The 108,368-nt window shown below is 45.4% G+C and overlaps 2 protein-coding genes and 1 pseudogene across 6 annotated transcripts; 1 reads left to right on the top strand and 2 right to left on the bottom strand.

Moving 5' to 3' along the window:
* Positions 1-9,542: 9,542 nt before the first annotated feature.
* Positions 9,543-65,507, bottom strand: RPRD1B (regulation of nuclear pre-mRNA domain containing 1B). Of its 3 annotated transcripts, none has more exons than XM_058679557.1 (7): positions 64,947-65,504; positions 58,704-58,833; positions 51,074-51,207; positions 43,303-43,409; positions 39,620-39,746; positions 32,682-32,857; positions 9,543-12,040 (listed from the first exon to the last, which is right to left on the bottom strand). In XM_058679557.1, exons 1-7 carry the CDS (start codon positions 65,095-65,097, stop codon positions 11,891-11,893), a joined length of 975 nt encoding a protein of 324 aa, XP_058535540.1. In that variant the 5' UTR covers positions 65,098-65,504; the 3' UTR covers positions 9,543-11,890. The 3 variants fall into 3 exon arrangements, with proteins under 3 accessions (XP_058535540.1, XP_058535539.1, XP_058535541.1); XM_058679556.1 differs by having other exon boundaries at positions 43,303-43,415; positions 64,947-65,500; XM_058679558.1 differs by lacking the exon at positions 9,543-12,040 and adding an exon at positions 16,966-17,022 and having other exon boundaries at positions 43,303-43,415; positions 64,947-65,507.
* Positions 65,508-65,510: 3 nt separating this feature from the next.
* On the top strand, positions 65,511-107,979 carry TTI1 (TELO2 interacting protein 1). Of its 3 annotated transcripts, none has more exons than XM_058679553.1 (8): positions 65,512-65,634; positions 79,415-81,753; positions 87,634-87,834; positions 90,598-90,746; positions 93,443-93,583; positions 95,494-95,698; positions 95,954-96,041; positions 107,238-107,979. In XM_058679553.1, exons 2-8 carry the CDS (start codon positions 79,446-79,448, stop codon positions 107,557-107,559), a joined length of 3,414 nt encoding a protein of 1,137 aa, XP_058535536.1. In that variant the 5' UTR covers positions 65,512-65,634; positions 79,415-79,445; the 3' UTR covers positions 107,560-107,979. The 3 variants fall into 3 exon arrangements, with proteins under 3 accessions (XP_058535538.1, XP_058535536.1, XP_058535537.1); XM_058679554.1 differs by lacking the exon at positions 65,512-65,634 and adding an exon at positions 75,991-76,175; XM_058679555.1 differs by lacking the exons at positions 95,494-95,698; positions 95,954-96,041 and having other exon boundaries at positions 65,511-65,634; positions 107,238-107,366.
* Positions 72,237-72,302, bottom strand: LOC118760206 (U2 spliceosomal RNA; annotated as a pseudogene).
* Positions 107,980-108,368: the final 389 nt, after the last annotated feature.

Genomic DNA, 108,368 nt, shown 5'->3' on the forward strand with positions numbered 1-108,368 from the left:
CACATGAGATGCTGGCACTGTAGCTAGAGGATCAGCTGCCTTGGTGCCAGCTCTGGTAAGAGTCATTTTCATGCCCGCAATTCCTCTATAGCCATTGAGCACTACCACACTTGCTTTCTCTTGGTTTTGAGATCTGGGCCTCCCTCCTGCAATTGGCTAGTGTCCCTCTTCGGATCTTCTCACAATAGCTGTGACATTAAGAGGACACAGTTCTTTAGAGTTCTTGCTCCAGGACCTCCAGAGATGGAACACTGAGTAAAGCCAGGCCCCAGACTTAGATTCCCTAGCAACTGTACACAGATTATTCTATATGAGCAAATGTGTACATGTATTATTATTCGAAAATCTATTTAACATGCAGATCAGCCATATACATCTAAGAAGTCCTCACAGTCCTGACAGAGAGCTTATTATCATTGTATAGAAGTGATAACAGCAAGGCAAAGGGGAAGCGAGGTCACTTGGCCAAAAGTTCCAGTTAAGATTAGGACCTGAGCTGAACTATGCGTGGAGCTTATGTGTGTAGTCATCACCATGTTGCCTCTCTGTGCAGCTGTTAAAGTTAACTAAGGGTAGAAGGATTCCAGGAAGGGAGGCATGGACATTCTTAAGTCTTCCTGATAAGCCAGCCCACGTGGAAGTGCCACTTGTTGAGAGTTATTCAGTTCTGCAGTGATGGAACTGGTACTTCAACTGGATTCCAAATTCAAGGCTCTTTGCCCTAGCCTGGGACATGCTGAATGGACTAATCTAATTTACTGGAAGTGGAATAGCAAGGTCATAGGGATCCTATTCAGGGAAGCGAAATGCATCCTAAGCTGGTATTGAGCCAGATGCCCATCTGGCAGGCCACTGTTCCAGACAGCAACTTGACCTGAGCATCCAATCATCTCGAGGAGCATGTGGTTAAAAAGACATGTGGGCACAGTGGCCTAGCGGCTAAGGTCCTCGCCTTGAACGTGCCAGTTCTCTTATGGGCGCCAATTCTAATCCCAGCAGCCCGCTTCTCATATAGCTTCCTGCTTGTGGCCTGGGAAAACAGTCAAGGATGGCCCAAAGCCTTGGGAACCTGCACCTGCGTGGGAGACCCAGAAAAAGCTCCTGGTTCCTGGCTTTGGATTGGCTCAGCTCCGGCCATTGTGGCCACTAGGGAGTGAACCCGTGGATAGAATATTTTTCTGTGTCTCCCCTCTCTGTAAATCTGCCTAATAAAAATAAATAAACCTCTTGCATTTTTTTAGTATATTGGTTACTCAATACCATGTCAATTAATTCCATAACGTTATAAATTGTTACTGATGTTATGTCGGGGCTTTTAATTGATTGGGCTGATATTCTGCCGGCTCTACCTTCAGACCAGAGATGGTCTCCCCAAGAAACCGTTGAACTTATCTGGACAATAAGATGCTGGACTTTATGCTTGGCAAATGCTTGCAATGAAACAATCTCAACTGAATCTGAACTGTGGTAAAGCAACAACGTGGAGGAATCCACCATGGGGGAGGGTTTGGGCAGGGGTGGGGGAAATCCCAGTGCCTATAAAACTGTGTCACATAATGCAATGTAATCAATTGAAAAAAAAAATCTTAATAATAATTTAAAAAGCCTGTGTAGGACTTCGTTCTGGTGTGCGGCTAAGTTGTTCATGGCTCAGGCACACAAGTCCGTAAGCTGAGAGAGACCTTTATTGGAACGACAACCAAGTCCCACTGCAGAGGCCTGGTCTCCTGAGCATTCTACCCAAGTTTCTCCATGTTCTACTCCCGTAGTGGAAATCTCAACTATTCCCATGGGAATTCCTAGTGTGCCACTCTCTGTCGGCTCTCATGATGTTTTACCCCATATACGAACGTTCTAGAACTCCTCAAATGGTCAAGAGGGCCCTCTGCAGATTGTCTGAGCCACGACTTTTTTTTAGGTTCTTTTTTTTTCTTCATTTTTTTATTTGGAATTTTTGAATCATGTGGTATAATTCTGTATAGACTGGGATTCCCCCCAAACTCCCAACCCCTGCTGAAATTTTCCCCATTTTGCTTCAATGGTATAGTCCTTTGTAAGGAATTGCAGTTCCATCAGTCTCTTATTTTAGTGAGTCACCACTTTCTCTGCCATTTCTCTCACTAAGTCCTAGCCTCTCCAGCCTTTCTGAGCCTTGACCTCTGCCTTCTCATGTGGGGAGCCTGTGGCCCCCCACTTCTTGCTCTCTCTGCTGCAGTTGGGAAGGGCTCTATCCTAAATACGTGAGGCTGGCCCACCATGTTAACTCTCGTGGTTTGCTTTCTTCCCTGAGCCTCAGTCCTGTGTTTCTTACTCTCCAATGCCTGTAAGCATTTTCTTGATATTCTGCCTGTTCTTTTAGTTGTTTCCAATGGAGGGCAGTTTCCATAGTGGTTAAATCCTTCACATGTGAAAGTTTTTAGCCCAGTTGCTTTTCTTATTAGTTTATACTTAAAAATACTATTTTTATAAATTTATTTTTATTTCAAAAGGCAGAGTTACAGAGAGGAGAGACAGAGTGTCTTCCATCCAATGGTTCACTCCCTGGTGGCCACAATGGCTGGAGCTGAGCTGATCCCAAGCCAGGAGGCAGGAGCTTCTTCCATATCTCCCATGTGGATCCAGGGGCCCAAGCACTTCAGCCATTGTCTGCTGCTTTTCCAGACTATAAACAGGAAGTAGCACTGAAAGTGGAGTAGCTGGGACACGAACTGGTCTCTATAGAGGATCCTGATGTTGCAGACAGAGACCAAGTCTACTATACCACAACACCAGTCCCTAAAAATACTTAAATATCATATGATGACTTCAGTAAAGATTGTTAGAGCCCTTTAAGAAAACTTTGGGCTGGTGGTTAGTGTAGCTACCGAGACACTGCTTGGGATGTCTGCTTTCCACATCAGAGTGCCTACTTCGAGGCCCAGTTCCATTTCTGATTCTAACTTCCTACTAATGTACATCCTGGGAGGCAGCAGGTACTGGCCTAAGTATCTGGGCTAGAGACCTGAACTGAGCTCCAGACTCCTGGTTTTGGTCTGACTCAGTCCCCGCCACTGTGGGCATTTGGGGCGTGAATAAGTGGATGGAAGATCCTTATCTGTTTGCCTCTGCCTTTCAAATAAAATAGATACACTAATAAAAATGCAAGAAAGAATATGCATTTGGAATTAGTTTATGAATAATCCTAAGTTTTATAATTCTACCAGAAAGCCAGGCTCTGTTCTCATTTTTCTGCACTGGCATCTGGGGGGTGAATAAGTGGGTGGAAGATCCTTATCTGTTTGCCTCTGCCTTTCAAATAAAATAGATACACTGATAATAATGCAAGAAAGAATATGTATTTGGAGTTAGTTTATGAATAATACTAACTTTTATAATTCTACCAGGAAGCCAGGCTCTGTCCACATTTTTCTGCACTGTTGAGCTGAGAACAAATTTACAAGGTTACCCAGAATGATTAATTAAGGCGTAACCAATGACTTAAATTCCCTTCTAAATTTACAATTACAAGTGTTCAAGATTCTGAGAAAAGTGCCAAGACCACTCAAGGTAAACAAGCAGCTTTTTAAACAAATGGTCTAGGACCAGGAAACCAAAGCAAAAATCGACAAACAGGATTACATCAAAGCAAAAGGCTTCTGCTGAGCAAAGAAAGCAGGACAATCACCTGGGAGAAAACGAAACCCAAAGGATGAGAGAATGTTTGCAAACTAGTCATCCAACTCCGGAATACATAAGGAATGCAAACAACTCAATGGTGAGAAAAGAAATAATCCGACTTAGAAGTAAGCAAAGGATCTGAATAGGCAGTTTTCAAAAGATACACAAATGAACAAAATACTTAAAATTTCAACATTACTAATCATCATTCCAGCTAGAATGGTTATTATCAAAGCGACAAAACCAAACAATGCTGTCCAGGATATGAAGCAAGGGGAACTCTCTCATGTGATGTCAGTGGGAATGTGAATTGGCACAGTCATCATGAAAGCCATATGGAGGTCCTCAAAAACACTTAATGACTATCATAAAATCCAATCCTCCCCCTACTGGGTGTATATCTAAGGAAAAGAAATCACTATGTCAAATATCTGTAATCTCACTTATTACAGCACTATTCACAACGGTCAAAATAAATACTTAACCTAGGTGTCCACTGGCAGGTGAATGGGCAAAGAAAATGTCATACAGGAGTGGGTGCTGGGCTTACCACTTAAGATGGAGCTTGTGACACCCATAGCCCATCTTGGAGGGCCTGGGGATCGAGCTCCAGCTCTGCTCCCAATGCCAGCTTCCTGCTCATGTGTATCCTGGGAGGCAGTAGGTAGGGTAGTTAAGTCCCTGTTGCCCACATCAAAGACCCAGACTGAGTTCCTGGCTCAAGCCTTCTGCCTGGCCTATCCCTGACTGTTGCAGCTATCTCGGGAGTGGACCAGCAAATGAGATCAATCTTTGGCTTTCAAATAAACAGATTAACAAATAAGAAAACGTGACACATATTCACAATAGAATACTATTCAGTCATAAGAATGGAATCCCATCGCTTGGATGAAGCTGGAGGGTACTATGTCAGATGAACTAAGCCAGGCACAGAAAGACAAGTAAGTACCCCTGTGCCCACTCACTTATGGAAGCTGAATCAATGTTCTTAAAGAGGTAGAACAGTAGCCACCAGAGGCTGGGGAGGATGGAGAAGGAGGGATAGAGACAGGCTGGCTATCAGGTACAGATACACAGCCAAATCAGAGTCCATTCTAGTGGCCCACTGCACAGTAGGGTGACTACAGTTAAAAACAATTACACTTTTTTTTTAATAAAAAAAGATTTATTTACTTATTTTAAAAGTAGAGTTACAGAGAGAAACAAGGAGGGACAGAGAGATTCAGAGATCTTCAGCTTGCTGGTTCACTCCTCATATGCCACAATGGCTAGGGGTAGGCCAGACTGAAGCCAAGGTCCTGGAACTCCACCTGGGTGGCAGAGATCCAAGCAGTCATGTCATCTACTTTCAGGCACATGAGCAGGGAGCTGGATTAGAAATGGAACAGACAGAACTGGAATCATCTTTCATACAGGATGTCAGTGATGACATCAGAGGTTTAACGCACTGTACCACCATGCCAGCCCCAATTGTACATTTCAAAATAGGTAGAATGAAGAATTTTGAATACCCAACAAAGAGAAATAATAAATATTTGGGGTGGACACTAATCACTCTGATTGGATCATTACATAGTGTCCACACATATGGGATTACCATGTTGTGCCCTGTAACAACATGCAGTTTTATGTCAATAACAAAACTAAAATATGGTATTGGACAGCTAAGTATCCACATGCAAAAGAATTAATTTGGGTTATTTATACCATATCCCAAAATTAATTCAAAATAGGTCTAGAATAAAATCCTGTAAAAAAATATAGAAATAATTTTAATGGCCTTGGATTTGGCATTGTTTACTTAGATATAATCCCCATTAAAAGCAAAATAAAAGGAGTTAGAATTTATGTGTGCATCATATAACAGGAGAGTGAAAAGCAACCAAAGGAGGGAGAAAGGACTGGAAAATCATATATACACATACTTGATAAGGGTCTAGTAACCAGAATATATAAAGAACTTTTACAATTTAACAGCAAAAAGAAAAAAGGTGATTCAATTGAAAAATGGGTAGAGGACTTATACATTTTTCCAAAGACATTTAAAGAGCCAAGAATCGTATGAAAACAGGCCCTGGGTAAGTAGTCATCACAGAAATGCAAATCAAAACCACAATGGGACACCACTTCATAATAACCAGTAGACATGCGATTATGAGTTGCACTGTGTCCTCTCCCTGCCCCCATAGACACACTGAAGTACTCCCTCTCAATATCTGCAAATATGATACTATTTGGAAATAGTCCTTGCAGGTTTAACTAAGTTAGAAGGGGCTCCCGAAGTGAGCAAACATATACACGTTTTTAGTATATACATCCTTTTGCACCTCTTCTAGACAATTTTTACTGCTAGAGTGAGGTTCGGGGGAAACTGGAACCTTCATACATTGCTGGTGGGAATGTTAAATGGTATAATCACTGTAGAAAATCATCTGTTTGGCTTCTGAATAAGTTAAACATGTCTTCACCATGCAAACCAGCAATTCCATCCTTACCCAAAAGAACTGAAAACAGGTGTTCAAATCAAAATCTCCACGAGAATGTTCAGTGGCACTTTAACAGCCAAGAAGTAGGGACAACAGCTGATGGATACAACATGTCCATCAACTGATGGATAAACAAAAGGTGCTGTATTTGAACAACAGAAGATTATTCATAAAAAGGAATGAGACTGACACATGCAGCAAACCAGAAGAAGCAACCCTGTACACATTTTATGCTAAGGGAAGGAAGCTACTCCATTTACTCCAAATACCCAGGATCAGCAGGTTTGTGGCTGTGCAGGGGGTGGCCATAGGGGATCATGGCAATGAAGCTTAAAGGTTGCACAGTCTGTTTGGGGATGAAGCATTCTAGAACCAGACAGTGGTGATGATGGCACATCATTAACACAATGCCACAGAAGTATACAGTTGCTAAATTGCAAATTCATGCTACAGGTAGTTTGTGATTAAAAAAAAAAAAGTGTTTACCTGTCCTCAGAGGGAACATTTAGATTCTCTAATAAACAGCTCCAGGCTGTAGACGACCTTTAAAGAAATGGAAATCGACTGGTAAGCCAAGAATGAAAGATGCTAACATCAATCATCTGAGCGTGTGAGATCATTGCCAACTAGAGGTGGCTTGTGGGGCTGCAGCCAGAGGAACTCCGGCTCCCAGAAGTCCCTGCCTTCTAGCAATGTGGGATCACTGTATCCCCTAACTTTTGAAGAGAACTCCAACCTCTACAACTTTTCTAGCTAATTCTTTTTTCCTTTAAAATAATATCCATTAAAAAAAGAACACTTCATTTTTAATTTAGAGAGAGGAGAGATGAGTGATTTTCCATTTGCTGGGGATGGCCGCAATGGCTGGAGCTGAGCCCATCCAAAGCCAGGGCCAGCAGCTTCCTCCAGGCCTCCCAGGCATGGGTGAAGGATCCCAAGGACTTAGGCCATCCTCTGTTGCTTCATAAGTGCACATTCTTAGTGGGAATTTGAGATCTGGGGAGCCCAGGTGATGAGAGGCCAAGTTCATTTGCCCAAGGCCAGCACAGTGAGAGATGAGGAGCCATAACTTATCACCGACCACAGCTGCTGCTTCTCCCCAAGAAATATTAGAGAAATTAATTCATTCTAATTTGTCAAACTGGTGGTAGACATGGATGCCTACCACAAAATAACTGTCATGAGTCTAAAAACCTGAACAAATGCTGCTTTTAACATTACATAAAGCTGTAAGGATCCAAACCTACTGTACAAGAAAATGCATTCTTAATTAAATATGTGCCTCCGAGCTGAAGAATGACTTCTACATGGAAAACCTCAGAGGTGATGATGAGAAATGACCTTGGCCAGATGAATTATTCTTGGAGAAAGTCAGGTGGCAACATTTGACCAGAAAATGCTTTTTTCTTCAAGACCTCAAGTAAAACAAACGCCCATGGTCAGCACCCAGGGAAAGCCCTATATCTACCCCTAAGCATCTGCTTAATCTTTACAATGACTTGTGGCCCGATCCTCACAGACCACAACTTCGGCGTTGTGTGTGAAGATAGCACAACAGTGATACTACACATTCACCTGACAAAAGCCACTGGGAACACAGGGTAGGACTCCCGCACTCTCTCCCTAAGCTTTCAGAGCTGGCAGAGAGCCCACAAACAATCTTGTCCAAAACCACATTTTGTAGATAAGAAACCTAAGGCTCAGAGAGGGAAGCGCCTCGATCAGGAAGGTCGGCGAGTTAATGGCTCTCATCACCAAAGCGAAGCATTCTGACAGATTCATGAACTCTCGGGCAGCTCTGTCTTCACCTCGGAGGACCTGACAGTCATTTGGTGGCCTGGAGTGCTAATTAAACTGGAGAAATCATGGACTATTTATAGGTAGGAGAAAAGAAATTAACTAGGCCATGTGGCCCAGGGACACAAATTCATATCTTACATCCTGTAAGACAGAACCCAGTATGCACAGCGCTGATTCCTAAGACCAGAGTTGGAGGTACTGTTGGTCACCATGGGTCTGGGAGGACCCACAGCTTCTGGGGTTTTGTGTCTTAGACAAAGACAACCCTGTTTCTTGCAAACACTTTCCTCACCAGGGAAAATGACTATATTCCTTCCAAACACTAACACTTGCTTCGGAAAACCTGCTGCAAATTTTTTCTATTATTTTGAGTTTTAACCAGTAACACTCCATCAATAGGCTTTCATTGAGGGTGAAAGTGAAAAGGGGAAAAGAAAGCCTCAAAATTGTTTTTATGGCCCGGCAGCGTGGCCTAGCAGCTAAAGTCCTCGCCTTGAAAGCCCCAGGATCCCATATGAGCACTGGTTCTAATCCTGGCAGCTCTGCTTCCCATCCAGCTCCCTGCTTGTGGCCTGCAAAAGCAATCGAGGACGGCCCAAAACCTTGGGATCCTGTACCTGGCATGGGAGACCTGGAGGAAGTTCCTGGCTCCTGGCTTCAGATCAGCACGACACCAGCTGTTGTGGTCACTTGGGGGCTGATTCATCGGATGGAAGCTCTTCCTCTCTGTCTCTCTGCATATCTGACTTTCCGATAAAAAAAAAAAATTGTTTTTTAAAAAGGCCACTTGGGGGCCCGGCGGCATGGCCTAGCGGCTAAAGTCCTCGCCTTGAAAGCCCCGGGATCCCATATGGGCGCCGGTTCTAATCCCGGCAGCTCCACTTCCCATCCAGCTCCCTGCTTGTGGCCTGGGAAAGCAGTCGAGGACGGCCCAAAGCTTTGGGACCCTGCACCAGCGTGGGAGACCTGGAAGAGGTTCCTGGTTCCCGGCATCGGATTGGCGCGTACCGGCCCGTTGCGGCTCACTTGGGGAGTGAAACATCGGATGGAAGATCTTCCTCTCTGTCTCTCCTCCTCTCTGTATATCCGGCTTTCCAATAACAATAAAAATCTTTAAAAAAAAAAAAAAGGCCACTTGGGTTTCCAGTTACCTCGTGGTTTTCTTCTTTCAGAGTGGCTTTCTCTCTATTGCAAAATCAAAGGACTCTAAGGATGCTCAGGGGTAAGAACAGAAGCGCTGAAATCAAACAAGCTCCACGCTGTAATCCATCAGCGATGGCCGTGCGGGACCGGGGAAGTCATCTAGCCTCTCCTCATCACTTCCCACTGTTGTACAACAAGGGGAAGGCTAGGGTGGCAGCTCTCCTGAGGACTGTGAGGATTGGCTAAGTACAGCTAATTAAGCCCCTGGAAAGAACCAGAAAATACTATGTTAGTACTGAGTATTTATGTGCCACTAACAGTCACGAAACCCCTATGGGGCAAGATTCTGTATAGACAGTACATTCTCCACTGTTGACCACTCGTCACCCACTGCTCACCAGGAAAGCACTGTGCCTTTCCTAACAGGGCAGGACAAAGAAGCACCACACCACGCTGTTCAACAACACCATCTTTATTCAAAAATATATATCTATGAGACATTTCAGAATATACCGCTGCCACCAATGACAGCCTATACTTCTAAATAAAGTCCTAAATTAATATACAAATTTAAGTTTTAAAAATATTCTTTAAGAAAAACAAAACAAAAAAAAGAAGATCCAAGACTTTCTGAGGAATATGACCCAAAGGAAAGAGGTCCTTTGAGGCCTACCGATGCCCTATGATGGAAAGCAAAAACAAAAACAAAACCCCACAAAACCAAAGCAGCCCACCCCATCCCACCAGATCACCTTGACAGACAAGAAGAAAGGTTCATTTAAATTAAATGATGAAGCAAAGCCCTGCCAGGAGAACTGAGAGTTAAAAAACAAAAGCATTTCATTAAAACAAAACAAAACTAACTTCCTCACAGGAAGTGTATTGGTAACAAGTGTTAAGAGGCCAACATTCATTTACATAATTGCTACAGTTTTCATTTCTTGCTTTTTCTGTAATAATTATGCACCAATTGCTGGTCAGACAGTTGGATCAAATGTAGCAGCGAGTTAAATCCATTACGTTCTCACAGCACTGCCATCTAGCTGACCCGAGCTAGATCACTTCCTCCATAGCCTTTTGGCTGGTTTGCGACTCAGCAAAGCACAGTGTGTCTACAGAGAGGCTCTGAGATGCAGGACAGTACACAGAGCAGCGCAGGGAGCAGACATGGCAAAGATTAAACTTTACCTTGAAGTTTTGGTAAACTCACGAACTGTCCTGTAGCTCCTGGCAGAGACACTTCATTAGCCTGGACTCACTAATTTAATAGTGACATAGACATAAACAGTGTCAATAAGCAACACGCAGTCTGTTTAAACCGGAAAATCAGCTTCACCAGTGAGACGGTGACCCCCTGCAGCGAGCTCCCTTTGTTTCACCCTAAGGAAGGCAGGACAGCTGGGTGCAGGGCAGCCTGCTATACTCCAGAAAATTTCTGCTTTAACATGTAAAATCATGTCATTTTTGGTGATTCTGAAAACTCAAAAGTCTCTGGGGAACTCCTTTTAAGAGCCTCTGCATTTTGGCCTCTGGCCTATAATTCCTATGACACCACTGGGACAAACTGTTTTCTGCCCTTCCCGAGGTCAAAAGCAAGCCTGCCAAATTAAAGTGATCAACATTTAACAGGCCTAGCCATTACTGTAAGTGAGATGAAAATCCTAACTATATCATAGTCATAATGTCAGCTGGCATGATAATGGAATCAAAATCCCAAACCAACCCTAACCTCCAGTGCCCCTGCCCAGGAGCTATCCTGTAATATCTGATGCAAGGACCTGGACTCCTCCTCAAAACCAAGCAGGGAGTCCTGCAGTGGCAGGAACTGACAAACACTCGGTGTCCTAGCTGCAGGTGCAGAGAGGTGCTCAAGTTTAGGCATCAAATAACACCACCCAGGCAACAGAAGACAAGTCTGGCATGGGGCTACTCCCAAAACAAAGCATCCAGGTACCACAGTCGGCCTTTCTCTTGGGCTCCAGAGGGAATACCATGCCGTTCCTCACAGCTACCTTCACCACCAATGGGGGTCAAAAGATCCTGCAGGAACACATTCTATCCCCGTTGAGAAGTGCAGCCTGGGAATGGTGTTTTTGGGAACCAAGCCAATAATTTAAACTTACATTTCTGAACCCTGTTACTGTCTCCGAATTGTGACTTTCTGTCCCAAATCAGCTTTGAATCTTACTGCTAGATTCTTGAGTCTGCTTAAAAAGCAATATGCACCTAACCTTTGACTATGCATCAATAGAAGTAATGGTGAAGGAGGGATAGAGATTTAACAACTTCTTTATGGCAATGCTGCCTAACAGTTGTGTCTCCAACTTTTAGGGGCAGGTGCTAGCCAGGAAAGCCAATGTCTCTAGATGAGTTGCTCAGGGGAAAAGCTGCACCAATGTGAACAAGCCTGGCTCAGAATGGAAATCCGCTTTCATGATAAAATGCTGTCGTGAGGGACAAGATTCTTTTGAAAGCTTCCTGAAATACACATGATTTTCGTAACTTCTTGGGTGTAGAGTGCGTGCGTGTGCTACAAAAGGAAAACCAGCAGGGGCCTAAAAACATGCAGCAGGAGGAAGAGTCTGTGTTTTCTCAAACTTGAATCTCAACTGTGTCCACTCGCCTCGGTCCAAACTTGCTCAAGACGAGTGGCTGCAGAGGAAGGTCAGAGTCACTTAGCTCTTTCTTGAGGCAGGAGGGCAGGTGGAGGAAGGACAGAAGCAGGGGCCAGCGGGTTCTTTCCAACCACGACGTGCACTCTTCTGTCTGCTGGTAGAGTTGGGAATCTGAGGCACAACACCTGTCTAGTCAGTTGAAAACAGGTCACCAGCAGAGGGCAAGGGAGCCAAGCCCCCTGTGACATTGGGCAGCAGAGAGAGGTCTGGCAAGCTCTGAATGTGGGACTTCAGCTCCTTACGGACCTGAGTGACGCGCGCAAGCTTCTGCTTATATTCCTAAGGTGACAAAGAGAACAAAGCGGAGTCAGTCTTTGCTGTGTGGCAGGTGCACAGCCCACAGGGTCTCCCCACTTACCCCTTTCTCCCCACACTGCTCCAGCTCCATGGCCCCACAATGCTGAGCTTCCTCCCAGGCTTGGTATCAAAGGAGGGCACAGCAGCCAACAGTAAATTAAATGGCATTCAACTTAGACTTTGAGATTTGGATATAAAAAACTAGTGATATTCAATATTTATCTTCTCTTCTAGTGGGTTCTTGACAATTTTAAAATGTCTTGTAAAAGAATATAGATGCCCAAGTTTCAATTATTCTGAGGTGTTCTAGATATGGCTAGAAAAACCACTACATTGCTGAACTTGCTGTGTAAAAGCTTCAAGGTTCACTCAGGTTTATCATATGCACAAAAACTACAGAAGGCCCAAGAACCCTACTGCCATGACTAGCTGAGTGTAGGACTACCTGACATCCGTGGGTCATTGCTGAGACCTCCACAACATGCCACTCACTGGCCTCACCCTCCAAAAGCCAACTTTCATTAACCCACTGATCCGAGAGGGGAAGTCTGGTGGCCTGGGCTCAGGGACTGCTAACATCAGCCACTGGCTATTGCATTTTTCTTAACTTCCTATCTCTGAACAGGCCACGGTCTGCCTCAGTCATTGGGTCAGGATCCTCCAAGCCCACAGGAAGACTGGGTCAGGATTCTCAGGCCCCAGTCCTAGCAAAACTCAATCTCCCTTCCCCTGCTACCCGCCACATTCCAACCTGCTAGGAGACTGGTCCCTCTTCCTATGCTACAGAGCTCAACCTCCCACAGTGCGTGCACCTGAGCCCCTAGAAGGCTGTGCTATGCTCTCTCCTTACATGTTCGACTTCCATATCCAGAGTATGAATCCCTTTGCCAAGCTCCCAGTGCCAGATATTCCTGATAAATCTGTACAGAAAGCAACCCTGGGCTATGTGGAGGCTGGTGCTTAGAAACTCCCTCAAACTTTTTTTTATTCCTTTCAGTATTTCTGCAAGGATAAGGAGTTCATGAAGCTACGCCTCTCCTGCAGGAATGTGTGTTCTGGCTCTGCCTTTAACTTGCTGTAAGACCATGGACCCGTGTCCTCCCTTCCTTATCTAAAAGTGGAAGATCTGGGCCACACTTGTAGGACTTTTTTTTTTTCCTCAAGTTCAAAATTCCTTGATTCCAAATGCCTTATGCAATCTTGCGGAGACCAAGAGTTTGAGGATCAAAGTTTAAGAACTTGTGGGAAGAATAAGGCAGGGAACAGGCCAAGCAAGGGTCAGGCAAGGCTCTCCCTGACACGCTGCAGGCATTGTCTTCCATCCCTCCTGCAGGCTACTGAGAAGACATGGCAGAGAAAACACTCCATTTCTCCCTTTGCTTCCCTTCCTACACTTACCACCAATCAAAGGTAAAACATAAATTAGGTAAATTATTAATCATCTCTCCTTCCCCAACCCCTCAATTAGACAGCAAGTTCCCAAAAGCCAGGACCAGGAGCACTGGCTTCAGCCAGCATCTACCACACCCACCAAGTGATTAACAGTATGTAAGACTTAATGAGACATGCAAACACATGAGATTAAGTAATCTTCCTGAAATCTGCACTTGGATCAACAGTTATTCTTTGTTCTTGACACTGTAAATTGTTTCTGCTCTGAGGATTTGCAAGGTCAAGGTTCCTCTTCCCACACAAGCATTTTCCTTCTCTGCCTACATAGACTTCAAGGGAAATTAATGCAAAGCATGAAGACCAATAATCTATTTCTGGACATGGACTCATTCAACAAGCTTCCCTTGAATGCTAAACAGATAAAAGGTAAAATAGGTATATTACAGTGACCCCTTGCCCCACACCCCTCAAATCCTCTGACGAAAGTTGACAAATGAAAGTCACCTCTACTTGGAACCACTCCCACCTCCTCAGCCTTACCACACTGTTCCCCTGACCCAGTAACTACAGACAACCACAGTGGATGGTATGCCTCAAGAACAGCTTGGACATCACCAAGTTCGCATGTGTCAGCTGGCTCTGAATCCAGGGCTCCTAAGTCACACAGAGGTTAAACAGAAAGATGCTGACTGGATTAGACACCATTTTAAATTCAAACAATCCCTCCACGCAGATGATTGTGTGGAAGTCCCATCTGTTCCCATTTGGAAGGAGGTGCATCATTCTGGGGGGGTAGGGGGTCTCCTCAAGCTTAGGCTAACCTTACACCACCACAGAGGCTGCAACAGATGAACCTGCTTGTGTTTGCCCCAGGTTGCTGTGAAAGCAGATGGCTCCTGCTTCTCCCAGCATAGGCGACTCTCTGCACAGAGATGGCTATGTTCAGAGGAGTGCATGGGGCTTAGGAGGAAGGCATCACTAGAAAAAGGGTGAGAGTAGGGTTATCCCTGAAAATGATTAAAAGACACTGAGGCTTGCAAAAAGAATAATGACATCTAGGTTTAATATAAATTACCAAGGAAGGCTGGGCATATACTCTGAATATCCATGGGGATAGTTTCTTTCTTTCCTTTTTAAAGATTTATTTATCTGATGGCCATGGTTCAACAGCTCAATGACTGAATTCTCATTTTGCAAGCTGAGGCTGATTCTTCAGGACCTCTCACATGAGCCATCTCACACTGCTTTCCCGGGTGTATTATCAGGATCTGGATCAGAAGCAGAACAGCTGGGTCTCAAACTGGCACTCATATGTGATGCTGGACCAGTGCTTCTGGTCCTGGCTTTACCTGTTCATGCCATAACATCGGCCCCAGAGGTTGCTTTTAAAATGTAAAATATGTCGCCATCTAACTGGGAGAGTCCAGTGACAGCTTAACATTCTAGGGGAGAGGAACAGCACAGAGTTCATAGCAAGCTCGGACACCTCAAGTTAACGCCAGCATCACTTGTGAAGAGACTCAAAGATAATGACAACTGTGATCTCCGACCCCTTCCTTCCTGAGACAGTCAGGTCTTCCAAACAGTCATTTATTAATGCAGCCATGGACCAACAAGAAATTCAGGATGAATTCTAAGAAAACTGTCTCCCAAATACCCCTCTGGCTTTCGCTTGCCTGCTAATCCTTGCCTTCCCACCCAGCCTTATTGGATTACAACACTCCCTCATTTGTTTCCTTTCCAGGTCACTGTTTTAGGTTCCGGACAGCTGAGGGAGTATTTCTCAAGAAATCCACGAATCTCTCTCCACAACCTCCCAGGCTACCTCCAACAAAGTGTGTTATACAAGTTTGGTTAGGTTTCAAATTGCACCCTGAGCAGCTCTCACTTCCTTCCCCCAACATCACTGAAACCAGCCTCAGTGCCATGAGTGATGAGGTCCACTCAGTCTTGGGACTCATTTAATGTTCTATATTCCACAATCAGGCTTTCACTCCAAAACAAAACACAACACAACACAGAGGGAGAGACTTTCCATCCTCTAGTTCAATTCCCAAACAACCACAATGGATGGGCCAGGCCAGGCCAGAAGAAAGCCAGGAGACAACACTGATATCTTGGAGTGGCAGAGGCCCAAGGATTTGGACCAACCTCTGTTGCACTCCCAGGCTCATTAACAAGAGAGCTGGATTGAAAGTGGACCAGCTGGGACTCAAATGGGCGCCCATTGGATGTCGGCTTTGCAGGTGGTGGCTTTACCTGCTACATCACGATGCTAGCTCAAAAATCTCTTTAACATGTAAAGTACCACTTACAAAGAGGAATGATGTGGGAAGGAGGTTGTGTGCTCCTTGTTTAAACTTCCTTATACTTGCAAGCAATCCAGGCCCAAGCCTGTGTAGCTCCTGGTCTCACAGCTGCACCATCCACACCAGCCAGACAGGCTGCTGTGCTCCTGCCCGGGGGTTTCTCAAACCTTGTTGTCTCAGACACCACCTTCCATCCATTACAATCTTCAATCAGAGAAGGTAAGATAGACCCAAGAGGGGTCTTTGAGATGCAACACCTTCCTTTCTGGTGAGGAAAACTTGCCTCACCAGAGAGAGGCTGGGAGAAGGAGCAGGGATTAGGTAAGAGTCGTATCAGACTGGCTCCTCAGAGGGGCAGGAGGGGAGTAGCAGGCAACTGTGATCAACTGCCTGGGTTTCCATGATTGCCCAAAAATGTTTGAAACAGAGAGGGGTGAGGACAATGTGCAGTTCTGAGATAATGTCCAAGATCTATATTCCTAGAATACTCAGAAATATTGAGTAAAATAATAATAATAATAATAATAATAATAATAATAATAATAGCTCAGGAATTTCACCCACAAAGCCTGCAAGAGAAAAAGTGTCTGCAACAGCCCTCTGCTTCCCGTGGGTCCAGCTGACACTGTGAACTAAGACCATCACACAGAACACCAAGACAATTCACTGCAGGGAGAAGGGCTTGCAACATTCTTTGCCTTTTATGGGTACAGCACTGAGTCAACCTGACAAGCTGCAGATGAGCTCTGGGATAAGAGGGTCAGAAATGACAGGGGCTGACATTACAATGACCTTTCTATGGGAATTTCATTTTCAAAACAAACAAAATTACAAGCATTTTCTCTAGCAGCTCATGTAAGAAATACAGATCAAAATGTAAACATCGTCAAAACCTATTTTCTTTCCGGCTACGCAATATTTGCCAAAGCAAGAAGTATGCCAGCAGCAGCAGCACGGGCTGAGACTTTACTTGCAAGCTTTCCAGTATCCAGGTTTGTTTTCCTTTATCTTGTCCTGCAGTACTATAGGACATATGGTCCATAAAAATCACCCACTGCTTGGTTACTCCCAGTTAATGCCATAAAGGGCTGTTATGCACGAGGCCGTTTGTGAAGGGCCCTGCTTCAAAGGTGACCTGCCACAATGAATGTGAGTCAGAGAGCCATTCCACTGCAGGGGAGCTAGAAGGCACGGACCTTGCCCATGGTGTTTCATCTGCCCACCTTATCCATCTCAATAATGCCAGGAGTTGCCCAACAGCACCTACATTTAGAAATCAAAACTTCAACTGAAACTACAACTTAATTCATCTGTTTTCGTTTTTTGAAAATACAATACATAAATCTTCAGACTGAAAATAAAAATGCCACTTTCAATTTTTCTTTAAGATCTACTTATGGACAAAAAAACCAAAACTGACCTGTACCTCTCTCCCAGCTACCTCCAGGGCCTCTAGAGAATGCGGTTGTACTGGTGTCATTTCTTATACATATATCTGAAAAGCAGAGTTAGGGACTGGGGGGCAGGGGAGAAGAAGAGATGGGGAAAAGAGAGAGGGAGACTGAGAGGAAGAGAGGGAACAATAAGGATAATCGTCCCCATCTGCTGGTTCACTGCCCAAACGACCACAATGGCTAGGGCTGGACAAGGCCAAAGCCAGGAGCTTCATCTGGGTCTCCCACATGGTGAAGGGACCCAAGCACTTGGGCCATCTTCTGCTGCTTTTCCAGGTGCATTAGCAAGGAACTGGATTCGAAGTGGAGCAGCTGGAACTCAAACAGTGCTGATACAGAATGCTAGCATTGCAGGAGACAGCCCAATTTGCTGTGCTACAATGCTGGCCCCAGGGGTGACATTTCTAAATGACATATTCTGGATTGTCACACAACAGGGCTAATACTGTTAAGACGTTATGAGATACAAAGAAATGGTGGCTCCAATCCCAGCGCTCAGGGTCTCTTGGGTCCATTACTAAAACCAACAACAAAGGTACAAATACTCCTCAAAAAGATCCAACCATCCATCACAGCAGACAAAAGGGAACAGGGTTCTTAAACTCAAAATCACACCAACCAAGTGTTTCCAGGGTACTGCTTTCTCCCCAGGGTATCCTCTATACAAACTTGAGGAAAGAGTTGTGATTTCCGTCCTCTGACAAGAATAAAGTTGTATGTTTATACATAAGACTAGTGAAACAGAAACACATAAAACCAATTGAAGGCAATTTTTTAAACCTTACTGCAATCATAAGGCTGGGGTAGATGTTGTAACGTAGCAAGTTAAGCCACTATCTGGGACACCTACATCATTTCAGAGGACTGGCGACACTGCTTTTGACCCAGCTTTCTACTAATGCGTTCTGAGAGGCACCAGGTAGGTGATGGCCCCAGTACTTGGGGACCTACAGCCCACATGGGAGACGAGATGGAGTTCCCGGCTCTCCCTTTGGCCCGGGCTAGCCATGGCTGCTGGGGGTGTTACAGAAATGAACCAGTGGACTGAGGCTCTCTTCTTCTATCATTTTGCTTCTCAAATGAATAAAACAAAACACAATACCCTGGAGACTTAAAGTTTACATTTACACAGTATAGTGTGGTATCTCACATATGAAATGAGGTAAAACAACAGCAACAAAAATAAGAACAACTATTTGTAGTTAAAGTTAACTTTCAAAAAAAGATAAGCTTTATGTCAATAAAAAAGACTCCACAATGGGCCCAGTGGCGTGGCCTAGCGGCTAAAGTCCTCGCCTTGAAAGCCCCGGGATCCCATATGGGCGCCGGTTCTAATCCCGGCAGCTCCACTTCCCATCCAGCTCCCTGCTTGTAGCCTGGGAAAGCAGTTGAGGACGGCCCAAGGCATTGGGACCCTGCACCCGCGTGGGAGACCTGGAAGAGGTTCCTGGTTCCCAGCTTCAGATCGGCGCGCACTGACCCGTTGCAGCTCACTTGGGGAGTGAATCATCGGACGGAAGATCTTCCTCTCTGTCTCTCCTCCTCTGTGTATATCTGGCTGTAATAAAATGAATAAATCTTTAAAAAAAAAAAAAAAAAAGACTCCACAAACTGGCTTTCATAATGACCATTTTAATGGAGAGCCAGGTTACCAGTTTCTTGGGAACACCAAAGGTATAGATGGACCCAGCTGTTCCTGCTTTGGAACTACAAGCTGGCACAGCCCTGCATTTCTGGAAAGCAGCTGAGGAGCAAAGAGCAGAAACGAAAAGGTTTTCACAGAGAATTTCAGCATTGTTTAACAATAAGTGCTAGCAGCCATATCTAGGGCAAGGCAGCTGAATATGGATACAGTTATCTCTATAAGCAAGAGAAAAACCTTAAAGTCCCTTCCATTATCAAACTTTAAAAAAGAAGGAAAACACATACTTCCAAGCTCCTCCAATGACCACGAATATGTCACACCTCTCCCACTTGAGAGAGCTGGCTATAGAAAAAAGTTTGAGTCAGAAAATCCAGCAAACTCAGATCCTACTCCCTAGCCTGCAAGTCTGTGGTGTGATATGAGACTTCCTTGACTGGGCCGCTGGATGAGAACAGGAGCCTCTAACTGCACGACATGCTTCAGCTGATCTGCAAGGGGAGGGTGGAACAGCCTCCCAGGCTCTGTTATTTTACAAACAACACATAATCTTGATTTATATTTTAAGAAAACACATGCAGAACTGAATTATAAATGAAATACAGAAATCCTTCTTTCCACAAACCATTTTGAGTATGCCCTTAAAATTTAGCACATTTACTAGAAGTTGCCTTGAGAAAAATCAAAGGGTCTTTGATTAAGGGCACCCTTTTTCTTTAAAGGCTTACCCCTGAGATGTGAAAAACAAGTCACAGGAATTTTTAACTAGGTGTCTCCATAGTCCAGAGGCACCCGTGTATGGGCTCAGAGAGGGCACTCTGTGTGTAGAAGGACCCTGGAGCCTCTAGAACATCTTCTACCTGGAAAGAACCTTCAGTAAAGAGAGCCTTGCACCTGACCTGGAAACAAACTGACGTGCAATGGTCCCCCTGCCACTTTGGGATCAGGACACGAGGTCAAGCCTTAGCAGAGGACTAGGCATGCAAGAGGGACAAGTAGTCTGTCCAGGGAAACAAGCACGTACTTCTTAAACAGAATGACAAAGTGTGGTGTTCTGAAGGAAAAAGGAAGCAAAATGGTACATATGGGGATAGGGTGACTTTTATACAATGGAAGTTTGAGGAAGATTTGCCAAAGAAAAATACTGTTTCCTTGGGAGACAATGAGCAACAGGAAATAATCAGATGAGGCTAACTGATAGAAAGTTAAGGGAATGAGAGTGTTTCAGGAAGGCACAGGGGAAGGACATATGTAAAGCTGAGATGCAGACAAACCAGATGAAGCCAAAACAGCAGCGAACACAGTGGGAGAGGGGCTGAGGATGTCACAGGAATGAGTCACAGGGAGCAGCGTAGGCAAAGATTTGGACCATGTTTTAGAAGCACTGAGAAACCGCTTAATGTTTGAGCAGGGGAATGGCATGCTCCAAGAGCGGCGCTGTGACATCACGGGGCTGCCATGTGCAGCATGGATGGCAGCCCGTCAGGGAGAATGTGGATGGGTCAGCAGGGAGGCTGCTGCAAGGTTCAGGCCATACGGGGGAGACAGACTGTGGCCTGGATGGATGGTACTGCTTCTCTTTGAGGCAGAGGAAGAAGGAAATGAAGGATGATGTGAGGAAAAGACAGTCTTTCTTAGCCACACTGTCTGAAAAATAAGATCTATAGGCCTCAAATACAAGGAAAGGTCTGGGCTGAGTTTCCAGCATACTGATAGTAACTGAACAGGCCCCTGGAGGAAAAGGTACCGAATGATACAGGTGAAAGGAATAGCAACACAGGCAGGACAGAGCTGAGAAGAGCTGACAGGACGACTAAAAGTAGACAGGCTGGAATCCAGCACAGAACAGCACCCAAAAACCAGGGATGGGAAACAGTTGGCAGGTAATAAGTAGCAGTAAATGCTACAGAGAAGGATGGGAGGATGGTTGGAGAGGTGGGAGGATAGAGGGAGGAAAGGAAGGAAAGAGAAATAGAGAAGCATCGTGGTTTTTCAGATAAGACTGCTAGGGGAGATTCTGCGGCCAGGAAGAACAGTGTGGCGGATGGGCTCACAGCAATGTGACTGCTACATGCCAAGGACACCGTTAGTCACTCAACTGGCAAGATTTTCCACACACAGGAAAAGGAACGGGCCCCAGGACCAGTGCAATAGTTCCACAGGTTAATCTTTCACTTTGTGGCACCATTCTATATAAGCACTGGTTTGTGTCCTAGCTGCTCCACTTCCAATCCAACTCCTTTCTTAGGACCTGGAAAAACAGTAGGGGGTGGCCCAAAGCCTTGGGACCCTGCATCCATGTGGCAAATCCAGTGGAGGCTCACAGCTCCTGGCTTCTGACCGGCTCAGCTCCACTCATTGTAGCCATTTGGGGAGTGAAGCAGCAGATGGAAAATCTTAGTTTCTCCTTCTCTGTATAAATCTGACCTTTTGGGGCCTAGTGGCTAAGTTCTTGCCTTGCACGCACCAGGATCCAATATGAGTGCCGTTGTAATTCCAGCCGTCCTGCTTCCCACTCAGCTCCCTGCTCGTGGCCTGGGAAAGCCTAAAGCCTTGGGACCCTGCACTTGTGTGGAAGACCTGGAAGAAACTCTGGGCTCCTGGCTTTGGATTGGTGCAGCCACTTGGGACAGTGAATCATCGGACGGAAGATCTTCCTCTCTGTCTCTCCTCCTCTCTGTATATCTGACTTAACAATAAAAATAAATAAATCTTGGGGGAAAAAAAAGAAAAAGAAAATGAACAGACCCTAAAGGTCCTACATGACAAAGAAAGGAAACTAACAACTTGATGCCAAAGCACTGGAAACTGTCGTCTCATGTGAGGATAAGATTGTTTAGTAAATGAAATATCCCACATGAAAGAGAAAAGACTGTGTGGACCACTGGTTTCCAGGGCAAAGACAGAAAGAGCCAAGAACGGGCACTGCAGGTAATCATCACCGAATCACAACCAGGCTGAAGGGAATCTTTATAAGAATAGCTGTGAGACATGAAAAAGTCTATGACCCACAGGAGCACAGAAAAGAGGCATGGACAAGCATCTAACACCACACCAGGCCAGACGTGATTAAGAACCAGAAGGATGTGTGTTTGCAATCACTGTCTAAACCTCAAGAATACACAAGACTGCTGACAAATTCCTGTTGAGCTACAGTTTACAAAATTACTATGCTTAAAATTATCCTAGTAGCTAATGACTAGATTTTGTTTCATTTTTTTATTGAAATCCATGATAAAACCAGGTACGTGTACAAAGTTAATGTAAGTTTTCTAGCTGATGTGCACTGGCCTCAAAATTCCTATGCCTTTTTTTTTTGCACTTGCTGACAGCAGCTCATAGAAACAGCCGGAAGACCCAAGTTCCTAAGACTTGCTCCCCTGCCCCCACCAGGCAGAGTCCTTTCTATCTGCAAGGTCCATTGCAGGAGCCAGAGCTCACTCTATTAGCCAAAGCAGAAGTAGCAGGAGGAGCCATTACTCAGGCATCCCACCATCCCAATACCGCTTTCTCCAATGGTAGATTCCTCAGCCTAGGCCTTCCAATGCTCTGTGAAGGTGTACTGCCCCTGGCCGGGATTCCAGAGCTCTAACCTGCCCATCACGGCACTGCATACCTGCCACCATGGATCAGGAACCTGCACAAAGACTGCTGCAACAAGGCGGGCCTAGGACCTTCCCTAACTTTAGTAGCCCCCCAGCCGGCAGCAAGTCAACAGCCACTTCCTACCTCCCTACACTGCAAATCTACTGCGCAAAGAACAAATGGCTAGATTAAGAGAACTGACCCTACTCATTCCTCAGGACAAAGCCGCTTGCAGACCCACAGCAGCTGACCTATCTCATACTTACCCACCAAAGTGCACCACACCTACAGGCAAATCTGGACTTCAGCTGCAAAGCTTCCATTTTGACTGCTATCCTAATTATAGCAGAAGCCTTTTTCAAGTCTCACGTTTTACACACAGAGAAGACAAGTCAGAGAGGAGACATCCATGACTGCAAAACAGCCACAATCTGATTTAATTTCCTTCAAAACCCCCATCTTAAAAGGTCCACCATACCATAATGAGAACAGTAACAGAAACATTCATAAAGACCAAAATATATTTTACTCAAAATAACATGCACCCAGATTCAGACAGTTGGGTACTATGGCTCAAACTTCTGTAATCTGAATCCTGCTCTCTAACCTGTGCTCACTCAATCCATGTTATAATAAAGCAGCTGTTATTTTCCCCAGCTGTGTTAAATCTAAACAATATCATTTAGACATCAGAAGAGAGCCCTAAATGTCTAACTTAACTATTCAGTGTTTACCCCTTTATAAAACAAAGACTAATCCTCAACTTGGGAGAGTTATAAGTAAAAGCTCAACCAAGTCCTAGAATGCTTTTGAAATGTATCAAAAAGGAGCAAGAACTCCTAAGATGCTGCAATGAGTATGGCCTTCAGTGTACTTAGACATGCAGACATCTGTAATTTAATTTATATGATTTTCTCTTTATATTTATTTACTAAGTTCCTTCTGCTGTTTTGTTTTTATAATCAGAAAAGAATAAAGAAAGAACTAAACATCAGTTGAGGCAGGCAGGTAGTGACTAGCAGCCTGGGTGCTGTGCTGACTTAACATGCACATGTACTTTATAAACAGGACAAGAGAGTGCCTGAAACTCAGAGAGCTGTTGTAGAGAGCAAGGGATAACCACCTACGGAAACTGGGTTGCAAATACACAAAATGCTACAGCTAAAAACAGGGAACTCTAGCTGCGGGAAGCATTCAAATTACGTCACTTTTTCAACAGCTTCAAATGCTGATAAACCATGCTCTGGGATCATGAAATATGTTAAATACATTATAATGTGGCAGCTTTTTCCTGGAGGAAAAAGTACTACAAAATAAAGTGTGTATGCAAACAACAAACACACACCTTGACAGATTAAAGGCTCCCACCTGTAAGTATGGCCTTAACTCTAAGGGTCAGTACCAAATGAACTGGAGGGAAGCATCAAGGACCAAGGACCACCAGAGCCTCTAAATTCCAAACGGCTCACTGAGTCCCATTTATCACTCAAGTTAAGCCCTCACACACTACAGGGACACCTAGCAGGGAAACAAAGCATTACCACATCAAAACAAGAAGGAAAAACAAGTATCAAGTCATGCCTGGCATGTGGGAAGAGACCTGAGTACAGGTCCCTCATCAACAGCTGACACGTGTAAGCTGACTGACCTGTTCCAACTATTCTAGCAGCTCCTGGTGCTGCTGGTGCTGCAGGCTGTTGGGGGGATAGAGCTGAGGAAGGGCAGTGAGCGGCAGAGGAGCTGGTGAGGTGGTGCTAGCTCCAGGCTAGGCCTCAGCTTCCAGGGAGTTCGATGAAGGATCCCTGCTGGACTCAGGTACTGGTCCCCACATCTAGTACAAAGGACAATGATGGGCTTTGATCATCACAAGGAACAGGGAGAATTAGTCCTAGGCTGAATAGGGAAGCTCTCTACCACCACTGATTACCTGCCCCATAACTTTAAACCATCTGCAGAGATAGAGAGGGGGTGGGAATGTTAGGGGGTAGGGGAGTTATTACAGGAATGCTGCGAAACACAATAGACGACCATTAGTTTCCTTTAGTATCCCCTCAGCCACAGCCAAATAATTTCTCAAGTTGTAAGAACCACAACACACACAGAAATATTAAACAGACACAGGCAATGCTGGATTCTGGATCATTTCCCCTTTTAGTTGTGCTGCCTCAAGTCAAAGGCTCCATTCCTGGGAATTCATTATGGCAAGAGGAGGCACCAGTCCAGGGGTACTTAGAATGGAATGGCAGAGCAGGGTTCTTTTGCAGTCAGATCACTCAAAAGTCACTCAGTAATACTTTCAAGCAATCATTTAAGTCTCTCTTGGTAAGTTATCATTTCTCTAAAACAAGATTCTTGGAACTGTTTGATTTAAGTTTACAGGAAGTCTTTCTCCAGTTGATCTTGTGGAATCAAACTTGGAAAATGTAAACCACCACCACAAACCTGACAAAGCTGCCAGGTGTCTGCCTGGACATCTGGTCTGCAGCTAACTCCCTCCCTTTGGGCTCAGAGTTTCTTCACCACCTCAGAAGTCAGAAAATCCGTCTCCGAGGTTCTGTCCAGCTCCAGTGTCCTAACAATTACTTCACCCAGATACCACCCAGGCCTCTGTGTGTCACTTCATTTGAGAGAGTAAAGCAATCTGTCCGTGCACTGGGTAATTTGTTAAATTTGAACGTGGATGGAACATACACACTTCACGGAGTGATCACTGAAAGGCAAAATTCTGGCTTTAATCTGTGACCCCTATTACCTATTGCACCCTGAAGGGGCACTTATGGTGTCAAATGCAACAAAAAGTGTCACTCCAAGATGCTTTTTAAAGTTTTGAATCAGAAACTAAAGCTTTAAAAAAGTGGAATGGCACCCCATGTTCGTGGGTTGGAACATTTAAAATGACAAGAACAAAACTGAAACTGATCCTCAAAAGCTATGACTTCTCTACTTCTGCAGAAATGAAAAAGCTGACCCTGAAATTGACACAATTCCAAGATACCCTAAATAACATTGGAAAAAAAATGAAGATTCATAATCCTGATTTTAAAACGTACCACAAAGCTATAGTGCTCACAACAGCGTGGCAGACAGACACATAGACTGATACAATAGAGCTGCATCCAAAAATCACCCCCCACAGAGGCAACACAGTTTCTGACAAAGGCATCAAGCTTTCATGGGGCGGGGGTAGGGGGTGGGCAGAAAACAGTTTCTAACAAATGATTTCTGGGTCAAATCAGTTCTAACACATACAAAAGGATTAAGCATTCTTGACAAGGTTAAATAGTTAAATCCACTATGTGCAACGCAGCATCCCAGGTGTGCGCTGGTTCAAGTGCTAGCTTCTCTACGCCAGATGCAGAGTCTTGGTAACACCTGGGGCTGTGGCCCTTGCCACCCATGCAGAAGACACAATGAATCTCCTAGCTCCTAACTATGGCCTTGTCCAACGCTGGTCACTGCAGCCATCTGGAGACTGAACAAGCAGATGGAAGATTCTTCTATCTCACTCACTGTATCACTGACTCACAAAAGAACTAAATCAATCTTAAAAAAAAAAAAAAAAGGGGGAATGAAGTGTTGTCACTCCATATTCTATGCAAAAACCAACTCAAAATGGTTCCGCAACCTGGGTATAAAAGCTAAGGGTATAAAACTGGTAAAGGAAAATAAAGGGCTATACCTTCATGACCTGAGATTTAGCAATGAATTTTCAGATATGACCCTAAAAGCCATAAGCAACAAAAACAATAACGTGTAATTTATCAAAATATAAACATCTGTGCTTCAAAGGACACAAAGTGAAAAGGAAAACTCTGCACATTACAAATGTACTAAAGACATAGTATCCAGAACATACAAAAATTCCCACAACTCAACAAAAACAAAAGGGTACAACTCGGTTGAAAGCTGGGTGAAGTCTTTCAATAGGCCCTTTTCTAGAGAAGACATAGAAATGGCCAACAAGCACATGCAACAATGTTCAACATCAAAAGTAGTTGGGGAAATGCAAATAAAAACCACAATCAGATATCACTTTGTATCCACTAGACTAACTGGCTAGAATAAAAAAGCAGATAATAAGGAAGTTAATGACAACTGCTGGTAAGGACGTAAAATAACGCAGCTGCTGTGCAATACTGGTGCTTCCTTAACAACTGAACCAGACCTGTCAGGTGAGCCAGCGCTTTCACTGCTAGAAAGACACACATTCCCACATAGCAAGAGCCATGACAGCACGCATTCACATAAAAGGCTGTCCCCAAGCTTTCACAGCAGCCTTATTCCTAACAACCAGAAGACAAGACCAATCCCATGTCTAACAGATAATTAATATATACAAACTGTGGTATAGCCACACAATGGGCTACCTATGTAACTTCACTGGTGGTGGTTGTAAAATGCTGTGAATGTACTAAATGCCACTCAAATACTTTCAAATGGTTAATTTTAGTAACTTTGTGTGTGCACCAGGAGGCCAGTGTATCACACCCAGGTTGCACTGTTTTCAATTGTGTATCACCTACAAATATGATCTTAATGGAAAGAACTACCATGTTAAGCAGAACTGTGGGTTCCTGTCCCTTTTTTTTTTTTAAGATTTATTTTTATTGGAAAATTGGATATACAGAAAAACGGAGAGACAAAGAAGAAGGTCTTCCATCTGCTGATTTACTCCTCAAGTGGCTGCTACGGCCGGAGCTGCTCCAATCCCAAGTCAGGAGCCTGCAGTCTCTTCCAGGTCTCCCATGTGGGTGCAGGGTCCCAAAGCTTTGGGCTGTCCTCTACTGCTTTCCCAGGGAGCTGGATGGGAAGCAGGGCAACTGGACACGAACTGGTACCCATATGGAATCCTGGCACATTCAAGGCGAGGACTTTAGCCACTAGGTTACCGTGCCGGGCCCCCTTTCTTTTAATGCTTATACAAACAGGTCAGCCTCTAGGACAGCTCGCCTCTCTGATCCAACAGAGTATCTCACCAAAACATGGAAAGAACAGCAGGTGGAACATTGCAACAGGCCAAAACTCTCCACAAAACAGCTAAGGCTATGGACATACTGAAACAGACAGCAGGGGAGTAAGGGAAGTGGTATCTCACCTTGGGCAACAAACCCAAAACCATTCCAGAACAATGAGACTATTCAAATAACACTCCCAGGACATTCTTCCACCATGCATTCCTGGGATGACGGACATCAGGGGACCATCTCTGTCTGCTAGCGCTGCTGTGATCTGGCAGCCAGGAGCAGCAGCACAACATTCCGCTCCAGCCATGGCGGTCAAAAGAGGGAGGGCAAGGTCTTCTCCTTTCCCCACCCCGTCTGTTCCTATCCCACCCAGACAACATGCATGGGTCTGCAATCACCTCATCTACGTAACAAACATAAAAAAAAAAAAAAAAACTCCTTAAAATAGGTAGGTCTCTCTCACACACACAAACACACAATAACTTACTCAAACTGATTAGAAATTCTGTCTAACGCACTGATGCCTACAGCTTGTCAGCTTGTAGCAGTCACCTGGGAAGTAGTCTCTCCTGTGAACAAGAAACATCCCCTTGCTCCAGGAAGTGACAACTGGAGACTCTTCTGGTACCATTTTGGCCTCACCTTTTTTTTTTTTTTTAATTTTATTTTTATTACAAAGTCAGATATACTGAGAGATGAGAGATAGAGAGGAAGTGGAGCTGCCGGGATTAGAACCAGCAGTCATATGGGATTAAGGCGACGACCTTAGCTACTAGGTCACGCTGCCCTTGGCCTCACCTTTGTTGACAGCCTCCAGCCTCTGACCTCACCCTGGGGTGCTATCTGTGCTTCCTCACACAGGCTGCCTTCTCCAACCCTCGGTTTTCTCACTTTCATAAGAAAAGCATTGGGTCTGGCGGCGTGGCCTAGCGGCTAAAGTCCTCGCCTTGAATGTGCCGGGATCCCGTATGGGCACCAGTTCTAATCCCGGCAGCTCCACTTCCCATCCAGCTCCCTGCTTGTGGCCTGGGAGGGCAGTTGAGGACGGCCCAATGCACTGGGACACTGCACCCGCATGGGAGACCCGGAAGAGGTTCCTGGTTCCTGGCTTCGGATTGGCGCGCACCGGCTGTTGCAGCTCACTTGGGGAGTAAATCATCGGACGGAGGATCTTCCTCTCTGTCTCTCCTCCTCTCTGTATATCTGACTTTGTAATAAAACTAAAATCTTTAAAAAAAAAAAAAAAGCACTACAGATTTTCAATGGCATCCCTTCTGGAAATTAAAGGAAAGGTGGTAGGCCAATGCAAACTGGGACAGCACAGAAATAGACAGTGGGTGAAAAACATCATTATCTTACAATGAACCATGATTCTACTAAAAGGAAAAGTAGCAGAAAGGAGAAAACGAAAGAGTTTCTATCAGTCACCTCCCTACCAACACTCATGCACCTCAAACCACTTGAAATGTAACCTCATAGGCAAAGGCTGACTTAAGTGGAGAATGTCAGTGACAGATTAAACTTCAACTGAGGTACAAATACACAGGCCAGCAGCAGAGTCTGCAGAGACCACAAGCACCGCAGAAGGCGCAGGCAGCAGCTGCCCATGCTGTGGTAGTTCTGTTTCAACGGAGACACAGTGAGCTACAACATGCCCCTTACTTACAACACTGCTCACATCCTCACTTGCTGCTCAGTCCCGGGGTGCCCAGACTCCCTGGGGAGGGCATCGCATGCTGCATCTACTGCCCAGCCGCTTGCTCTGCTGACCCCCAAGGAAGGAGCAGTTCCATGAGGCATGCACAGTCGATGGGTTCTCCTGCCCTGCAGTGGTCTCGGGAACCTCTTTCCAATAGCCTCTGCCTTCTAGTCTTCACACACTTATCTGGGCCAGTCGGGCTGCTCCCCAGGCTGCCAATTCCCAATTGCCTGACAGGAAGTTTGGGTTTACCTCAAACCACAGTAAGAACGGCCAGATAGGCCCCTAAAACTACATGACAAAGTCAGTTCAATTTTATGCCCTCCTATGCCAATTATACCAGAATACATTTTTCTTAATATATAATTTCCTTTCACGAACTCTAACTCCCCCACTCCAACATCCTAGTCCCTGAACCAATACAAAACTTCCATCCCCAAGTATAGAAGCCACCAAGGAACCTAAAACTAACACGATACCCAGAAAAGATAAAATTCTCAAGGAAAAAACCCAAACACTTCCATGCTGGTATTCTAGTACAGTAGGTTAAGTTGCTGCCTGAGATACTGGGATCCTGTATGAGCGCGGGTTTGAGCCCTGGTTACTGCACTTCTGATCCAGCTCCTTCACGAGCCTAAGCAAACAGCAGAAGGTGGTCAAAGAGGCCCAGCCCCTGACACCCATGTGGGAGGCTCAGGTGGAGTTCCAGGCTCCTGGCTTCAGCCTGACCATTTGGGAAGTAAACCAGTGCATGGAAAAATGTATCTTTTTCTGTTTCTCCCTCTAACTCTATTTCCTAAGTAACTAAAAATTAAAAAAGATGCCTGACACATAAAGATATAAACTTGCGGGCCCGGCGGCGTGGCCTGGCGACTTGAAGTCCTCACCTTGAGGGCCCTGGGATCCCATATGGGCGCCGGTTCTAATCCTGGCAGCTCCACTTCCCATCCAGCTCCCTGCTTGTGGCCTGGGAGGGCAGTTGAGGATGGCCCAATGCATTGGGACACTGCACCCGCGTGGGAGACCCGGAGGAGGTTCCGGGTTCCTGGCATCGGATCGGCGTGCACCGGCCCGTTGCGGCTCACTTGGGGAGTGGGTCATCGGATGGAGGATCTTCCTCTCTGTCTCTCCTCCTCTCTGTATATCTGGCTGTGGTGAAATGAATAAATCTTTAAAAAAAAAAAGAGATATAAACTTGCAAAAGCCTAAGTGTTAACAAATTACAGCTCTGGGAAGAAAAACAAAAGCCCAAGTAAATACGCACATTTCCAAACAATGTATGAAGTTACAACATTTATACACTGAAGCCAACAAAAGCTTTAAATAGGATTTCATTAACATACCGACTTGGCAATTTTAAAACAAGAACTGTGTTATAAAACAAATGTTAAAAAGATAGGTACAGCTTATGTCATACCAGCAAGAGACTTTTGAAGGATTTGGAAGGATTCACTGTATTAATACATTTTTCATGAGACACATGTTTACCAAGCCTCGCCCTCCTCCTTCTTTTTTTAAAGATTTATTTATTGAATTGAACGAGAGTTTTGCTGATTTATTCCCCCAAAGTATGCAAGAACAAGGGCAGGGCCAGGATGAAATCAGTTTTATCTGGGTCTCCAACATGTACCTGGCCATCTTCTACTGTTTTCCCAGGTGCAGCTTCAGGGAGCTGAACCAGAAGTGGGACAGCCAGGACTTGAACTGGTGCTCATATGGGTTGCTGAGGGTTGCAAGCCATGGCTTAATCCACTGTGCCACAGAGCCAGCCCCTTATTAAGTTTTACCATCAACATAGCGATGTGATACAGACCAATTTACTTTAAGATCTAAGAGGAAATCTGAGCTTCTGGTGGGAAGATTTACATTTTTAGAAAGCATGGATAAATAACCATATCTCAGCACGCTGTGTCTACTTTGCTTGTTTATATGCACTAATTTTTCATGAAAAAAAAAAAAAAGGTTCTGCTCAAGCAGCTGGGAAACACGGTTTGGGACAGGAACCTTTACTTCAGACTCCACCTGTCTCAGTACTCGGGTCTTCCTGCTCTGCTTCTGCATGGAAACCCAGGGCTAACCACTGCACGAACTGAGTTGAGGAAAGCAAGCTGTAACATCACAAGACAGATTCAACCTCAGAACCAGTCCTCTGACTAGCAACCCTGGTGGCAATCACCCATTCACTGGCTGCACCGAAACCAGACTGGTTTCCAAAAAGCATAGGGGGGGGTGCAACTGTGGGGAAGGCAAACAAACTGAAGTGCTAACTGGCTCTACCAACCCAATCTTCTTCAAGATTCTGTCCTATACTATAGCAAGCCATGTTCTACCCAACAGCAGCTGCTCAAGATAATCAACGTCTGACAGATCAGAGAAAGCCCTTAATGTGTCGCCAAGAGGCAGCTCAACAGATGGCATGGTGACTTACAACCAGAATCATTAATTACACTCTCTGATTAGTCCGGGGGCACAGGACTGAAAACGCTTCCTCAGTGAAAGATGGGCATTTCGGGTAAATGGCCGTCTGGTAACGCCTATGAAACTCCCTTCGGGAATTCTGGTCAGTGCTGATTTCTAACTCCAAGCCATTCTATTTTTACAGCCATTTCCCATCTCCCCCAGTCAGGGTGGCTCAGAATACCAAGTTCCTATCACCACTCATTACAGCCTGTAATCACTGCAGGTACAGATATGGTAAGGAGGCCATCACTCATTCCCCTCCCAGTCAGCTGACTGCGCTGAAAGGAAATGGAGCAATCACAGCATGTGGTCAGCCCAGTGTTCCTTCCCACTGTGCCAGACAATGAGTTTCCCTAAGTGTGGGCATAAGGAGCTTCCCCTCCCCCCTACCTACTTAGCATGGACCTAAGGGGTGATTCTTCCTATTCTGTGACTCATTCTCCAGTTCAGAACCTTCTCCTTCATAAAACCAGTGGTTACAATCCTAAATCTTTTCCAAAAAAACAGGAAGGAAACAAAGCAGGGTGGCGTTGGGACCAGCAAGAACATTCAAATGTCCACACTGCTGCTTTCCTATTCCAAGAGGAGTAAGCACGGTGTTAAACCACCTTGTACCTAATTAAGACGCCACACAGGTACACAGCAAGAACATGCTCCTGAACTCCTTCTCCAAGGTCACTTGAACCAAGGCCTCCCACCACCAGCCAGGACGCAGGGAGCCGAGAGGCAGGTGACTTGCCGGTCTCCGGTTGGACACAAGTCAGAAACGAACCTCGACACAACTCAAAGAAATTTTGAAGGATTTCACAAATATCATCAAATAAGCATTCTTTACGTTTGCTGTCTACCTGTTCCTTTTGTACCACAATGTACTCCTTTTTTTTTTTTAAGAGAAGTCAAACTAAGGCAATATTGATTTTAAAAGCTGTAGAATTTGTTGCTTGTTTTCTACAATCCCATTTAGTCTTTCCTGGACATATAAGAACACTTCAATTTTAAAACAGGCTGAAATCTTCATTTTTAAAGGATAAAAATTCCAATAATTAAGGCAAAGTTAGTATCCTAACATGAGTGACAAAGAAGAGGAACTTGGGCAGTCTGCTTTGCAATGTACTCACTTCTAGCTTCTTCTCCTTTTCTGACAAAACATCCTTCTGATTCTGGGTGTACTCCACCAGCATCCGAGCCAGCTGGCGCCGGTCCTCCAGTTCTGCTGCCAGACGACCGTTATATTCGGCTAGTAACAGACATGCTTCATCTACGGTTTTTGAGAGACGTTCAGCTGCTTCTTTGTCTAAGTATAAATGAAACCAAAAAATAGACAATTAAGCAACTCACAAAAGGCATGATTGCAAACATTCTAAGGGGAGGGGGTTGGGATAGAGCCGACAGTTTCTCTCCCAATGTACCAGTCTGCAAATATGCCAGAATCTGCGGATAAGCAATGAGTTAGCAGATCAAGAAACCCAAAGACATTTACTCTGTCAACAAGACAGGACATGGAGTGAGGCAACTGCACAGCGAAGGGAGTCCAGCTCTGCTCTTTAATGCCCATTTCTGCCAAAACTCCATAAACAGAGAATTTAGAGTTACCTATGAAAGAGGTTTTCCTTGCCTCTGAGAAGTTTCAGTGCTTTCAATAGCAATGCTTTTATATTCTTTTGAAATAAAAAAGGCAAGCACTTAATTCTTAGGGTGCAGAAACTAAAATATAGAACCACATGACTGGTTTGACAGGTGGCCGGGGAGAGCTCACACTCAAACCCGGGTCTCTCAAACACAGCTATCGTCCACCCCTTCCTCCCTTCCTTGTTTGAATTCAGCAAAGTATAGCAGCTGATGTAGACAGGCATTTTCAAATGCTATTAAATATGACCCACACACAGAAACATGCCTTGTTTAAAACTTAAAAAGTGCATAAAATAAAATCATTACTATGGTATAAAGTGGGTTTTTTTTTTCTTTCTTCATAGAAAGGTTGGTCATTATCTTACCAGCCAAGTTCATGTCTAACAGGTTGCAACTCATGCTTCTGGGGAAAAGCCTGCTGTGAAATATAAGAACGGTATTCTTGGAAAGAAGTGGTAAGCAAAGGTTCAACATCAGGAAATAAGAAAAACCAAAAGGGTAATCTAAGGGGTGAACATTCAGTCTATCAGTTAAGATGCTACTTGCGACACCAGCATCAGGTAGCAGAACGTCTGGGCTTGAGTTTTGACTCTGCTCCAATTCCAGCTTCTTGCTAATATGTACCCCGGGAAGCAGCATGTAAGCTCCAGTTCAAGTGCCTGAGTCCCTGATGTCCACACTGGAGAACTGGGTTTAATTTTTAGTTCTTAGCTTGGAATTACCACAGGCCTGGCTGTTGTGGACATTTGGAGAGTGAACCAGTGGATACAAGATCTATACAATAAACAAAAAACTTTTTCAAAAATTGCATTTATTATAAAGAACTGGCATAATTAATTGCATGTGGGTAGTAGTGAGATTAAACTGAAATCTCATTTTAAACAAATCTTTAGAGATCAAAACGGGCTGGTTGGGGCCAGCATGGTGGCATAGCCACCTGATATTCCCCACCTGCGCCACTGGCATGCCATGTGGGTTCTGCTTCAGGTCTCAGCTGCTTCATTTCTGATCCAGCAGACTTGCTTTTGGCCTGGAAGCAGTAGAGGATGGCTCAAGTCTTTGGGCCCCTGCACCCATGTGGGAGACCCTGTAAAACCACATGGCTCCCGGTTTTGGAGCAGCCCAGGCCTGGATGCTGCAGCCATCTGGGGTGTGAACCAGCAGATGGAACATCTGTCTCTCCTGCTCTCTCTGCAGCTCTTAAGACATTGTAGCCTGGCGGGTGGAGCTGCTGCCTGCAATACTATTCCCAGAAACTCACACGGGTATGGGTTCAAGTCCCACCTGTTCCACTTCTGACCCAGCTCCTTGCTGGTGGCCTAGGAAAAGTTGCAGAAGATGGCCCAAGTGCTTGAGCCTCTGCCACTCATACGAAGACCCTGATAAAGTTCCTGGCTTCACCCAGGCCCAACCCTGGCCATTGTGGCCATCTGGGGAGTGAACCAACCAGCAGATAGAAGGCCACCTCTCTGATTTTCAAATAAAGAAATAAATCCTAAAAAAAAAAGAAAAAAGAAAAGAAAGAAAAACCAATTGGTGGTTGGTGGGTGCTCAGGAATCCTCAGCACCACAGGCAGCAGCAGCTCTGAGGAGCAACACAGGTGGGTGAGTTACCTACCTCTGCCGCTTGTTACCAGCACAGGTCAACCGAGGCGACAGCTCATGGCATTTTTCTTGGTAAACGGGATTTAAGAATCCCCAATGCAGTGTCTCTGACAGACATTAGTCTGGCTTTAGACCTCACAATGTGAATACTGGGAGACAAACTGGTACGATGCCCAGTATTAGACACTTCTACCCTCTTAGGACAGGGCCCACAGGAAAGCAAGAATGTTAGCCATAATGGGCAGCCAAGCCTACACTTTCACACTGGTGCCATAGTCTGAGCAAACTTGGTTTTGGCTTTGTCATCACATCATTTTTTTAATGGTTAATTTATGAAGATATTTTTGCCAGTGGCCGAAAAAAAAAAAAAACCCACACAAATTTTTAAGATTAGAAAAAATTTTCACCCTCAAGTGCTTGTACAAAAGAGATAATTTATTTACATCAATAATTACAACCTGGAAAAATAACGTGTAATAGCTTAATTAGCTATCCAAGACAACACAGTGAAATCTCAGAAGCAGGAGGCTGACTTCAGGAGACTTGGCTGTGACTGCCCTCAGGTGCTCTGCCCTCCCCCAAGCAGGTAAGTGGCTGCAGGCCTTTTGCTGCCAGCCCCCTACTGTGCACAGGCCCCCTGCTCCCCAATGCTCACTCAAAGGCTCCACTTTGGCAGCACCCCTTGTGTTTCCCTGGGTCTCACCCACTTCCTGGAAAAATATCATCAGCACAAAGCACTCTGCAGCTTCCTCCCCACTTCCCCACCTCCCTCCTAAGACACTAAATCCACCGCACTTCCATACTTACCAGACCTCAACTCAAAGCCTTCCACTTAGCTTAACAAATACTTGAGCTCCTATTACAGGACAAATAAACTTTCTACCCTCCAGTTTACATTCCCAGGGAGGAAGACAGACAATACACAACACTATACTGATTCACCAGCTGACACAAACTCTACACAAAAGCAAGGTAGAGGAGAAAGAACAGGGCAGGTGGGAATCACAATTGTTACTAAGGTAGTCAGGGTGGGCTACACGGAGGTGGTGCATAAACAAGGGCTGAAGGAAATGAGAGAACAGGCCATGCAACAATCTGTAGACTTCCCAAGAAGAAAGAAGTTGAAAGGCTAACAGGGAGACACCAGCAGTGAGTAACAGAAGGACGTGAAAGCATTTCCCCAAGGCAATGGGGGAGATATGGAGGTCAGGAAGAAGCAACCTTGCATTCTAGGACTAGGCAAGAGTGGAGAACCTGGGGTGACTTAAAACAAGGGAAACAATGGCAGACTTCCGTTCCCAGGATCCCTTGGGTTACTGTGTTTCCTCAAAGAGGCCGTGGCAACAATCCCAGTGAAGATGGCTGGACTGGAACCAGCTTCAAAGACAGGGCTGCTGAGGAGCTATCAGGTGCTTTCTTTGCTCCTGACAACCAGGAATGAGAAGAAACCATTTATCACATGGGGAAGGCCCTGAGATAAATGAATTCTGGAGGGAAGATCCGAAGATCAGAAGTACAGTCAGGGCAGGTTCAGTGATACTGAGGAGGCTGGATGTGTGGGTTCCAAGTTCAAGGAGAAGGTCAACATTAAAAGATGCAAATTATGGAATCATCATCATAAAAAATGTTTAAAATTATGTACTGGATGAGACCAACTGTCAGTGAAACAAGCTTTGGAAGAAGGCCAGTGGCCAGCATGAAGAGCTCACAGAAGTGAACAAAGAGCAGGAAGCCTAAAAGGCAATGGTGCCTGAGAAGCCAGCAGGAATGTAGTGGGAACTGCTGCAACAAACCACCGCAAAGCCAGTGGCTGAAAACCTGCAGCCTGTATCCCTGTACTACCCTGGCACCTCCCCAAGCACGTCTCTGCTTCAGCACCAAAATCTCCTCCTCCTTGTCTTTCCCTTTGCCCACCTCTTACAAGGACCCTGTGGTTACAGAAGTGCCCCCTCTAGACAACCTGAGAGAATGTCGTCATCTCCACATGCTTAACTTACTCCATTTGTGAAATTCCTCCTGACACAGAGACACAGACCCCAGGGACTGGGACAAGGCCATGAAGGAGAGGCGAGGCAATATTTTGTCTTCCAGGCTGAGGGAGGAAGTATCTTAAGGAAGAGGAAAGAAATGAGGTTGAGGGCAGAGAATTCCTGAATTTAACAGGGAACTCATTAGCAACTCTGAGAGCCGTTTGTGGTTTGGCTGCTGGGAGCAGGTTCCCGTTTTCCTTCCTCCCCACTGCAACCCCAAGTAGGAGAAAGAAAATTGCAAGCATCTGTCCCACCCACTTTCCCCCACGCCTTGACCCTCCCTACCCTAATCAGCAGTCCACGTGGCACACATCCTTATCAATTACTTCAACAACATCAAAGATAATTTTTTTTAAAGGAGAGAAGAGAAAGAACCAAAGTGGAAACAGAACCGAAAAATGATAGAGCAGCTACAGCAAGATAGGAGTTAAGAAAAAATTTCTCCTCCTGAGAAAATGGGAATTAGGCTTTTATTTTTGTAATACTATTCAGAATGACCTTTCCAGAGACAAAATGATGCCTCCAGTAAGCAGGACTGTCACCCACAAAGGAGACATGGCTGGAGCTCCTGGCTCTGGGCTCAGGCCTGACTCCACCCTGGCTGTTGCCAGCATCTGGGGAACAAAGTAGCAGATGGGGGTGTTCCCCTCTTCTAAGATGTAATGATGCAAGGTAAGAAGAAAAAAGAGAAAATAGCAGGTTCATTAGACAAAGAAGAAAAATTTAGCAAAGATGCAACTTTTTTCAGTCATACATCAGCTGCAGGGTACAGGGAAGGAACAGATGAAAAAGTGGATTTAAGAATGTGGGCTGCAACTGGGTGGGCAGAAGGGGAAATGAAGCTGTTTAATTAAAGGATACAGACTTTGCTTTACAAGATGAAAGGAATTCTAGAAACAGGTGGCACAACAAGGTAAAAGCTCTTCCCACCACTGAACAGTACATTCTGATGTCCTGTGTGCTTTACCATTGTATGTTAATGCACATTTTGCCAAAACTAAGAACCAAAAGGAAGTATTTAAAATACAGGCTAACTAAGACATTTAGAACAAAATGAGAGGTAAAAATATACCATAATGTTTATACAATTGGTGTTCAATTTTTTGCATTTATTGATTCTGATCGAAAGAATAAGGTTTATAGCAGTGGTGACTTGAGTTCCCTTGATAAGGATCCTGGCTCTGACACCTGGCAGCGGTTTCCGACCCCAGTGTCCTGTTGCTGTGGATCCTGGGAAGCCAGGGGGGTGGTAACTGGATTCCTCCCACCCACATGGAAAACTTGGTGGGGTTCCTAGCTTCTATTTCTGACCTGACTCAGGGTCACTGCAGGCATGTGGGGAGTGAACCAGCAGGAGGACAGCTTTCTCTTTCTCTGCCCATCTCTTGGCCTCTCAAGTGATTAACAGAAAAAAACAACTGACTTAAACGCTGGAAGAAAACGAGGGTTTGTGGTTAAAAGTTTGTAGCCCCACCCAGAAAGGGCTGTGCTATATTCTCCAACCAACCACTCTGGCTCCCAGGGCTTCCTATGTACTATTCCCCCAACTGGTGACACATGCTTCTCCCCCACAGCTCCTATGATTGCTTCCTGCGCCCAGTGTGACAACCTAGCAGCCAAATCTTCGCCTGGCAACCGCTGGGAACCCATATGGGTGCTGGTTCGTGTCCTGGCGGCTCCACTTCCCATCCAGCTCCCCATGGCCACTTGGGGAGCGAACCAGAGGAACAAAGAGCTTTCTGTCTGTCCTTCTCTCTGTAAATCTGTCTTTCCAATAAAAATAAATAAATTTAAAAAAAAAAAAAAAGATTGCTTCCTAAGTTTTGTGGTCTCTCTTTAGCAAAGGCTTCCCTGACCACCTCAGTCATCCTCTGCCCCCAAACTCCTGCTTCTTGGTACTTTAGCCCCGCAGGAATATGGTGGGGACACCACAGGAGCCTATGATAGAACAATCCTCACCTGTTTGCTGAATTAAATAAATACTTGCTGAGTAACCTTAATTTCTTGATGGATTTGGAAGAAGTCTGGGAAGCAGTCAAGTTGAGGGAACTGCAGGGAAAAAATCATGGCCTTCAGAAGAATGTAGAGTGAAAGGCCCAAGCTTGTGTCATGGGTGTTGCAGAAAAGGTTGGAATCCCAAGATTTAACACTCGTGTGACTGTGGGCAAGACACCCACATCTAGAGGCTTAGCCTCCTCTGATACAATGCAGATTTGCACCTGCAGTGAACTTCAAAGGTTATTATGACAGTAATCTGTAGCAGGCACAGGGCATCCTCCTATAATGGTTAGTACATGCTTCATTCTTTCCTTCCCATTTCCTATGTGGAAAACAGGAATTATGTCAACTGCCCTGTTTAATTAGGGGTTATCAGCATCAAAGAAAAAAATGACAAAACTAACAACACCTAAAATTTCTGACACCAAATCACGGTCAGGGGTTAACAGTGTATGGGGTGTATTAACCACTTGGTCTGCATCATAGATCAGTTTATCTCAGTGCGAGAGGGTTCTGAGCGTCCCTCCCACAACTTATTCTGTCTTAAGCAGACATTGGAGATTTTAGAGGGACATACCATGATTTCTGCAGTAGTTTTCAGAACTATCATGAAAACTGACTATTCCAGGAGCTTTTTTGTTCATCAAGTGAGTTACGTTTGCAAATCCCAAGGTAGCAGAGTCCCAACACATGCAGTCTACACTGAAGACCTAAGCCCATCCTATCATTTGCTGCTTTGTGAAAGGATAATAGAGATGTCTGTTTTTCCTGACATCCAAGCTCTACCTTCTCACCTGTTATTTTTTCCAATAAAGAAACATCTTGCACTTCCTGGGGCAGAGATGCAATCTTCTGTCGGACAGTAGCATCCCCTGACGCGGCATTTTCTAGATCTTGCAAAGCTTTGATGAGCTCCTCTGTCTGTGAAGTGGAAACACCAACATTATCCATTAAGACATATGTGACTTAAAGACAATTATCAGATGTTAAATAAGGCAAAGGCAACCTTCAAGAACATTCATTCTGGAGTTATTACTTTTTAATTGGTCTTGGGTCTTGGACCGCAGCATAGGAAATAAAGCTGCTGCCACTTGCAACTCCAGCATCCCAAATGGACGCTGGTTTGAGTCCTTGCTGTTCTACTTTCAATCTAGGTCCCTGATAATGGCTTGAGAAAAGCACAGGAAAATGACCCAAATGTTTGGGCCAGTCTTGCTCACATAAGAGACCTAGAAGAAGCTCCTGACTTCAGCTTTGCTCAGTACTGGGCCCAGCATGGCAGCCTATTGGTTAAAGTCTTCACCTTTCTTGTGCCGGGATTCCAAATGGGTGCCGCTGTGTATTCCAGCTGCTCCACTTCCCTCCCAGCTCCCTGCTTGTGGCCTGGGAAAGCAGTGGAAAATAGCACAAAACCTTGGGACCCTGCACCTGCATGGGAGACCCAGAAGAAGCTTCTGGCTTAGAATTAGCTCAGCTCTGGCCACTGCGCTACTTGGGGAGTGAATCAGTGAACAAAAGATCTTTCCCTCTGTCTCTCCTTCTCTCTGTAAATCTGACTTTGGATTAAAAATAAATTACAAAAAAAATGAATAAAAATAAAAATAAAAACAAACACCTGTTCTTGTGCCAAGGGCTAATACAGAATTCAGCAATGTGGATTCCAAAGGTATATGGATTCTATAAGACACTAATGAAATTCTGCATACATCATTTTTCAAAGCATTTTAAACAACACATTTTTGGTAATTTAAGAAAATGGAGTCAGCGCTAGCACCATGGCTAAGCCTCCACCCACAGCACAGGCATCACCTATGGGTACCAGTTTAAGAGTCTGCTGCTCCACTTCCAGAGCCAGTTCACTGCTTATGGCCTGGAAAAGTAGCAGAGGACAGCCCAAGTCGTTGGACCCCTCACTGATGTGGGAGACTGGAAGAAGCTCTGGCTCCTGGTTTTAGATCAGTTAAGCTCCAGCCACTGCAACCATTTGGGGAATGAGCCAATAGATGCAAGACCTCTTTGTGTTTCTCCTTTTCCCTGTAATTCTGCTCAAATAAAGATAAGATAAATCTTACAAAAAATAAAAAAATAATGTCAAGCATCAGTGTAGCAATCCAGCAGTAAACCATCTGTGACAATGGTGTATGAAGCTGTTACAGATGGTTATTTGGGTCACACACTGTATGAAGCTACTGGTTCTTTTTTTTTTTTTTTTTTAAAGATTTATTCATTTTATTACAGCCAGATACACAGAGAGGAGGAGAGACAGAGAGGAAGATCCTCCATCCGATGATTCACTCCCCAAGTGAGCCGCAACGGGCCGGTACGCGCCTATCCGAACCCAGGAACCTGGAACCTCCTCTGGGTCTCCCATGCGGGTGCAGTGTCCCAAAGCATTGGGCCGTCCTCAACTGCTTTCCCAGGCCACAAGCAGGGAGCTGGATGGGAAGTGGAGCTGCCAGGATTAGAACCGGCGCCCATATGGGATCCCAGGGCTTTCAAGGCGAGGACTTTAGCCGCTAGGCCACGCCGCCGGGCCCGAAGCTACTGGTTCTTGACTATTGTTGCCATCTGGGGAAAGAACCAACAAACAGAAGGCCTTCATCTCTAACTCTACCTTGCAAACAACTAAATCTTTAAATAAAAATGGAGCCTGGTTTATATTCCTTAATTTTAAATGAGGCATTATAATGATCTTTAGTATAGAACAACGGTATATATATATATATATATATATATATATATATATATTTATATTTATATTTATATATTTATATAGATATATATATAAATAAAAAAATCTGTGTTTGACAATGGTGTGTTATCTGAGTTCTCTTGGGCTTGCTTTACAAAACAAAAATCACTTCCAAAATTAAATGTGTTAAACTCATTAGACACAAATACAAAGGAGCAAAAATAAGAAAGCAAACCAAGACCACAAACACTGTGTATATCAAAAGGAGAAAACAGACCATGATGGTAGGTCAGGCAGGTCCCCGTGACCTGGGAGTAGCTGACTCTGCAGTCGCCGCTGGATTATCCTAAAGTCTGATCATCCAGACGGTGCTCTTCACTGCTTTTTAAACTCATGTGTATATGACCTCACTCCACAGTCATTTAATATCCACCTTAATTAATCATGTTAACAAAACACAAACTGGAACATTTCCTATTTATATACGCTTTAAATACACCTATGTATAACATCGTAAAGCTGTTTTAGGCAAACGAAGGGGCACTGTGAACCAATGAGAAGGGTGTAGGAACCAAAGTCAAACAGGCCTGGATTCAAATGGGCATGTTATTTCATCTGCTCCTCCAGCCTCACTTGTTCTGACTGTGAATATAGGAAATGAACCAACCAGAGGTCAGGAATTTACATAAAGGGTCAAATAATGCAAACAACTGGCTGAAGACCAATTTCTTTTTTTTTTTAAGATTTGTTTATTTTTGGGCCCGGCGGCGTGGCCTAGCAGCTAAAGTCCTCGCCTTGAAAGCCCCGGGATCCCATATGGGCGCCGGTTCTAATCCCGGCAGCTCCACTTCCCATCCAGCTCCCTGCTTGTGGCCTGGGAAAGCAGTAGAGGACAACCCAAAGCTTTGGGACCCTGCACCCACGTGGGAGACCCGGAAGAGGTTCCAGGCTCCTGGGTTCGGACAGGCGCGTACCGGCCCGTTGCGGCTCACTTGGGGAGTGAAACATCGGATGGAAGATCTTCCTCTCTGTCTCTCCTCCTCTCTGTATATCCGGCTTTCCAATAATAATAAAAAAAATCTTAAAAAAAAAAAAAAAAGATTTGTTTATTTTTATTACAAAGTCAGATATACAGAGAGGAGAGATAGAGAGGAAGATCTTCCGTCCACTGATTCACTCCCCAAGTGAGCGCAATGGCCAGTGCTGTGCCGATCCAAAGCCAGGAGCCAGGAACCTCCTCCAGGTCTCCCATGCAGGTGCAGGGTCCCAAAGCATTGGGCTGTCCTCGACTGCTTTCCCAGGCCACAAGCAGGGAGCTGCCGGGATTAGAACCGGAACCCATATGGGATCCCAGCACGTCCAAGGCGAAGACTTCAGCTGCTAGGCCACGCTGCCAGGCCCTGAAGACCAATTTCTTCACAGACTGTCCTTCCATAGTACGTGGTGCTCACCGATAAAACCATCACGCTAGTGGAGATAAGCCACGGCAGAACATTTGTGCATGTGTATGCAACGTTACTCTCTCACAAAAATCATTTTTTAAGAATATTTTTAATTTTTTGGAGTGAAAAAAATAGGTCCAACACTTTCATAAAATAAACCCATTGCAAGATCACGACACACAAGGACAAAGTGAAGCCTACTGGCTGGCTGACTTCACTGGGTGGGATCCTGCATTGGGGCAGGGTTGTGCCCTACGGTGAGTCCGTAACATTGGTTACTGGCGCCACCTTGTGACTGTAATCCTCAACCAGAGGTAGAAGCTCTTCTAAGGGTCAGACCTACCAGCAGGGGTCCAGCGGAAGGATCCTGGGGAGAGTAGCTTCCTGGGTAGTCATCATCCTCCTCCTCCTGTATCTGCTGAAAAGTCCGCTTCAGAGATTTCTTCTCTTCTGTTGCTAGGGGGAAGGAAACAGTAACCAATCTGAGTCACATACTCTGCACTGGGTTATGCACACACACAGTGGGCCACATGTAAAAACAGGGCAGAAGCAATCCAAGTTTCTAGAAATGGTTTAACAGTAATTTATATGCCAGTTATTTTAAACTGACTTATTGAAAAGAGTTAAAAGAAAGGCTGATGTCTTCTCAAACTGACTTTCCAGAAAATACTACCAAAAACATTCATCTGAAAGTGAAATGTGCAAACATCAAAAATTTCATTGCCTTTAAAATTTTTTTTAAAGCTTAACAGAAGTAAAATGGTAAGAAAACGTGCAAACGATGTAATAACAAAGCAAACCAATGTGTGTGAGGGTTTACAGAGAAAACACTGTATACAAATAAGATAGTTAATGCTTTCCAGGAATAATTTCAGAAAATAGGAGAAAGTCATCAATAATACTGTGTCAAAAATTCTATACATTCTTTAGACCGCACCTTTAGATGCTAAGCAAACCTAGATTTACTTTAAGATAAATAAACCCTAACTGAGAAATGTAACTAATATAACTCAGAGAAAATACTTAAAGCTACCATTTTAAAAATGAACCACTGTTGAGGTTGACAAGTTACATTAAAAAAAATCTGTACTAAGGGGCCAGCGTGGTGACGTGTCCAGGCTTCTCTGCATTCAGTACCACATGGCATCTCCCCTTTAAAGATGAGAACACGAAGGCCCAGGGAGATTAAACAGCTCATCCACACTCCTAATAGCTGTGCTCCTTCCTATGGACTCCAACTGTTTAGCAGCACAGAAGCATTCTCTAGGATGCTAGGCACGTAAGAACCTAGCAACACCTTTTGCTTCAACTTTTTCTTCTGGAACCAACCACGCAGCTCCTCTTCTCTATCTTACACACAAAGCGACCGAACCATGCTGGAAGCAAAGGCGATACCAACACCACACCTTTCATTTTTCTTAATGTTTTCTTTGTTACCTGGCGGTGGAGACCCCATCATTTAGAGATCTGCTACAACAACTATGTCAAGGACACCAGTTTGCCAACAACATTTCAAACTTCAGTTATCATGGCCTGTTAACTCGAGTACCTATAGGGAGTACAAATTACACTGCCACCTTTAGGCCTAATCAGTGAGCAACCACATCACATCTTCAGTCAGTGACTGCTCACCACACATCTCACTCAGCTCAGGCAGAAGAACGCTTAGTTGTGCTGCCTCCTTGTTTCACAGTGGTCAAATCAGGAATTGCAAAGACAACAAAAGACCAGCAAAGAAACAAAAACCAAATAAAGCTAAAGCTGGAGTTGAAACCTGTCACATAAATGGAGGGGAAACCTGTCACATAAAGGGGGGGAAAAAAAAAGAGAGAGAGAGACACAGCTATGGGATGCTGCCAGGGCCACCACTAGCACGTGCCGGATGAACTTGAACTTATCCTCACCAGTGCAGACAGGAGTGAAGATGAAGAGGATGCAAAGGTCCCGGAGGAAGCAGCACTGACCACAGCTGCATCCTAGAGCAGAGCTCTCACAGCACCGGAAGCACCAGCTGTGGGAGCTGATTCAAACTAGGAACAAGCGTCACCATCTGCAGAGGCGTAACAAAGAGCCTTGCACTGGGGCAGCTCTCACCTCTACCTTCCCCAGCACAGCACCCAGGTCGGAGTCCCAGCCCCCAGGACTGGGGTCCCTGCCACCCACAGAGGACACAGCCCTGATTAATTTCTCAGTTCCTCAGCACCTGGGAGATGAACCAGCAGGTGCAGGGCCAGTTCTTTCTCTCTCTACTATCAAATAAAATGAATTAAAATGAAAACAAACAAAAAAACCTGCTCTGTATCATTAATGACAGAAGCAACCTATCAAACTGAAATGCTTGTTGCACAGAAAACACACCGATTTTAATGTTTTTAATTTTACAAGTAACCATAAACTAAACAACTTAAGTTTTACTATCCAGGCCCAGTGCAACAGCCTAGTGGCTAAAGTCCTTACCTTGCACACACCAGGATCCCATATGGGTGCCAGTTCTAATCCTGGGGGCCCTGCTTCCATCCAGCTCCCTGCTTGCAGCCTGAGATAGCAGTCGAGGACAGCCCAAAGCTTTGGGACCCTACACCCATGTGGGAGACCCAGAAGAAGCCCCTGGCTCCTGGCTTCAGGTAGGTGCAGCTCAGGCTGTTGTGGTCACTTGAGGAGTAAATCATTGGAAAGACGATCTTCCTCTCTGTCTCTCCTCCTCTCTGCATATCTGACTTTGTAATAAAAAATAAATCTTTAAAAAGATAAGAAATAAATCTTAAAAAAATACTATAAGTTTTACTACCCTTTAACTTGGCAAAAAATGTTTAAAAGTCACTACACCATTTTCCTTTGCCGATGATTAAATCACTTTGCAGACTTTCAGCTTGTATGGACATTTTTACAGCCCTGCACTACAAAGTAAATAATTATATTTTCAAATGGAAAATCTATTAGTATATAATTTAACACGAACCACCTAACGATATTTCACACACAGCAGTTATCTCATTAATGCATAGTGTGTGATCTGACCCACAAAGGCATTTATCCCCAAAAGCATTAAAATGATAAAAAGTAGCTTAAAATATGAACACAGAATCAAAAATAAAATTTACATAACTTTACTTTCAAGAACCTAAAGAAGTGCTCAATCAGTAGTTGTTAAATACACTGAAGAAGGCAGAAAAAATAACTATTGCAAAGAAATAGTCACATACAGGAACAAAACTCACTCATTTCGGGACACTCGAGCATTGAGTTTTGGCGCTGCAATGGCCTTAGCTGGACCTGTCTTTGCTTTTCCCAACACACCTTCAGGAGAGCATCAAGCCCACAGACAGGGAGCTTAGCCTAGGTCTAACAAGCCAATGCGTTCTGCCTCCTAGTGGGAGTCCTTGGTACTGCTTTCTGCCACTCAGAGCCTTTCAAGATTCAAACCAAACTGATTTTAAAAAAAGACTTGACTTTTCTGTCCTTTACCACCCTGTTTCAAGGACTGCAGTGAGTGTGGTTAGCCATCACCATCCCATGTCTCCATTTTATTCCTGCAAACTGAAGACCTCTAAAAATGAATTAATATTTTTCCTACAGGGCTCCTCTTGCCCACACTCCCTACTTCCCTGTTGAAATTTTCTACTGGCACGATCTTCCAAGTACAAAGCTTTGGAGACCACCAAGATCTGCCATTTACGATGCAGGTCAAGACCACCGCCCCAATGGCCTCCCTGCCTTTAGCTGTCCCCTTTCCAATTTGGAATATATTATTAAAATAATCTTGCTACAGTTGAGTTTTTATTCCACCCATCTCTCTTCAAAGATCTGGGACGGCCTCTAATGATTCTCATTTTTCAGCTGGAAGCCAACTGGGAGCACCAGAAGTGCCATCCAGAGCATCCCAACTCCCACAAGCTAGGCTCTCCTCCAAAGTGCTCAGTCTTGCTACTTGGTGTGGCCACCGTCAAGCCTCCCTCTCTGATGAAAGTATTGAATAGCTTGTTCCTCCATATCCCCAGAGTACCTAGGAAAAGGGGATGAGGAGACAAGGGAAGAGGGGGCGAGCTGGAGTATACCTCCCAAAGGCATCACAATAACAGTTCTGAAAGGCAGCTAGGCCAACAAGGACCACCACTGCTCCAAACCTAACAATTATGACACATAGCAGTCATACAGCCATTGAAAAAAAGCTAGGAAATAAGCTAGTTTCTACCTCTAAATTCAGATAAGCTCAGCTTCTAGCCATGGTGCTTCTTTCCTCTCACCTGACTCGTGCAACCATTCTCCCTCTTAGAGACAGGATCGACACTACAGGTGGCCAACATTCTACTGTCCTCAGACGGTGCACCTTCTGTCTATCTTCCACCTGTCCCTCGATCTCCCCACCCAGGGCGGCTGGGCCTAGACCATCACATTCTCAACTATGACCTCCAGCCTTGCATAAAATCCAAGTTCACTTACAGAAACTAAGAATATTTGATATTCACACTAAGAGGGCAAATAAAAATCCTATGTTGGCCCACTGATAACACTTTCTGCATTATCCCAAGAAACGCTTGCAGCTCCACAAGGTATTCTATCTAACTGACAGCATACTGTACGGAGCGGATCTGAAGTTCAGAGAGGTCAGATACCATGTCTAAGATCACCCAGCTTTAGAAGTGACAGAAAATATCAAACTCTGAAAAGATGGAGTAATTGGATGACATGAAGGTCTGGGAAAACTGGGTAGCCTGCTCATAAATTCACTCCATCATCTGTCTATGGAAGCCATGTGTTTTCAGAAGAAAGTATGAATAAGAACACTGGTTTAATGCCACACAGATGAGTTTGAGTTCTCTACATACCAATATTTCTCCTTAGGCAGCATTACTATACCATTTAGCTGAACCCACTCTGCCCAGTGATGCTCCAAAATGAGCCAGACACCAAGGCAGCAGCAGTATCTGAACCTACAGGAACCTCATACAGCCCTGGTTCCTGGGGCCATCACTCCTTGTCTATAATTTTCTTGTTTCTAATTTGCACTATGAAAACAGTATCAAACTCATGGAATAGGTGTCAGCAAAAGCAGCCAATAATGCTGCTGTTATAGAACAGGTGTTCAAAAAATGCTAGCACCATTCTATTTAGTTTCATTGCATCGACCTTTTCTAAATCATTCCACAACCGAACTGATCCAATGTGAGTCAAGCAACACCTTGAGTGTTTCCAAGGACAGGCAACTTTGGAACACTGTTGGCTCTTGCAGCTGGGGAAGAAAACTGAAGAAATCTCCGGGTGTGAAAAGATTTCTAAGCTTGTACATTCTCCAAAGGTATAAGAACCCTCAAAGTTCCATGAGAAATTTCTATTTTAAAGGTAAATTGTAAAGTTTACTGAAGACAAAGAACTGTCCATGGATTCAGGCAGTCTGCTGAGACTAAAACACACATGGAACCTTTCATGTGCAATGTCACCTTTACAGTCGACGGAGTAATTGTCTCTAAGTCAGCATCATCCTCCACACAGAGGAGCACTGCCTCTGTTACTGTCCATATCTCAAAACCTCTGAAACCCAACAGGGCTCTCTCAATACTGCCATTGACTCCAGTTCCCCAGTCTGCTACCCAAGTGTGGAACGACTGCTTCCTCCTCTCCTGCCTTTCTACAGCATCTGGCACAGCTGCTGATTTAAAGCATGGCCAGCAAATGACCAAACTGAAATCCAGCGGTGGCCTCAAGAATCCATTTTTAACATTCTCCTACTTCACTAAAGGGGTTTTTAAAACTCAATACTGTTGGGGTCAATGTTGTGGTACAATAGATTAAGCTACCATCTGTTAATGTCAGCCAGGTTTGAGTCCTGGCTGTTTCTCTTTGTATCCAGTTCCCTGCTAATGCACCTGGGAAAACAGAAGAGAATAGCCCAAGTGCTTAAAAGTCCCAGAGGACGCTCCTTGGTTTGTTGTGGCCATTTGGGAAGTAAGCCGACAGAAAGAATCCCTTGCTCTCTGTCTTTCCCTTTTTCTAGAACTCTGTCTTTCAAATAAATAAATAAACCCCTGCTGGGCTTGGCAGCGTGGCCTAGTGGCTAAGGTCCTCGCCTTGGTCCCATATGGCTGCTGGTTCTAATCCCGGCAGCTCCACTTCCTCTCTATCTCTCCTCCTCTCAGTATATCTGACTTTGTAATTAAAATAAAATAAATCTTAAAAAAAAAAAAAAAAAAAAAAAAAATAAACCCCTGCTGTCTATCAACAGAACTAGGGTGAAGTAAAGGAAAGAATGCTGGGGGCTGGCATTAGCATGGTGGGTAAAGCCATCCTCTCTAAGCCTGGCATCTCACATGGGCCCTGGTTTGTCTTCCAGCTGCCCCACCTACGATCCAGCTCCCTGCTAATGCCTAGGGAAAAGCAAGGAAGACCCCATGTGGGGAATTCACCTGAAACTCTTGGTTCCAAGTGTTGGTCTAACCCAGTGCTGACGGCTGCTGAACCAGCTGGTGGGAAATACGTCTCTCCCCTCTCTCTAACCTCTACTTTCAAATAAATGGATATATGTATTTTTTTAAAAGTGTGGGGACAAAGTTAATTCTCTAAAGCTGTACAGAATACTTCCAAAGGATATAACCAGACATAAAATACGAAACAGCTTGCTTTTCCAAAATTACTACTCAAATGACCCTAAATTATTTTCTAGTAACTCCAACTAAAATGAAGACTTGCAATCTAAAAGCACTTGTGTCATTTTTAGAAAGCCTCTGACCTCTGGGTCCCAGAAAAGTTACCGTACCATAAAACGCATATAATCTGAGACCGGCGTTATGAGACAGTAAATTAAGCCACTGCTTGTGACACTGGTTACTCCTCCTCCCTGCTAATATACCTGGCGGAGCAATGGCCCAAGCGCCACCTACATGGGAGACCTGGATGCAATTCCAAGCTCCTAGCTTTGGTCTAGCTCCAGGCCCAGCTCTTACACCCTTTCGGGAAGTGAACCAGCAGATGAAAGCACTTGCTCTATACTTCTGCTTTTAAAGTAAACCTTTTAGAAAGTGAATTTTTATAAAATGCATTTAACTTTAGAAAAGTTATACGGTAACTTTGGAAAAGGTATACAGTAAAGGGTCGTTGAATGGCATTACAACATACACTATCCACAGCTCAGGTCAATAGCAAAGGCTTGTACCTAGTATTAGAGAAAAGGGACAGAATGTCTAGACATACCCTGACAGGTAAGCAGAGACGTCAGGATTAGAGTAGTATTCTTGGAGCATGAGTTCATTACACAGTTTGAAGGGACAGAAGGACATCTCAGGTGGCTATAAGAGCAGATGCAAGCAAGGCAAGGGGTACCAACAGAGCACCCAGAGGATGGCAAAAGAGTTACAGAGGACATGAAGGAATGGCAGGGGAAGGAAAACAGAGGTAGACCAGGTGTTAAAGTATCCTCAAGCACATACTTGCATTTCATCATTCAGGCAATGAGGGTGTATACAGTCAGAGCAGATCGGGCTTAGAAATTATGTTCTGTCGACTAGAACAAAACTGCAAACAAGCCAAATACCAAATAACCATTTAATATTTAATCTTAATTCTTTACAGAAAAAAAAAGCAACACAAGTTTTATGAAGAAGTTAGTAAAATTTCACACACATGGGTATATTCAAACCTCCCAAGGATATCTTGGGTTCAGTAAAGATCAAAAACAATTCTGAATAGCAAACTGCCCATTATAAAAATATATCCCATGTTTATAACCAATGAAACCAAATTCTAAAAGGCTTAAGGGACTTATCCAAGTTCTTGTACTAGGTAACAAAAGGCCTGCGACAAAATCCTGTAAAATTATAATTGGGATAAACCTCAACTCTAACCAATGTTGCTACTCCTACCCACGTGCAAGCAGAGTCTTTGGAGGATGGAGGGAAGGTGAGGAGAGCGCAGAGCCCACGCGAGGGTGTGGAGATGAGGAGCATGAGGACGGGAACCAGGCTCACCCACTGCGAGCGCCATGGCAATTCTCACCATCATTCACGAGCATCTCTGTGACGAATCATACAACCGCCGGTGACTCGCAGCAACCCCCACTGCAGCTTTTCATATGTGATTCGAAAGTAGGCAAAGACCAAGAGCTGTAAACATGTGATGTCTACCTTTCGGGGGAGGGCTCTTGGAGTCCTCCATAGACAGCTTCAGCTGCTGTATGAACTCGCCGCCATACACACTTCTTTCTTGCCAGATGTTCAGCAATCTTTCTAAAGGTTTTTTACAGCCTTCATCTGCCTCTCTGCCCAGAAAAGACGAAAAGATATATATAAGCTTAAGAGTTTTTGTTTTTAATTAGGACAGATCTACTTAAAAAACACACATACACACACACAACTGACTAAATAATTGACATAGTTAAAACAGAAGAGCAAGAGCAAGGTGCATGCTGTGTTACCTGAACACTCAGAACTTGAACAGAAACTACACGGGTGCGGATGAGAGGGATCACGTTACAGAAGCAATCTTTTTTCCCTTTTGAAGATGAGGAAAATGGGACAAAAAGCCAATGGCAAGGTCTGAGAGACAGAATTACCAAAAACTCACCCCATCAATTGTGATAAATTTACTTTTTAAGAAGCCATTAATTGAAATGTAATGCTTGACATTCCAGTGGAAATTAAGCCAAATATTTAAGAATAAATTTTTTCAAAAAGATTTTAAAAGCCACACATTTTTTAAATAGGAAATACATTCACAACTCATCAGTGCTGACACATTGACATCTCTACATACACACATATAATCGAATACACATGAATGCCAAGACTGAGTTCAACTTCACAATTCAACTTTACTCCTATTAATTCTGGGCTAAGTCTTTATCCATATCCACACAAAGGTGTCTAACCAGTAACCTCAGACCATATGGAGAATAATGCAACCTCCGTGATTTATACTTGCAAGGAAAAAGCTCAATAATTTTTTCCTTGACATTCACCACCCACTCAGTTATTGTGGATTGTTGTGTTTGCAAAGCTGGCTGGCTGGCTGGCAACAACTTTCTCTACTGACCATAATCAAAAAATATACCTTGCCAACTTGCTATTTTACATCAAATGTTATTCAGAACTTGAGGAAGACAGCACACCAAACTCAACTTAGATGGATTTTTTTCTACCCTGACCACAGCAGCCCTTCTCCAAAGTTTGTGTTGATACTCCACAGAAATGGGGTTCATCCTGGTCTGGTTTTCTTAGTATTCAGTAGTTGACAAATTTTACTTAACCAGGATCAAAGCACTAAAGAATCAGAAATGACGTGCATCTCACCAACTTTTCTGCTATCCTCCTGGTGCAAGTCACTACCATCCCGTGTCTGAATCACTAGAACGAAATTACTCTTACTGGTCTTCCTGCTTCTCACCTAGTCTCCAAGTTTTAAAAATATAAATCTAGCTGTTGTATTAAGGCAGATCATGTCATCTGGCACAGAATTTTCTGTTTCTTCCTATTCTTCAGAATCTATGTGAAAGTCCTTATAAAACGCTCACTCTTTTTCAACACACCCAGTATTTCTTGGACCTCATCTCCTGTCTGCCCCTCTTTCCGTTCCGCTACATCAGCGACCCTGAGAAGCCCTGAAGAGTTTGCTTCCATCTCCCCAGATGGCCATGGAGGTCAGTCCCTCTGTTTCTTCAGGTGTTGTGTCTAGTCATCCACTGCCTCTTCAGCAAATCAGCCCCATATCTCCACACTGGAAATTACACCTGCTGTCCATACTTAGCCTTCTCCAAGTATCTTATACTCTAATATGCTATATGGTTCCCTTGTTGTTAATCTGTCATCACGTAGATTTAGTAATTGTTAGTCATTCTTTTTAAGAATTCATACAGATTTCAGCAGCCCACAGTTACTGAACTTTCAAACATCATTCATGTAAGAAATCAACTAAGCATTTACCACCTCTATCAACCAACATTTACTATGTTTGGAATGCAGAGAAAAGGGCCGAGGCCCTGACCTCTAGGGCTTGATTGACCAGCTCCTCAGACCTCTTAGAGTAGTCTCACTTCCTGTCTATACCCCTGTGGGGATTCATATTCTAGTAACAAACGTGTACTTTCTACTCAGAAACTTCCTTTTTTGTATATGAGCCTTTGGTCATGTTATCTCTTCTCCTTTGAAGGAACTCCAAAAATGGAACAAGGCAAAGAGAGAGGGCAAGCTATAATTCAGGTAGCTGCAGGATGCAGGTTCTGTGTGAAAAGAGATGAACAAGGAAGGATAAATGAACCCTGAAAGCCACTTTAAGCTTTGGCCCACAGGCAAAAGGAAGTCTGATGAAATGAAATGCACAGGTTAGAGGGGTGAGAATTATAACTAAAATAACTAAATCATAATTAATCAAAATTTAATTGGCTGATATCCTTAACATAAAATATGTTCTCTGTAAATCCTTTCTATTCACTTAAAAGGAAGGAAAACAATCATAAGAACAACTCTCATAGAAAATTTAGATGCTGCGGTGCGGGAGGCACAATGCCCACCCACTCTCTACTTACCCTGGGGACTCAAAACCAAGGCTGGTTTTTAGCAGTTTCTCCCACAATACTGTTTAGAGGAAACTGATACTCAATTCTATTAAAACAATTTAAAAAGTTTTCACTATAAGCACTTAAGTTAAAATGGGATCCTCGCTTCATTAGTGAATTTAATTAGCCAGGATAGGTCATTTCCTTTTGGACCAGACTTAAGTCGGTACTTTGCTTTACCATTTTTACTGATTTTTGATATTCAGAGGTAAATAGTTCCAGCAAACTCAAAGTCACTTGCTTTAGTACCTGGAATCAGAGATAACTAAAGCAAGAATGCCGTTTCATAACAGAAGAGGCTGTCTTCAGGTTGCAGCAACCTACCATAAAATGATGTATCTTCAAGTGGAAAAAAAAAACAAAAAACCCTTTTGCTATCAATTACCAATGTGACTAGTTTTATGTCAAACACATCTAGTGCATATCTTAATTCTGATTATTCATAAATTCAATCACTGCTTATTTCTAATACAGATAACACCACTAACTTTAAAAAGTGAAAAATGTGTATTATATACCCAAAAACAGAACTACTGCTACAGTGTTGGTTGGATGCCCAGGACCTTGCCAAGCCAACCCTGGGAGGCCTTTTCTTCCTCTGCAGTTCTGTGGAACTTCCTTGGTACGATCACTCTTGATTCTGTGGGTTTCCATCTTATCTTACTCACAGCAGGCAGGAATTCTTTCCACATGTTTCCAGCACTTTTAGTAGTAGCTCACATAAAGATAGTGCAGAAGAGCTTGCAGAAAGCCCTTACAAGTGCTCGCTGGCATGGCTGGCTCTTGGCTGACAGTGGAGAACTCCAGAATCTGTCAGTGGGTTCCTAGCATTTCCCAATGATCAGGTAGCTTACTGTGACTTAAGTGTGTGAGTAAAGCTGAAAATGAACACCCACTTTGTTCCTGGGATCCTAGAACTCCGGCAGGGAATGCCCACATGAACTACCCCAAAAACACTGGGTCCTGTGCAATGGAATTCCCTGATATAATACCTCACACGGGTTGTCGTGACCCAACACTGGGGAATTAGGCTTGTGCGACTCCACTGCGAGAAGACTCGGAAGCTCCCCTGCTCCTCCAGTCTTCACTGCGCGCTCCTCTTATTTTTCTGACTGCCATCACTTTATAGTCTTCGTACTAAATCACAGCTGTGAATTCTCCCAGGGACCCAAAAAACCTGGGAGTAGGTTTGCATGTTCATAATATAAGAATAAATATCCTGTATTTTTGCCTCCAGAAGTCTGTTCCCTCCCAAAGCTTCAGACCGTATTATCCCTGATCTTTGACATCACCCCTTGGATTACCCCCTAGCCATCTCACACACAGCTACAACTCCTGGCTTCCTGCACCTATCTTTTCCCCTATCTTCAGCTCACTAGATAGCACCAGGAGCTATCCACTTACCTCAATAACCTAGAAGTCACCTTTTATTTCTTCATTACCAGCTACTACTCAACTCCTATAAATCTTAATAGCTTTATGTGGGTGGGGGAAAGAGAGGAAATCCATCCACAATCTACAACTCCATTTCCACTACAATCCATTTCCCACCCCAAGGCATTTATAAAGATGGATTCTGTTGTTTTACTTTCTAAGCAAACATTATTTATTTATTTTTATTTCTTTAAAAGTCTGAGAGACACAGAGAGAACCATTTACCCTCTGGCTCATCCTCAAATGCTCACAACAGCAGGGGTAGGACAAAGCTGAAACCAGGAACCAGAACCTCAATCTGGGTCTCCCACTGGGTGGCAGGGACCATGGTACTTGAGTCATCATTGGGTGTCTGCCAGGGTGCACATTAGCAAGCTAGCAGTACAAAAAGAGCGCAGACATGAATCCAGACATTGTGAACCCAGCACAGTAGCCTAGCAGCTAAAGTCCTCGCCTTATACATGCCGGGATCCCATATATGCACCATTTCTGATTCTGGCAGCCCTGCTTCCCATCCAGCTCCCTGCTTGTGGCCTGGGGAAGCAGTAGAGGACGGCACAAAGCCTTAGGATCCTGCACCTGCGTGGGAAACCTGGAAGCAGCTCCTGGCTGCTGGCTTCAGATTGGCTCAGCTCTGGCCATTGCGGCCACTTGGGAAGTGAATCAATGGATGGAAGATCTTCCTCTCTGTCTTTCCTCCTCTCAAAAATAAATAAAAATAAGTCTTTAAAAATACACTGTGATAAGAGATGCAGTTGTCCCAAGCGGCATCTTAACCACTGTCAAATGCCTACCCCAAGTGATCTTTTTAAAATTTACGTTGGAACATGCTATTCCCTCGCTGCAAAGCTTTCCACGTCAGCCGTCAGAATAAAAGCCCAACTCTCCCCAAGGCTGACAGGACATGCACAACTGGTGCCAGTCTACTTCTCTCTTTGTTCACACGTTCAGTCAGTAACAATGGTTTTCCATTTCTCTTACAAAGCCAAGACTACGTGTATTGCAGGTTTTCTGCACAGCTGTCCCAACTCCATATGATTACCTCAGATACCATTTCCCTAGAGGCCCCCTGAGCCACACTAGGTCACCCACTCAACAACACCCTGTTTTGTTATGTGCATGCCACCACTGAACCATCTTGTTCAGAGACCTGCTCTTATCTGCCTTATTCAAAGCTGCTCCCCTAGTGTCTGAATCAGTGCTGAATAAATACAGAGGGCACTCACATATATGAAAAATGAAGGACAAGCACTGCCACAAACTGAGAAGACAAGGCAGCACTTGTGTGGAAAACACAGTCTGCAGGCCAGCGCAGCAGCTTAGTGACCGAAGTCCTCACCTTGCATGAGCCAGGATCCCATATGGTCACCGGTTTCTATCCCAATGGCCCTGCTTCCCATCCAGCTCCCTGCCTGTGGCCTGGGAAAGCAGTAGAGGAGGGCCCAAAGCCTTGGAACCCTGCACCCATGTAGGAGATGAGGAAGAAGCTCCTAGCTCCTGGCTTCGGATCGGCTCAATTCAGAACATTCCTAATCAATTTGCTCATTTTTCATGGATCAACTATCCTTGTTCATCAACTGGCCACAGAAAACACACACACAGAGCATGCCTTAGGCCACTCTTAACTTGATAAGGTACACCACAACTGAAGTATCTGCCCCAATAACGGGGTTGGGAAAAGGAGCCTGGGGAACACGGAATCCAGAATAACCCAATGGCACCCTAAAAAGGAGACTAGGAGAATGCACACAGAAAAGGATTAGGTGCGTTTTTCATCAAAAACAGCCAAGCTGCTTCTTCCTACATCATCTTGAAATCTGTCACGATGCTTTCATAGTGCATTGTTTTAAAATGTTCCCAAACAGGGAATTTTTAATCCTGGTATTGACCATCTTCCTCTCCTGTATCTTTATTTACCCTTTCCTAGTTTCAGAACAGGTACAGATCATGGATCAAATTTTAAATCACAGTGTCATGTTTACTATCAGTATAGGAAGTTACTTTAGCAAATTCCCTAGACTAAATCTTTTTCCCAATGAATTAACATTGACAAACTTATTAAACTAGTATTTACCATGTCAGGGCAGAAAGTGATCTTGCCCAGTTCCTTGGGACATGACTTGAATCAAGGGTATATAAACAGTGTTTCCTAAAGCTAGACAGCCCAGCAGCACCGTGCCACACACTACTAGGAGTCTGGGATAGCAAACATCCAAACATAAATGGTCATCTCCCTCATTGAACTTATCATTAAGTACACACTAAAGAAGCCAAGAAGGTAGACCAGAAAGTGACCCAGATGCTTTCCAACACATTGCCACACAGTAGCTTCACAACTAAGATACATGGTGACATTCCCTTTGAAGCAACTTGGAAACTTTCACCCAAAAGTTAATACATCTCAATAAGCAATAAACCTGGTGCTTAAGATGCCTATGTCCCATCAGAGTTTCTCGATCTGACTGCAAGGTCCGGCTTCTGACCAGCTTCCTGCTCACGCAGAGGCTGGGAAGCAGCAAGACATGCAGATAACTAGGTTCACACCACATCGTGGGGGACCCACATAGTTCCCGCCTCCCAGCTCCCGCCTAACCTAGAAGCATTGGGAGTGAATTAGCACACGGGAGCTTTCTCACTAACACTTAAGAAACGATGAAATAAACCTTATCAAAATCAGAAAAAAACCTTTACCCCTAGCTTCATATCATAATTCTAGCACTCTGTTCTAAGCTTACTCTGTTAGAATTCAGTAGTTTTTGAAGCTAACAACACTTTGACACTGTGTCCGTATCTACCCAAAGAACAACATAGTCATGTTGTAGACAAGTATCTTTCCTCATCTCTAGAAAGCTAGATGCCATTCCCTTCTTTCCAGTTGCTCATTTCATTCCTTTAAGTGTTTCAAATCTTTCAAGAAGTCTAAGGCATATTGTAACATTTAAGGCCTTTCACTGATACTTTAGACCCTAGGACACTTGTTTAACCTACTAGCCCTCTTTCCATCATCTTCAATTTTCTTCTATAAATATGTTCATTTTTAAAACAACTATAAACATCACAGTCTACTCAAAAATAGCTTATTTTTGCTCCTCCAGGACATCTAAGCTGTGCCGAGTTTTTTTGTTTGTTTGTTTTAGATGCATACAATTATAAAACTTTTCATCTGACATATGCTTGGATGATGCGTATTAGCTACGTGTGATCTATGCTCCAGCCTTCTCTGCCACAAAAAACAACAGGAGAGACTTAGCATAATTGGTGCGAACATTTTCTCTCCACACTAAGTTACTATTTCTGCAGTTACATTAATGATTATATTCACAGTAAACTAGACATCTAGGAAGAAGTGAACAATACAGTGTAAACAATTAATTCCTTGCTACTGAAGTTTACTACTTTACTGCCCTCAGACTATTTAGCTTTTATTATTATTATTATTATATGCTAATGAGACAACTCAGCTAAACTGAGGTAAATATTACATGAATTCAATAAATTAATTCATTTGAGGGAAAAGATGTGCTTAAAATATAATGGTGAGGCCGTTGCGGCTGCTTGGGGAGTTAATCAACAGATGGAAGACCTTCTTTGTATGTCTAACTTTCCAATAAAAATAAATCTTTAATGGTGAATTTCTTTAATGCACCGAAATGGTTATACTTTTGAGATTTCTTAAGGGCCCAACAAAACACAAAATCAAAATTGGATCTCCACAACACTTCAGTAAATAAGGCATTATCAATTTATAAAAGCTATCACAGACAACATACCTGGCAACATGAGAAAAAGCATCCACAAGGACAGATTCAAATTCTCTAGTGAATTCAGGTCCTTTTCTTTTACTGTTCTGTATGACATCATTTGCTAAATACAGAAAAGTAAGTTTTCTATTTGATTTGGCTGAAAAAAAAAAAAGAGAAAAAAGCATTTAATTTACATCAAAGAAATTCTCAATTCACAATTCTTTTGCTCTAGGTTTTCCCCATTCTACGTGAGTTCAAGTAGATATGTTTAAAAAACAAAAAACTTTAGATCTCTGTTCCAACAGGTCTGGAATACAATTTGGGGGAAAGAAAAGGAAGGAAAATGCCATTTTGATTTCTTTGTTAATATAAAACCAAGTTTTTCATTTATTCTACTACAGATTTCCAACTCATATTGAACTGCCTGAAGACTAAGTGAGGTTGCAATTTGGAAATAAATCATTGTATCCTAATCTGAGACTTTCTCTTTGCAGTAAATACAGTCTACAACATCAAGTCTACAATTCAGGAATAGAGGTATTCACAGATATTTATCTCAAACACAAATATGTATTAATATTGCCTTGTTACTGAAAAATTTACACATCTGAAATATGTATATGTAAAATTACTGCTCCCACAAAAATTGTAATTCTTCTCTCATACATATACAATATAGTATATTCTATTACTCTATACAGTATCATATTTTAAGCCATAAAAACTGCATGCAATACGCCTGAGTTACAACTGCTTGGGGGAACATTACTGAATTTCCTGGCTTGTCCACATATAACTTCCCAACCATAAAATTACATCACTGCCATTTTTGGTCACAATTTTCTTCAAAAAGAAATAAATAAGGACATAATTAGACATTTCAAAACACTGAGATTTCACTAATGCTAACATACCCAAAAGACTCACGCAAGCTGTCTGTGCCCTTATACCTGTCAGAAACTCACCTCTGTCTCTTTGGAAATGTTCATTGCGTAGGCAAATTCAGACAGAACAGATACAAAATCTGACATTTTAAAATGTTGCTACACAAGAATAACCCAATAAAAAACAAGATTCTTAAATCATATTATAGTTTAAAGTTCATAAAATTCAACATGGTATCCTGAAGTGTATGAACCCCCTGGTAAGAACCTGGTTTAGATGGCCAACTGGTAAGACTACTAGAAACCTTTATCTACTACAATTACTATTCAAAAGCAGACCAAAATCTCAACAGTTACAGGGTCCTGCCACTGCAAGCAAGTATGACTAGGAGAAGCTATTTCCCTAATGCAAGCCTTTTTCTGGGAAGCTCCAGGAAGGAAAACAGTCAATTCTACAACGCCATCAAAGTTGGCCGATTCAAAATGTCCACATGACTAAGTGAAGCTTTCCAAATACCAAACAGTTTATGTCTACATTGGGAAACTTTCATCTGGACTTTTAAGACCCGAAACATTGTCACTGTGAAAAGATACTTTAAAAAAAAAAAAAAAAAAACAGATACTTTTTCACTCTTAGTAATAAGACATCTCTGGCAGGCAGGTGTCAAAAGTTCACCTGGTTCAACTGGTTAATCTTTCACCTCCCAGCATCTCATGCCATATGAGCACTGGTTTGTGTCCCAGCTGCTTCACTTTTTATCCAGTTCCATGCTAATGCACCTGGGAAAGCAGTGGAAGATGATCCAACGATCCAACATCTTTGGAGGCCTGCACCAACGACTCAAAAGACCCAGAGAAGATTCTTGGTTCCTGGCTTGGGATTGGCTCAGTTCCAGCTGTTTGCAGCCACTTGGGGAGTGAACCAGCAGATGGAAGATCTTTCTGTCTCTCCTTTTCTCTATACATCTGCCTTTCCAATAAAAATAAATAAATCTTAAAGAAACAAAAAATAGACACCTCAGAATCTTGAGAGTCAGAGTTTTTACTATCTACAACGCCAACTAATTTGAACCATGCTTGAATTTAACAACAGAGATTTATTTAGGATAAAACTGTTACCCTTCCCCAACCAGCATTCTGAAGAGTTAACACAAGCACTGTGTGTGTAAAGCAATACGACAAACTCTAGAATACCTGGTCACACAGTCAACAACACATCTAAGTTGCAACTCCCTGGCTCAGCTGTCTTTCCAATATGACAAAACTGATCCTTTTATCCTACATCTACGTCTGCTCCAAACTGGCTGAACTAGTAGTTGTTTAAGGAAAGTAGACAGAACTGGTTAACCAAAAATTTTCATTTCATTAACTGGCTTTGATGTCTGGAGAACACTGTAAAGAAATTTAGGGTTGAAAAAAAGTCTATTTTACTTAGGTTCAAGTCAAGATATAAAACTCAAATAAAAAGCACTCATGCGAGAGCACTGCACAGTAAGCTACTCCACCAAGGGGAGGCGTCCTCCCAACACACACCCTAAAGGAATATGCAAAGAATTGTAAGCTGGCAGTTGAGATGCCAGAGTTCCATCTCAGAGTGCCTGCGTTCAACTCCTGGCTCCGGCTCTTGACTCCAGCTTCCTGTTAGCAGATTCCTGCAGGCAGTGGCCACAGTTTCAGTAATGAGGTTGCTGCCACCATGCAGGAGTCCTAGACTGCTGTTTCCAACTCCTGGCTCTGCCCCACATAGCCCCAGCTGCTGAGGACATCTGTGGAGCAAACATCTGGAACTGTGCCTCTGTCTCTACTTCCATCTCTCAAATAAATAAAAAATACTTCAAAGCAAGCTCATGGCGGTGCACAGTAAGCCACAATCTGGGATGGGCACATCCTCTACCAGAGTGCCTAAGCATCTGGTCTACCTCTGCTTCCAATCCAGCTCCCTGCTAATACATGTGCTGGAGGTGGGGTGGGAATGGGGCACAGCACATGGTAGCTCAAAAGCTTGAGTCCCACAGCTGCTGTTGTGGCAAGTCAGCATCCTCTCTGGTAGCAAGTTCAGTCCCAGCTGCTCTGCTAATGTTCCTGGGAAAACAGTAGAAGATGTTCCAAAAGTTTTGGCCTAGCACAGACTCAGCCACTGTGGTCATCTGGGGAGTGAGCCAGCAGATGAAAGAAGAGAGAACTGGACTCTAGTAGAATTCTGTCTTCCAAAGAAATATACCTTTAAAAAATCAAAACTTTCAGTCCCTGCCACTCACATGGGAGACCAAGATTGAGCTCCTGGCTCTGGGCTTTGGCAAGCCCCAGCTTTGGCTGTTGCAGACATTCGGGGAATAAACCAATGGATGGAAGCAACTGCACACATACTCACTTGCATTCATTCTCTCATGCACTCTCTTTCTCTGTATCTCTTTCTTAAAAAGAGATATAGCAGGGTCTGGTGCAGTAGCTTAGTAGCTAAAGTCCTCGGCTTGCAAGTGCCCGGATCCAATATGGGCACCGGTTCATGTCCCAACTGCTCTACTTCCCTTCCAGCTCCCTGCTTGTGGCCAGGAAGGGTAGTGGAGTACAGCCCAAAGCCTTGGGACCCTGCACCCATGTGGGAGATTTGGAAGCAGCTTCTGGCTCGTGGCTTCAGACTGGCTCAACTCTTCCCACCAAGGCCACTTGGAGAGTGAACCAGCGGATAAAAGATCTTTGTCTTTCCTTCTCTCTGTAAATCTGCCTTTCCAATAAAGTAAAATAAAATATTCTGGAGGTTAACTCAGAACGTGAGTGAACCTAGTAGACCGAAACGGTTCCATTCACAGTCACAGGGGTGTGGGGGTTAGAACTTAACCAGAAGATGAGGAGGGAAGAAAAGCCTTTCCCACTTAGGTCTGGAGGCATTTCCAGCTCATTCATGTTGGCAGTGGGGAAGCCATCCTGATGCCTGCAGGGGTACCCTCCAGCTCTCCCTGCATGGTCCTAATATGTAACACCAACACCCACCTGTGGCTACTCAACACTTGATACTTGGCTACCAAAGCTTAGCAACTAAGCTTTCAGCTGTATTTACTTAGAACTTAGTTCCTTAGTCACACTTGCAAAATAAGATTTATTGGTTTATTTGAATGGCAGAGTGACAGAGGGAGGGACGGGGGAGGGAGGAGCAGAGAGAGAATGGCTGCAACAGCCAGGGTTGGGCCAGGCTGAAGCCAGGAATTCTACCCAGATGTCTTATATGGGTGGCAGAGGCCCAAGCATTTGGGTTGGCACAGTGGCAGGATGCTGGAGAAACAGGGTAGCTGGGACTTGAGCCAACCATTTCAACATAGGATATATCCAAGTTTCAGCTTAACGAGCTGCACCACAACACTGACCCCCTAAGTCACACCTTTTAATATTCAATAGCTTTAAGTGGCAAGTGTCTACCTTGCTGGATAGGGCAAATATAAAACAAAACTCCACTACTGTTACAGAAAATTATCTAGATCCTTTACTCAAAATGGCATCATAACTGAACTCCTGAGCTATTCTTTAGCCCTGCAACCGGTAGGCACCCTGCTAAATGACAGAATGTCACAGAGAACTAAGAAAGTCTAGTTTTTGCCCTCAAACATAATCTGATTAAAAAGACACAGCCAGTAACGCTGAAATGCATGCTAAGCTGCGGGAACAGAGGAAAGGAGATGGCTGAGCCTACTAAAAGGAACTAGAGTGGGCTTCTTGGAATCAGACAACTGCCTCCGTCAGCACACCATGTCACTGAGTTTTGGCATCAGACTGCTCTGAGCTCAAGTGCCAGCTGTATACCTATGAACAAGGCACTTGATGTTTCTGTATCTCTATCTTCTCAGCTGTAAAATGGGAGTACTAATGTCAGCTTATTTACAAAACATGCTCTAGCACGGATGAGATCCAGAACCTTCCTAACTCCTTAAGTCCATGCTCTCTACACTGTCATTGCTATAAGTCAGTCCAACAGGTAAGGAAGGTAAGGAGACTAGGAGCCTTCCCAAAAGAAGGGGCATTAAGGTGACCCTAGCCAGCAGGACACCTGTATGGAGGTGATTCACGCTTTTTCCCTATCTCAATGTTACACAGACTATTCAAACGGCAGTGTGGGGTGCATGAAGGAGGCTCACCTCGGCCACTGCCCGCAGTATGGAGGCAACCCCAGGTTCACCACAGCACCCAGCCTGGAGGTGCTGCGGAAGCCCTGGGCCTCTGTCTTCCCACAGCACCCAGCCAACCGAGAGAGCTGCAGCTTCAGCTGCCTCCCCCAGAAAATCGGGTGACAACTCCCAACTCTTGGTAGGAGAGCACACCTACAAAGTCACTTGTGCCACTAAGGACTACTGCACACAGGAGCCCAGAGCAGCTGGGAGCTGTGTTTCTTCAGTTGTCTGCTCTAGCACTCACCAGGACATGGGACAGTAGCCTGGGAGCCTTTACCCAGGAGGTTGGAAGCAACTCATAGGCAGGAGCCGTGCCTCCATCACCGTGAAGCAGATGCACATATGCCCACTGTGCACCTGCCGGCATGCTCCGCAGCCGCATGAGTCCCACCTGACTCCGCTCTGCTCTCCTCATCGGCAAAGCTCCTCTTCCCAGGCTCTGGGAAGACCACAGCATGTCAAGCTATCAGCACCACCCTGGCCACAGGGAACAGGTTATCATCACCTCTGCTTTCCAGGCAGGCAAAGTGAGGGGCTGGCAGATGAAGCCGCGGGGAGATCCGGCAAATGTCAGTCGCTGGAGACAGGTGGGAGGCAGCATGTTCATCCCAGGGCCGGGCCAGTCCCTGGCAGCTGCACAGTCTGGGAGGTAAAGGGTCCCAGCTCCTGCAGGAGGGATCGATCGCCCAGTTTCCAGGCTGCCACGGGCACTGAGCACAAGGATATGGACAAAGCCAGCAGCCTGCAGGAACAGCTGTGTCAAGTGCCAGCTTTTCTGGTCTTCTCTTAAGCGATGAGAACACAAGAGGCAAGGGAAAGCAGCAAACTGGCCCTGGCTGGGCGGCTAGCAAAATCTGACTTCTGAGCTACCTGGCTCCTACTCCCAATGCTCTTCCCCCTCCCCCCAACATACACACAGCACAGGCAGCGCCTGGCGGCTCACAGGCTGGGGTCTAGTCCTCCCACCCCTTCTCCTGTGTGCTTCCCTAGTGTGTCCACAGGAAACGGCCCATCTTCTTCTACACCTAAGCTCTGCTCCACGCAAGTACCTTCCACCCTGTCGGGCCTTGTTGCAATCTTCGAGGAACAGAGATAAAACGGTCCCCAAACTCAGAGGGGCCATCAGAGGGGTCCAGGCCTGCAGAGGGAGAGTGGATGGAAGGAGATGGGACAGACCAGGGTGTGCGGGGGGCGGGAGGGAGAGGTAAAAGAGGGGGCCGGTTTACCTTTGCGGAGCTCGCGGTGCCACACGGAGACGATGGGCCCCGCGTGCTTGCGGTGGTGGATGAGCCACAGCGACAAGGTCTGCACGCTCTGCTGAGAGTTGCTCAGCTCCGACAGCTTCTTCTCCAGGGCCGACTCGGAGAAGGAGGACATGGTGGCGGCGGCAGAGAGCGGCCTGGGCCGCGCCCCCAGTGCGGCGGGAAGGGCGACCGCACGCGGCCCGGAGACCTCGGCTGACAGACGGCCGGCCTCTGGACCAACTGACACCACGGCCAGCAAGGCCCTGAGGGGGAAGGGAGGGGTCTCCGCAGTAACAGCCGCCCGCGCCGCCGCCACAAGATGGCCACCCGACCTCTCACCCCGCCGTGCGAGCCGGGTCAGAGGGCAAGGGCTGGAGAAGCGGAGCCCCGACCGGTTTCCAGATGCAGAGAAACGTTCCTCAAGAGACGGCGGCCTCTCTGAACCTCGCCCAGCGAACTTGAAAAGAGACAGGGCCCAGGACGAAGCGTAGTTCCTCGGCCCCCCGGAAGACGCTTGAACCGCCCCTGCCGGGACGCCGGCGCAGTGAGTCTCACTGAAACCCTTTCTCCCGCTCCGCAGAACCTTTCTGGCGCGGGACGGCGCACTACTTAGTGCGTCATTTCCGGCGGGCGGAGGAGGCGGGAGAGTGAGGGAAATGCTGAAGACGAGGTAAGGGAAGAGTGGTGGGAGCAGGCGGGAGCTCCGTGGCAGAGATCCCTTAATGGCAGGGCTGATGGGGCCGTGGAGGCTAAAATACCGTGATCTGGGGCGGGGGAGGGGGCATCCTTGCTCACCTTGGCCGGCCCCCCGAAAAGCTGAGTTTTGGTTCTCCCAAGCCCCCTGAAGTGCCCTTTTCCCCGCACTTTGGTCCGCTGAGCGCCCACCCAGTCTAGGGACCAGCTGAGAGCCCACCCAGTCCAGGGACCAGCTGTTCCTGCTCAGTTCCCCGCAAACTCTACTTTTTATACTTTTGTTTGAAAACCTTCCATTCCAGCGATCCAAGCAGTAGAGGTGTTTCCCTCGCCCAGCCACGTTGGGGTGAGGGTGGAGAGGAAGGGATGGAAGGTACTTCGTGTTTTGTAGAGGTGACCCGAGGTTTAGAATGGAGGAGACCAACTGCAAGGAATGCCTGCTAGTGTGGTTCCGAGGCCCTCTGCTGAGTTGGATTTGCCCCTCCTCCTCATCCTGACTTGTGAGCCCAGCAACATCTACACTTGCTTTGTGCTTAACTTTGTTGCCTTGTGGTAACTCATAACCCACACAGCAACGCTAAGGTGCTAGGGATTATGTCAGTTCCATTTAACGAGAGGGGAAGACTGGGGTTTGGTGAAAGACATGGTCAAGATTTGAAGGCAGAGACCACACCCTTAGCCGTGCTTCTGACGCCAGCACCTGGTTTCTAGCTGATTGAGCTAATTAACGTAAAAGAAGTGACTAACCTAACGTCGGTATCTATTCATAAGAGAGTACTTATGGAGTCTACACATAGGCCATTTCTTTCTTTCTTTCGGATTTATTTATTTTATTGCAAAGTTAGATATACAAAGAGGAGGAGAGACAGAGAGGAAGATCTTCCATCTGATGATTCACTGCCCAAGTGACCCCAATGGCCGGTACTGCACCAGTCCGAAGCCAGGAGCCAGGAGCCAGGAACTTCTTCTGGGTCTCCCATGCAAGTGCTGCGTCCCAAGGCTTTGTGCCATCTCGACAGCTTTCCTAAGCCACAAGCAAGGAGCTGGATGGGAAATGGAACTGCTGGGATTGCAACTGGCGCCTATATGGAATCCGGCGCTTACAACACTAGGACTTTAGCAGCTAGGCCACTGCGCCAAGTCCTAGGCTGTATTTCTATATTAAATGACAACAAGCATTCTATACCAAGTTAAGCTACATTAAATGCATTTTAAATCAGTATTCTTATAGAATGAGGATGATTATCGCTAATGGATAGACGAGAACACTTAAAACATGGCTAAGTTACCTGCCCTAGGTTCCTGGTACATAGCTAAAACTGATAGATTCAGAAATCAAATCAATTCTTTACTCCCAAGCTAGTGGTTCATTCATTTGTTCAGCTAGTTGTTTTCAAATGCTGAAGTCTGGAGCACTACCCTGCCAAATCTTTGTGAGAACCCCAAGTGTGGCCTGCGTCAGAAAGTGATAGCACCTTGACTAAAAATCAGGATGGGCAAGAGGCTGAGAAACGTATGGGCTTGAGTGCGTAGGCATTTTGTCTCTGCAAGTCAGAAGGCCTCATTAACCAGGTGATGTTTGAGCCCAGCCTGAAGGACATAAAAACCAAGCTGTATGTGGGAAAACAAGCAGTGGGAAAACCAGATGCAGGCCACTGTTCACCTTTTCGAGGAACAGCAAGGACAGCAAAACTGGCATGAACCGGAAAGGGTAGCCAGAGATGAGCTGGGAAAAATAGCAAGGCAGCATTGGCAGAGATGGTTCCTAAATGATACCTTGTAACAACTTTCCATAGTGTTTACATTGTGACCGTTTCTAACTACTTAGGGACTTGCAGGAAGAACTTAGAGTATTGGTTGCCGTAACTGAACTGAGTCCTTTGGTCAGTCTGAAGCAAAGGAGGTGAGAAGTGTGTGAGGCAAGGAGGAAGAAAGGAAAATCTCCCTTCTCCATCTTGCTAAAAGTGTGTCACTTTTATTGATTGTTTCAAAGAATCAATTCTTTCTTTCTGGTTTTCTTTGTCTTTTTTCATTAATTTTGATCTTTGTTAATGTCCTCCCTTTTGGTGGTTTTGGATTCATTTTGCTCTTTTCTGGGTTCTTCAGGTGGGAGTTTAAATTTTGGATTTGAGGGCCTGGCATGGTAGCCTAGCGACTAAAATGCTCATCTTGTACATGCCGGGATCCCATATGGGTGCTGGTTCTTATCCCGGTGGCCCTGTTTCCCATCCAGCTCCCTGCATGTGGACTGGGAAAGCAGTTGAGGACGACCCTAAGCCTTGGGACCGTGCATTGGTGTTGGAGACCCAGAAGAGGCTCCTGGCACCTGGCTTCAGATTGGCTCAGCTCCAGACATTGCAACCACTTGGGGAGTGAACCATCGGATGGAAGATCTTCCTCTCTGTCTCTCCTCCTCTTTGTATTTCTGATTTTCCAATAAAAATAAAATAAGTCTTTTTTTTTAAATATAAGAAAAATTGGATTTGAGACATCCTTCCCTCTCTCTCTTTTTTTTTAAATATTTATTTATTTTTATTGGAAAGGCAGGTGAGGTTTACAGAGAGAAGGAGAGACAGAGAAATATCTTCTATCCACTGATTCACTCCCCCAGCATCTAAAACAGCCAGACTGGTCTGATCTGAAGTAAGAAACTAGAACTTCTGGGCCTCCTACATGAGTACAGGGTCCCAAGGTATTGGGTCATCTTCCACTGCTTTCCCAGGCTGCAAGCAGGAAGCTGGATGGAAAGTGGCGCATCTGGGATATGAACTGGCACCTATATGGAATGCGGTGCTTGGAGGTGGAGGATTAACGAATTGAGCAAAAGCACTGGCCCCTTCTCCCCTTTTTATGATTTAATTATGAGTTTGGTTCCCAGCATGGCTGTAGTTGAATCCACAGGTTGTTGATTTGTTGTATTTTCATTCATTTCCACATATTTACTTCATGGATTATTTAAAATGTTTTCTAGGTATTTGAGGCTTTTCCTGTCATTTCTCTGTTACTATTCCATTGTGATGGGGTAACATGCTCTGGATGATCTTGGTTCTTTTAATTGTTGGTGTTATTTTATGGTCCAGATTATAATCTATCTTGATATGTGTTTTCTCGGCACTTGAAGAGTGCTAATGTCTTTGGCTTCTGGCACCCACATGGGAGACCCAGATGGGGTTCCAGGCTCTTAGCTCTGGTGAATGAACCAACCAGATGGAAGATTTATATTTGTCTCTTCCTGCCTTTCAAATAAATAGTTTTTTAAAATGTTTTGACATTAAAGTTTTTAAAACCCACACATATATAATATGCATTTTCTTGAACTTTCTGAAGATCGCTGTATTACACACTTTAAAAATTCTTTTGCATCAAAGTAAGCTTATTTTTAAATTTCATCTTCCACAAACTTTTTGAAATGTCTCACACATACACACACATCAGTCACCCAGAGAATTTGTCTCATGTTCTTGTGCCAACGCATAAATGCAAAGAATTGGGGTCCCGGTGCGATGACCTAGTAGCTAAAGTCCTCGTGTTGCAAGCGCCGGGATCCCATATGGGCGCCAGTTCTAATCCCAGAGGCTCCGCTTCCCATCCAGCTCCCTGCTTGTGGCCTGGGAAAACAGTTGAGGATGGCCCACAGCCTTGGGAACTCTCACCCACTTGGGAGAGCCAGAAGAAACTCCTAGCTCCTGGCTCCTGGCTTTGGATCAGCGCAGCTCTGGCAGTTACAATCACTTGGGAGTGAATCATTGGATGGAAGATCTTCCTCTCTGTATATATCTGACTTGGCAATTAAAATAAATAAATATTTTTTTTAAAAATGCAAAAAGCCAGGACAAGGGCACTTGGCATATGTATTCCGATGCTATATTTCCGAAGTTAAAAACTATTTCTAGAGTGTGTTACCTACCAGCGAAATCTTTATCTAGTGCAGAGGACAGGCACGTAGAATTGATGTACTATAAGGCAGAGCGCTCCCTGAACTGAGGTGGAGCCTGAACCCCCATGCTGTGTTCTGTGCGCTCAGTGTGCTACAGTGCACTGTCCTCACAAAGCCAGCCCCTGTGCTGGTTAGCCTGTGCTCCTCATCCCTCTTCAAGAGTGCCCACAGCTCAGTGTATAGCACGCAGTACCTTGACTGTAAGGAAGCATCTCTAAGTAAAGGGAAGGATGAATGGGAAGCAGCAAAACTTGAGAGTATTCTGCAGGCTTAATGTTTGCCTAGCTTTTTTTTATTGATGAAACAAAGAGTCAGTGGGAACTGCTTGACAAACACTGTGCCAGATACCAGAAAAACAATAAGTAAAGCTGTAATACTAAAATTGAGTCAATCTTTTTTGGGGGCTCAGCAGGTAATAAACCCATCATTTTTTAAAATTATTTTTTAATAATCTTACTTAGTTGATTAGGGAACAAAGTGTCAAGGGCCACAGGGTGAAAGTGGGTAATACCATTGTTTCCACAGCAATATCATTTTACCCTGTATCTGGGGTCAGGGAAAAAAACAAAGCCCCACCCAACCTCCCACCCATCCCGGATCCCCAACGGGAGGCGCGCTCTGAGGGTCCTGCTCATACAGTTTCGATTGTTCATCAGTTCTGGATTGCTGCCAATATCTCAGTTCCAATTGCAATGAACCCTATTCAGAATCCACTGGCTGACAGTCTCTTCATGGTTGGGGTTCTAAGATCAGCAGTTCAGTTGGAGGGATCTCCAAAGAAACTTCATCTGAGATGATCCCAGGCCTGATTCTTGTGCGAGTTTGCTAGTACGGAGTCCGACACCATCCGTCACACCAATCAGCTTATGCTCATGCTGGTCGTTGAGATTGCTGGGTTCGTTCTGTTTCCAGCCCTGTCTTCCTCGTGAACCAACGGGTGTTGTAGTCCAGTTCGATCCTGCCCACTTCATACTCGGTCCTCACGCAAACCGGTTGGAGCTGCAGCCTAGTTGGGGCGACTCCCCATAACCCCCACCAGTTCTGCCCCCTGCCCTGGTTCCCATGGTTGCCAGTACACACCGCAGGCTTTTCAAGTCTGTCCCACATCCTGTTTAGCTCTCGCACGTGTCGATGGGCATTGAAGCCCAGCTCAACCCAACCAACCTACTATCCAGCCCACACACCTACTGGCAGGTGCCCTTCTGTCCAGCCACTCCTGCCCCTGTTCTGGTGTTCGTGCTGTCCAATGAGAGTGGTAGCCCCAAAGGAGGTGCCCACTATTTCCCTTCTAGGCCACACTCACTCCCAGATTATGCACTCTCCAGGTAGTTCTGGCATTAGACGTTGCAGAATTAGCTCCAAGTGCCAGCCTCTGCCACCTAGTACTGCGGCTAGCCCAACCAACCCTCACCCACTCTAGTTTTTGCTTGCACCAGTCGGAACAGTCAGCCCACCGTGGCCCTTCCCTTATCTAGCCCACATGAGGCCCACAGTAAACCCATCATTTAAACTCAAAATAGTAATCCTCTATCTTACTCCAAGCACTGCTGTCATGTGGGTTCTTAACAAGGACCTCTTGCATCATGTGCCTCTTGTTCTTAGAAGAGCTGGTAGATGTAGAATTTATGCAGCAAGGGAACTCTTTAAACTTTTTATTTCTTTGAGTGTCAGAGACAAAGAGACAAGTAAAAGACCTTCCATCCACTGGTTCAGTCTCCAAATCACTGCAATGACTAGGTCTGGCCAGGCAGAAGCCAGCAGCCAGGAGCTCCAGTTGGATCTCCCACGTGAGTGTCAGGGGCCCGCACATTTATGCCAGCTGCTGTTGCTTTCCCAGGCACATTAACAGGGACCTGGAGCAGGATCAAAGCAGCCAGGACTTGAACTGCCACTTGAACTGGGATGCCAGCTTCACAGGTGAAACTTTACCCATTGTACTACAACACCAACCATCTTGGAAACCATTCAAATCTTAAATTCTCAAACATCTTTTCTCCCTTCCCTCCCCCCAACACACATGTGCATGCAACTAGATTCTGCTTAGTAGATTTTGTGTGGACTTCAGGGATCTGTACTCAAATTATTCTGCCTTGATTCTGTTGAACGGCCAAGCTGATAGACCTGGCTGATTGATATAGTGGCGAGAGCCTACATATAGCCTTGGGATGACTCCCAGTGTGACACCTGCTTGTTGTAGAGACATCGCTTAACCTCTGTGAGCTTTGGGCTGCTGTACTTGTAGATGAGGAATTTACATGCATAAAATACTTGGAACAGTACTTGGCATATGTCGATTTTTCAGCAACAAAACAAAAGTATTGATTCTCCTTGTTCTACAATGTGTATTGTAAATTCTTAAGTTTGTGTTCTTATCTATAGGAAGTTGGAAATTTTGGAAATCATCTTTTCCCTAAAGTTTAATTTATGGTGGAAGAAGTTAATAACACATGTAAATCACAGCCAGGTACTATAAGAACCAGAATCAGAACACAGGTTGTATGTTTCCTGTTCTCATGCCTATTCTCTTGCTTTCCTGGAAACAGCCCAAAAGTAGTCTAGGGAGCAACCAAACTCTCCAGCTGTAAATTCCCCCTGGAAAGAAGTCCAGCAAGATCCTCCTATGGTGGATGAGATCCCCAAGAGAAGAGTGGACTCTAGTTCACACATAGTTACTACACTTGATCTTAGCCAAAAGGCCGAGAAGTGATCCCATATACTTGATAGCAAATTTCTGCTTGGGAGACAAACAGAGCTTGGATACAGCCATTGTTCCTTGATCCTGGTCTCCCACAGGGGTGCAAGGACCCAAGCACTTGGGCCAGCTTCTGCTGCTTTCCTAGGCACATTAGCAGAGAGATTGATCAGAAGTGGAGCAGCAAGGACTTGAACCATTGCCCATAGAGGATGCTGGTGTTTCAGGCAGTGGTTTAGCACTGCTATGCCACAGCACCAACTCCTAGGCTTTTACTTTGAGCAAACCTTACTTTGTAGCCCCAAGCAGGGTAGCCCCCTCACCGCAGTACAACTTCTTCTCTGTGAGTGCTTCCCTGTTGGTGTTCACTCTGCTTCCAAATTCCTTTTCTGCTTCTTTGTTACCCCTCCCCTTTTCACTGCTTTAAATGGCTGGAAGTAAGAAACCTTATCCTGTACCAACAGTTCCATTTGTCTTTACCTGCTATAACAAGGTAGGAAGAACTGGGGACAAAGGAAGAGACCAAGAAAATGCCTTTAGGATTTCTTCTCTCATGCGACCTTCCAGGACCACAGGGAGGGTACAGGGAACTAGAATTTAGATGGCAATTAGAAGTCAAGAACTGGGCTCGGTACTGCAGCTTAATGGCTAAAGTTCTTGCCTTGCATCTGCCTTGATCCCCTGTGGGCGCCAGTTCTGATCTCAGCTGCTCCACTTCCCATCCAGCTCCTTGATTGTGGTGTGGGAAAGCAGTCGAGCCTTGGGACCCTGTACCCATGTGGGAGACCTGGAAGAGGCTCCTGGCTCCTGGCTTTAGATCAGTTCTGTGGCCACTTGAGTGAACCAGAGGACAGATCATCTTTCTTTCTGTTTCTCCTGCCTCTGTAAGTCTGACTTGTTCATAAAAATAAATAAATCTTATTTTTTAAGTCAAGAATTGTATATGAGTGTCCATTAGCTATAGCCAAACTTGGGGTTATTTTGACTACTCACCCAACAAAGCAGCATGTTCTGAATGCCTCACCCCAGTATCACTTTCTGGATTAAAATGCCCTCATTACTACTGGTTATGTAAACCCCAAACTTTTCAATAGCACACATTAAATAGTCAGGGTTGCATTTTATAGAAATAGAATCTAGAACTCCTAAGGTTCTAAATCTATAAACAATTCCTTCTGTAATTGACATATTGTCATAAAAATGGGATTTCATGGCCTTCTCATAAAGCTATATGATTGCCTTTTATAGGCATATCAGACTAGTGATATGTTATACGGTCTTCTTTACAGAAAACTGGTTTATATATTTCTGAGCCTACAACCCATTCTTTAGAAGATCTCTGGTTGTGGTAAATCTTCATCTTATAGTATTCCATTGAGTGACTATACCACAATTGATTTATCCCTCTCACATTTAAATCTGGATTGAGATGGGATAAAAGTATGTACAGTCAGGTGTTGTTTGACACAGAGAATTCATTCTAAGAAATGCACCACTAGGTTGTGTCATCATTGTAGAAGCACCATAGAGTGTGCTTATGCAAAGGATGCTCCCATGTCACTACCATGAACATCAGTGCTTCCCTGGTTTATTTTTATGGTTTATTTCTATTGGAAAACCAGATCTACAGAGAGAAGATGATAGAGAAAGAAAGATCTTCCATCCGCTGGTTGACACCTCAAGTGGCCTCAATGGCCAAAGCTGAGCCAATCCAAAATCCAGGAGCCAGGAGCTTCTTCCAGTTCTCCCATGTGGGTACAATGTCCCAAGACTGTGGGTCATCCTCTGCTGCTTTTCTAGGTCACAAGCAAGGAGCTGGATGGGAAGTGGAGCAGCCGGGGCATGAACCAGCAGCCATATAGGATCCCAGCAGTTGTAAGGTGAGGATTTAGCTACTATTGCACTGGGCACACCAGGTAATATAATCTTTTTTTTTTTTTTTTTTTTTTTTTTTTTATTATTGGAAAGCCAGATATACAGAGAGGAGGAGAGACAGAGAGGAAGATCTTCCATCCGATGGTTCACTCCCCAAGTGAGCCGCAACGGGCCGGTGCTGCGCCGATCCAATGCCGGGACCAGGAACCTCTTCCGGGTCTCCCACGCGGGTGCAGGGTCCCAAAGCTTTTGGGCCGTCCTCAACTGCTTTCCCAGGCCACAGGCAGGGAGCTGGATGGGAAGCAGGGCTGCCGAAATTAGAACCGGCGCCCATATGGGATCCCGGTGCTTTCAAGGCGAGGACTTTAGCCACTAGGCCACACCGCCGGGCCCCAGGTAATATAATCTTAAGGGACCATCATCATTACATGGCACATAACTGTGTGTTTGTATTAAAGATTTATTTATTTTTATTGGAAAGACAGATTTACAAAGAGAAAAAGAAAGACAGAGAAAGATCTATCCACTAGTTCACTTCACAAATGGCCATAATGGGCAGAGCTCAGCCAATCAGGAGCCAGGAACTTCATCTGCATCTCTCACATGGGTGTAAGGACACAAGGACTTGAGCCATATTGCATTGCTTTTGCAGGTGCATGTCCAGAGTCAGTCAAACACTGAGAAAAGCTACTGTTTGTTAACTCACCCTAGTCATTCTCTCATTAAACTTCTAGTTTATCCAATTCTTGTTGTTTCTATAAATGTTAGGTTTGTTTTTTGGAGAGAGAGGGGACACTGGCATTGTTAGTAGCAATGCCAGCATCCCATATGGATGCCAGTTCATGACTCGGCTACTCTGCTTCCAATCAAGCTCCCTGCTGGTGGCCTGGGAACAACAGCAGAGGGTGACTCAACCGCATGGGCCCTACAACCAAGTTGGAGACCTGGATGAAGCTTCTGGCTCCTAGCTTTGGCTGACCAAGCCCTAGCCACTGCAGCCATCTGGGGAGTAAACCAGCAGATGGAAGGGGTGTATGTGTGTGTGTGTGTCCTTCTTTCTCTATAACTCTGTAATTTGTTTTAGAATTAAATGAGCAGGGCCCAGCGCAATAGTATAGTGGTTAAACTCCTCGTCTTGAACACGCCAAGATCCCATATCATAGTTGGTTCTAATCCCGGCGGCCCTGCTTCCCAGCCAGCTCCCTGCTTGTGGTCTGGGAATGCAGTCGAGGATGTCCCAAAGCTTTGGGAACCTGCACCCGCGTGGGAGACCCAGAAAAAGCTCCTGGTTCCTGGCTTCGGATTGGAGCAGCTGCAACCATTGCGGCCACTTGGGGAGTGAACCATCGGATGGAAGATCTTCCTCTGTCTCTCCTCCTCTCTGTATATCTCACTTTGTAATAAAAATAAATAAATAAATCTTTTTAAAAAAATAAATGAGCAAAAAAAAATAGAATTAAATAAACAGAACAATAGAAATTCATGAGATAAACATGGGCTTATATGATGAAAGGTCCTGGATACCATGGGGAAAGTATTTATGCTCCAGGCAGGCTGTGGAGAGCAGCTGAGGAGTTTGAAGTATGGAGACAAGTGATCAGATTTTGGTTTTGGAAGGATTACTTCAGAGTCAGCTTGGATTGGTGAATTTAATGGCAAGCACAGGAGCCAGCAGTCCTGCGAAAGCTTGCAGTCACCGTACACACACACACACACACACACACACACACTTCGAAGTTGTCATCAACAGTGGGTTTGAAAGATGTCAAAGGAGTAGACTGGTGAAATGTAAGGGGTGGTGAAAGACAGGAAGATGAAAGGAAGCAGAAATTCCAGTGTTTCCCACATAGGACCCTAAGTCACAAAGGGAACACAGACGGCAGAGCAGACGGGTCCAGCTTTGGGCATAGCATGTTCTCATTCGTTAGCTCTGTTACATGTTTGTCAAAAGATCTGGGAATGTTGTTTGGAACCACCGAGGGGCATCCTAAGGTACTTTCTTGAAACTGCTAAGGTGAGTAAGATCAGTGACCCCCAGGCTCTGTCCTCACCCCAGTCTAACAAGGGATTCTGATATTGAGCTTGCATTTTGACTTTTTATGTGAAGAAAGTTTTCCATGCAAAAAAAAAAAAAAAATGTTTCCATGTTTCCCTTTGCTTTCACCCCCTTGTCTTGGGTCTCTGTTTTGAGCTGTTTGAACAGATTTCTTTCCCAAGTGTCTTCTCCTGTTAGAATATGACTGGTACCTCGCTCTGAATCCTCACGCACTGTCCTTCCACCATGACAAGAGAGCATCTTTGCTGTATCTAAGTAGTGCCTGGGGGCCCTGATCCTCTATTCAGTCAGATATTACTCCACTGTCTCCCAGCATTCACTGATGAGAAGTTGAAAGCCAGTCTCTTGTTTTTTTCTTTTCTAAGTGATTTGGTGTTGCTTTCTGAAAGCTTGCATGAGTTCCTGCTTCATGTTTATGGAGGCATTGTACCAGAGTGTGACTAGGTGGGCTCCTTCAGGCTTTCCAGTCTCCAGACACAGCTCTGTGCAGCTTAGGGAAACGTTTCAGTTGTTTGTTTGCTGGGGCTTGCTTTCACTCCTCCATCTGTTCCTGCTTCGTCTTCCAAACTCCCTGTTATTTACATGTTGGTTCTCCCAGATCTGTCTTCTAAGTCTCACAGTTTCCAGCTCTTTCTATTTCTGTTCCAAGTTTTAAGATAGTTCTGTTTGATCTTCCTGCCACTAATTAGGTCTTGCCAATTAATGATCTTCTATTATTATATTGCCAATTGAATTTTCTTTGTGTGGAAAAATGATGTTTTTCATTCTAAATTTCTTTTTTGAAGATGTATTTGTTTTAAAGACAGATCTATGCAAAAAGGGAGAGATAAGAGAGAGATTTTCTATCTGCTGGTTCACTTCCTAAATGACTACAAATGGCAGGACTGGGCCGGGGCAAAGTCAGGAGCCTAGAACTCCATCCCAGTCTCCTACATGGGTGCAGGGGCCCAAGCACTTGGCGCATCATCTGCTGCTTTCTCAGGTACATTCACAAAAAGCTGGATAGGAAGTAGCACAGCCAGGACTTGCATAGGAGCTTATATGGGGTGCTGGTAACACTGGCCCCTTAAGAAATAACTTAAACTTGTTGTAACTTAACTTCCTGAATCTTTTTATGATTGTTGTTCAGACTTCTTGTCTGTCTATATGAGTGTCTCTGTCTAATGTAACCCAGGAGCATAGAAATGCTTTCCCCACCTGACTTCTGGGTCCCAGTAAGCAGCTTTCTTCCTTTCTTACTCATTAATCCAACCACTCTACCCCGGCAAGGGTTGGCACAGTAGTTTCTGTATCGTCAGTGCGTGAGCCCAGGCCGTTGGGATGTCACTCGTGCCTACCGAGCTTTGTGCTTTTCCTGCCAGGTTGGGCATTTTCTTAGGCTGAGATAGGAGAGTCAAGCTGCTTCCCCTGCTTAGCTGCATGGGATCGTGGAGACAGAGAACATCTTCCTGTTGAAATTTCTCGGAGACCAGAGTCCTTCCAAGGGTCTCTTGAGCTCAGTGAGTCAGACTGTTTCTGGGATCTCCAGAGCCCTGATTGTGCCCCACAGCCTTCTCAACCCAGGAGGAAAGCTGGCTTTCCTAGCTGTATGGACTGAACAAGTCTTGCCCATACCACTGGGCACCACCATCAGTGCCAATTCCATAGCCACTGGTTTCAGGAGCACTCACTGAATTACAGGTTGCAAGAACAGAGACTTTCCTGTCATCTTTTCAGAAGCTCCCAGCAGGGAAAAAAAAAAGCAAGGCCACCAGGCCAGGTGACCTGAGTGTGTACCCAATGCCAGCATTTTATATTGTGCACTTTGATGGTCTCCTGCTTTAGCTCTATCCTCAGTAACCGTGGGCCATGCTTTTATGCCTTCCCAGCATGCTCTGCTTCCCCAAAGGGAATATTTGAGACTTTTATTCCCCTCCTCAAGCCCTGTTTATCTCCCATCTTGCTCCCTATCAGCCCATGACTTTGAATTTCTCCTTACAGAGAAGACTTGGGGTTTAAGTTGCTCATTTTCCCTCCTCCCTATAATCCTGTCTTCTGTACCTCCCTCCCTCGTCCAGTTGTATGACTTTCCATCTTGCCAAACCATTTCTTCTCCCTTGGCCCCTCTTACTGTGTGTGCTCCTGGTTGTCTCATCCTGAGTACCCCTTTTGTTTTGTGTTGTCTCTGATCCTTCTCCCATATCGCTGCTGCCAGGGAATTTTTACCAGTGCTGAAAGTTGGTTGTGTCACCCCGTTTAAAATATCTCAATGGGGCTGGTGTGATCGATCAACTGGCTAATCCTCCGCTTTGCAAACACTAGCATCCCATATATATATATATAGGCACAAGTTCATGTTCCAGCCGCTCTAATTCCCAACCAGCTCCCTGCTTCTGGCCTGAAAAAGTAGTAGAGGATGAATGAAAGCCGTGGGACCCTGCATCCATACGGAAGACCCAGAAGAAGCCCTTGACTCCTGTGTTCAGATTGGCTCAGCTTTGGTCATTGTGGCCATTTGGGGAGTGAACCAGTGGGTCTTTCTGTCTCTCCTCTCTGTAAATCTGCCTTTCTAATAAAAATGAATAAATCTTAAAACATATACACACAACATCTCAATGACAAGAGCAGACAAAACAGATGAATCATGATAAAAGTCACAACAGTGGTCACCTCCAGATGGGGGAGATAGCAGTTGATTGGCAAAGGACCTGAGGGATTTTTCTAAGATATTCTGCATCTTGCCTTGGGTAGTAGTTACCTGGAGGTATACATAACAATTTCCTGAACTGTACTTTTAGATGCTGTGTTTTACTCTGTGTATACCTCAATTGTAAGAAGACGGAGCCCTCACTGGCTTCTTGTCAGTACCACAGGTCAAAGCCCAGATTCCTTTAAGCAGCCCACGCTTTCCTGTCGGTTCCTCCCGCACACTCTGCCAGGGTATGGCTTCTCCATGCTGTCTTGGAACCTTAAGCAGCAGCCTGTCATGTTCTTCAAAAGACCGCATTGTGACTAATAGCTTTGCTCCCTCCACGAGGAGCTCCCGAGGATTGAAAACTGTCGCTTTTTAATCTCACTGCTCCACTAGCACCTCACGTAGTGGCTGGCAGGCACATAGGCCCCCAGGAAGTGTGTGTTGAATGAATGAATGCACGTTTGCTCTATCTGCTTTGAGTTTTATCCTCTTTACTGAAAAATCTCCTTCCTCCAGCCTGTAGGATGCTTCTTTGGTGAGAAGAAAGCGACAGCATGATGGCAGTTTTCGATACGCCCAAAGAGGCCTTTGGCGCCTTACGTCCAGTCTGTGTTCAGCTCACAAAGACCCAGACAGTGGAGAACGTGGAGCACCTGCAGACCCAGTTGCACAGTGTGAGCGACGCCGCCCTTCAGGAACTTCAGCAGTATGTGCTTTTCCCTTTGAGGTTTGCTCTCAAGACCCCTGGTCCCAAGAGAGAGCGCCTGATCCAGAGTGTGGTGGAATGCCTCACGTTTGTCCTCTCATCCACATGTGTGAAAGAACAAGAGCTTCTGCAGGAACTTTTTTCAGAGCTCTCCGCTTGTCTGTATTCGCCCAGCTCCCAGAAACCCGCAGCTGTGTCAGAAGAGCTGAAATTGGCTGTGATCCAGGGACTCAGCACGTTAATGCACTCGGCTTACAGGGACATCCTTCTGACTTTTTATGAGCCCTCCATTCTGCCTCGATTAGGATTTGCTGTATCTTTGCTGTTAGGCCTAGCAGAACAGGAGAAATCCAAGCAAATTAAAATTGCTGCCTTAAACTGTTTGCAAGTTCTGCTCTTTCAGTGCGAATGTGAAGACCATCCAAGGTCCTTGGATGAACTTGAGCAAAAGCAGCTGGGGGATTTGTTTGCTTCTTTTTTACCTGGAATCTCAACTGCCCTGACAAGGGTTATCACAGGAGACTTTAAACAAGGTCACAGCATTGTTGTATTGTCCCTGAAGGTCTTTTCTGAGACGGTGAGTTTTGTTATGGCCGATGAGCAGCTCCGAGCTGTCCCCAAGGCCCAAGCCAATCCCGCCGTTGAGGGCAGAGTAGCAGAGTTGATGGTTCACCGGGAAGCAGATTGGGTAAAAAGTACAGGTGACAAACTGACCATCCTTATCAAAAAAATAATCGAGTGTGTGTCAGCTCACCCACACTGGAAGGTGAGGCTGCGCCTGGTAGACTTGGTGGAGGCCCTGCTTTCCAGGTGCGGTCAGTCCCTGGTGGAGTCCGCTGGCCCCCTTCTGAAGGCATTAGTGAGCCTCCTAGGCGATGAGAGTCCTGAGGTCCAAGCCAAGTGCGATGAAGTTTTGAGACATTTTGCAGATCAGAAGGTGATAATGGGCAACAGGGCCTTTGCTGACATCCTGTCAGAAAGCCTGCACTCCCTGGCCACATCTCTTCCCCGCCTCATGAACTCCCAGGATGACCAGGGCAAATTCTCCACTCTGTCCTTGTTGATCGGTTACTTGAAACTCTTGGGCCCCAAAATAAACTTTGTCCTCACCTCTGGGTCCCATCTGCAGCGCCTTTCCAAAGCACTCATCCAAGTGCTAGAACTGGATGTGGCTGATATCAAAATCGTTGAGGAGCGGTGCTGGCCTGCCAGTGACAATCTGAGTGCCTCCCCAAAGACCCCAGGTATGGGGCTGTGGACGCAAATCCAGAGGAGGTATTTCCGCTTCTTCACCGACGAGAGGATTTTCTTGCTCTTGCGGCAGGTTTGTCAGCTCCTCGGTTATTATGGGAATCTTTATTTGCTTGTGGATCACTTTCTGGAACTGTACCATGAATCTGTGATTTACCGCAAGCAAGCTGCCATGATCCTGAATGAACTGGTGGCAGGAGCTGCCAGCCTGGAGCTGGGGGACCTGCATGAGAAGCGTGGTGAAATGAGGCCAGAGGAACTGAGAGAGATTGTGGCATCTATCCTGGAAGAGTACACGAGCCAAGGAAACTGGCATTTAGTTACCTGTATTGAAGCAGAGGAGGCGGAAGAGGAGATCACAACAGAACAGTCAGGCCCCCAGGCCATCACCTCGGGTTCACACACATGCCAGGTCACACCTTCTCCAGCCCTTTCAAAGCCGAGTCCCACTATTTGCGCCATGAACAGCAACATCTGGCAAATCTGCATCCAGTTGGAAGGGATCGGTCAGTTTGCACACGCACTAGGTAAAGACTTCCGTTTGCTCTTGATGTCAGTCCTCTATCCAGTCCTGGAGAAGGCTGGAGACCAAACCCTGCTCATCAGTCAAGCGGCCACCAGCACCATGGTGGATATCTGCCATGCTTGTGGCTACGAATCCCTGCAGCACCTGATCAACCACAATTCAGACTATTTAGTGAATGGGATCTCTTTAAATCTGCGTCATCTGACCCTGCACCCTCACACCCCAAAGGTCCTGGAAGTGATGCTGCGGAACTCGGATGCCAGTCTGCTTCCTTTGGTGGCAGATGTGGTTCAAGACATTTTGACCACCCTGGACCAGTTCTATGATAAGAGAGCTGCTACCTTTGTCAGCGTTCTGCATGCCCTGCTAGCAGCATTAGGTATATGGAAAACTCTTTTTCAGTGCTGATCTGGGGGCTAGGACTTGGTGTCCTGATTTGCTGCATTGTTCGTGGTCATGCTATGGAGGACTTCTGAATGTGGTTGTTGGTTTGATCACATGTTATGATAGGATCCCATTGTTTACCTTTTTTTTTTTAAGATTTATTATTATTGGAAAGCCGGATATACAGAGAGGAGGAGAGACAGAGAGGAAGATCTTCCATCCGATGTTTCACTCCCCAAGTGAGCCGCAACGGGCCGGTGCGTGCCGATCCAGTGCCGGGAACCTGGAACCTCTTCCGGGTTTCCCACGCGGGTGCAGGGTCCCAAAGCTTTGGGCCGTCCTCGACTGCTTTCCCAGGCCACAAGCAGGGAGCTGGATGGGAAGTGGAGCTGCCAGGGTTAGAACCGGCTCCCATATGGGATCCCGGGGCGTTCAAGGCGAGGACTTTAGCCGCTAGGCCACGTCGCTGGGCCCCCATTGTTTACTTTTTATACTTGCAGCAAAATTCATTTTTTTGAGCTCTTGCTTTGTGCCAGGGAGATATATATATATATATGTATATATACATATATATATCCTACAAGCTAATTGTGAACATTACTCTTATTTGTAAGAAACAAGACTAGCAAGAGATCTTACCTAGCCAGGATCAAGTAATTGATAAGGAGCAAAGTCAGAATTTTGGACAGTTGCATTCTTTTATTTCTTTTTTTAAAGATTTATTTATTTTTATTGCAAAGTCAGATATACACAGAGGAGGAGAAACAGAGGAAGATCTTCCATCTGATTCACTCCCCCAGTGAGCGCAACGGCCGGTGTTGCGCCAATCCAAAGCCAGGAGCCAGGAACTTACTCCAGGTCTCCCACGTGGGTGCAGGATCCCAAAGCATTGGGCCGTCTTTGACTGCTTTTCCAGGCCACAAGCAGGAAGCTGGATGGGAAGTAGAGCTGCCGGGATTAGAACCAGCACCCATATGAGATCCTGGCGCATTCAAGGCGGGGACTCTAGCTGCTAGGCCACACCGCCGGGCCCGACAGTTGCATTCTTTTCAGCATACCAAACAGACTTCTTGTGATGCTTAGTGTTACCAGTGTCCGTGCCAGCGGGGTACAGGAATGACATGGTTAGTAAGTCCACGCTTTTAGGCTAAGACATCAGTGCCAATGGAAATGATCCATATCTTCTATGCCCAGTCAGGGTGTAGCCACCAGCCACAGCAGGCTGTTGGAACTAAGGAGCTGGATTATTAGTTTTATTTAATTTTAGTAGCCATATGTGACTGATGACTACAGTACTAGACAGATCATACTAGAAAATGCCCTTTAACCTGTTCATAATGTGAGTTGGTTTGAGTTTTTCTTTTTCCCTGCAGGAGATGCTGTCCACCATTAGAGTAGCAAAATTTTGGACACAAAAAAAATCCCTTAGCTGGACAGTAAATCTTAGGGTAAAAATGTGATGAGCACTATCCCTGTCCCTTTTACTCAAAACGTATCTCCAGTATTTATGTCAGTACTGCTAGTAACTTCTGAGGCAGGTGGGAAGGTCAGCTAAAAAAAAGTCAAGGCTGTGTTAAAAAAAACTTCTCTGTGGAAGGAGACTAGGGTGGGGACTGTCCTCTGCTCCATAATGATACCATTTCCAATGTTTATTCATTCATTCGTGAACATTCATATACAGCATCAATGTACTTTTCTTCATCTAATAGAGTGTCTACCATATGTCAGACAGTGCTAAGTAATGAGGATACAGCAGTGAACAAGATGAATAAACTCACGGAGCTTTTCTTATTACCGCAGGAGAAATGATAAACAAGTAAACAAATCATTAACCAAGCTCATTGCAGCTTCTGATAAGCACCATGACAGAAATAAACACTCCTTGAGGTTGAGTGGCATGGGAGGGGCCTCTCTGAGGAAGTGACAGCAGAGCTGAGACATGAAGGCAGACAGGGGTCCATCATATATAGGGGCTGTCACATTGTTTTTAAGATTTGTAAGAATATTCAGGCAAAAGGAATGGCAGATGCCAAAGCCCAGAGGGAGAGGAGACACTTGGGGTCTTTGAAGAATAAAATAAAGGTCATTGTGAAAAGAGCCAGAGGGCAGGGACAAATCCTGCTGAGTTGTGTAGACCAAGGCAGGGAGTTCCGGTTGCATATGCAACCAGGAGGAAACCTGTATAGTGCGAGCTGCTCCCTGGCAAATTAGCCACGAGCAACATCTACTGAGGCCTGCCTCCAAAGGCTGACATACTGCTCACCTTCTACTGTGAGCCAGGCCTGACTTCCAAGGACTGGAAACACCCCACCTGCACTTTTCGGGGTTGCAGGGCAAGGGGACACTATGCCCCATCATCCAATGAGATTTTTGAAAATATACCAAGAAGGGCCTGGCACAGTAGCCTAGTAACTAATGTCCTCACCTTGTACAAGCCAGGATCCCATGTGGGCACAGGTTCGTATCCTGGCAGCCCCACTCCCCATCCTGCTCCCTGCTTGTGGCTTGGGAAAGCAACAGAGGACAGCCCAAAGCCTTGGGATCCTACACCTGCATGGGAGACCCAGAAGCTCCTGGCTCCTGACTTTGAATCAGCTCAGCTCTGGGCATTGTGATAGAAAATCTTTCTGCCTCTCCTTCTTTGTAAGTCTGTCTTTCCAATAAAAATAAATAATTCCTTAAAAAAAAAAAAAACAAGAGTAACCTAGGAAAGGATACAAGACTGGAGAGAGAGCATTCCTGAAAGCTTGGAAATTACTCAAAGTATAGTTGCTGCTTTTTTTTTTTTTTTGCACGATTTATCTATTTATTTTAAAACTGAGAGTTGTAGAGAGAAAGGTGGAGTAACAGAGATATTCTCCTCTGATCACTCCCTAAATGACCACAACAGCCAAGGTGGGGCCAGGCCCAAGCCAGGAGTCAAGAATTTCTTCCAGGCCTCCCACATGGTGCAGGGGCCCAAGCACTTGTACCATTCTCTCCTGCTTTCCCAGGCACATTAGTAGGCACATTAGTATGGAGCTGGATCAGAAGTGGAACAGCCAAAACTTAAACCAGATATGGGGTGTCAGGATTGCCCCACTGTGCCACAACACTGGCCCCTACAGCTGCTTCCTTTTTTCTTTTCTTCTTAACTTTAATCTGTTTGAAAGGCAGAGTTACAGAGACAAACCTCTTCCACCCACTGGTTGACTTCCCTAATGACCACAATGGTCAGGTTAGGGCTGGGTGAAAGTCAAGAGCGAAGAGCTTTCCCCACATGGGTGCAGGGGCCCAAGGACATGAACCATTTCTCACTGTTTTCTCAGGCATGTTAGCAGGGAGCTGAATCAGAAGTGAAGTGGCCAGGACTCAAAACATGAGATGCTAGTGGCAGCTGCTTAACCCACTATGTCATAAACACCAGTTCCTACAGTTGCTGCTTCTCTCTCTTTCTCTTTTAGATTTATTTAGTTGTATTTTAAAGGCATATTTTTAGAGAGAAGGAGAGGTCTTCTATCCACTGGTTCACTCCCCAAATGGACACAATGGCCAGAACTGAACCAATTGAAAGGCAGGAGGCAGGAGCTTCTTCCAGCCCTCCCACATGGATGCAGGGTCCCAAGGCTTTGAGCCGTCCTCTGCTGTTTTCCCAGGCCACAGGCAGGGAGCTGGATGGGTAGTAAAGCAGCCAGAATATGAACCAGTGCACATATGAGATACCTGCACTTGCAGGTGGAGGATTAGGCAGTTGAGCCATCACACCAGCCCTGATGGCCGCTCTTTCAACATAGGAATGGAGGCATGGTCTCAGAGGTTGTAAAAGAACCCAGTTTGTGTTTTTGTGAAAGTTGAGTTACCATAAACACAGTGTTTCACATGCACTGACAGAAAAGATTAGATGCCACAGTAAGGACAGGAACCAGCACTTAAATTAGTCCTTAGCACCTGGTCTACCAACTGGCTGATTGTCCATAACAAGGAAACAGAAAAGCTTTGAAAATAAGAATCAATTCACGTCACAGACTCCAGAACTGGGAGATTGTGTGCAGGGTCCTAGCATACAGGGGTCCTGCATTCTTTTGATGGGTACATAGCATTCCCTTGTGTGGCCACACCATAGTTTCTTTAACCAGTCCACTGACAACTAACCAACTGCTAGTGGTTTAGAGTCTGGTCAGCCCCCAAAATCCTGCAAAGAATGTCTTTGTAGGTCATTTTCAGCATACCTCCATATATCAGTAGGATCAACTCCTGAAAGAAACGCTGCTTTGAAGGGTATTACCTTTAAATTTTTGATAGACAGTATCAAATTGCTCTCCCAAGAGGTTGTACCAATTTAAACTCCATCAGCAATGTAAAAGAGTGGCAATTTTGCCACTCCCTCACCCACACCGCATATTACCAAGTTTTTGATCTTTACTAATCCACTAGGAGAAAAATAGCACCTTAGTATAGTTTTAATTTGCATCAAGAGTGAGGTTGAGCTTCTTTTCATATGTTTAAAAGCCATTTGTGAGCAAAGACATTTTAATGTCTGGCACTAGCCTTGACTCAAGAAATAATCTTTGCTGCGTGTCTAGTCTTAACAGTGCAAATGCCTCGGTACAGGCTTTAACTATTTGAGAACCAGTCCCTCAGAGTGCACTGGTTTGCATTAGGGATTGGGGCATTGAAGCAATATCGTAATTGATCCCTGCGTATAGAAGCCTCAGATAGGAGATCGAAGGCTCGTGTGGAAAACATTTGCTCCCTGCTACTCCCAGTTGCCTGGCCGTCACCTTCCATCTGCTCTGGCTCTGGCTCTGTGCAGCTGCTCCTTGATGGAAAGGAGATTAGCAGGTGTTAAAGGTTATCAGAGCCCCTTCTCCTGCTGTCTGCAAAAGCAGCACACTAGACCAGAGCAGCGATTGCAGGCTGTGGGATTTGTGTTCTTACTGTTTCGTTCTTTGGAGGCAAGGCTTGTTTGAAATGAAGCTTTTGAGGGAACCCTGATATAAAGGGAAGATGGCTGAAATTAGAGTCACTCCTGTTGAAAAAGGAGTGAAACCCCAAAGCTCCCCTCTCTTCCCACTGTGATCCCTGAGACATTTCTGTAGAGCCCCCAGCCTCCTTAAGGCATCCTCTGCAAACCACTGGATTCCATGATCCTGAGTTTGTTCTGTGATTGCATCTCAGAGGTATTGGCACGTCTCCAAAGAAGAGAGCTCTTTGGAGAGAACATGGCCAGCATCCTGGTGCATTTCATGTCATAAAAACTGTTGAGACTGTCTCAAGATGGTACAGAGCCTGTCTTCTACTAGTTCTAAGTATTTCCTGTGCTCAAAATGTGGTCACTTTGACATGTCCTCCTGGCTTGCGGGTTTTTCATTTGAGCATGTTTTGGGTCTCTACCTTCTAGTGGGCATGTTGGACTCTAGTGGTGAACAATGGAACTTAGAGTCCCAGAGATTCAGATACTAAATACTACATTAAAAACTAATGAATCATTCTAAATTACAATGAGTTGATGCAAAAGGAAAGGACTTGGTGCCATATTCCATGTCATAGAGGTGACCTGCTCAGAATGTCAAGGGATGGCTTTCCAGAGCATGGTCTGTTTGTGCTGAATCATGGAAAATGACCTGGAATCAGCCAGATATACAGTGGAGGAGAGACTACTCCAGACTGCGAGAACAACATGTATGAAAGTTCCGAGACAGGAAAACCCTTGGCACCTTGGGAGGAGCAGAAAGATGGTCACTTAATGAACAACTAGAAATGGTGTGAAGGATGAGATGAGAAGGGCAGGAAGGGACTACATCATGCAGGCCTTGGCCTAGAGCTTATTCTGCTTATAAAATACCAGTGCTTGTGGTCACTGACCAAGGTGATGACTTTAACACTGTATTTACAGCCCAGTGGTTCCCAGACACAAGTGATCTTGAGCAATTCCAAAAGCAAAGTTTAGAGGAGGAGGAAAGAAGTCATTTGCACAAAACACCATCTATTCTTGAGACTAGCACAACAGCCGAAGACATCGAGCAGTTTTTGCTGGATTATCTCAGAGAGAAGGATGTGGCCGAGGGAAATGTCTCTGATCTCGAAACTGACGAAGGTAACTAATGTCTGTTCTGTCTTAACTGTTTTCTTTTTGAGATGATGATGATGGTGAAAATGATGAAGTATTACTTGAAGTTTGGAAGAAAAGTTACTTATAACCTCACGAAGTTAACAAAGCCATTTCCTTTCCTGTGTCATCTTTTCCCACTTTTTTTTTCTATTCAAGACCTGGTTACCTGGTTACAGTTCAAATGCATTATAACTTTTTTGTATAGTTATGAGCAACTCTCTGTTGGTGTAGAGTTCTTGTAATTAATGTTTTAATAATTGCTGCTCCTAAGTACCTGCCCTGCTGTGGGATGGTTAGGTTAGGTCTGGCTTTCCATCTTACCTGCAGGGCTGCAGTGGAAGATTCTAGGCACATGCCCTTTTCCATCTCAAATATTTCTTTAAAATTCCCAGCAGTGGGATTTCTGGGTCAAGGATGTGCACATTATTTAATGCTTGTCAAATTGCCTTCCAAAAAATGTTGTATTAATTTATATTTTCCCTTCTGTTGTGCAGAATAAATACTGGTATCTCCACAACCTAGCCAACATTGGCTATTATCCATTCTACTTACAAAATTACTGGGTGAAAATTCATTGACTTTTTTTTGTTACTATTGTTTTTTGTTTTTTTTTTTTTTGAAAATTTGTTTATTTTTACCTAGCATTTCTTTGATTACCAGAAAGAGCATTTTTTTCTATATGCTTTTCCCAGCAGCTTTTTTCTTATGTCCATTATCTATTCATATGCTATTCATTTTTTGTGGGAGGAGATTGTTTTTTTCTTACCTGTTTATGTGATGAAAGAGAGTTCAGGTTAGTTGCAGCTCTGGCCTCTTGTTTTATTCACAAACTCAATCTGGAGCTTCAGGTCACGGAAGGATTAATAAATTATTAGAATCTCCTCTGCAAATATAAAATGCCAAGTCATAATGAGCTTGGTGGTCTCAGGACTGCACTAAATCGAACTGAGTCCCGAATTAGTTTATTAGGCTGGAATCAAGCAGATTTGGTGTGGGGGAGCAGACAGAGGCAGAGAAGTGATTTCCACTCTGAGACTGTTGAACTCAAATCCATCCTTCCAGGGTCACAGGAAAACAGTAGCTCAACAAAACTAACTACAACAAATGCCTTCTAAAAGAGGAGAGGAGCATCCCAGAGCCCACAGAATGATTTACACGGTGTTGAGTCACTACTCTCCCCAAGGACAGGTTTTTCCATTTGGAAATCTTTGGGGCTTTTTCTTCTCAGGATTGCTTCTCAAGCCAGCTCAAGCCTGCCTTTCAGGAATTGCACCCAAAGGGAAGGTCTCTTGATCCTTTATGGTTGGCTATACTTGCTTAAAATTCCAGCATTGTCTGTGAATCCATTCTTTCATGATTAGGATCTTCTGTTCTATTTGATGCTCACCAGGAGCAGAATAAATGAATCAAACCTTTCTTCTCACAACAGAACCATCCTCATCCCCCAAATGATGCTGTTCATGAGGTGCATTTCACACAATACATCCTGTTCTGGGAAGAAAAGCACAGCCCCCATCATCCTTACAATTATCATTCATCAAGTATACACCTCGTCCTTGGCATCTTAAAGGATGCTTAGCTTGATGTTGGCTTGACATGAGTTTTTTGTTTTAACCACATAAAAGCACCTTATATATCTGAGGTCCCATTCTGTAAGAAATCCAAGCTTTCTCAGAATGCATTTTCATTTATCTTTTCAACCTCTGCTGTAAGACTCTGTTTTTCCCGTAGAGGAACTGCATAGGAGGAAAGTCGAGGGAGCTGTGCTCAGCTCAGTGGAAATGAGCACAACTGGTCATGGAGATTTCAGGGCAAAACTGGGGGCTGTGAGTAGGTAGAGAACATTTTTGTGGGGTAGGGATTTTATTCTAGGTTCTAGCACTGCATCCAGCTCTCAGGTCTTTAATCTGCAGATTGATGCCTATTTCATGTAGCACAGTACTCTGCCTAGTGAGAGAATGAATTCATCTCATTGAACCACCTCAACAAGCGTATGTGCTATATCTGCCTTATAAACTCTTGTCTCCAGTGACATGATATAGGACAAGAGAAGTTGCTGGTAGATTGCACAGGCAAGAACTGACCTCTTCTGACTAAATCCCTTGCTGTTTGTATTCCACGAAGCTGCCTGGTATTATTTTGTTAGAAAAGTGAAGCATGATGCTGTCCATGGAAAGATTTCACAAGTTAGTTGAAGAGTTGTGGCACATCCCATAGCCCAGTGCCTAGCTCAGGTGTCGATTTCTCCAGTTCTTACCCAGCTGCCTGCTAGCACACATCCTGGGAGGCAGCAGCCATCGGCGTAGGAGATCAAAACAGAGGACCAGAAGGGAGCAAACAGATGGATGGAAGGTCTCTCCATCTGTCTTTGTCTTTCTTGTGAGTCAAATGAAAAATGAAAAGCGAAAATTTAAAGAGTAAAATTTAAAGTGTAAAAGTAAAGTGCAGGGGCCCAAGCACTTAGACCATCTTCTACTGCTCTCCCAGGCACATTGTGGGAAGCTGTATCAGAAGCAGAGCTACCAGGGTTCAAACCCACTGAACCACAGTGCCAGCCCTAGAGCCCAGTGTATACTGCTGGGAACAACACTGACTTGCACATCTGGACCCAAATTCCAGTTGGCTCCTTAGAATCCTTTCCTAGACATTTTCCCTCTGGTTCCTGTTCCTGAATCTGAAACAGGAGATTAGCCAGACTGGGATGTCTCCCAGAAACCATAATCCTCAGTTGTGCTCTTTTTTATTCAGAGGAGCCATCGGTCCCTCCCAAAGTCGATGAGAATGACACCCGTCCAGATGTGGAGCCACCCCTGCCAGTGCAGATCCAGATAGCCACGGATGTGATGGAGCGCTGCATACACTTGTTGTCAGATAAAAGCCTGAAAATCCGCTTGAAGGTCAGTATGTGGCCCCTCTCCATTCACAGAGCAGCAGGGCTGAGGTGTAGTGAGCAGTGCCTGTGCGGGTGAACGAGCAGCTTTGCTTATCTCCTGGCCCCTGCATGTTGGCCAGGAGAGGAATTCATGTGTGGGTTGGCAGTTTTACATCTGTCAGCTCAATTGCATGAGGAAGCAGTTTCGGGGATTCATCGAGTCTTCAAGGGAAAGAAAGCCATGTTCCTTGGAAAGGATGTTATTTTGTGATCTGACTTAGCATGGGGCAAGGGTTCTCCAACGTTAAGGAGGTTGTTCTTCCCAGACTAATTCTAGCCCTGAGCTCTGTTTATTTCTATTTTTATCCTAGGAAAAACCACCACAATTTTTGTAATATTCCATCCTCATTTACTGGTAGTTTTCCAAGCAAACACCTATGTCAACAAGGACTTTAACCCTAGTGGCACTGTTAACAGGACAGGGGGTTGGAGGAGAGTCAGATCTTGTCCCCAAAGGAAAACAATATTCCTCCTTCCGCCCAAGCAGGAGTGAGATACACTCCTTCCTTGGTGGATTACCGCTGGCCCTGGCAGCTTGTTGCCTGAGCTGGCAAACCCTCCTTGACAGATGTCAAACCTCAGGGTCTGTGTTTTGTGAAATTTGTTTGGTGTCCCCTAGACATCTCTTAGTATTCCTCTGTTGTTCCAATCAGAAAGCACTTTTTGAATACCTATTACATGCAAGGCTGCATCGTGGGTACCCAGCTGACAGATTCAGCACACTCTCATGTACTTCTCATCCATGAGAGTTTTGTAGCAGCTGAGTACCCACAGCGATTGAGAGCACTCGTGTTGGAGTCAGACCTTCGTACCTGAGTTCACACCCTGGCTGTGCCCTTGACCCCAGAAACTGGAGTATACTAATTCACCTTTTTGAACCTTGGCATTTTTATCTGTAAAATGAAGAGGGTGTCTAGTCCATGGGGTTGTTGATTCTAGAGATTTCACAGTTCGCATGAGGTGTATAGAGGGAGGGAGACAACATGATCCCTGCCTTCATGGAACTTCCTGTCTGTTATGGACAGAGAGACCCTAGATGATGAAATGCTCATAAGTCATCCAGCCAGTTCTGTGATGGAAAATGGTAGTTCACTTAGGCAGCAAATTCATACAGGGAGCCTACCCTGTTGCAGAGCCCATCAAATGAGACAGTTTCCATTCTCCTGTAAACCAGGGGTCAGGGTAAAAAGAAACCAGCTATGCAACGTGGCAGGGACCAGGAGAAGAAGGATTCAGGCAGAGGGGAAGAAAATATGTCTTTGAAACTTGATGTAATTTGTTCTGTGACAGAACTCAAATCCAAAGCCAGTCAGTGGTGCCAACATCATTTTCACTGTACTGCTCTGCAGTGCCCTCTGCTCCCCTGTACGGCTGAGCTTGTTCTCATTCCTCTGCCTAGCCAACCCTCAAGGGCAGAGCCTCTTCTGGTTTTTCTGTGTTTCCATGTTCCATTGGAGACACCTGGTAAGGGTTTGCTGCTTCGTGTTAGCAGACTCCGTTCTGTCTTTCTGACTCAAATGTGTACCTCCCCTGCATTTTGAAGACAGGCCCACCTCCATGGAAAGGCAGCCTGCCCTGGTCATTGTACTGACCACTGCCCATGACCCTGACATGGACTGTTTCCAGTGAGCTTTGGGATGGAAGAGATTAGAAAACATATTCTCACGGAAAATTTTTTAAAAATCCTCTTACATCTCAGCCAGCCCAAATCTTCTGAGACTGGCCTATACTTCACTGCTTGCCTGGTCTCTGCAGTGGCAGCCACAGCACTGGATTCTTGCCCAGCCCCTCCCTCGCTTTGCTCCTGTCTGTTCTGAGGCACCTGCATCTTTTCAGCTGTTCCAGCTGAACCCAAGCTGCTGTTTTGAATATTCAGTCCTTCAACACTTCAAGCCATTTCAACCCCAAATCCATGGCCAGGTCCTCCCACTTTGCTGCCTCTGCCATCACAGAGCCACATGCTTTGTTCCTCTCCCGTGGACATGAGTCTCCTAAAGGATCTCTTCACTTTATCCCTCCCTGCTCACCAGCCAGAGTATCCTTTTAAAACATAAACTTTATCACATCGCTTTCGTTTAAAACTCCTGAATGGCTCCCCACTGCATTCAGTACAAAGTAAGAAATTACTAACTCGACCCCTGCGACCCCTTCATGCTCCAGGCCCTAGCTTAGCCTTTCCCTGAGGAGCTCCCCACAGCCCTGCTCCCATCCCTAAGCACTGCCAGCTCGGTCCCACCCCAGGTCTTCCTCGTCACAGTTTCCCACTGTGGGAACACTTTGCCTCTGGACAGTGCTAACTCCACTCATGCTTTCTCTCTGCTTCCAGAAGCTGCTTCCGCAGAGAAACCTTCCCAACAGTCTGTAGATCCTTCTGTGTGTTTCATCTTTTCCTTTCTTGTCATCACAGCTGGTGGTCATCTCTTTTATTTGCTTGTTGTCTACTTAAGGGTCTTTTCCAAAGGACCACAGAATCTGTGAAGATGAGGAAATGTGTGTTTCGTCCCTTTTGTGTCTAGCGAGTGCTTTTCCTGGAGTCAGCACTCAGTAAATGGCTGTACACTGAATGCTCTTCAAAGTTGCAGTCTTTTCAAATGGTGACTTGACCCTAGGTGTCTGGTTTTAAGCTTTTACCATCTGCTGCAATCCTGTCTTTGATTTCAGGTCTTGGATGTTCTGGACTTGTGTGTACTTGTTCTGCAGTCCCACAGGAATCAGCTCCTTCCCTTGGCTCATCGAAGCTGGCCCTCACTCGTGCAGCGGCTCACGAACGACGACCCCCTGGCCGTGCTCAGAGCCTTCAAGGTACTGTCCCAATCCCCCTGCTCACTGTCCTGAGCGCACCAGGAAGAGTGCTGGGGACCAGCTCGGTTAATCTGCTCACAGAGTCATACAGCCTGAGGAAAATACAGACAAATCAGAAAAGGACAAGGGAGGAAACTCAGCTTCCTTTTGAATGTATAGCAGGGTGAATCAGTAGATGAAAAGGATTACCAGTATTTATTGAACACTTCCCAAGTGCCAGGCAGTGAGTGTGGCACTTGGCCACACTTGGTCTCTCATTCTCACAGCCTGCTACAAGGTGGGCACCAGCCCCACTCTTGAGAGAGGAAGCGACAAGTTCCAAGAAGACAAGAAATGTTCCTCAGGATCATGCCACTAGCCAGTGACCAAACCCAGAACAGAGGTCATGCCCATGTTCTTGACAAGAGTCAGGGTCAAGGGGCCTAGATTGCAGTAGGGAACACAAGCAGCTTTAGGCCAAGGCCATGACTGTTCATTTTCCCATGGGGCTTCATAGCATCCCTCCCAGTTCTCAGTTATCAAGGATCAAATGGGACACTTTGAGGAAAAGCTTTGGAAAGCTAAAAAACCCTGTGTCTAGATGCAAGGCAATATTCTCCCTGACTTAGTTAGGCTCATGGTAGCATACATATTTTAGCTTATTTATTTATATCCTTTGTTGTTCCAAAAAGCAGTTAACAGCAACCTGTAGAGATACATTTACCATGGCAAGCTAACATAAATTAGAAGCAGATAAGCAAGAGGCAGCAAAGAAAAAAAGACATGTACAGACATGAAATGAGGCCAGGAATACAGTCTGTGTACTCGGCAGAAGTAGATTTGTTTTCTGTAAAGTTCTTCAACATGAACTGGACCAAAATACCAGCTTATATTAAAACATACTAACTTGCTAATATTTTTTTCCAAAGCCTGATATAGAAGATGACTCTGTGTGTGTGTGTGTGTGTGTGTGTGTGTGTGTGTGTGTAAGAGAGGGAGGAGAAAGCAAACAAGAAAAGATAGGTTGGCGGAGATGATGAGGGTGGGAGAGAGGAATTATGACTTACTCAAGTGTGCTGTTTTCCTTTATGAAAATTAGTAGCTTATCTGAAATGACAGGAAGCATCGAAACATAGAACAACGCGTGCAGTGCGAGGCTGCTTTCTGCACATGCAGACTCAGCGACACCTGGAGTCCAGGAGCCTTGGCAGCATGCACGGGGACCTGCATCGAGCACCTCGCTGCTCAGCCCCAGTCGGCAGCTGCTCCCTCTGCTGCTGCTGCCCCTGCCTTCCTGACTGATTTTTAAAGAAATTCCTGTTATCCAGTAGACTCAGTCCTGCGCAGTGGGGCAAAACGTTTCAATATGTTCTGCTAGAGAAAGTTTAAAACGAGACATGCAAAGAAACTGCCTGTTGTGAAAGATTGAACGGGGGTGATGTACGCAAGAGATTGTGCACCTGAACAGAAGGAACACCTCGTCACTCCCAGCCAGGGGGTGCAGCCTGGGCTCAGCTCCGGCCTCCTAACGCCTGCACACAGCAGCAGTGGTGGCTAAAAGCGTGAAGTCTTTTCTCAGAGGAGTTAGGAAGATTCCAGAGATGATGTATGTGAATTGCTTTAACTGCCTTTTTTTTTTTTTAACAAGAAAGAGGGAGGAAAATCAAGGTATTAATCACATTACTCATCCAACCCAAGATTCCTCTGAATTACTCTCCATGTAATCTGTATTTATGGATAGAAGCAGCCATGCCTTGGGAGCGGAGACCTCCGAATTCATAACTGTCAGAATCACAAACCATAGGCAAGGAATTAACAGCAGTAATTCTATTTTTGTTCCCCAAGCAGATGAAATTGAATTAATGAGCATTCTTTAGCCTTCTTCGTGCCTTGGCATTGTTCAGTCACATGACTGGGGATTCTTCCTGCAGGTGTTACGTACATTGGGAGGCAAATGTGGTGATTTTCTGCGGAGTCGGTTCTGCAAAGATGTCCTGCCAAAATTGACTGCTTCCTTAGTGAGCCAGGCTCCCATCAGTGCCAGAGCTGGACCAGTTTACTCATACACACTGGCCTTCAAGTTGCAGCTGGCCGTCTTGGAGGGCTTAGGTCCCCTCTGTGAAAGACTGGACTTAGGTAGGTACCGGCTAATCTCACTCAAATAGGCACACGGCACTGTCTAGCTGCTATCGTTGCACGCTTTGCTTAGTCATGCTCCACCACCAGACACATCTGCTTCATCCTTATTTTGGCTTCAGTCTCCATTCGTCTTGATACATTCTTTGACTTTGAAATGGACTAGAGTCCAGAGTTTCCCCAGGTGGCCGTTAGTTACCACTTGTCCCACATGCAGTCCGGGGGCTAGCGCTTGTTTTGTTTTTCTCTCTGCAGGTGAGGGTGACCTGAATAAAGTGGCTGATGCCTGCTTGATTTACCTCAGTGCCAAACAGCCCATGAAATTACAAGAGGCTGCCAGGAGGTATGTCTGCTTGATCACCCACTTCTCTTTACGTTTGTTCTAAATTATAGATGATTTGCTAATGGCAAGCAGAGTTGAGGCGTCCCCACTTGCACACACTCTCTCCCTGCCAGTTGAAGATGATTCCCTTAACTATGCCAACTCTAGGTATTTATGCTGGATGTGGTTCTCTCCTTCAAGTAACCTTTTCCTGCGCTTCAATATCAGCCACAGTTTCAAGGGAGCAAAAAACAGAAAGCTCCTGGAGGAGACACAGTACCCTCCTGCTCAGAGGGGCATCTTGGGCTCTGAGCATGGTTACTGGGTGACACTGCACTGCCCCATGCCTCCCACAACAGGCAAGCGGAAGCACTGGTTACTGATTAACTGGAGTCCACAGAGGGGATGAGATGGGCCTCGATGCCATGAGCCCTCACAGAATTGGGTGCAGAATTGGTATGTGTAGCTGGTATGTGTGCCTTGTTCTAGACAGAGTCGCCTGATTCTGATAGGCGTCTACGACCCAAAGAACCTTAAGAACTGCTGGACTAACAGCTTAATGGGCCTCTTTTCATTATGAAATTGTGTGCTTCTAATGTCTAAGAACACTTGGATCCTACTTGTTAGAGAATGACTGTTCCACCTCTAACGTAAGAAGCTACTTCTGGTTCCCTGGGCACTGAGGGCTTCCTCTCCTAGCTGAAACCCTGAGCACAGCAATGTTCCCCTGCCTGGAGGCCCAAAATTCACCCTGGTTCCCTCTCCTCTGTTCTCCCACCAGCTGGGAGCAGCCTGCTCGCCAGAACCACCATGCCCTGGACACTTCTGCTGAGGCCAAAGCCAGGGCTGTCTGAGCCAGCCCTGTGAACAGCCCCGGGCCTTTTCCAGTCCTCCCAGTTCTGCATGCCTGGGCAGATGTTCCCTCCTTGTCACAGGCTTTTCCCTGCTTCTCCTGGGTGGGGTGGGAATCAGGCAGCAGCTGATTCCCTGGAGGCTAGAAGGCTGCTCTGCCTAGGAAATGAGGAGCTCTGACTCTCTCTCTTACGGCTTGTTCTCCTAGGAGTGATGGGACTATCTTTGTGAATTGATTTATTGTCCTTTGCAATTTTTTGCTCTTGATTTCCCCAGTTCCTATTCTTTCCTGGCCCTTTCCCATCACATACCCTAGGTGCAGAATCAGTCAAACTTCCTCCAGCACAGGAGTGCATCCCAGTGAGTTTTCCGGGCATTCTCATTCCTCAAAGAGCACTGTAGGATAACACATTTATCTGCAGATTTTTGGGGGTACCTGTTACAACCAAAAATTACAGAAGTCTGCTTTTCACCTTGCCTATCCTATCCATTTTACTTCTCCTATACCCACTGCATCTCATCCTTCAAGTTTAGGGCCTTCAAACAAGCTAATAGTCACAATTCATTATCTTTTTATTTCCAATTCTCTTTTTCTTGCCTCTGAAAGCAATTAAGCCCAGGGATTGGGTGTTGCTGCATCTTGAGTTGGTATTCTGGTTGCCTCTAGAGGAGGAAAATGCAACCAGACCACTCACCCGCACCGGCTTTGTTTGCGCCAGCACACTGCGTTCCCGGTTGAGTGAGATGACCTCCCTCTGCTGGCTGGAGGGGGAGGAAGTGCAAGGCTGATTGCTTTGCCCATACATCATCTGCAAACTTACTTTGAAGGCAGAAAAAAAATCATGTTGTCCTTGATCAAGAGTTGATTTGGCATCTTGATTCAGAAATTAATAAGCTCTTTAAATGGGAGGAGAAGCCTGAGACAATAGGAAACCTGGTCTCTCTGTAAGCCTCATTCCGTATGAAGAGAGGGTGAGGAGGGGTATGAATGTTGATTGAAATCCTTGGCCTCTGATGCTGTGCCAGGTCCCCTGCTTGAGGTGGAATCCCCCATCCCTGTATCCATTTGGTTGTTGGTCTTGAATTCTCTTTCCTTCATACTCCACATACATTACTAAAAAGACTGTGCCTACTTTGAGAATCCCTTAAATCCCACTGCTTCTCCTTTTCTCCATCATCTCTCCCCCACCTGTACAACCACAGAAGGTTCCTGTATCCGCTGCCCCCTCCTAAGCACTCTCTGTACGCAGTCTGGGTGGCAAACGTTCTCTCTCCTCCCTGCCCTATCGCAAGGGCCCAAAGGAAGCCCCTGGAGCCAAAGATTACAGAAAGCTAAGCCTCAGAAGGACCAGAGACAAAGCTGTTCAGAGATGACCAGCTCCCAAATCCCCCCACCTTGCCCCTCTGTCAGCCAGAGGGCTTGGCAGGGGCTGCTCTAGGGTGCCCCTACCCCCTCCCTGCATCCTGAAAGGAGATGCCAGGAGCAGCCAGCAGGTGGGGGTTCCAACCCCATGGTGAGGTGGAGGCACACTTGGCACTGTCACAAAATCTCTTTCAGGGCATGCAGTTAGGTTCTTTCCTTCCTCCTCTTTGCATTTCCTGGCTTCAAAGAATGACCAACCCCTTGTTTGCTTTTTTAATTTGCTATATTAAATATAGCCTTTGTGGCATGCTTTTACGTCTAGGCTGTAAACTCTGGAAATGGAAATTGATCAGGGGTGGTTGATGTAACAGAGGCTGTAAATGCTCAGAACGGAGATGCCATTCCAGTTTAATGCTTTTATCTAGTGAATGTGCCTTGTAAGGAGGGGGCATAAATCTTACAAGTTGGGGGAGGGGTGGGGCTGGGGGCAGGATGTGTCATCCTGCCATGTGTTGCCACCAGGTGTCACTATTAACTGACTGTGCAAAAACAAAACAAAACAGAAACTACCTCCCCCCCGAAGTTCATCTGTATAAATGACTTCAGTGACTTCAGCAGATAACAAAGGAGGGAATCTTGGCAGGGGTGTGGGAGTGGGTTGACATAGCAGGAGCTGTCCTCAGGGACAGGCGGTGGATTACCCATTCAGGTCACCAGCCTCCATAGCATTGGGAAGTTCAACTGGTTTGTTGCCTTCTCCCCATTGCATTGGCAGATGGAACTGATTGAAATTCCAGGGTGGCCCCCATAGCCTCCAAGCTGTCCCACAGCATGCAGTGGGCTCCATGACTAAGCCAGAGATACAAGCTCACCCCTCAGATGCCTGGGTCTCCTTCAAGCTGGTGTGAACTGTGCTGGCTTCTACTCGGCTCCACTGAAAGCACACCCTGCAGGCCAATCTCCTGTGAACCCCTGAGATTTCCTCCCTGTCTTTTGTAGCAAAGTTCCATGTCTTCCAATGAGCCCTCCACATGGACTAAAATTAGAAAACAAAACTAGACAATGGCTATTTTTAAAAAGGTGAAGTCCATGCCTGCCAACTCTCAATGCTAGACGACAGAAGCTCATGGGCTGGTGGTCTCCACCTCTAGCTCTACACTCCCTAGCAACCAGAAGACAGGCAGGAAAGCCAAGTATCAGCAGGTAGGACCAGCTGGTGTAGCTTTTGGTCAAGCAGGTACTGCATGCTGTCATTGCTGTGGTCCTTGGTGGCGAGGGAGGGGTTGTCCTTCAAGCTGCCTCTGCCTAGGCACTGAGTGTGGACACAGGCAAATGGCTGCATTCTGGGAGTTACACAAAGCTAAGTTCAAGTCTTAGAGCTATGTAACCTTAGCTTCCTTGTGTTTCATTTCCTGCTTAATATGTAACTGGGGGTGGCCAGAACACCTTCCTATCTGGGTCTTTGAATTACATTCCTGTGTTCAGGAAAGCCACTCAGTGTTCATTCCTTCTACAAGTTGGGGGGTCGTGATGCCAGGCACTGTAAGTAGAGGCAGTAAGAGCCGGGCTGTGTCATGGTGCGCGTGTGCCATCTGTGTACACACCTGTGAGGGACATACAGAGATTTGCAAAGATGCGGGATTTACACACACCCATGCACCCACAGCCCATGTGTAGCTTGCGGTAAGCCTGCTTCCCCTTTACTGAGATCTGAACAGGGTTTTTTCACCTTGGGAGAACTTTTTCATGTTAATTATTCACCTCCCCACCAGCCCCACAGAGGTAAGCAGTCAGATCTTGGGGGGAAGGTTCATTCACTGCTCCTCCCCTGCTTTCTTCCTAGCAGCAGGGCGCCAGGCCGTAACTGAGCCTTCCAAACCCTGCACAAGCACACTGGCACAGAGCTTTCATTTCATCCCCATTAGAGCCCCAACTCCTGGCTTTACCCACACAGGGGCCTATTATATTTGAATGAATCAGGAACCATGGAGGTGATCCGTTAGTTCAGTTGAGCTTGAAATTAGTCGCTCGTCCCTTCTGATGGTGTGGGCAGTTTGTTTGAGCTTGGGCTACCGAGCCATTTCCCCTTAGACTGTACCCAGCATGGAAATGAGGGCACTCCTAATATTTTTCCCTTTGACATTTGATTAATAGTTGATAAATCCAGGCCCAAGTAGTTAGCTTTCCTATTATCCATCTTTTGACAGGCGTTACTGCTTTTCTTTTCAAGGCCCATTGTTCTAAAAATACACTCAGATCTGAAGCTGTTCTCTGTGCATACAGAGGCATGATTTCATGGTGTCAAAGATAAGAGGCATCTGCCACACAGATTACAAACCAAGTGGGTTGCTGGGTTTCAGATAGGAAGGTAAGGGAGAGCCTCTGTGCTGCTTAAATGCTGCAGGGCCTCTCCCTGCTTCCCCAGTGTGACTGATAACCTGCCAGGGTCAACCATTCCGCCACCCAGTAAGAAAGCCAGGCGTGGGGTACACATACAGGTGTACACTGGGTTGGGCTGAGAACAGGACGTCCTCAGTGGTAGATCTTGACCTTGATTGCTGCAGCAGCCACACAGCGTGTGTCTCAGCGATCAGAATCCTTGGCCTAGCACAGGGCAGCCATTTCATCTCTGCACAGTCTGTCATCCGTCTTGATCACCCAAGAGGCCACAGTAAGTGTGATGAACTTAACAGAAAGTGAAATAGCAAGGCAAATGGCCTCAGTTGTCTTACTATCTACATGTGTGTATTTATTCCCTTTTAAACAAACAAAAAAAAAAGTTTATTTATTTATTTCAAAAAAGCCATAACACCCATGACTGGGCCAGACCAGAACTAGAAGCCAGCAACTTCTTCCAGGTCTCCCACGTGGTTAGAGGGCCCTAGGATTTGGGCAATCCCTGCCACTTTCCAAGGCACATTAGCAGGGAGCTGGATTGGAAATAAAGCGGCCAAGACTCAAAACAGTGCCCATAAGGGATACCATTGCTGCAGGCAGAGGTCTTTGTACCTCAGCTTTGGCCCCAAAGTTTTTATTGGGTCTCTTATTAAGAGCCAAACACTATGCTGAGAGTTGAAGATTTCAGAGCTGAATCCCGGGTCAGAATTGTCCTCTCCAGTGTCACCTTGGGCAAAGTAATTCACTTCTCAGAGTTTCATTGTCCTCATCTGTGACTGAAATAAGCATAACTGTTATGTTTCACTTAATACAATCATCACAAGGATTCAGTAAAGTCATATTTTGTTAACTTTGGGCCTAGAATACCACCAGAGAGTAAAACAGCCTTTTTTTTTTTTTTTTTTTTTTAAGAAAGGAGAAAACAAGATGAAGCAGAGCTGAGGTTGGTGTGTGGAACTCAGAGCTGGAGTTCTGCACCGTTGCTCACGATGAACTTGAAAAGCAGCTCAGACCTAATCAAGCAAAGAGGGCAATGCAACCTCTGTAGCTTCTGGTGGAAAGTGGAAATAAGAAAGCAGGGGAAAAAAGAGAGAGAGAAGAAAGAAAGGAAGGAAGGAAGAGAAAGAAAGAAAAGGCAAGGCTTCTCAGAAAGAAATGTTGCTTTCCTCTTCCGGAACCTTAAGGAAGAGTCTCCACGGGCAGTCTTAGAACACGGGGTACTGTTGTGCCTGCTGGCCTCTGTATCCTTGCCAGAGTTGTGGAAGAAAGAACACCTCCTGGAGCTGTTTCTCAAGACATCCATCACCAGGGGCTGATGGTTTACTGCTGAGGGCAGGTTACAGGAAGTCAGGTAGAGTGGCAAGATAGGTAGGCTGGCCAGGATGGCTTTGTGAGACATGGCCAGGGTTATCACCCACATCAGCCACTACAGAAGGCTGCTCTGGGACCTGTAGCCAGGAGCGCCATCACAGGATGGAGGCCCAGAGGCTGACAGGGGGAGAGCCAGCCAGATGGAAGTGGCTACTCATACATCCCACCCAGTGAGATTTTAGACTCTAAGATTCTGGCTTATTTTTGAATTGTCTGTTGCAGATTGAGCCTCTCAATGCAGTGTCCTTTTAAATATGCATAAAGCAATGGAATCATTCCACTGCATTTGCTACTTTGTCTTGTGGTACTTTAAGGGGCCGATTAGCATCATCTGCTTCTACTGGCATGTAGACTTTTAAATCCTGCCCTCATTGCCTTTAAATATTTTTAGTACAGGCATCTGTGAGTGTGGGTGTCAGAGTTAGATCGATAGATGAATGGTTTTGAACAGGTAAGTGTAGTTAAGTCTAACGAGTATGTATAGCTGCAGAGGTAATTGGTAGTATTTATTTGGAGAGTAAATCGTTGCTTCAAGTCATAATCCTCCATTTCCAACATTTAGAAACAAAAAACGACCTCGGTGCAGGAGAAGATAGCTAAATTGAATAGCAACAAAGGACAGGCTTGAAATACTGGTTAACCAATGAACCGAGACCCATTAGAGTAAATTACTGAGTATGAAAACATAGCCACTGCTCGCTGCCTGGGACACGTGGACACCCTGAGCATCCATTTGTTTCAAAGGCAACACACAGCCTCATTTGCAACAGCAGCCTGCACCAGCTAATGGGAGAAGAGGTGGCCAGAGAAGAGAAGACTGTGGGGGCTGTTCTGCCAAGAGAGGGAACATCAGGGAATCCAAAATAGCTTTGTGGAGATGCCTGCTTTCCAACAAGAGTTTATTTTCTGAACACATTTAGTCATGCCTGTGCAGAGAGCGTCTATAGCATGTTCCTAAGAAGACAGCCCCGAATGACTTCTGTAGAAACCAGATAGATAGATAAATAAACAAACATCATAAAGCCACAGTTCCTTTACTGCTGACATCTACCCTGACAGCTTGAGAGAGCATTTTAGAAATCCAGAAAGAGATGAGGAGCAGCGGTGCCTCAAGCCAGTAACTGACAGACACAAAATGGCCTGTCACCCACGGCCGCCGGCAGCCCTTCTTTGTCTCACAGGCTGGGTAGCTCTCCTGGGCCTTGGCTGGCTGGTGGCGTTCCAGAGCACCCTTCGAGCCGATGTTGTCTAGACAGGGATGGTGAGGATGGACTTTGGGGTCCTGGCTTCAGCAACAGGCAGATTTCTCCAGCTTTGTCATATTCTGAGGCCAAGGGAGGCCACGTTCCCTCCTCAGGAAGCCCTCCCCGTCCCTCCTCCCCCATCCTGCCCATGACCTAGGAGGCTACGTGACAGCCTGGGCCTCTGGCCTTGGTCTTGTGTTGCCTGAGACCAGCACTTTGGTCCATCCCTGTTTGTATCCCAGGCCACCTCAGTGTGTGGGCTGGACCAGGCGCTAGTAAACGTTTGAAGTCACAAGTGTTTGATGTTTGGTAAAACCCAAACCACATGGAGTGAGTGGATGCTGATGGCACACTTCCTCCCTCCTGACTCCCAGCTCGGTCGCTCACAGCACCCAGCAATAATCATGACAGAATGAGCTGCTCCTGTCGGTTTGGCATGTAGAGTTTATTACACATTTACTGATACCCGTCGATTACGGATAGGGCTGAAGTGCAGGGAAATGGCTGCCTGCATGAAGTGAAATTCAATAAAACTGCATTTTAAGTGAAAAATCAGTATAAACACCAGGCTTCTTTGCCATGGAAACAGAGGTTGCTTAGAAACTGCCTAACGGGGAGTTCTAAATTTTTTAAAGTCAAGTTATCATTTAAGCTACACGGCCCTACGGGTTATTGAGAGATAATCACTCCCCTCAGGACACTGGGAGGCAGGAGGCACACGGCTGAGTGCCTCCTGTGCTCTGGGGACCAGATAATCTCTTGATAACTATGCTCCCCGGAGCCACTGATTCAGGCCTGGGGGAAGGAGAAAGAGATCTTTGTTCCAGAGTTAAATAGTGTACCTGTATTTTTTAAGCAATGTTTCTCTTTAGACCTTGCGGCCTGTACGCTCCTCCATGTATGAGGAGCAGTATGCAGGCAGCTACCCCGGTCCCTGCTTTTCTCTGGCTTCCAAGGATTTCTGCCTCCAGCCTGGAGCTTTTCCCTCTGTCTGGAACCTGCCTTCCAGCTCGGGTGGGCAAGAATTGGCCCCCAGAACAAGAGGCACCAGAGCCCGGAACAGAGCTGGCACCAACCTCCAGGGTCCCAGGCTCAGCAAGAAGCAGTGATGGTCCAAGTTGGCAGTTTGTCAGTGTTTAGAGTTCAGCAGGCCGCGAGTCCCTTCCCAAGCAGAGCACAGCTCCGCCTGCCAGCCAGCTGGCTGCATGACACGGTGTTTGCTCCCTGTCTCGGGCATGTGGAGGGCAAAGTAGACCACACTCGTTTCTTCTCGAGGATAATGAGTGAAATTAGAACCCCATTGGCTGAGGCTCAGGATCCCCACCAAGTCCGCATGGAGGAAATTATGAGACAAAAGACAAATGGCTTGCCCTTTTCCAAGTGTGGGAATTCTCTCAGATGTGGCAGAGCTGCTGGGGTTGGGGGTGATAATTACTCCTTAGACACACACAGGCTGCCTCTGGAAGGAGCAGATGCTTCAAAGGGTTTTCCTGAGTCTCCAAAGCAACCTGGGCACGGGCTAGGCTGTCACCTTCCCCTGCAGGTAAAGGAAGTAGACTCACAAGGCGAAACCATTTGCTTCGAGCCCCAGAGATGGCAGGAGGAGCGCGCATTGCAGCCTGCCATCCTGTGATGTGCACCCATTTCAGACCAGGCATGAGACCCAAAATCATTCTTCCAGGAGCTTGGTTCTTGTCTAATTAAAAAAAAAAAAAAGTGAACTTTGTCCACATTTTTCCTTTGCTTCCCTATTAGCTTTTTATTTATTTGAAAATTTTCTAGGGCAAAGAGACTGACTGCTTTCGTTTTCCTTTCCTGCCATTTTGCACATTGAGAAGGGCTCAGAAAACGAGGGTTGCAACATTTTCATGCTGTGTAAGTCAGCATGAATTGGGCTGGAGCACACTTTGTTGGGTATTACCCAGATAAAAATATTTCTCAGAGCTGGGAGAGCGCCCTGCTGTAGCTTGAGAAATTGTTCCAGTTTGTGCAAGAGGGGAAAAAAAAATCAAATGAAACCATTTGCATCTTAACAGTCTTTGTCACCAGGGAAAACTGTCAACTGTGGCACGTGTAAATAGAAATCTGCTTCCTGGTTGTGGTGCAGTTTTTATTATTTCCCCTGCCACTCTAATTATCAAAGATATTTTTGTTTTTAAACAAAAATTGTCTCCCACACAGCCCCATCTCCTTTCTGCAGTGAAGTGGAAACGATGAATTAGAATATTCTAATCACTTCCCCAGCAGCCACCACCACCGTGGAGGTTATAAACACAAGATTATACAAAACAAAGGAAACTTTAAATTGTTTAGGCACAGAACAGGCCAGGAAATTTTTCAAAGGGCCTGCCTCCCTTACCTCCTTGGCAATACACCTTGTAAACCCAGAGAAGAGAACAAAGCCAGCTTTGCAGAGGTCAGACCCAAATCCCCTGAAGTCGCAGGCTCTTCTGATTAGTGAAATTAAAAACCAAAATCGTGTCTGTTGAGCAAGCACCTAAATTCCTGTTTGGTGCTCAGAAGTGAGGGAGAGGCTCCCAGGAACGATCAGCAAGAATAAAATGTGATATATCAGATAGGGGATGTATAGCCGTCCCTCGGCATCCCTGCGCATTGGCTGGGGAACCCACCAAGGAAGCCCAGCTCTGCAGGTGCCCAAGTTGTTACAATCTGGTGAAATGCTCATGTGTAACCCAGCACGTCCTCACCTGGATGACTTTGAACACCCAAACACCTATTACAATATGTAAATAGTGCTAAAATGTATTTTGTAGGGAGCCATGATAAGAAACAGAAAGTCTGTACTTGTTCAGCACAGGCACAGGTTTTTTGTTTTTGCCTTGTTTTGGTTTTTCTCTTACTCCTGATGTAAAACCTGCAGATGGAGGAGCTATCCTCTTAGTTGATAGACAGGAGCCATGTGCTAGATGCAGTATGGGGTTTGACTGGGGTTTGAAACTCAGAAATCCTGGAGTGAGATACAGCTCTCATCGTCAGAAGCAAGGAAACTGAGACCCAGATGAAGGAAATGATTCCTGCAGCCACGGACCTAATGACTCCATGCATCAGTTTTTACATGGTGCTAATAGCCTCTCTCCCCTTCAGATCCTTTCACACAATGCTGTGTTTTCCAAGTGAGGGGGGATGTTGTCCTAAGCCATCAGTGTACCGCTTTATTTGGTTGTCCAAATGAGAAGCTATTCAGTCATCAAGTTTATATCCAGTGTTGCCAGGTACCATGCCAGGCGCCCAGTGTCCACAACGAACAGAACAGACACGAGCTGATTGTAGCCCCAGAGTTCAGAGAGCCTCACGTTGGGTGATTGTGGTGCCAATGGCCCAGGACCCTGAGAACCCTGCCCATGTTGTATAGGAACATCAGTGCTGGGTCCTGCCCAGAAGAAAGGAGCCATTTGCCAGCCTGTAGTATGTGGTATGGATCTGATGCCAGTGGGCAGGCTGGTGTTCCCAGAGGATCCCCAAGCATGTGTCCATACCACCAGAAATCCATGCTTCTCACTGTGGAGTTCAGCAGGCGGGAGTGTGAGCCGGGCAGGGAGCCCCCATCGGGGCAGCTCCTGTCTCAGGGCTGCCCTCTGCCACCCTGACCCAGCCTGATGGAGCCATGACCTGGGTCAAGCCCATAATGGGAGGTGGGCACTGTCATTTTTCTTCCCTTTGGAAACTCCTACTTTACACTACAGAACTCAGCAGCTTCTGTGCCAAGAGCTTGTTGAATGTCAATATTATTCTACTCCGACTAATTACTGATTTACCCTGTCAGTGGATGTGAAACTGTTCACCTCTGTGTGTTGGACCATCCTGACAGTCCTGTCTTATCAACTGAAGTGCGTTGGTTCTGCTGTTTGGAATGACTTGATCTCATTATCGGTTTCTTCTCAAATAGCCCAGTCCACTGGCTTGTAAGTGGGCCTGCGGCACTCCCTCTTCCCCATGCCCTCCTCCTCAGTCCTTTCCTTCTCTCCACAGTGTCTTCCTCCACTTGATGAAAGTGGACCCAGACTCCACCTGGTTCCTCCTGAATGAACTCTACTGTCCCGTGCAGTTCACGCCTCCCCACCCAAGCCTCAACCCTGTGCAGCTGCGAGGGGCCACCGGGCAACTGAACCATTACACTGCCAATGTTCTCTGCCTGCTGCAGGAGCTGCCCAGCCCCACCTCGCCCTCCCCCGCAATGGCAGCCAGGCCAGGCCCCACCCTGGCTGAAGGCATTGGCAGCAGAAAGGCAGGCCACAAAGGTGCAGTAGACAGCCGATCAATTTCTAAATTGATCGATCACACAACTGCTTAGAAATTGGATTGAAGGAAAGTAGCTGACTGTTATTTATATTTCATACCTAGTGTTTTCAATTGACATTGTCTGGTGGCTCTAAGGGTTTAACTCCTTCGCCTGCCATCTGCACAGTCTCCCACCCCACCCACCTCCTCCTAGCCCACCCACACACACCAGCACTCAGCCACAAGCCACGCCCCCAAGCGCCGGCAACTCTGGCGACAGAGTTCTGGTTGGTACCCCAGCAGTGTTGTCCTCCAAGGCCTTGAGGTGGGTCAGACATGCAAGGAGCCCAAGAAGCCTGCTCCCCCCGCCCGCCCCTCTGTTCCCACTCAAGCCACTCCTCAAATAATGAGCTGGAACAAATCTGTCGTACCTAACCTGTTCTTGGGGAGAAATGAAATAAAGGCACTTCTTGGATGAGAAGTATGATTAAGAGCTCTCTTAGAAGTTTCTTATTTAAATCGGGTGGTATTTTCTTAAATGAGTTTATGCACTTGAATAGGTAACACAGAGCCGTGGTGTGAAATCCAAACAGCACAAACAAAACTAAAAAAAAAAAAAAAAACAGCACAAACAGAAAATAGTGGGAAATACATCTTTCCCCGGCCCCATTTCCCAGCCCAAGGCAACCGCTCACCATAGATTCTGACACCTGGTGAGTAGAATAGTGGTTTTAAGGTCCCTCTGTGGGTGCTGGGGTGACAAGGCTCCCCAGGGCTGGTACCCGGCTCCACTGTGCACAGCACACAGCCCATTTGCCTCCTTGCCCACACTCCTGGAGGATTTTGAAGCAAATCCCAGATGTTCTAGACCAACTTTTTTTT

The sequence above is a fragment of the Ochotona princeps genome, chromosome 22 (genome assembly GCF_030435755.1).
Source record: "Ochotona princeps isolate mOchPri1 chromosome 22, mOchPri1.hap1, whole genome shotgun sequence".
NCBI lineage: Eukaryota > Metazoa > Chordata > Mammalia > Lagomorpha > Ochotonidae > Ochotona > Ochotona princeps.

Coding starts and splice junctions, on each gene's coding strand:
- RPRD1B (XM_058679556.1), bottom strand. CDS start 65,097: ATGTCCTCCTTCTCCGAGTCGGCCCTGGAGAAGAAGCTGTCGGAGCTG. Junction 51,208..58,703: donor GCTTTTTCTCATGTTGCCAG/GTATGTTGTCTG, acceptor TTTTCTGGGCAG/AGAGGCAGATGAAGGCTGTA. Junction 12,041..32,681: donor AAAAGGAGAAGAAGCTAGAA/GTGAGTACATTG, acceptor TTGTCACCTTAG/GAATATAAGCAGAAGCTTGC.
- TTI1 (XM_058679553.1), top strand. CDS start 79,446: ATGATGGCAGTTTTCGATACGCCCAAAGAGGCCTTTGGCGCCTTACGT. Junction 81,754..87,633: donor TGCCCTGCTAGCAGCATTAG/GTATATGGAAAA, acceptor CTGTATTTACAG/CCCAGTGGTTCCCAGACACA. Junction 90,747..93,442: donor GCCTGAAAATCCGCTTGAAG/GTCAGTATGTGG, acceptor CTTTGATTTCAG/GTCTTGGATGTTCTGGACTT.